The sequence below is a fragment of the Phoca vitulina genome, unplaced genomic scaffold (assembly GCF_004348235.1).
Source record: "Phoca vitulina isolate PV1807 unplaced genomic scaffold, GSC_HSeal_1.0 scaffold118, whole genome shotgun sequence".
NCBI lineage: Eukaryota > Metazoa > Chordata > Mammalia > Carnivora > Phocidae > Phoca > Phoca vitulina.
Genome location: NW_022589821.1, coordinates 267,778 through 407,464, shown reverse-complemented (window position 1 = coordinate 407,464; position 139,687 = coordinate 267,778). Strand labels below are relative to the sequence as shown.

The 139,687-nt window shown below is 52.9% G+C and overlaps 5 protein-coding genes and 1 non-coding gene across 11 annotated transcripts in view; 2 read left to right on the top strand and 4 right to left on the bottom strand.

Annotated features, from left to right (window-relative positions):
- The window catches only part of SHE (Src homology 2 domain containing E), a 14,930-nt gene extending 11,049 nt beyond the window's left edge, over window positions 1-3,881 (bottom strand). Inside the window, exons 1-2 of the mRNA XM_032398716.1 lie at window positions 3,396-3,881; window positions 650-776 (exon numbers count right to left, since the gene is read on the bottom strand). Of these exons, the coding sequence (XP_032254607.1) occupies window positions 650-776; window positions 3,396-3,881 (613 nt within the window). The remainder of the gene's footprint in view (window positions 1-649; window positions 777-3,395) is intronic.
- Window positions 3,882-41,607: 37,726 nt separating this feature from the next.
- Window positions 41,608-50,489, bottom strand: UBE2Q1 (ubiquitin conjugating enzyme E2 Q1). Its single transcript, XM_032398703.1, is given in 14 exon segments — window positions 41,608-43,230; window positions 43,629-43,695; window positions 43,921-44,016; window positions 44,266-44,314; window positions 44,401-44,459; window positions 44,559-44,649; window positions 44,758-44,818; window positions 45,051-45,135; window positions 45,333-45,473; window positions 46,759-46,809; window positions 47,375-47,479; window positions 47,800-47,904; window positions 50,147-50,380; window positions 50,382-50,489. Coding segments are annotated over 14 exon segments (1,269 nt in total). The 5' UTR covers window positions 50,475-50,489; the 3' UTR covers window positions 41,608-43,198.
- A 6,032-nt stretch (window positions 50,490-56,521) lies between these two features.
- Window positions 56,522-56,627, top strand: LOC116628401. Its single transcript, XR_004298619.1, has one exon. It is a non-coding gene; the product is annotated as a U6 spliceosomal RNA (small nuclear RNA).
- Window positions 56,628-59,703: 3,076 nt separating this feature from the next.
- CHRNB2 (cholinergic receptor nicotinic beta 2 subunit) lies at window positions 59,704-70,302 on the top strand. The gene is made up of 6 exons (XM_032398701.1): window positions 59,704-59,833; window positions 60,965-61,110; window positions 61,274-61,318; window positions 61,788-61,897; window positions 62,688-63,588; window positions 67,191-70,302. Exons 1-6 carry the CDS (start codon window positions 59,770-59,772, stop codon window positions 67,359-67,361), a joined length of 1,437 nt encoding a protein of 478 aa, XP_032254592.1. The 5' UTR covers window positions 59,704-59,769; the 3' UTR covers window positions 67,362-70,302.
- Window positions 70,303-71,464: 1,162 nt separating this feature from the next.
- ADAR (adenosine deaminase RNA specific) lies at window positions 71,465-109,889 on the bottom strand. 5 transcript variants are annotated; one of them, XM_032398617.1, is made up of 16 exons: window positions 95,303-95,350; window positions 88,971-90,127; window positions 88,704-88,853; window positions 87,008-87,188; window positions 86,437-86,585; window positions 85,748-85,892; window positions 85,455-85,645; window positions 78,340-78,565; window positions 77,953-78,124; window positions 77,440-77,533; window positions 76,897-77,019; window positions 76,534-76,667; window positions 74,874-75,056; window positions 74,444-74,556; window positions 74,025-74,152; window positions 71,465-73,842 (listed from the first exon to the last, which is right to left on the bottom strand). In XM_032398617.1, the coding sequence occupies exons 1-16, from the start codon at window positions 95,333-95,335 to the stop codon at window positions 73,605-73,607; spliced, it is 3,417 nt and encodes a 1,138-aa protein (XP_032254508.1). In that variant the 5' UTR covers window positions 95,336-95,350; the 3' UTR covers window positions 71,465-73,604. The 5 variants fall into 5 exon arrangements, with proteins under 5 accessions (XP_032254508.1, XP_032254511.1, XP_032254510.1 ...); XM_032398620.1 differs by lacking the exon at window positions 95,303-95,350 and adding an exon at window positions 109,824-109,889 and having other exon boundaries at window positions 88,704-90,127; XM_032398619.1 differs by lacking the exon at window positions 95,303-95,350 and adding an exon at window positions 109,302-109,469 and having other exon boundaries at window positions 88,704-90,127.
- A 29,241-nt stretch (window positions 109,890-139,130) lies between these two features.
- KCNN3 (potassium calcium-activated channel subfamily N member 3) overlaps window positions 139,131-139,687 on the bottom strand; it is a 143,055-nt gene continuing 142,498 nt past the window's right edge. For both annotated transcript variants that reach the window (XM_032398687.1, XM_032398688.1), the window contains one exon: window positions 139,131-139,687. This exon is cut by the window's right edge and continues 7,437 nt beyond it. The gene's annotated coding sequence lies outside the window, so the exon portion shown is untranslated.

Here is a 139,687-nt window from a genome sequence, read left to right as displayed (position 1 = left end):
TGAAGTATCATTTACACGAACTTAAGAGAATTATGGATAAAAGGGAAAAGTTTGATACTAACAATGAGAGGGTGATTGCTTTGCTGAAGCTAGAACTGTTCCAACTTGAAAGGTCACAAGATCAGTTGACTTTGGTTTTAGGAGGTCTGCGTGGCGTGGCTTGGCTCACACCAGGGATTAGTCACTAATTCTCTCGCTCCAGTACCGTAGGGCTAGCTCGTCGAGAAGTCAGTTTTCCACCGTAACACAGAGCATCATGTCACGTGCGCATCTTCTAACAACATGAAATCCCTTGGCAGAGATTCACAACCCCTATTACGGACGTAAGAGATTTCAAAGCAGCCAAGAAATGCATATAAACAATCTCCACCCTGAAGGTCACATTCTAAAGCAGGTCTGCAAACTCGCAAGTGTCGTTTTGCACAGAATTAGGAAAACTTTAAAGACCGTGCAAATTCTAACACCGAAGGATACAAAACCAGAAAGGAAGGTCACTAGAGATTTTGACCTTACTCTTGGGCCTGATTTCTGTTTCTTCCAGTCAGCAACGTCTGATTAGGCCGCGTCATTGCTCTTCCCCACTTACACGGGTCAGTACCTGTCCCCACCAGTGCGTGAGACTCCGCCCCCGGGCGTCCCAGTCACACACCTGTTATCATTTGCTGCGCGTCGTAGGGCTCCATGTAGCCATCATTCTCTCCTGCTCTCTCTGCGTCCCTTTGACCTTTCGTCCTTTTGGCATCATAAGGGTCAGCATAGTCTTCTAAAATGATGACCTTAAAAGAACCAGAGAGGAGACCTGCCAGGGTTATCACACACCCGATGGCCATGGTATCAAAATGGCTACTAACGATCTGCAGACTCAAAAGAAGTCAAGATCTCCAGCCACCTTTGCATGGTGTTCGCACTGGATCATGTCGTTATCCATTGTTAATCTGGTGGACAAACATCTGATTTATCTTGGTGGTCTAACTGACTGGCAACGATTCACCCAGAGTGCTGTTCACCCCCCAGCATCTCTCCATGCCTGCTCTCTCCCCAAGCAGTAATGCATTTGCGGGGGGCAGTGTGGCAGGGGTGGGTGGTGGGGAGTGGAGGATGGCGGTCACTGTAGAGCAAATGAAATGAACAGGTCTAGCACCTTCCCTGGAATGTTGGTCTTTTTAATGCCAACCTGGTGGGCAATATAGACCCAAGTCAGCTGGTCCCCCAGTGCCTACTGAGCGCCCACCAGCACTGGGGAGACACCGTGAGGGAATCAACCTAAGACCAAAGCTGCTCTGGTCCTCAAGGGATCTGCAACCCCTCCAAAGGGAACTTCATAAGAAGTCTAAGAAACAGCACTAAACAGCACTGAGGGAGTTCTAGGTCCCATAATTCACAGGCAGACAGATCCTCCCAGGCTACAGTCAGAGTTTTGGTTGGTATTTGCGGCAGAAAGCATCGAATCTTCCAAGAATAGAAAGGTGCCCGGAAAGGTGGTGTGTGTGATCGGTTCTACTCTGCAGCTGCTGGTGACAATGCTGGTTCGGGAGCTGAGCTTGACAGGCTCTTCTCAGCGGGGAACAGTTTTGTGGGAACTGTATGGGGACAAAAAAGCACATACTTGCCCAAGAGCAGTGTGACACGACAATAAACAGCGGGGATAGTATAAACTCAGTACTCCAGCTGAAGAGGAAGACAGGAGTAAGAACCAAAGGGCAGAGAATGTTAATCAGAATTACGGGAGGAAGCCCCAGGTCCTGCTACGGTCTGACTACGCTCTCCAAAGGGTTCCCGGAGAAGCAGAGAAGCATCAGCCAAGCCGGCAGGGAAAATTCAGATGAACAGGGAGACATGGGCGGGGGGGGAGCCTGCCTGGGAGGAGACGGCCTAAGAAATGGCGGACATCCAGAAGAGAGGCCACTGCAGAGCACCCCCAGCTCCATTCTTCTCACTGCCCCCGACGTGTGCCCCCCCAGGGGCTACCAATGAGTGCCCCCCACGTGTGCCGGGACAGAGAGGAACGAGGGGCGCAGCACTCAGCCCTTGGCTGCGAGGTGCTTAGATCTGCTTAGATGGAGTCAGTCAGGGAGACTACGGGCTAATTCTGGGCGAGCTGGGTCCTTGCTCATCTCTCCACCTCCCCCCACCCCGGGGCCGGCACAGCACAGGCCCCCTGTCAGTATTTGTGGGAAGAACGAATGGAGGATGAACAGAAGGGCCCAGTGCAGACACATAGGGTAGGTGCTGCGGGCTCCTGACTACACGCAGGGAGGCAGTGTGTTTGGAGTCTGAGCAAGAGAAAGCTGAAGTTCCCACAACAGGAGGTGACAGCCTGGGCTGGGGTCTGGAAGCTCCGTCTGAGCTCTTCTCTCCCTTTTTTCACCCAGAAGAGCGAGTTTAAAAAACAAGCTATCAGGGGCGCCTGGTTGGCTCAGTGGTTAAGCGTCTGCCTTCGGCTCAGGTCATGGTCCCAGGGTCCTGGGATCGAGCCCCGCATCGGGTTCCCTGCTCCGCGGGAGGCCTGCTTCTCCCTCTCCCACTCCCCCTGCTTGTGTTCCCTCTCTCGCTGTGTCTCTCTCTGTCAAATAAATAAAATCTTTAAAAAACAAAATAAAATAAAATAAACCAAGCGAACAAAACCCAGCTTATCTCTGTAAGGATGGAGTGGGTCTCCTCACAGGTCACACTCCTTTTCTTAACTGCCTCGCACTGGACGGCACCCAGAAAACCTCTGGGGTGTAAGAGGCAGGAAACACCTTCTCTCCTGATCTGTGATTTCCTCAAGGGCACTTCCTTGTCCCATTCCGTACCCTCTGCAGCCCTTGGAGCCCTGCACGGCTTCTCCTTGGGCTACTGCTCAACAGACGTTCACGGATTGGAGGGGCTGGGACAGCCGTGAGGGGGCACCTGCCCGGGCAGTGGTGCTTGAACTCCCACCCTAGCAGAGGAGGGGCTGGGTCCCGGGCTGGGTCCCACCCGGTCCCTGAGGCTCTGAAATCCATACTTTTCCTTCTGCTCAAGAAGCGTAAATGTATACACAGATCTGGCTTGGCAATCCCCCTGGATTTCAAAATTAAAATAAACCGCATTTATAAGGAGGTCAAATTTAACAAAGCAGGAATGACTCATTCAATTACTCTTCTAAACGGCTAACAAAATTAAATGCATAGTACCTTTCCAAAAAGTTCCCCATCCTTAGAATGAGGATTTTTCAAGATGAAAAAAACAAAAACAAAAACAAAAAACAAATGTAACGACGTGAAATGGTCCCTTAATTGTCACCAGACGTTGGAGGGACGCACACCCTCACCTTCCCTGACGCATAAAGCAGCCCAGGGCTGAGCAGGTGCACTATGCTCCCCTCTCCGTCCCGCTGGGGACAGGCGGCCCCGGGGAGGCTGCATTCTTACCGTGTCTGGCTGCTTCACCGTCTTGCCCTTGTCCGGTTCGGGGCCCAGCGAGGCAGGGGAGGAGGACGCGGAGGACGACGACGAGGAGCTGCTCGTGCTGCTGGTGCTGGAGCTGGTCTTGCCGTTCTTCTCCTGAGTGTCCACCTTGATGAGCCTGCTGATGTAGGTGCGGCAGCCCGCGCTCCTGGCCACGCCCCGGTGCGGCTCGTCCTCGGCGGCCCGCGAGTTCTTGCGGCCCTTGCCCGCGGCGGCCTGGATCAGGCCCTGCAGGCTGTCCCGGGGCGGCCGGCTGTCCCTGGGGGCGCCGACGCCGGCCCTGCCGCTCCCCAGCTCGGCCGCCGAGTTCTTGCGGCCCTTGCCCGGGGCCGGCCCGGCGCCGCCCGCCTCCGAGTTCTTGCGCAGTCGGCCGCCGCCGCCACCGGGCCGGGCGCGCTCGGACGCCGTCTTCAGGTTCAGCGGGAACTCCTTGAACCACCGGGCCGCCATGGGGGGGGGCCGCGGGGCAGGCGGGCGAGGGGCGCGGCGCACACGCGGAGGGGCGCCAGGGGCCGCGGCCGCCTCATTCCCCGGGGCTGCTTCGCGTCCCCGGCCGGCCGGCGCGCAGCCCGGCGGGGTGGGGCCCGGGGCGGGCTCTGCGGGGCGGCGGGCGCGGGGCGTCCCTGCTCTTCCCCCCGAAGCCGGACAGCCCTGCCCACCCTCGCCGGGGAGACACGGGACGGCGCCGCGACGGACCGGGGACCGACGGCGGGCCGCCCACCCTGGGCGCGCCCCTCCCTCGCGGCTGGCGCCTCCCGCCCAGATCCGCCGGGGTCGGCGCCTCCGCCCGGGGCGCGGGGGTGGGGGTGGGGGGCGGAGACGAGCCGCCGCTGCACGTGCCGACCCGGGGTCCCCGCGGTCGCGCAGACTCCCGCAGCGTCGCCGAGCGCCCCTGTGCTTCGCCACGAGCCTGGCGCGCCGCGTCCGCGCACTGCGCTCGCCGCGGACAGGCGGACCGCGGGTGGGGGCTCCGGAGAGGGGGCGCTCCCGGCGCCCGTGCCGCCCCCCTCCCTTCCGGCCCCGCCCGCCCGCCCGCAGGCCTCGAGGAGGCGGAGCGCACAGCCCGGGCGCGGGGGCTCGGCGTGCGGGCGGCTGGTGGCCTCGCCTGGCCCGGGGCAGGTACGGCGCGGCGGTTCCGGTCCCCAGGCTGCGGGGCGCGGGGTGGCGAGACCGGGGCGCTGGGAGGCCGCTGGGGAGCCGCACCCCCATTTCCACTCCGGGGTGGCAGGGCGCGCGGTTATCCCCGGGGCAGTCGCTTGCTCGCGTCGGTGCGTCTGCAAAAGTTTTGGTGGGGATGGTGGGTGGGAGTGGACAGCAGAGACTTAACCTCTGCAGAACTGGGGGCACTTTACCTTGAAAGAGGCCGCTGCAACGCCCCTCCCGTTGCGAAGCCATTACAGATTTTTTTAGCTTAAAAAATCTAAACGCGCTGCGGAGGCTCACGTACTAAGTCCTAAATCCTCACACATGAGCCTTGGGGACGGGTCGAGCCTGGCCACCCGTCAGCTTCATCTGTGTGAGCTGTGCTCTGTGAGATGGGGTGGCAAAAGAAAGCTTGCTCACAGCCGTTCTTGGAAATGTATCTTGACTTTTTCTTAGAAGAGCTTTGAGATATAATTTACGCACCATAAAATTCACCTTTTTTAAGTGTACAGTTCAAAGGTATTTAGTATACTTACGATTCAGCCATTACAATCTAATTCTGGAACATTTCCACCACCCCAAAAGGAAACCTTGTGCTCATTAACAATTACCCCGTCACGTGCAGCCTAATCTACTTTCTGTCTCTACAACTTTGTCTGTTCTAGACTTTTCATATAAGTGAACCATTGGGTCTGTGGCCTTTTGTGTCTGGCTTCTTTTCCTTAGCATCATGTTTGTTTGTTTGTTTTTAAGATTTTGTTCATTTGAGAGAGAGAGAAAATGACAGCACAGAGCAGAGGGGAGAGGCAGACTCCCCTTGGAGCAGGGAGCCCCACCCAGGGCTGGATCCCAGGACCCCGGGATCATGACCTGAGCTGAAGTCAGATGCTTAACTGACTGAGCCACCCAGGCGCCCCAGCATCATGTTTTTGACATTCATCCACGTTGTAGCATTTATCAGTTCTATGTTACCAGATGATGCTGCCTTGTGTGTATATACAATATCTGATTTATCCATTCATCCATCAGCTGATGAACATTGGGGTTGTTTCCACTTTTGGCTCTTATGAGCAGTGTTGTTGTGAACATTTGTGAACAAGTCTTTGTGTGGACATAGGTTTTAATTTATCTTGAGTAGACAACTAGGAGTGGAATTGCTGGGTCATATGGAATTCTTTGTTTAACTTTTTGAGAAACTCCCAAACTGTTAAAGGGGCTGCAACATTTACATTCCTACCAGCAATGTGAAGGTTTCCATTTCTCTGTATTCTGGACACTTACTATTGCCTGTTTCTTTAGTTACAGCCCTCTGAGCGGTTTGACTGGTATCCTTATGGCCTTGACTTGCATTTCCTGATGGCTGAAGAGGTTGAGGGTCTTCATGTGTTTTTTTGGCTATTTGTGTATCTTTGGAGAAATGTCTATCAGATTGCCCACTTTTTAAAAATTTTTTTAATTAATTAATTTTTTTAAGGATTTATTTGAGAGTGTGCACGTGCGCAGGAGGGGGGAGGGGCACAGGGAGAGGGAGACAGTCTTTTTTTTTAAATTTAATTTAATTTTTTAAGATTTCATTTATTTATTTGAGAGACAGCACCAATGGGGGGGAGGGGTAGAGGGAGAGGGAGAAGCAGACTCTCCGCTGAGGAGGGAGCCCGACTCGATCCCAGGACCCTGGGATCATGACTTGAGCCCAAGGCAGACGCTTAACGGCCTGAGCCACCTGGGTGCCCCAGAGGGAGACAGTCTTAAGCGGACCGGACAATGAACTGAGGTCCCCACCTGGGGCTCCCACGACCCTGAGATCACGACCTGAGCCAAAACCAACCAAGAGTTGGGCGCTTAACTTACTGCACCACCCAGGCGCCCCATTTGCCCACTTTTTAAATGCTTTATTGTCTTCTTGTTGTTGAGTTACATGAGTTCTTTGTATAGTATAGGATACTACTCCAGAATGGAAGCTCATGACTTTGAGGTTCTATGGTCTAGATTCAAACACAGGCTTGTCCGTGACTGAGCAGAGATGGCATGACCTTGGACACAGTGCCAGGTCTTCATCTCTGAGCTCCAAGGCTTCACCTGCACTGTGAGTAGCATTGCCTGGCTCTTAGGGTTTCCATGAGGATTAAATGAGACTGTGAGTATTCACAGCTTAGTGAAGCCCCAGCAGACCCTTAAAGGCATCTTTGAAAGACTTAGGGTGGGCCTTTGCTTGGGAATGTGGGTGCCAGCCCTGTTCCAGCCCACAGATTTTCCAGGGGTTACTAGGAAATTGGTCCTCATGCTGCAGCCCCGATTCTGCCCGTGAACCTCTCTATTCATCCATACCCGCGTCTTCCGATCACCTTAATGACTTGTAGCTCTGTTTCCGTGTGGTTGCCGCTAAGCACTCACTTCCTCCCACAGCTGGGAACGATTTAGAGGAATTACCACTTTCTTTCAAAATTTAATGTTTTAATTTATGTTTCTCCTAAAATAAAAAAAAAAATCCCTTTAAAATGACTTTGACAGCCTTCTTCTCTGTAGGAAAAGAACCAAGTATTTAGAGTCACAGACCTGTTACCTCAGTCTCTTTTATTTTTTATTATTTTTTTTTTAAAAGATTTTATTTATTTGACATAGAGCTACACAGCGAGAGAGGGAACACAAGCAGGGGGGAGTGGGAGAGGGAGAAGCAGACTTCCCGTGGAGCAGGGAGCCCGATGCGGGGCTCGATCCCAGGACCCTGGGATCATGACCTGAGCTGAAGGCAGACGCTTAATGACTGAGCCACCCAGGTGCCCCCTCAGTGTCTTATAATCAGAAGCAAGTCATGTGATGTCCTTGAGGTTTGCCTTTTCCATCTGTCAAATGGGGAAATAATCCTCCACAAGGTCATAGGAACGCACCCATGAACTCCACACAGAGAAACACAGCTGCTCTCTAAAATGTGGCAGGTGCTTTGAGTGCCGTATGTCACACCCTTGGGACCTCTGGCCTGGGTGTTTGGATTCCCGCGACCCAGGTCTCCGGGCTGCGCTCAGAGCTGCAGTAACATATTTCCTCTTTTTAGTGTTTCAACAACACAAGCAGCACGTCTGTCGTTCTGAAGTCTGACACGGGTCTCGCTGGGCGAAAATCGAGGTGTCGGGAGGTTCCAGGGGAGACCCGAGTCCTTGCCTTTCCAGCTTCCGGAAGGGCCGGCACCGCACTTCTCAGCCACACCTTTCCCACTCTCCAGGGCCCCTGCGACTACGCTAGGCCCCCCCATCGTCTGTTTTATCAGCTGATAAGCAACTCGATTTCCGCTTGTCATGTGACCAAACATATCCATGGTGTGATATTGTGGTTTATAATAAGAAATATATACTTGGTCTTCGTCCTCTTTCTGGCACAGAGCTCCTAAAACCCATGGAATTGGGGCGCCTGGGTGGCTCAGTTGTTAAGCCTTTGGCTCAGGTCATGATCCCAGGGTCCTGGGATCGAGCCCCACTTTGGGCTCCCTGCTCAGCGGGAAGCCTGCTTCTCCCTCTCCCGCTCCCCCTGCTTGTGTTCCCTCTCTCGCTGTCTCTCTCTCTGTCAAATAAATCAATAAAATCTTTAAAAAATAAAAAATAAAAAAATAAAACCCATGGAATTTCCTGTGATAAGAGCCCTAAAGGTGTCTTTGGTTATGCTAATGAGGTGGCCAGGAAGGCTGCCAGGTAACCTAAGGATGGAGGCTGGTTGCCAGGGCCCCAACCCTGTGTTTGGAGGCCCCCCCACACCCCAGGGAGGGGAGAGGGCCTGGAGGTCGAATCCATCACCAGGGCCAATGACTTAATCAGTCATGCCTGGGTAATGAACCCTCCATAAAAACCCCAAAAGACAGGGTTCTGAGAGCTTCCTGCTGGTGAGCGCATGGGGGTTTGGGGAGAGTGGTGCGCCTGGAGGGCACGGAAGCTCTGTGCTCCTTCCCATGCGGATTTACCCTCTGCATCTCTTCCACCTGACTATTCCTGAGTTCTAGCCTTTCATAATAAACCGGCATTCTAGTAAGGAAAATGCTTCTCTGTGATCCGAGAGCCGCTGTAGAAAATTAACTGAACCCAAGGAAGGGGTGGTGGGACCCTCCAATCTATACCTGGTCAGCCAGAAGCACAGGGGACAAGCTGGGCTTGCAACTGGTGTCTGAAGGGTGGGGGTTGGCCATCATGCACTTAACCTGTGGGGTCTGATGCTACCTCTGGGGAGACCTTGCCAGAATGGAGTTGAATGGTAGGACACCAAGCTGGGTGTCTGGAGAACTGCGTGGTGGTGTGAACACCATTCTCCCCATATTGGACTGTTGACTGGAAACCTTAATATGTCCCGAGGATTAGGACATTGGCCACTTTGGGGGGTTGTTGCTCTGCCTGCCACAGGACCCCTTCAGGAGTTATGTGATGGCGAATCGTCCTGTCATCCTGTCACCAGCTTGGCAGGAGAGCCTGCTGGAAGGGACTGCAGCATGTGAGTTGCTTCCTTTTGTTGATAAGCAATCCTCTTCCACCCCACAGCCTTGCCTTTCCCCTGTGCCTGCCTCACTGTGCTGGAGCTCAGGAGTCACCCCCGGCTTTGCCCTAAATGTGCTGTAACTGTTAGCGACTGAGAACGCGCACTCGGGGGCTTCCTGGCTCGGACCCCGGTCTGGCGGGAGGAGGGGCGCAGAGGCTCATGCAGGGTTCTGGGCTCGGGGCCCGGGATGCCGAGACCTGTGTGCGGCGGGTGCTGGAGCCCCAGGACTTCGCACCCTCTGCTGAAGCACTCGGGAAGAATGCGGTGTTGGAGGGGCCGGGGTCTCTGGTGGGTCAGCCTGGGGCTCGGTGGGTGCCGGACCCTCAGTCTGTATCACCTGGATCCCCGTGCTCCGTGTCTGTTCGGGCCTGAAACGTGGGGCCCGTCCAGCTTCTGCCCGGGCCCCCGTCAGCGGTGTGCTGGTTTCCCGTGGCGTTGCTCCCGCGCCCCTGCCACGGCGCAGACCCCTGCCACTGGGCACCTGCTCCTGGCTCCATGCTTCTCCTGTATTCCTCCCTCCTTCCTCCCCTGTCACCCTCCGCCGTGCCGGAGCCGTCTTCCTCAAGCCCCGAGGGGCTGATGTCACCTCCCTGGTGGAAACCCCTGAGCGCCCGCAGAACACACGGTGAGCTCGACGGGGCGCTCCCCCGACTTCCTGCCTCCTCGCTCACCGCTGCCCACACGGAACACGCAGCTCCCCGAACCAGCCTTTGCAGGTGCCGTCCCTCTGCCTGGGTCATCTTCGGCCTCCCTCGTGCGCCGCACCCTTCCTTCTCTCCTCAGCTTCACATTAGCTCCCAAACACCCTATGGCCCTGAAACCCTTCCTTACGATGTAGGAAGGATGTGAGGGTTTGAAGCCGACGGCCAAGGAATAATTCTTGAGATGTCTTTTGTGCAAAAAGGTGGTTTATTAAAGCACAGGGACAGGACCCGTGGGCAGAAAGAGCTGCACCGGGGTCATGTGGAGTGGCTGATTATATACTTTCACATTGGGAGGGGGTTAGGGATAGCATCAGTCTCTAAGGAATTTCGGAAAAAAGGTTTCCAGGGCCTTGAGGGGGGCTAGCTGTTTTGGGAGAAGGTCATTTATTACTGTTTAGTAAAACCTGAGTCATGAGACCCTCCAGATGTGTATCGGTGGGTCATATGCTTGGGGATGATTGTCAACATGTTATCTTGGGGGTTTAGAGATAAAGGAAGTTTCCAAAGGAATTTTTTTTATTTTTAAAGATTTTATTTATTTATTTGAGATAGAGAGCATGAGAGGGGGGAGGGTCAGAGGGAGAAGCAGACTCCCCACTGTGCAGGGAGCCCGATGTGGGGGGACTTGATCCTGGGACCCCAGGATCATGACCTGAGCTGAACACAGTCGCTTAACTACTGAGCCCCCCAGGAGCCCTCCAAAGGAATTTTTAGATCTTGAAGTAGACTTAAAGGATCCTGAGGGGGTGGGCAGTTCAGGCTAAGGTTGCCTTTTGCTCTCAGCAAAGTATTAACATCGAGGCAGCTGAGTCCCCGGAGGAAGGTCCCTCTGCCTGCTCCAGGGACTCGTCAGTGGGCTGCAGGGCGTAAGGAAATCTAATCATTTTTCTTCTGCCTTTGTTGCCCACATCACTAAGGCGTCCCTGAGGGCACTGGATTGCTGGTGTGCTCTGACCCCAGCCCCAGCCCTTCCACCTGGAAGGCAGTGGTGTTCGCCCCAACGCTTAGCACTGGGTTGCTCCCAGGACACGGCCAGGTGTTTGCCAAATGGTTGAGCACGGCATAAGCATTTACTGTTCACAAGGGGAGGAATGTTTGGGGGGTGTTCCCACTGAAGAAAATGTGTCCCTTACCACATGCTCTGACCTCTCTAAAGCCCCTAAACTTACGCCTCTGTACGCTGTTTCTCGTCTTAGGATCCAGGAAAAGAGAGAAGTGTATGTTGGCGATCTTCCGCTGGATAGCTCTGAGGTTCTTCAATCTGTGAACAGCGCTTATCTTTGCTTGTCCCCCATATGACTTATTATTAACTTGCCAGTAACTTAATTTTACCAGTTTTAAAAGGTATTTTAGAATGATGACTCTGCACACTGTTGCTGGTTGGGGGCGAGGCTGACGAACCCTTCGAGGTCTTCCGTGGGCTTGGCCGGTTTGGGTGCAGAAGGTCCTGTGTCCTGCGAGCTTTGTCCCTCCTCCCCGTCCCATGTAAACCTGGGGGGAGGGGCCTTGTCGGGGTGCAACCGCCAGGCCTCGGGTCATAGGGAGGGGTGCGTTTCAGCCAAAACACCACACTGTCTCATTTTGAAACGAATCAGTTCAATCAGTTGGCTGTGTGCTTAGAAAGTAGAGCATAAGCAGTGGTGTTTGACCCCCAGAATCTTCTTGTCTGTGTGGGGAGGCCAGGCTATCGAACCTGAAATAATTACAGAGCAACTTGAGAACTTGAAATTTGTAATAAGCGCATCTGAAATACAGAAGAATGGAAAATGGAAGTGTCATCTACTGAGTTAATCTGCCCCTAGCTTTTTTTTCTTTTTTTTGAACATTTTTATTTTGTACATTATGCAAAATATTGTGCTTGGGGCTCAGTATGCTTAAGACAAATAACCTAGTTTTTGCCCCCAGCTCAGAGTGGGATGTAGGGTGAGAGGAACTAACCTTTGTGGGGCCCTGGCTGCAGGCCAAACATTTGTCAAGAGTTTGCTGGTCTTGGTGCCCCGTTACCAAGCGGTCAAACTCAACCTTCTCTGCCCAGTTGTACCTTATTCCTTCTGTGCCACGTACTGTATTTTCATTATTTCATTTCATTTCCAGCAGGCTCTCCTGCAGGAAATAGGCCAAATGCTGCGGTGGTGTGGTGTTGTTAAATTCCTATAACAGCTCTGGGGGTGGCCGGTGTCTCCGTCTTGGGGGTGAGGCGCTGGAGGTTGAATCCTCAGCCAAGAGCTGAATGCATGTCCTGTTGCCCCCAGATACCAAACCACATAACCAATAAGATGTGTAAATAACTTGCCATAATAAAAGATGGACTTATCATGTTTTTATCTGACAAAGAGAGAAGAAAATGGCATTGGGGCACAGAGCATGAAGTAATTCATTTTGACCCGATCAGTGAACTCATAGTCAATCAAAGGGGTGGGTTGGGGGGGACACCTGGCACCTGATCGGGCGCTGGGGCTGACTCCCCTCCCTTCTTGGTGGGTTGGTCCCACCTGTCACTTGACAGTAAGATGGGACAGGAGCCCCTGTGGCATCTGCAGTGTCTGGGTGGGGGCCTCTCCAGGGGTCGAGTTGCCAGACCTGGTTCCTGGGGCTTGCTTGGCCTTGCCGTCCTCCATCGTGGCCTAGTTTGTCCCCTTACGGGAGCCTTCCCCACAGTGCTTGCTGTCGACTTACAAACACAGAGCAGCCACATTATTTTATTTTATTTATTTATTTTAATAATCTCTACACCCAACATGGGGCTCAGACTCACAACCCTGAGATCAAGAGTCCTACGCTCCACCGACTGAGCCGGCCAGGCGCCCCAGAGAAGTAGGATGTTAAGAGAAGTTTCTGATTATAACATTACTGCCCTGTCAAGGGCTGTGAGTGGGTGAGACGTCACCGATTTGCGGAGGACGATTAGCGGTGACAGTTCACGGCTGCTGGTAGAAGACGACCTCTGTGATCAGAGCGAGGGGCGATGCGTGGCTCACAGCAGCGGGACTTTTTTCATTGTTTTAGCATTTCTTTTTTAAAATTGAGGTCACTTCACAGACCATAAGAGTCACTGTCTTAAAATGTAAAGTTCCGCGGTTTTAAGTGTATTCTGAGGGCGTGCAGCCAGGACCGCGAAGTCCAGAGCACGCTCATCACCCCCAAAATCAGCCCTGTGCGCCTCCGCCCGTCCCCCCCGCCCCCGCCTCTGGCAACTGCTCACCCCCTTCCCGTCTCTGCGCTCGCCTGCTCCAGAGCTTCCTAGACGTGAGATCAGCTTGTGGCATTTCCTGCCCTTCCCTCGCGAGTGTTCTCGGGGCTCATCCATGTCATGGCCTGTCCCCGCACCCCGGGCCTTTTCACGGTGGAACCCACGGGGTGGGTACGCCACAGTGCGCTTATCCGTTCGTCACTTCATGGGCATTTGTGTCGTTCCCGTTCCCTGGCTCTCATGCCCGGTGTTGCCCTGACCAGGGTGTGCGAGCGTGGGCGCGAGGGTGCCCCGAGACGTGGCCTCGCGGTCCTATGATAACTCTCCTCCGCCCGTTTCCCTCGGCAGCCGCGCTGTTTGGCGTTTCCGCGGCCTGCAGGGTTCGGTTTCTCCACTTCTCACCAGAACCTGTGTTGTCTGTCTTCTCATTATAGCCATCTACTGAGTACGAAGTGGGATCCCATGGCTGATTTGCATCTTCTTTTTTTTTTTTTTTAATTTTTAAAGGTTTTATTTATTTATTTATTTATTTGACAGACAGAGACAGAGAGAGAGAGCATGAGCAGGGGGAGCGGCAGGCAGAGGGAGAGGGAGAAGCAGGCCTCCCGCTGAGCAGGGAGCCCGATGTGGGGCTCGATCCCAGGACCCTGGGATCATGACCTGAGCCGAAGGCAGACGCTTAACCAACTGAGCCACCCAGGCGCCCCCGATTTGCATTTTCTTAATAACTAAGCATCTCTTCCTGTGCTTGTTGACCATTTGTATGTCTTCTTCGGAGAAATGTCTCTTCAATCCTTTGTCCGTGTTTAACCTGGTTTATTTGTCTTTTCATCACTGACTTGTGAGAGTGCTTTGTACATTTTGGATGCAAGTTTCTTTTTTTTTTTTTAAAGATTTTATTTATTTATTTGACAGAGAGAGACACAGCGAGAGAGGGAACACCAGCAGGGGGAGTGAGAGAGGGAGAAGCAGGCTTCCCGCGGAGCAGGGAGCCCGATGCGGGGCTCAATCCCAGGACCCTGGGATCATGACCTGAGCCGAAGGCAGACGCTTAACGACTGAGCCACCCAGGCGCCCCTGGATGCAAGTTTCTAATCAGACACGTGATTGCAGATGTTCTTCCTGTCAGTTGTATGTTACGATCTATATAGTGCTCTTTGATACACGAGAATGTTTAATTTTGATTAATCCCAATGTTTCTATTTCTTCCTCAGTTGCTTATGCTTTAGGTGTCCTATCTAAGAATCTATTGCTTAACCCAAGATCACCAAGATTTATACTTATTATTATTATTTTTAAAGATTTTATTTATTTATTTGACAGGGAGAGAGACACAGCGAGAGAGGGAACACAAGCAGGGGGAGCGGGAGAGGGAGAAGCAGGCTTCCCACTGAGCAGGGAGCCCGATGCGGGGCTCGATCCCAGGACCCTGGGACCATGACCTGAGCCGAAGGCAGACGCTTAACGACTGAGCCACCCAGGCGCCCCTATACTTATTTTTCTTCTAAGAGTTTTATAGTTGTTTTTTTTTTAAAAGATTTTATTTATTTATTTGAGAGAGAGAGAGCACACAAGCAGGGGGAGGGGAGAGGGAGAGAGAGAATCTCAAGCAGACTCCCCGATGAGCATGGAGCCCACGCAGAGCTTGATCTCACAACTCTGAGATCACGACCTGAGATGAAACCAAGAGTCAGATGCTCAACTGACTGAGCCCCCCCCAGGTGCCCCAAGAGTTTTTATAGATTTAGCCCTTATATTTAGGCCTATGATTCTTTCTGAATTTGTTCTTGTGTGTGGTGTGAGGTAGGAGCCAACCTCTTTCTTTTGCATGTGGACATCCAGCTGTCCCCATCTTCCTCATGGAATTATCTTGGCACCCTTGTCAAAAATGACCATCATTGTAGCAGTTTATTTCTGGGCTGTCGTTCTGTCCCATTGATCTAGACGTCTGTCCTTGTGCCACCTTCTGCTCACTGTAGCTTCATAGTGAGCTTTGCAATTGATCACCCACTTGCTCTAGTAACCACGAGAGTGCTTTCTACCCTCAGTAGTTTTCTGAGTCTCTCCTTGCTGAGAATACAGGTAACCTACATGATGCCAAATGGATCAAAAACCTTCGAATGTCTCTGTTTCCCAGCTAGTGCCCCCTGAAATACCCTTTCCCCACTGAGAAGAGCCAGGCCTTCTCAGAGAAATGGCTGATTCGGGGCCTGGAGCTGTTATGACGACTAGAAAGCTTTGGCGTCATTGGAAGGACAGGAGGCTGTATGAGTGGTAGGATGCCTGTTCCCTGGAGCTATGTACCAAAATGTTCGCACATGAAGTGATGTGGAGCTTGGAGCTTTGTTTCAGGATGGCCTGGCGGTGGGAGGGTAGCCATGAACGTGGGATGTCCGTGAGAATTGCTGACGTTGAGGAGGGGTACGTCGGGTTTGTCTTACTATTTCCTGTATTGTTTGAAAGTTTCCAAGTAAAATAAAGAGACTGAAGAATTAGCATAGAGGAGACCCCACGGGCTAAAGATGCGACACTTGGGCACCAAAATACAGAAGACTGTGTTGGTTAAAACTCACTGATGGTAACAGAGCAATAATTTGTAATGACACCTAAAGAAAGGAGAAGGAAAGAAAGTTCCCTGGACACGATCGAAGGTGGAAAGACAATAGTGCATTGATATTAAACTTGGTAATTAAAGGGAACAAACCAGTATCCTGCTTTTCCAACACAAATGCTGTTTTAAGCCAAACTCTAGCTCACAAATGCAGAAGAAACCATAGGATTAGAAAATCATCATTTTGTAAACCATAATAAGATGCCCATTTCAGACCGTGGTTATCAGAGCACAGTAAGCTCGGGTGAAATATTGGTAGCAGCTTTATAAGGGAGGGGCCAGCCTGTCACCGTCTGAACTTGCTGATTAATTTAGTGTCACTAAAAGTGAGACCAGATGTAAGCCCCCCAAAGTGAGTGCAGGGTTATCGAAGAAGATCACACCATCTATAAAGTATTTTAGCCAAAAAAATTCACCCATGTCTAGAGTTCTGGGGTTAATGTCCCGTCTGAAGGGAAGAGGGGCCCAGGACATCAGGGTGAATGCCACCAGCGGGCCGCGGCGCTCCTCCATACGGGACAGCCGACCTGGCCTCGAAGCAAGGTCACCGTCATGGAGAAATCTGATGTAGATTCAGAGACTAAGAGAAATGACAGCCGAATATAATGAGTAGACATTTGGACAAAACCAGGAAAAGGTATTTTTCTTTTTTTTAGAGAGAGAGAGTACATTCAAGCAGGGAGGGGAGGGGCAGAGGGAGACAGAGAATCTTTTTATTTATTTATTTGACAGAGAGAGAGAGACAGCAAGAGAGGGAACACAAGCAGGGGGAGTGGGAGGGAGAAGCAGGCCTCCCGCGGAGCAGGGAGCCCGATGCGGGGCTCGATCCCAGGACGCTGGGATCATGACCTGAGCCGAAGGCCGACGCTTAACCATCTGAGCCACCCAGGGGCCCTCAACATTTTTTTAAAAAATTTTTATTGTTATGTTAATCACTATACATTACATCATTAGTTTTTGATGTAGTGTTCCACGATTCATTGTTTGTGCATAACACCCAGTGCTCCATGCAGAACGTGCCCTCTTTAATACCCATCACCAGGCTAACCCATTCTCCCACCCCCCCTCCCCTCTAGAACCCTCAGTTTGTTTTTCAGAATCCATCGTCTTTCATGGTTCGTCTCCCCCTCCGATTCCCCCCTTCATTCTTCCCCTCCTGCTATCTTCTTCTTCTTTTTTTTTTCTTAACATATATTGCATTATTTGTTTCAGAGGTACAGATCTGAGATTCAACAGTCTTGCACAATTCACCGCGCTTACTCAATCAACATTTTTTTAAAGATCTTATTTATTTTTATTGGAGAGAGGGAGAGCATGCGCTCATGCATGAGTGGAGAGAGGGACAGAGGGAGAGAATCCCAAGCAGATTCCCCACTGAGCTCGGAGCCTGATACGGTGCTCAATCTCATGAGCCTGAGATCATGACCTGAGCTGAAATCAAGAGGGACGCTTAATTGACTGAGTCACCCAGGTGCCCCTCAATCAAAAATATTTTATTTAAAAAAATTTTTTTAAAGATTTTTAATTTATTTATTTGACAGAGAGAGAGAGAGAGAGCACAAGCAGGGGGAGAGGCAGAGGGAGAATCAGGCTCCCCACGGAGCAGAGAGCCCAATGTGGAACTCGATTCAAGGACCCTGGGATCACGACCTGAGCCAAAGGCAGACATCCAACTGACTGAGTCACCCAGGTGCCCCAAATTTTTTTAAATAAACTGCAGGGTAGAAAAAATGTCACAGTTGGGGCATGCCTTCTGATTTTAGGAGTTCCTAGTGTTCCTGTCAATGTGAACAGCATCTGCTGATAGGCTGACCTCACCGACGACATTGGCTGGAGTCCCACAGATGGAGAGATGTTGGCGGGGTTTCTTTTGGGGGTGTGTGTAGTGCTGATGGTGGTTCTTCTCTCCTCCCTCCCTCAAGCACATTTCCTGGAAACCAGTGTTTCCTGAATCTACATGATACCATGGAACAGTAGCATTTGACCTTGGCTGCATATTAAAATCATCTGGGGAGGGGCACCTGGGTGGCTCAGTCGTTAAGCGTTTGCCTTCGGCTCAGGTCATGATCCCAGGGTCCTGGGATCGAGCCCCGCATCGGGCTCCCTGCTCCGCGGGAGGCCTGCTTCTCCCTCTCCTACTCCCCCTGCTTGTGTTCCCTCTTTCGCTGTGTCTCTCTCTGTCAAATAAATAAAATCTTTAAAAATAAATAAATAAACAAATAAACAAATAAATAAATAAAGTAAAATCATCTGGGGAGCTTTTAAAAAATATTGATCCTTCAAGACCAGCCCCAGAGACTCTGCTTCTGTCCATCTGGGACGGGCCAGCCATTGCACTGGTAGTTTGAAAAGGAAAGAAAAAGTAGCTCTTTAGCTGAATCTCATTTGTAGTCAGAAGTGAAAACTGTGGCTACAGAACAAGGTCTGACAAACTTTTTCCGTGAAGGGTCACATAGTAAATATTTTGTGCTTTGCAGGCCGTAGGTCTCCTGCAAACACTCGCATCTGACACTGTACCACTTACCATAGACAGTAAGTAAGCGAATGCATGTGACTCTGTTTCAATAAAACTTTATTATGAAAAGGTGGTGGGTAGGATTTGGCCCAAGGCTGTGGTTTCCTGACACTTGCTATAGAAGAAATAAAAATATTAGTTTCCTATTTTATTTAATAATGGTAAAACCTGAACAAAAGAAAGCTGTGATTTTGCATGATACAACGAAGAGTGTAGGATTTGAAGTTAGGAGCTCTGCTTTCAAATCCTGCTCTAAATTTGCTATGGAATCTGAGAGAAGTTACTTAACCTCTCTGGTCTTTATGCTTCTGGGAAAGGACAATAATAATGTGCACCACACAGGTGGTTTTAAAGATCAAATGGCATAGGGGATGTGAACATGTTTTATAAATTGTGAACGCTAGGCACATATTGCTTGCTCTCACAAGTTGCTTGTTGCTCGGCATCTTGTAAATTCGTGTGTAATAAACATTAAATATTTAAAAGTAAAGCAAATTACAAAATTTGAATTTAAACTTAATATAAACATGAAGACTGAGAAAAATGAGTTCTACATCATGCATTTCTATTTTCTAAAGCCAGCAAAGTGAGTTTAGATTGGTAAAAGCTGCTTTTAAAAGAAGGTGGTGTAAATATACATTTTTCCAAAATGGAATTTTCTAGGGAAAATTGGTTTTCATCATGGTGGGGAAATCTACAACTGTAATGTGCTGGTCGGAAGCTAAGGGAGGTAGAAGTGGAGGGGCACAGGTAGGAGCTGAGAGGAGGTCCAGGAAAAGCCTCTGACCTTCGACCTTCGGGAAAGACTTTTTGGGAGGGCAGGAACAGAAGCCAGACTCCGGAGGGAGTGGACCGAGAGGAAACGGGCCGCTAGGCGGAGACAGCCCTTTCTACAAGTTTGGCACAAAAGAGGAAAAATAGGGTGTAGCCTCAAAGGGCATCAGGGTGGTGTAGACATTATGTCAAAGCAGGGAGGGCGGTGTGTGCGGAGTGGGAAGCGGGGGGACCGGGTGCCCGGGGACGCAGGCAGCCTGGGGGCAGCCGGGGAGGGTCCAGCGGGCAGGTGGCCAGTGCCCTGGGCAGCGGAGGCTAGGCCCGCTGCGAGCGGCAAGGGGTGAGGGGCGCCGCGGGGACGTGGGGAGGGCAGCCTGGCTGGAGGCAGCGTCCTGCGTCCTTTCCTGCCCTCCCTTCACCTCTTCCCGCCAGAGCACAGGAGACCGCCTGGTGTGTCCCCAGGCCCAGGGGACACTGGGCGGAAGGCCTGTGTGTGTGCAGGGAGGCAGCTGAGGGAAGGCCGCAGTGGACTCAGGTTAGAGCCAGCCTCCCACCCACGGAGAGATGAAAGGGACGCAGCCTGCGTTCCTCCTACATTACAAGCCGCCTCCTCCTGGGAGCCTGTCCTGACCACCTCCTCTCCCTCCAAATCTGGGTCAGCCTGGCGCACTGCCTCCTCCCGGCCCGTCAGCCCTGCGGTGGCCTGCGTGTCCTGTCTGCAGCCCCCCCGGATGCCTGAGCCCCCCAGGGAAGGCCGGGCTCCGTTCTCTCGTGGGTCTGTGTTGCCACACCTTGCACACGTAAATTCTTATTAAGCGCGTGTCCAGTTGATTACAGATTAGCTGGCTGAGGATCTGAAACCCTGGGAACTGGTTGTAAGTTTTGTCTTTTTCTCTTTTAACCCCCTGCCGCGGCAGGAGGCATTTCGGGGCCTTCTGAAGGACTTCAGCCCCCTCCGTGTCCACAAACTCCAGAGCGGCTGCCGACGGCCCTGCCGCTCTTCCCTTCTTTCCCCGGGAAGCACCTCCTGCCCCCTTTGTCCATTTTGCCGATATGCTGGTGCCGCAGGCCAGCTCAGCCCGTCCCACAGCCGCACCCGCTGCACCTTGGCAGGGGGTCCTTGGGAAGCCCCCTTTCCTCGGCAGCTAATGCTCTCTGGTCTGCACAGCCTCGGTTCAGAAGTCCAGAGACCTTTCTGGGTTTATTTTTATTTTTATTTTTTTTTTTTTAAAGATTTTATTTATTTATTTGAGACAGAGAGAATGAGAGAGAGAGAGAGAGAGAGCACATGAGAGGGGGGAGGGTCAGAGGGAGAAGCAGGCTCCCCGCCGAGCAGGGAGCCCGATGCGGGACTCGATCCAGGGACTCCAGGATCATGACCTGAGCCGAAGGCAGTCGCTTAACCAACTGAGCCACCCAGGCGCCCTGGGTTTATTTTTGGGGAAGTCCTTGCTCTGTTTTCTGCCAGACCTCCCTCAGCCTTGGTTGCCCCTGAAAATTGTACCCGTTCACGGTTTCCCTTTCTCGTTTTCAGAGCAGTAAAAGGGCTTTGAACTTTTGGGGAGAGTGGTATGAAAGAAGGCCAGAGCCGTAGCCACATGGGATCCGCGACAGGGTCAGGGCCTGTCTCCTGATCCCCAGTGGCCCAGGGCGGCTGGGATCTGGACGTCACTGCGGCTCGCTCCTGTCCCTGGATGGCCCCCCCTGCGGCTCTGTTCTTCCCAGAGCTCGGAGCTGGCCTCCCCCCTTCCCTCGGAGCTTTGCACTTGTGGATCTGGGCCCCCGCAGAAAGTGGCACTCGCCGTGTAGGAGCTGAACAGGGAACCCTTCCACAGACAGAAGCTGATGTGAATTCGAACCAGAGCTCTCCCAGGAGGACCGCCGACGTGGCCGAGAGGCCCCGGGAGCCGCCGGTAGGTCTTGTGGCCTCTCTGTGCTGTGGGCTTGCTCTTCGGAGCTTGGTGGACTCTGTCTTCTGCTCTTTCATCCCTGTGCAGTCTGGTCCCGCGTGGAGAAGCAGTGGCTCGGGTGGGAATGAGGGAGCTTGGATGATCTTTCGCAGTCAGGAACCAGGTCGGGTACAGAAAACGGGATTTTCCCATAAAGGGAAGCCTGACTTCTGGGCAAGGACAAGAAGTGCCATTGGGCAGTTGGCTGGGGCTTTTTCACCGTGGGCTGTTGAAATCAGGTTTTTACTTGTTTAATGTAGCAAGCACTAATTGAGTGGCCTCACCCTGGCTGCTGGTGTGAGTTAAATCTAGTCTTTCCCAGCAGGAAGACCCATAGTGCCGGAACAGGAGGTGTGGGAAGTGGGGTGTGTGCGGGGTGGGGGGGCTGCCTCTGCGTTCAGAGCCCGGGAGCCCCCCCGACAAGCCCTGGCAGCTCCCCTCAGGTGGGGCGGGCCTGTTCGCAGCAGGTGGAGGTGAGCCGGCAGCGGAGGACCTCGAGAGCAGAGGACCCCGAGAGCGGGGACTGTTGGGGCCCGGCTGGGCTGTGTGCAGGGAAATCGCAGGGTGACCTAAACCCCTTAGCGGTCTGCGGGCTGCGGCGGCGGAGATGAGGAGGTAGGGAGCACAAGGCTGGCGTGGGGCCTCCAGGAGGGTCTCAGGGTCCAGGCAGGAAGAAGGCGGGGCGGAGGCAAGGGCCTGTGTCCTGGCGAGAGATGCTCTCAGAAGTGGGGGCCGCGGCTGTGCGGCTCGGGGAGCTGCGACTCATGGTCTTAAATGCAGGGAGACTGTAGGAAGGAGCTTTACAGATAGGCGCCCGGTTGCCGATCGTGGGGCCTGTTGGCCAGGCCGGGGAGAGTGTGCGGGCTGGTGCCGAGGGGCCGCTGGGGAGCCCCACGGGACGACTGTCAGCCGGGGCCCCCGGCGACTTCCAAACTGTTTTTCTCCCTTTCTCTTTAAATTCTGGTGCCTGGGGACGGTGGCCTCACCGGCCCGTCTGGCCGTAGCTGCTGCCTCTCCGTGTGCTGCCTCTTTCCCTGCCGACCTCCACTTCGGCCTCCCTGTGGCTCTCACCCGTGGCCGCTCACATTCAGTGTTCCTGTGGATGGCCCGCCCTTACCTTGTAGACCACTGTCCCCTTCGCCACCCTGCCTTCCCCGGGGCCAGCCTCCCGTCCCCCTGGCTGTGTCTCAGCCCCCGTCGCTGGCGGGGATGCCCCCCACCCTCACCCCCACCCCGCGCTCGGCAGCCCTCTCCCCCTCAGACTGGAGCAGCGTCAGAAGAGCTGGTCAGGAGCTTGTTAGCTCGGGTGCCGTCGTTGTAACCGCCTTAGTTCAAACACCCTTAACTCCTTTACCTCACTAGGGCCTGTCTTGCAAAACCCAGGCCTCTGCCGGGTCCGAAGCTGCCCTCTGAGCTCCTGAAGACATTCACACGGCCTTGCCACGCGGTCTCGGCCTGTGCCTGGCCATGGCTTGCCCGCTCGTCCACACTGACCTGGCTTGGGCTTCTAGGCTCTCAGGGGAGGATCTCGGGGTGCTTACCAAGGTCTCCGCACTCTGGCTGGGTTGGAACTGCATTGTGTCCCCAGCACGACAGCAGCCCTCCCCTGCAGGACCTCTCAGGACGTGCCCTGGACAGGGACCGTTCGGGGTTCGGCCAAGGACCTGAGGTGAGCCCCTAGACTTCTGGGACTTTCTGTGGCTCCTTCCTGTGTGGTACCGTCCCACAGATTCCTGGCACCCAAGCCCTTATCTCTGTCTCTTCTGCCCAGAGAGACGGCCACTAGCTGCTCACTCTGCTTCCCTTTTCTGTGGTTTGGAAAAGCGCCCCCAGGCAACAGGCCAGCCTGAATGAGGTGCTCCCCTAGCGCATTTCCCTTTCCTCAGACACGTTGCCCTCTCTCTGCGCTGTGGTCAGCCTGTGCGAGAGATGGGTACTTCCTACATCGTGTCCGGGTTTGGAGTGGGAGAGTAGGTTCTAACGTGCTGGAGTCGGGCACCAGGCACCAGGGTCGCGGGGCTGGCCTGGCTCCCGTGGGGGACGGACGTGCTTTCCCAGGACCACTCCAGATGCCTTGACGTGAGAAGTAAGTAATCGCAAGATGAACACAAATCGCCATATGTTTGGAAAAACACATCCCTAAGTCAACAACACATGGGTCAAAGAAGAAATCACGACAGAAATGTAAAACCCCTGAGAACTGAGCAACAAGGAGAATCCTTGCCTTCTGGGGTTGTGGCTCAGGGTCTGAGCAGGACTGCCAGGGACGTGCCCGGCACTGAATGCTTGGGTGCGCAGAGACAGGCTGAAAGTTCAGAAGCTAAGAGTGGACTAAAGAAGTAGTTAAAAAGCAAAAATAAACCCAGGGCGCCTGGGTGGCTCAGTCGTTAAGCGTCTGCCTTCGGCTCAGGTCATGGTCCCGGGGTCCTGGGATCGAGCCCCACATCGGGCTCCCTGCTCGGCGGGGAGCCTGCTTCTCCCTCTCCCGCTCCCCCTGCTTGTGTTCCCTCTCGCTGTTGCTCTCACTGTCAAATAAATACATAAAATCTTAAAAAAAAAAAAGTAAAAATAAACTCAAGTAGAGAACAGGTGCAAATTTTAAAAGCAAAGTTTTTCTAAAATTTAAAAATTTCTACATAGAACTGTAGTCATATGCCAGTTATACCTCCACGAAGTCGGGGGGGGGGGGGGAAGCATGAGAAACAAAGCTACAATAGAAGAGATCAATAAAGCCACAGCTTCATTCTTTCAAGAGATGAATGAAATAGAAAAAACTGTGTGACTAATCAAGAAAAAAAGGACAAAAAAAGAGATCCTAACTGTAGATCCAGCAGGTAAAATGTAATACAACGTAGTAAGTTTGAAAACTCAGAAGAAATATACATATTTCTTACAGTGTCTCATTTTCAAAACCAATATGAGGGGCACCTGGGTGGCTCAGTCAGTTAAGTGTCTGCCTTCTTGGCTCAGGTCATGATCTCAGGGTCCTGGGATCGAACCTGGCATTGGGACTCCCTGCTCAGCGGGGAGCTGCTTCTCCCTCTGCCCCTCACCCTGCTCGTGCTCTCTTGCTCTCTCACTCTCAAATCTTAAAAAAAAAAAAAAAAAAAGGACACTTCTTCCTGAAAAGGAATATGGGAGGCCTTGCCCTACAAGAAGACGTGGTATTAGCCTAGAATAGACAGTTGGACCAATAAAATACAGTAGAGAGCCCAGAAGGGGCTCATACAAATGCAAACTACTTTTTACTCTTGAGGAGTTGTAAGTCTCCGGTGAATGGGGGAACACGTCAGTTATTGAACTGGGACAATTGCATATTCAAGTAGAAAAATAAGAAATTATATCCTACTTTACCTTTGGCGCAAACATAAGCTAGATTGACTAGAGACTTAATATGAAAGACAAACCTCTAAAACTTTTAGAAAATTATGTAGAAGAAATCTGTGGCCTCAGAGTAGGATGAGATTTGTTAAGGCATAAAGAGTTCATTGAAAAAGAAAAGATGCATGAATTAAAATTAAGAGCTTATCATTTGAAAGATAATATGAAGACAGATAAATTCAAGCCCAAAGCTGGGAGCACACATTCACAATGATATAACCAACAGAGGATGGGGAAGGAGGTCTGCGAACGCTGGCTGGTGGTTCAAGTCGAGCCCACTGCCTGTTCTCATATGGCCAGCAAGCTAAGAAGGCTTTTTTTTCTTTTGGGTAAACTTTTTTTTGGGGGGGGGGAGATAATTGTAGATTCACAGACAGTTATAAGAAACAGTACAGAGAGATCCAGTGTACTCTTTCCCAAGAGTTTCTTCCAGTGGTAACATCTTGAGAAACAGTATCACCACCAGATACAGTGAAGATGAAGCCTCCTGCCAAGGTTACTTTCTGTACACACACCCTCTTCCCTCCGGTCCCCTTCCCCACCTTGACCCCTGGCAACAACTAATCCGTTCTCCATTTGTATAATATTGTGATGTCAAGAATGTTATGTCAATGACATAATACGGTAGGTAACCTTTCGGGATTGGCTCTTTTCACTCAGCATCATTTTTTTGGAGAGTCATCCCAGTTGTTGCAAAAGCAACGATTATTCCTATTGAATGCCGAGTCGCAGTCCCCGGTAGGGGCGGACTGCAGTTTGTGGCCATGCCCCCGCCGAGGGATGTCTGGAGGGTTTCCAGTTTTGGGCTATTACAAATACAGTTGCTATGAACGTTCACGGAGCGTCTGTTTCCGTGCTATGAATGCCTGGAACTGTAGTTGCTGAGTGGATGGTCGTTGCAGGTGTACTTTTTAAAGAAACAGCCGACCTGTGTTCAGAGTGGCTGTGGGGTTTTCCATCCCTGCTGGGAACATGTGAGGGCTGCGTCTTCCAGCATTGGTGTGGTCACTGTGTTTTACTGGTGTGTAGTGACCCCGTGTTGTGCTTTCATCCGCATTTCCCTGACGCTAATGCTGTTGCACGTCTTTTCCTGTGCTTATTTGCCATCTGTACTGGCCGTCCTCTTCAACAAAGTAGCTCTTTGTTTCTTTCGCCCACTTTCTAATTGGATTGTTTTCCATTGTTGTTGAGTTTTGAGAGCTCTTTATATATTCTGGATACTAGTTCTTTGTTGGATATGTGGTTTGCAGATACTTTTCTCCCACTCTGTAGCTCGTTTTTCGTCCTCTTAACAGGGTTTGTTTCTTTTACAGACAGAAGTTTTTAATTTTAATAAAGTCCAATTTATCAGTTTTTCCTATTATGAATGGTGCTTTCATTGTCAAGACTAAGATTTTTTTGGCCAGCCCTCGATCCCTAAGATTCTGTTATTTTTTTCTAAAAGCTATATTGTTTTACATTTTTTAAGCCCACAATCCATTTTGAGTTAATTTTTGTATAAGCTGTGAAACCTAGGGTGAGTTCCTTCCTTCCTTCCTTCCTTCCTTCCTTCCTTCCTTCCTTCCTTCCTTCCTTCCTTCCTTCCTTCCTTCCTTCCTTCCTCCCTCCCTCCCTCCCTTCCTTCCTTCCTTCCTTCCCTCCCCTCTTTCTTTCTTTGGCCTATAGATGTCCAATTGCTCTAGCACCATTTGTTGAAAAGATTGTATTTCCTCCATTAAATTGCTTTCACAGCTTTATCAAGAATCCATTGGGCATATTTGTGTAGATTTGTTTCTGGATTCTCAGTTCATTGCACTGGTCTATGGATCTGTACCTTCAGCAAAATCACAGAGTCTTGGTTGCTGTGGTTTGAAAAGTATTGGAATTGGGAAGACTGATTCCTCACACTTTATTTTTCTTTTTCAAAATTGTTTTAGCTGTTCTAGTTCCTTTGCCTATGCTTATAAATTTTTGGAATAACCTGTCCTATGCCTACAAAAATGTGGCTGGGATTTTGAAAGGAATTGTTTTAAACCTGTATGTCAGTTTTTCTTTCCTTTTCTTCTTCTTCTTTTTTTTTTTAAGATTTATTTATTTTGGGTGGGGCATGAGGGGCAGAGGGAGAAGGAGAGAAGCAGACTCCCCGCTGAGCACAGAGCCCAACATGAGGCTTGATCTCATGACCCTGTGATCACGACTTGAGTGGAAATCAAGAGTTGGACGCTCAACCGACCGTGCCACCCAGGCGCCCCGTGTGTCAGTTTTTCTATGTTGACAATCACATCATTTGTAAATAGGGCCAGTTTTATGTTTTCCTTTCTGATCTATCTGCCTTCTCTTATTTTTCTTGCCTTACTCCTGGCTCACACGTGCAGCTCTATGTTGAATTAGAGCAGTGAGCGTGGGCGTTCTTGCTTTATTCTCTCAGGATGGCAGGCACTCTCACAATGAAATATAGCGTCATCCGTAGTTTTTGTTGATGTTCTTTATCAAGTTGCAGAAGTTCTTTTCTGTTCTTGTTTTTCGGAGAGTTTTTTTTTTTTTTTAATCATAAATGGGTGTTTTATTAGTTTCTCAGGACTGCTATTAAGACAAAACAAAATAAAACAAAAAACCACAAGGGGCGCCTGGGTAGCTCAGTCAGTTAAGCGTCTGCCTTCAGCTCAGGTCATGATCCCGGGGTCCTGGGATGGAGCCCCACATTGGGCTCCCTGCTCAGTGCGAAGCCTGCTTCTCCCTCTGCCCCCCCCCACCCCGCTCATGCTCTCTCTTGCGTGCACTTTCTATCTCTCTGTCTCTCACTCAAATAAATAAATATTTTTAAAAAAATACCACAAACTGGATGGCTTAGAACAACAGAAATTTATCTCATGGTTCTGGAGGCTATAAGTCCAAAATCAAGGTGTCAGCAAGTCCAAGTTCCCTCTGAAGCCTGTGGGGGAGTCATTCCTCACCTCTTCTTGGCTCCCGGCCACCTGTTAGCAGCCTCCAATGTTCTTTGCTTATGGGGCATCATTCCAGTCGTGTCTTCACATGGAATCTCTTTGTCTTCAGGTCATCTTCCCTCTGTCTCTCCGTCCAAATTTCCTTTTTTCATAAGGACATAGTTATATTGGATTAGGACCCACCCTAGTGGCTTCATTTTAACTTGATCACCTCTGTCAAGACCCTGTTTCCAAGTAAGGTCACATTTTGATGTGCCTGGGGGTTAAGACTGCAACATATGCTTTTGGGGGGACATAATTCAACCTATAACACATGTTGAATTTTGTCAAATGCTTTTTCTGTATTGGGTGATATGATCATGTGGTTTTTCTTCTTTAGCTGGTTAATATGGTGGATTATAGTGATTGCTTTTTCAAATATTGAACCTGCTTTGTATTCCTGAAATAAACCTCACTTGGTCATGGTGTATAATTATTTTTATATATTGCTAAATTCTATTGGTTAAGGATTTCTAATTTCTAAGACTTTGTTAAGGATTTCTGCATTTTTTTCATGAAGGATATTGGTCTGTAGTTTTTTTGTTCTGTACTGTCTTTGGTTTTAGTATTAACGGTGGTAACTACTTACCTAAAATGAATTGGGAAATGTTTCCTCCACTGAGAAGAGACTGTGTAGAACTGGTGTTAATTTTTCTTTGATTGTTCAGTAGAATTCTCTAGTAAAATTATCTGGGCTTGGGTATTTCTTTTTTGGAAGGCTTTTAATTATAAGTTCTATTTCTTTAATAGTTAAGGGGCTGTTCTAATGATCGATTTCAGACTGGGTGAGCTGTGGCCGTTGTGAGTCCTTGAGGAGGGGGTACATCTTGCTGAATTGTCTAACTTCACGTCTAACATTGGTGCTTGTAGCTGTGTGTAGAGTTGTTCTTAGTAGCCCCTCATTATTCTGCGGGCATCTGCAGTGTCTGCGGTGACATCATCCTGTGTTGTTCCTGATATTGATAATTTGTGTCCTCTCTTTTTCTTTTCATCCAGTCTTGCTGGATGTTTATTAATTTTGTTTATCCTTACAAAGAGCCATTTCTTTGTTACATTGATTTTTCTCTATTGTTTTTCTGTTTTAAATTTCATTGATCTCTGCTTTTCTTAATTACTTACTTTGTTCTGTTTTCTTTGGGTTTCATTTGCTTTTTTCTTTTGTTTCTCCTTTAGGGTCAAAGCTGAGGTCATTAATTTCTAAGCTTCCTTATTTCCTAATATAGGCTTTTAATGCTATAAATTTCTCTTTAGGTGATGCTTTACCTGTAACCCATACATGTTGATATTGTTTTTCATTTTGTGTTGTGTTTTCATTTTCATTCGGTTCAAAATATTTTCTAGTTTTCCTTATGACTTCTTCATTCTGTGGGTTATTTTGAAGTGTGTTACTTAGTTTCCAAATATTTGGAGATTTCCATATAGTTTCTGCTATTGATTTCTGATTTAATTCTATTGTGGCAGACAGCATACTGTATGTGACTGAAATACTTTTACATTTATTGAGACTTATTTCATGGCCCAGGGTTTAGCCTTCTTGGTTTATGTTCTGTGGGCACTTGAAAAGATATGTATCGGGGCGCCTGGGTGGCTCAGTCGTTAAGCGTCTGTCTTCGGCTCAGGTCATGATCCCAGGGTTCTGGGATCGGGCCCCACATCGGGCTCCCTGCTCCTCGGGAAGCCTGCTTCTCCCTCTCCCACTCCCCCTGCTTGTGTTCCCTCTCTCACTGTGTCTCTGTCAAATAAATAAATAAAATCTTTAAAAATAAATAAATAAGAAAGAAAAGATATGTATTCTGCTGTTGGTCAGTGTCCTATACATGTTGATCGGATCATGTTGGTTAATAGTATTGTTGAGTTCTGTATCCTTACTGATTTTTTGTCTAGTTGTTCTGTCGGTTGTTGAGAGAGGGGTGTTGAAATCTGCAGTTATAAATCTGGATTTGTGTATTTCTCCTTTCAATTCGATTAGTTTTTGCATCATATATTTTGAAGCTCTCTTGTTTGGTGTGTACACATTTAGGATTGCTGTGTGTTCTTGGTGGAGTGATCTTTTATAATTATATAGTATCCCTCTCTGATTTTTTTAGTGATTTTACTTTGATGTCTGTTTTATCTGATATTAATATAGCTATGTTTTCTTTCCTTTGTTTAATGTTTGCATGACATATCTTTTCCTATCATTTTATTTTCCTATCTTTTTACTTTTTACTTTAAAATATATCATATTTGAAGTGAGCTTTTTGTAGACATCATATAGTTGGGTCATTTTTTTTTTTTTTTTTTCCTAGGCAAAGAACTTTATTAACCTTGTTTCAAACTTTATTCCCAGGCTTCTTCAGCTTAATTAGCTGCAAAGAATGAATTGTGTATAAGCAAAAACTGAAGAGAGCTGCAGTGTCCAAGGGGTTTGGGCTTAAAAATATTAGAGATCTAGATTTTATCAGATCCATGAACAAAATTTTAAAAAGCAGTCATAATATAAAATAGCAGCTCCCAGTAACTTCTTCAAGTTTTATCTTCTTCAGAAGTTGACTCAATTCAGTTTGCTTCATTCTTGGAAGCTTCATCAAAATTCTCCACAAGATCTGGAACTTCATCATCATCATCCTCTCCGGTAGCAAGTGGTGCTTTTCCATCCACAGATTGTTTGGGCAGAGCTTCAGCCACTCTTCTTAAACTAGTCTGGGTCATGTTTTTTATTTTTTATTTTTTAATTTTTTAAAAAAATTTTATTTATTTGAGAGAGAGAGAATGAGAGACAGAGAGCATGAGAGGGAGGAGGGTCAGAGGGAGAAGCAGACTCCCCACTGAGCAGGGAGCCCGATGTGGGACTCGATCCCGGGACTCCAGGATCATGACCTGAGCCGAAGGCAGTCGCTTAACCAACTGAGCCACCTAGGCGCCCTGGGTCATGTTTTTTAATCCACACGGACAGTGTGTGTCTTTGAATTGGTATTTTTTTTTAGACCATTTACATTTAACGTAATTATTGATATGTTAGAGTTCAAGTCCGCATTTTATTTTCTGTTTCCTGTTTTTTTATTTCTCTATTTTCCTATAGATCATGTGGACATTTTTTTTATAATTCAATTTTGATTTATCTGTAGTGTTTTTAAATCTTAAAACTGAAAATGTTACATTATTTATACTTAACTTATCATAGTCTATGTCTGTTGACTTTATTCATTTGAGTGAAGTATAGAAACCATACTTCCCTTTACTCTCCCTGCTTATAATGTAATTGTCTTAAAAATCTCCTCTGTCTTCATTTCGAACCATAACAGAAAGTGTTATAGTTTTTGTTTCAACTGTCAAATATAATTCAGAAAACTCAAGGGAAGGAAAGCTTATTGTATTTACCCATATTTTTTCTTACCATGTTCTTTCTTATTTCCTGATGTTTTAAGGTTCCTTCTTTTATCATTTCCTCTTTGTTTAGAGAACTTCCTTTGGCCTTTTTTTTTAGGGTAGGTCTGCTGGTGACAAATTCTTATTTTTCCTTCATTTGGGAATGTCTTAATTTCCCCTTCATTCCTGAAGGATATTTTTACTAGGTATACAGATCTTTTCTTTTAGCACTTGAGAAATAGTATGTCACTTTCTTCTGGCCTCCATGGTTTCTGATGAGAAATCCACTGTCATTCAAATCGTTTTTCTTATATATGGTGTCATTTCACTTTCAAGACTTTTTCTTGGTCCTTGGTTTTCAGAAGTTTAATGATGATGTGTTTTGGCATGGATTTCTTTGAATTTATGCCGCTCTGGGTTCACACAGTTTTCTGAAGGTGTAGGTTTTAGAAATCTTTTGGCTCTTCAGATTATATAATTTCAGTGTTCTCTCTTCTAGTCACTGGTTATTTCCTGTCCCCTCAATTCTGTTGTTGAGTTTATCTATTTTTAAAAAATTTCAGTTATTGTATTTTTCAATTCCAATTTTCCCATTTTTTATACCTTTTTTCCCCTGAGACTTTGTTTCTTTCCTGAGGGTTTTTATATTTTCATTTGTTTTAAGAGTATTTGTAATTGTTTGTTGAAGTATTTTATCATGCCTGCTTTAAAATGTTTGTCAGGGGGCACCTGGTTGGCTCAAGTCGGTAAAGCATCGACTCTTGATTTCAGCTCAGGTCATGATCTCAGGGTCGTGGGATCGAGCCCCACATTGGGCTCCATCCTCAGTGCAGAGTCTGCTTAGATTCTCTCCTTCTCCCTCTGGCCCTTCCCCCTCTAATAAATAAATAAATCTTTTTAAAAAAAAGTTTTCTGCCATGTGAGGCTGCCCCTATTTCCAGTCCTTTGGCTGGAGAGAGCAGGCTTTTGTTGGGGCTTTTTTTTTTTTTTTTTTGTCTGTGCCTGTTGGTGCTTGTGGGTTCTTCAATTCTAAGTCTGCGATATAGGAGGCGAGAAGAAAACCCAGGGAATTCATCACCATGGTGTCTCTTGGTCCACCCCAAGGTCATAGTTGTTTTATGTTTGGTTTATATTTAATATCCAGGTTTTTAGCAGAAGGAATAGGAAAAGGTCCATTTACACCATGTGCCCAGAGTAGAAAGTTCTAAGAATGGTTTTTACATTTTTTAATGGTTAGGGGGTAATTTTTCAAAAGAATATTATTTTATGACACATGAAAATTATATGAAATTCAAATTTCAATGTCTACAAATAAAGTTTTATTGGAAAACAGTCTCACCCATTCACACACTGTCTCCACTGCTGAGCAGTAGAAGCGCAGAGACTGTAAGCTTGCAAAGCCTCAAGCATTTATTCTCGCCCTTTACCAAAATGTTCTTCAGCTGCTGGATTGAGATCTAGAATGATTTTTATTTATTTATTTATTTATTTATTTATTTATTTATTAAAGATTTTATTTATTTATTTGAGAGAGAGAGAGAGCACATGAGAGGGGGGAGGGTCAGAGGGAGAAGCAGACTCCCCGCTGAGCAGGGAGCCCGATGCGGGACTCGATCCCGGGACTCCAGGATCATGACCTGAGCCGAAGGCAATCGCCCAACCAACTGAGCCACCCAGGCGCCCTAGAATGATTTTTAAAAACAAGCAAAAAGAAAAGCAAAATAAAAACTGAAAATCAACGAGAAAAGGAAACAACCTGCCAGAAGGTTGGGTAGGAGCTGGGAATAGGCATTTCCCCGTAGAGCAGGAGGTGTGAGAGCCGCATCGCGTCCTCAGGTGGCTGAGCCCCCCTCCCCTCCGCTGGTCTCCGAGGCACAGGCTGGTTCTGACCACATGGGCTCGTGAGGCTTCTCCACCGTCTGCCCCAAAGCTGCTGGTTTTCAGGGCTTTGCCCACCTGCTGCGGCTGTCATCCAAAGGGGCCGGGCGTCGTGCTGTATGCTTCTGGTCAACCTCCAGAATCCTAAGATGGTGGTTTTTGACAATTTTGTCAAGTTTTATTATTGCTTTTTGGGGAGAGGATGTATCAGTCGAAATATTTTGTAGTAGAATTATTGTAGAGGAGAGAAAAAGTAAAATGAAAGGATCAGCTTCCGTGGGCAGCGTGCGTGTTCAGGAAGAGTGCAGGTTAGCACAGGGGAGGAAATACCGAGCGAGGACACAAGTCTCCTAGAAGGGGAGGATACGAGTTTTCAGATTGAAAGCAGTCGACAAGTACCTAAGTTAATAAATGGGAAATGAAAACCTATGCCAAGACATAGTATGGAAATATTTTAGAATATTTGCTACAGCCTCAGAGAGAGAATCCACATTAATGGGTATGGGACTGGGGAGTATCATTGAATTTTGCATAACATCATGTCCAAACCCAAATCTATTCTTAAATTACTCTAGAATAAAGGTAAAATTAGGACTTGTTCAGAAAGGTAGGGTCTCAAAGAATGTGTGACCCACATACTTGTTCTCAAAAAGCGATGGAGGGATGTGCTCCATAACATGAACCAGTAAGCCCCAAAGTGAGGGCTCGGGCAGCCTCAGTCCTGGACGGAGCAGGACGGGCGAGATGCCAGAGTGACGTCTGCATGGAGAAAAGTGAGGGATCAGGGAGGTGTTGCCGGAGACTGCGGGAAACCCAAGTGGGTGGAGGAAGAAAAAAGCAGTCAGTTCCTGGAGAAGGTCACATAAGAATAAAAATAATCATAAGCACAACTTCATAAATATTAAAACTTTTTTATTCTCACGACATACAGTGACTCGGCGGCAGTTGGCGTTTCCATAGTCACGTCGAAATGGGAGCACTGGAAGGTTTGGCAGGGGCACACGGCCAGGTCTAACCAATTTGCATAAAAATCAACCCTACCGAAGCACTAAATACATGAGGTACATCAGTACATTAATTGAAGTATTCTTTACGTGGCGTAAACTGAACCCGTCGTGACAGGTGGACGCGTGGTCGCCAGCCGCACATGGAGCGTTTCAGCCGTGCAGAGGCTGTGTTCGCGGCTGTCAGGCGGTCCCCCTCCGTGGCCCCGGGCGGATTCTGGTTGCCTTCTGCCCTGTGGATGGGCCACTGTGTACTCAGCACCCATCCACCCGGATGCAAAGCCGCCCTGAAGCACGGAGTCGGGGCCACGCAGAAGCAGGAAGACCGGAGGCCTCTGCACCTGTTGTGTCAGCCCGGAGGCTCTTCCCCCACGTGTGTGGGGTTTGCCTCCTCCCTTCACTCAGGTATGTTTTCTGCTGTCGCCCTGCGCCCCGGGGCACCCTGGCCCCCTCTCCTTGCCTTGTGTTTCTCCATCGTCCTGTGGCCCCCCGACATCATAGCTCTTTGTGCTGCGGCGTCTGGGACACACACGTCTGTGGAGCGACTCAGTGTGGGCCCCCTGAGGACAAGCGAGGCCCGTGTCTGTCATCTCGGTCATGCGTGTGCCTTACCTGGCCGACAGGGAGGGGTTGAGGGTCACTGCTGTAAATATGAAATTTCCACCAGGACGTGCCCTTCGGGCGGCCTCACGTGCAGTCCCCGAGTGCACACGGGCCTCAAGGGTGACCTGCGCCAGGCCTGTGCCCGGCAGTTGGGGGACTCGGGGGCTGCGGGGTGGCCGCCGCCGTGCTCGGTGTTGCGTGAGGCTGCACCGCTGCCCAGGCCGGCGGGAGGGTGTCTCCCTGGGCTGTGTCGGGACGGGATGGACACCCCTCCGTCCCAGAGCTTTCTGGCCGCTGGCCTCTGTGTCCCGTGTCTTCTCGCGCCCGGCTCAGCCTCAGCGGCGTCTCCGGAGCGGGCGCCTCTCCGCACACCTGACCGGCTGGAAATGCCCCGGACGCAGTGAGGAGCCCGCCGGCGGCCGTCGAGGCCCGGGCGTCAGCAGCCGTGGAGCGGAATCGAAACGGGCCGGGCTGGAGCCGGCGAGGGGGCGTCCGGTCTCGGCCGCCTGGGGTCAGGAGCACAGCCCGAGCCCCGGGTCTTGTCCGGGCCGATGCGCCTGCGATGCTGCTTGGGTGATGATCGTGCCGAGTTTCTTCTAAACTTAATTTCACCAACTGTCAAAATGGGATTGTTATATTTATCCCTTAAGTCATTAGGGAATAATAATTAGGCCAAAAATGTTTTAAGTGTTTCTGTATTGATAATTTTTAGCTAGAAGTCACGGCTGCCTGTTGGCTCCTGGGCCGGTGCTTGGAACGGTCTCGGGACGCTTCCGCGCGGGGCTGGAGGTGGCGGCCTGGGGCAGGGCGGCGGGCACCGAGGCTGCATCTGGGGCTCGCCGGTGTGCGCGGGGCCTCCCTCTGCGAGCCCTGCTCCGCCTGCCCTGCCGTGTGAATGGGTCTGGTGACCACAGCGGGTGTACTTGGGCGAGTCCCCCGTCCCGCCCGGGTGACGGGCTCAGCCCGAAGGAGCCTGGCAGCTCTGGGCCAGGACTGACTCCAGAACCCGCTGCCACGTGCTAAGCGCCGACAGCATGTCCTGTCCCCAACAGAAGCTAGCGCGCTAAACCCGCACATCAACTCAGTGGGACGCGCGCTATAGGAGAGGAAACCCGGCTCGGAGGCTGGAGAACTGGCCCCAGGTCACTTCTCATCCCTCCCTGCTCTCTGTGTCCGAGAGCCCAGCACACATGACCGTGTTCAGGGCCGTGGGGCTCCCTCCCTCAGCGATCAAGGTAATTGTCAGAAGACAGACATGACGCGTATTCTCGAGGCGCTTGTGTTCCCGTGGGAAGAGACACACAGTAAACCAGTAAATAAGTAAGAAGACGCCAGACAGCAAGTACCAGACGGAATTAAGATACGGTGATGTGATGGGGGGGGTTGTCACTTCTCCAGACGACTCTTAGGGCAGCGTCTTTGTGGGAAGAGGTTATCTCTGCTGAGGTCTGGATGATAGGTCAGAGTCAACCCTGTGAAGAGCAGGGGAAGAACATTCCAGAACATTCTGACGGGGAGCACCTACATTTGCCCCTGAGTGGCACAGCGGGGGCAGGGCAGGCACAGGGGACGGCTGTGGAGGGAGGGTCAGACCACGGTGGCCTTGGGGAGTCCAAGTGGCGACTTTGGGTTTTATGCGTAAGCACAGTGGGAAGTTGTCGGAAGGTGTTAATCTGGGGAATAACTGGGATCTGAGTTTGGTTTGTAAGAGACCGTGTTGTCTGTGGGGTGGCTCTGTGGGGCCCGTGGACGTTCTGTGGCAGCAGGGAAGTCTCCAGATGCTGTTGCCGTGGCCCCGGTTGGGGAGGGCGCTGTGGGCAGAGAGAAGTACGGGAGCGCCTGGTTTGCAAGGCATTTCTGGCTTGGCTTGCTGGTGGCCTTGCTGGAGGTAGCCGGGTGGGGGGCAGTGTGGCCTGAGCCAGTGGGTAGGTCGTGACGCCGTCTGCTCAGCTGGAGAAAGCTGCTCTGTGGCGGTCATGCTGCGTGTGCGCATCTTAGTGTCCTGGTGCGGTCCCACAGACGGACGAGGGCTGGACACCTGCGGGCGGGGTCTGAGGGTATTGACTGGGTTCGAGGAGAGAGCAGTGGGTGTGGACTGTCCATCTGGACAGAAGGAAGGCGTCTATGGGTTTAGGGTGGGATTGCTGTGTCGGCAGCATCGGTGGGCAGATACGTGGGGGTTCTCTGCCCAGGGCAGTGGGGAAGCTGGCAGGGCACCAGGCCTCTCTCTCCACCAGCCTGGCCCCCAGCATAACCGTTGTCCCTCTTCCTCCCTGTGAGAGGGGCCTGCGCACCTGTCGGGCAAGCAGTCCTGGGCTGATGTGACTGTCAGTCCTGGGGGAGCCCCCCGGCGGCGGCTGCCCTCCCCACCTCCCTGTTTCTGGATGTGCTTTCTTGGGTTGGCTCAGGGTCCTGACAAGAAAGGGGCAAGTGGGTGGGAGCCCCGGAGTCTGCTCAGCCCTGGCTCAGCGCAGGTGCTGTCTCCAAACCCACTTGGAGGGACCCCACGGATGAATCAGTGGATACTTGCCACCATTCCCGAGCGAGGCCTTTTCTTGTTCTAGGTGTTGGAGGAAGCTTCTGGTCAAGGACTTGCCAAAGCACCAGTGAGATCCCGAGCTGCCGTGTTCCTGGGACGCGTCTTTGCAGCTGCTGCTCTCCCTGCCCCAGCACCCACGGTGTTGGCCCCACCGTGTAGGGGGGCTCGGTTCCGCTGGGGTGCCTTCTGCATTACAGAGCACCCGCCCGGCAAACCCTCTGCACCAGCCGAGGGTGGGCAGGCTGCGACATGGAAGGGACCGTCCCACCACCCATGTTCTCCTACCTCTGAGGGCAGGGCCGCGACCCGTGGGGGGCAGGGGTGCGGTGGTCCGGCGATGGCCCAGGCACCTCCAGGACTCCGGCACCTGCTTTCCAGCTCGTGCACAGCTCGCTCCTGAAGCTCCCGGCGATCCCGTGAGACCCAGGCGTGGAGGGCAGCCTTCTGCGTGGTTCCCGTGGAAATGAGGCACGCAGAGCTGTGGTGAGGCCACCGAAGGCCACTGTGGACGTGGCTCGGTCCCTGGCAAGCGGGGCACGGATGGTACCGGGGAGGGGGGGACAAAGTGTTCAGGAAGTCCTCCATCAGACCCGGGCTGTGAGGCCAATCTGTCCCCCTTTCTGCCCAGTGCCGGCCCGTGACACCCCCACCCGCCAGCGGAGCGCCAGGGGAGGTCTGGCTGGTGCTTAAACCCAGGGGGCGGTGACTGGGGCCGAGAGGTGTCCTGGGTCACAGAGAGTGCACATCTGCATCGTTTAGAGGCCCACAAGTCACGGCGGCCGGCTCAGAGCCCCCCAGTAAGGGCTCTGTCCATGCCTCTCCCCCAGGCCCCGCGTGTCTCGTTTCCGCCCACTGAGCCTGAGCCTCCCCCGGCCCTGTGCCCCCAGCACCCTGCTTTCTTGCTCCGTGTGGCGATCACCAAGGCACTTGTCGCCGTCTCTGCCAGGGCTGGGCCCTGGCCCTCCTGCCCAGGGTGACTCTCCTGCCACATTCGATCCCTGCTCTTCCCTGCTCTTCCCCAGAGGCTCCTACCTCGTGTTGCACCTGAGGGAGTGCTTCCGAGACCTGAGCTGGCCACCATCCTCAACGTCGGTGGGGAGGCGGGGCTGCTGGTGACCAGCGTCGTCCCTCGGACCCCCTGCTTCTGGGCCACACATGCCACCAAGGCACGGGCCTCGGGGCCTTCTCACGGGGCCTTCCTGGGGTGAGCCTGGTGACGGGGGCTGGTCGCGGTTGTGGTCTCATCCTCCTGCATCGGCTGGGTCCGTGGGGCAGATCCACAGCGCTCACTCACAGGCCGCATCTTCGGAGACAGACAGACGTGGGATGTGGCGCAAACGGTGAGGCCTGTGGCCTGCAGACTCTGCACCGGGCGGGACACGCGGGCGCTGCTCGGCCCTCCGCACCGGATTCCGCCACAGCGTGCCACCTGGGGGACTCCGGGCTGGCCTGGGACGGTTGCACGCCCGGCCGTAGACAGAGCCGCTCCTTTCTTCTCCCGCCTTCCGACTTTGGATTCTCTGCTGCGTCCGCTCCCAAGATCCCGCTGCTGACATCGCTTCACGCCCTGGAAGGGACAAGCTGCTGCTCCCAGCCCTGCCCTCCGGCCCTCTTGCTGGGGGCTGCTGTGACCGCCCCGGGGGAACACCGTCCTCTCCTTCCTCCCCCGCTTGGCCAGGTGCTGGGTGCTGGACAGGATGGATGCCTGTGGTCCTGCTCGTCGACTCTGGCCGGTGGGCTACCCTCCCAGTGCAGTCCCCGTGCAGCCTGGAGTGACCACTTCTGAGCCATCCCCCTCTGACTCAGCCTATCATGCTAGAGAAAGGTGACCGTCCTCCACCCTTCTGAGACTTGATGGACTTCAGTAGGACAGTCGGGGGACGGCGGAGGGGCAGCCTGGGGACAGCAGGGGGCAGCAGAGGGGACAGCAGAGAGGCAGCTGAAGGGCAGCAGGGGGACGGCGGAGGGGACAGAAGAGGGCAGCAGGGGGACAGTGGAGGGGACACTGAGGGCAGCAGGGGGATGGCGAAGGGACACTGAGGGGCAGCGGGGGGACGGCGGAGGGGACACTGAGGGCAGCGGGGGGACGGCGGAGGGGACACTGAGGGCATCAGGGGGACGGCAGAGGGACACTGGGGCATCGGGACGGCAGAGGGACACTGAGGAGCATCAGGGGGACAGCGGAGGGGACAGCTGAGGGCATCAGGGGGACGGCAGAGGGGACACTGAGGGGCATCAGGGGACGGCGGAGGGGACAGCTGAGGGCATCAGGGGGACGGCGGAGGGGACAGCTGAGGGCATCAGGGGGACGACGGAGGGACACTGGGGCATCGGGACGGCAGAGGGACACTGAGCATCAGGGGGACAGCGGAGGGGACACAAGGGCAGCGGGGGGACGGCGGAGGGGACACTGAGGGGCATCGGGACGGCAGAGGGACACTGAGGGGCATCAGGGGGACGGCGGAGGGGACACTGAAGGGCAGCAGGGGGACAGCGGAGGGGACACTGAGGGGCAGCGGGGCGACGGCGGAGGGGACACTGAGGGGCAGCGGTGGGACGGCGGCGGGGACACTGAGGGCAGCAGAGGCCTCGGGGTACCTCTCGGTGTCTCTTCTTTGCTCTCCCCAGTGCTTGGAGCTGCCTCTTGCGTATTGGTTTCATGCCCGAGAGGGGCCCCCGGTGCTGCCCGAAGGCTGAGTTCTGTGGTACCGGGGGGAGGGCAGGCATGTCCCACTTCCGCCAGAGCTGCTCGGCTTTCGTCTGTGTTCTGCACATTGAATTTTGCTTGATTTCCCCGGGAAAGAGTTCCATTATAGAAGAAAACTAGGATTTGAAAACCCCCGGTGGGGGTTAGCACTGGACGCGGGGCCTTCTGACGGGCTGTTTCTTTAGATCTGGACACCTGTCGGGGCCTGTTTTCACATCGTTGAGAGGGAGAGGCCAAGGTTGGGGTTGGGTGAGATGTGAGTGGGTGAGAGAATGCTCTGTCACCCAAGTGCAGAGGCTAGGGGCATGGGACCCGCGGGCAGGGGCACCCCCAGAGGTCATCTTGGGTCACTGCATGCAGAGGGTCCCTGCTGCCCAGCGTGGGGAGTGACCAGCTCCCGGCCAGGGCCCTGGAGCTCCAGGCGGGTGTTGGGGGGGTGAGCATAGAGGAGCCCCGTGCCCCAAACAGCAGCTCTCAGACAGGCAGAAGGGCCAGAGTGCCCACCCCAGGTCGGGGGGTGCTCAGCGCTTGTGTGGACATTGAGGTGGCCCTGAGAGATCAGGTGGGCTGACATTTTCCCCCTTTATGGAGGGGGACAAGTCTCAGAAAGGTGACAGGAACTTCTTCCCATTTCATAAAAACAAAATGGCACAGCTGGGGACGGACCTGAGGTCCGACTCTGTGTGGCCAGTTTCATGCATTCAGGTGGCCCCGGGGTTGGGGAGCGGACGGTGGGACCCGAGTGAGGGAAGGCCTCGGAGAAGGGCGCCGGCCCCCCTCCCAGCATGGAGGAACAGCTTGCTCAGCGGGCAAAGGCCTCTGCTTTTCAGCCGCCAGCCCTCCAGCTAATGTGCTCACTGCAGAGTCGAATGAGCAGTTCCGTGTGCCCGGAATTTCCCACTGGACAATGTGCAGTCCCAGATCCCTGCCATAACTTGAGCCACAGGAGTAAGGCCTCCTCTGATCTGCTCTTCCTCTGCCCTCCCACGTCCACAGCACTTCCATCTGGGGTCAGCCTGCCCGGGGAGCCCACCCCGACCGGCAGAGACTTGTCCGCCCACCGCTGCCCCCCTCTCCTCCTCGGCCTGACCGCGGGCCACCCAGCTTTCCTTGTGCTGTGCTGTGCAGACACTTGGAGTTCATACTGGGTTATCCATCGCATCCTCAAAGGGAAAATCACTGGTGCTTAGACCTTGGCGGTAACTGCCCTGTATCTGTCCTCCCTCCCTCCCGCCCTGGGGCTCCCGGCAGGCCGCCTGGGCCCGGATGCTGCACCTTGACCTGGCATTCTGCTAAAGAAACAAGCTGAGGTTATGGGGGGGGGCCTCCTTCCCACTGAGACTAATTCTCGCTCTTCCAGTCACACATCCTGATGTTTGACGAGTTTAAATAACGCGGCGACTGTCAGCATGCCCCTTCTCTGTCCCGTTCTGTCTCCCTTGTCCTCAAGCACGGTGCACTCTTGAGGCCTTGGGGGTGAAGAGGCCACTGGTGCCCACGATTGCTTTGACCATTTGGCCTTGCCCCCAGCTCACCTCTCAGAAGAGAGAGGTCTCCACGTGTCATGGGCCCCCCAACTCTGCCTGAGTGCTGTACCACACCCAGGAAGCTTCCACGAGGTCGAAGCCGGAGGCCACCAGTGGGTCCTCCCCGCGTCTCTTCTGCGTACCCCCCGAGTGTGACAGAAGTTGCCCTAAGAGATTCCAGAGAACGGAGGGGCCCACGCTTGGTTTTCCTGGCCTTCCAGAGAAGAATCAGGGAGCACTTAAAAGAGGCATCACCCTGGTGAATAAATAATGGCATGCTTCAGGAGTTGGGGTGTCGGTCCTTCTCTGTAGCCCCCCTCCCCAGCCCTGCCTCGTCAGACCTGCTGCAGTGGGGTTAGAAGCTGCTGCCCCCCGCGAGCCCCACGTCGAGGTGTAGGGCAGCGACCTGAGGAGCTTTTCGTCTCTCCTTGTCTTCCTAGTGGAGAGAAGAGCATCGATTCAGGATGTTAGGGCCTTGAATCTTTTTTTGTGCTTTGTAACGTCCTTTACAACTCTTCATGAAGGTCATTAAGGGGAGTGTTGAGTTGGATGGAAAAGGTGGAGGGTTCTCTTCCACTCGGTACTCCCAACTCCCAGGAGCTGCGCCTCTCTTCGTGCCGGTGGACACGGACCCCACCGTTCCTTTAGTTGTATTGGGGGGGCGCCCGGCTGACTCCGTCAGTAGAGGGTGTGACTCTGGATCTCGGGGTCGTGAGTTTGAGCCCCACGTTGGGTGTGGAGATTAGCTAAATATAAATCTTAAAAAAAATTAATTTTATTAGAGCCAAACTATTTAAATAATTTTATTTGTTTCATCCTTTGGTAGATGAGAAAAATACATTACAAAATACATTGTACAGAGGACAGCTCACAGTACACATTACTAAAAACACAATCTACATTCCAGCCAGGGCTGGTGGTAAGTTCAGAAGAAAGCCACAGAGGCCTCGAGACCCAGATTCCAGCTCTGTGGCGTGCTCCCCCGGGGCCCCTTTATCTCAGCCTCCGTGCGTACCAGCACCCGTGTCAGGTGGGTGTGCGCAGAGTCCGAGCCGGCTACCTCTCCCGCGCCGAAGCGACTTAGGATCCCCCAGGGAAGGGGGGGTAGTGTGAACGGCCAGGGTCTCTGACAAAGCGTGACAGAGGGCTGGCGTGCGGCAGGTGCGCAGCCCAGGGCCCCGAGTCTGGGCTCCCCCACACCAGCCTTGGCCAGCCTCGCCGGGCCCACCAGCCAGGCTGCAGGCAGGTGGGGCCCCAGAGCAGGCTCACTGGCCAGGAGGCGGGCAGCACCTGGACCCTGTGGGTCCGCACAGCACCGCACGGCCTCCCCACCCGTCCCCGCTGACCAGCAGTTCCCAGAGCCGGGGTGAGGCCCTGGGTGCCCCGAACAAGCCCCAGGAAGCTAACCTTTCCAGCAGGACCCACCTCAGGCGAGCGGCTTCAAAGAACCCATGATTCTCCGAGCCAGACAACTTGCTTCAGGGCTCTGCCCATCTTCCTGCACAAGCCTGACGAAGCGAGAGGTCCAAGAGGTCACTCGGGGCCAGCAGAGGCCTTTCTGAGGGAGGGGAGCCAGGGAGCACCACATCCCCCACCCCTCCATTCATTTGGAAGCAATTCTCTGAAGCGGCCTCTCCAGCCTCCGTCCTCACTTTCTTTTTCTCAGAAATTTGGAAACATCTGTGACTAGGTAAGAAAAGTCGTCCTAAGCATCAAGGGCATCATTCCAGCCTGCTCCGTTGTGGTTTAGTGGGCCAGGCTCTGCATTCCGAGGGGACAAGTGCCGGTCGCTCCGGGGGGCCTCCGGGAGAAACCTGGGGGGCGAGCCAGGCGAGCTTCAGCAGCAAAGTGCAGCCCCTCCTCTGAGCTGCCGGGCCCTGCCCCTCCCCCACCGCCCAGGCAGCGAGGGGGGGACGAGGGTGGGGCGGGAGGTGGGAAGAAAAAGAAAGATGAGTCAAGACCAGCATCTTCAAATTAACAAACTGTAATTGTTTTCCCAAAGATACATTTTTTTTCATACACATCCATCATACACTGTAACCAAAAAAAGCAGTGTACATGAAATAAGAGAAAATAAATTAAAAATCCATAGCATAGGTAAGGAGGTTCTAGTCTGGAGCACAGCTGAGTTTCCAGCAATATAAGGAGGCTCGAAAGTTCCTTTTGTAAGAATGCCTGCTAGCAGGGGTTCCAGCCAGGTGGTTGGTTGGTCTGTGAGTCAGTCTTGAGTACTTGGAACTGTGTTTTTTCCTTAGCGTTTAGAATAGCCATCATTGTCCTGCAATAGGCAGAGCTATCACGTCCAGGAAAAACGAGGGAGGGAACCACAGAGGCAGCGTGAGATCCGAATACAGCATTCAAAGGTAATTGGTCCAGTGGCGCCGGGGGAGGGGGGGTGGAGGCACGGCTCTCCAGGGTTAGCCATCTTCCTTGGGGGGTGTGTACCAGCCTGCAGAGAAGCCAGGAGACAGTCGCGGGGCGCAGGCCCGAGCCCACCCTCCCAGCCCGGTCCCCGAGGGCACCTCCAGGGTCATGGGTGGGAAGATCCTAGCAAGGGCTTCCCAGTGCGGGGGCTGGGGAACTGTCTGCCGTGACAGGACACGGTGACATGAGCTTTCTGGAAGGGCGTTTGGGCAGAGGGCAGCCACCGAGCTCCCCCACCCCCCAAGTATTACGGGCTGGCGGTGCTTTTCTGGGGAGGGAGGGAGTGGACGTCACCACCTCCAGCCCTTCTCTGGAGAACAGGGGCAGGCATGGTGGTAACGGGTAGTAAAGGCTCAGGAACCGAAAGGGGGGCTCTTGCTCTCTGGCAGGAAGTGACGTTCTCGGGCCCTGGCCATGGCTCACCGTTCTTCTCGTGGATCTGCACCAGGGACTTGTAGGACTGCTGTGCTCTCGTCAGGCTGTACTGGGACTGGGACAGGACGCCACCATCAACACGGCCGGCCGTGCCCCCCCACTCCCCCACCACTGCCGGCTAGAGACCCCGGCGCCCCGGCGCCCCGGCGCGGTGCTCTGCCGACCCGCAGGACCCTGTGCCCACAACCCCCCCGCTCTCAGGCCCGCTCGGCCAGGCACCAGCCAGAGGCCTCATCCCGGCGGTCCTGAGCGCAAGCAGCCCCGGGACCTGGCTCCTCACTTTGTTGGCTCCAAACTGCACTCGGGCTTTTCCCTTCACCAGCGTGGCGCTGATCTGCATGATCACAGACTCTATGGAGTAGGCGCTGCTCCAGCCCTGGGAACGGGGAGCGACGGGGCACACAGGTCAGGAGACTTCCCAGAGGCACCTTGCGCCTGGCCCCAGGGCAGCTGCGTGGGGAGGGGGCCTTGCCCTGCGCTCCTGGAGGACCAGCAGCTGTCGGCGGGGGGCAGTGGGTGCAGGCCGTGCCCCGCAGAACGAGAGGGCCACGTGACGCCCCGCCCCCGGCATCAACGCTGACGTCAGTCCCCCGCCCAGGCCGCCCGGAGGGAGCAGCGGGCTCACCTGCTTGGTGAGCAGTTCCATGCAGATGGCACCTCCACCCAGAACGTACCTGCAGAAGGAAGGTCAGGGAGGCGGCTGTGCCGGACGGAAGCTGCACGCCCCTTCCCCACCCTCCGCCCTCGCTCAGCCACTCACCCTCCGGAGAGGACTGGAGACACGACCCTGACGAACGGCGGGTCAAAGGGGAAGTTATCCTGCGAGGGAGACAGAGACGACATCAGAGGGGGCCCGCGCCCCCCAGGACTGCCCTCCACAAGGCAAGGAAGGCGCCTGGCTGCAGAGGGAGGTCTTACTTTGAAGGAAAAGTTAAGTAGGATGAAGTCAGCTCCTTCTTTCTCTTTGAGGATCTGGAGATCGTTGTGCAAAGCGCTGTCCTGGTCGACTCTTTGAAGTAAGAAGCGTGGGCTCAGAGCCCTGGTCCCAGCCCAGGGGCCCCGAGACCGCGCCAGCTCCCCCGGGCCGCTCCCCGCCCGCTGCCCCGTGTGCACTCACTTGAGGAGTTTGACGTTCCAATCATACAGACTGTCATTCACGAGTTCGACTGCATAGTTTCCTGGGAAGAGGGAAGAAAACACGTGTCGTCAGGAAAGTCCGAGGGGCGAGGAGCCCGATGCACCCCCTCTCCCAGGCTGACAGAACAGAGGTCAAAGGCTCCAGGTCCACCCCACACGGACACGCGCCCAGTCTAAGCCACTGGCTCGAGGCGCCGGATCCGTGGCCTGAAAGGTTCACGAACTCTCACATACCCCAGAACTTCTCGAGGGCCCTCCGTGACACGCACTCACCGCCTTTGAAACTCTGTGACCGGTATATATCCCTGAGCTCCTTCATCAGCCGGTCAGTGGCCTGCACCGAGCCAGACACCGCGCCCTGCACGGGAGAGGACACACGCGCTCTGGAGACACGCCGGGCAGCCTGGCAGGTGCGCTGGACCAGGCCGGGCTCAGACACACCACAGCCCACCCGGAGGAAGCGTCTGGCCCCCAGACAGACGTGCCAGGGCCTACCCCCACCTCCCAGCCAGCACCCACCAGCCCCCGCCCACTTCTCCCGGAGAAAGCACGTACGTTTAAGTAATCTTGCCTCTGGTTCTTCTTAATCTTCTCTAGTATGGCCAAGTTTTCCTTTCCGATGCCGTCATCTTCAGATTTCTTGCCCTCAGCTGGCTCCTCCTCTTTCATTTCATAGTGATCTAGGTCTTCCGTGTCCTGGGTGAGGCGCGAGGCAGGGTGGGAGAGAGGAAAGAACCGGCACGGGTTGTGCAGACGGCCCGCCGCTCTCCCCGTCCCGAGCCGCAGGCGAGGGAACAGCCGTGTGAAGGGCAGGCTGGTGAACACAGTGCCTCTCCGTTTCTGGAGCAAGTCCCAGCCCCGCTCCCTCCACGATCTGAAGGTCTCAGGCAGCAGAACCACACAAGGACCCGGGGAAGGCAAGCAGGGACTCAGCCGTCTTGTTCCCTAGAATGACCCTGCTCCAGCCATCCCTAAAACTCCCCCTGGGCAGCGAGAGTTCCTCAGTAATTCCTAGAAGGACTCTGGCCTGACGCTGTGAGTCAAAACTCACGTCTCACCGGGTCACTAGGGTTCCCGGGAGTTCTGAGGACTCCGGGTCTAGCGGGTACCCGGGTCAGAAGAAGTCTCCCGCCTGCCCCGTCGGTGCGGGGCCTGGATCAGGCACGCGGAGGCACCTGCTCCCGACATGGGGACGAGGGAGGTGGGAGAGTCAAGAACAGAACGGGCCCCTCACTCCCCCCGCTCCAGGTGGGCAGTTAGCTCACTGTGCGTGGGGCGGCGCGCCGGCTGCCCACCTCCCACAGAAGCAGCGACCCCAAGGCCATGGAGCGGGCTGCTCACTCTGGCAGAACGTGGTGGCTACCAGCCCCCGCAGTCACCCTGGCTGCCGACACCCCCGGAATGCCCGTCACGTGCTAGGTGCTGTCCCAGGCCCTGCACGCTGCCCTTCTGTCGTCAGGCCCGCTCCCCAGACGGGAAGGCGGAGGTCGGCCAGGTTTACCATCACGCCCACCACCTCGGCGCAGCACGACCTCACTCCCGTTCCAGTGGCCCTGAAGCTCAAGTTCTTGACCGCTGCGTGACATTCCGCGAGCGCGTCTACGTTTTCAGAGACCAGATCTAGAGGATTTCGCGCTTATCACCCGCCGCGGGGCGCAGTCCACGCACAGCACCTGGCTGCCCGTTCACAGCAACCCCGCGTAGTCGTTACGATCCCGTCTTACGAGTGCGAAAACTGCAGCTTCGGGAGATCAGCTCAAGTGCCCCAGTGAGACACCGGACGCGCACGTGGGTCCGACCGCAAGGCCCCTGATGCTACCCGTGACCGTGTGGCCTAAAGACACAGGTGTGTGGGGGGGGGCGCCCCGTCTCCTACGACTCTGGCTGCTCCCCAGTCTAGGCCGCAGCGCCGTAAACAGCAGGTGCTCAATGCTGCTGACTGCAAGACCTGCCCGCAGTGCCGCCCCGGGGGCAGCCCTACCTCAGGCATCTCCTCGTCTTCGTCTTCGGAAGACACGTCCTCCTGCGTGCACTGCGGCGGGAGGGGAAGGCAGAGATCAGAGCCCCAGTGGCCTCCCAGCACGTGGCCTCCAACCTCTGCCCGAGCCCCGGGTCTGGGGACGGGGCGCCTGCCCTCACGCCCCAGCCTCTCCGCCAGCCAGGTCTGAATGGAAGCCACAGCTCAGGGAGCAACTTCACTGGCAGCCTGTCCTCCTCCCGCCACGAGCTAAAGATCAGGAGATGCCCAGTGGCTGTGTGTGTGGCCCGGTGCGATTCTCCCAAGAACCCCTCCCTATCGCCTCTAGACTGACGCCACGCTGGCGGGTCTCAGCGAGGAGCCCGGGCCCCCGATGGCCGCCCACTGCTACCGCTAACAGTAAAAAGGCCCCTACCCCTCAACCCGGGAGACACGCCCGTGGGTGAATGTGATAGGAGGTGAGACCACTAGCGCCCCGTCTGGAGACGGAAAGCCGAGAGCCACGGCATGCGTACGTGTCTGGAGTGGCCGGAAGGGGAGAGACACTCCTGTGGGTGTGTCTCAATGGACAGGGGTTCACTGAGTGCCACAGGGCCCCCGGAGCCCCTCCGCCGCTCACCTGCTCTGCTGGCAGGGGCTGGTCCAACATCTCCACGTCTGGGTGCTGAGGGAGGTTGTAGAGTTTACACAGGTCGGAGATGATCCTCTTCAGATGCTGCAACAGCTAGGGTAGGGGACACGGTGCTGGAGTCAAATGCTCCGGCCCCATTCACTCCGGACAGGCGTGTGTGGATGAGCTCCTAAAACCCCATGTGGTACCTAGTTCTCTAAATCTTGGGGACCGTGTGGCTATGGGGGGAGTTTATTGGACCAACGCTGGGTTTGGCTCAAGGCTCTCCCTCCGGCTTCAGAAAACACCTCTTCTGAGGAGTCTGCCCCCAGATGTGCCCTTTCCAGGTATGTCTCCCTTTCACAGGGTGTCTCCATGACATGGGCCTCACAGCAAGAAAGGGTGCCCCCCACCCCAGCACCCTGGCCCCTCACCAGAGTATTCCCTTTCTTTATGTCCACCAGCCTCTCCAAGACAGCAGCCAAGTTCGGGTCATCGGACTCCACTGACCAGATGGGGGGCACAGCAGGGTAGGACTCCTGAGGGGAAAGAGCAGGAACAGTGGTCAAGACGGGAGACCCTGGGAAGGGCTACATTTTGCCTACCTCCTCTCCCCCCAACATTTCTAGTCCCTTTGCCCCCTCTACCCCCAACAAAAGCCCAGCTCAGCAGGTTATCTAACCGAACAGCCTCCCAATGAACCCCAGGCCAGGAGAAGTCCCCGAGAGGGCCCTTTCCAAAAAGCCTGAAGGCTTTTCTCTTCTCAAGAGCAAGCATCAGACAAAGTGCAGCCACATTGTGCACGGGGAGGGGGGTGGGGGTGGGGGGGGTGGGGGGTGGGGGGGTGTCTCCTCTCCACCACGCTGCCGGTACGGGTTCTCCCACTCCCAGCACAGAGCCCGCCAGCCCTGCTGCTCCTCCAATCCCACGGTCCGTTCAGGAAGGGGTCCCCTCATCACAATCACACTGATGTGAAAAAAAGCAAAGGTTGCAGATCACTTTCACTTTAGCTAGGGAAGGAGAGGCAAAAAGTAGATTCTGTCTCCAGAACCTAAAAGAAGGGAGCAGGAAGACTCTCCCCACCAGGTCACTCCCAGCAGACGCCCTGGAAGGCCAGTTCTCCCCATCGCTCCCTTGGGAGCCTGCCACCCTCTCTGCCCAGCGTAGGCTGCAGGGCTCCACATGGCAGGCTGGGAGGAAGAAGCCTACGCTGCTAGCATTCCCAGCATTCCTGAGCCACGGTGCCAAATGCAGCCTGACCAGACTCCCCCTTTGCCCAAACCGAGGGGCCCAGTTCAGGCCAAGTCTCCTTTGCAGGGGCCACAGGGACTGTGACTGAGAACCTCCTAAACTAACTTCCTTCCGGGCACAAAGACAGTGGATGGACTCTGGCCACTAGAAGGGCAGCTAGAAGGGGGCAAACCTACCCTCCAGGAGCTGGAAGTTCAATACAGGAACAGAATCAGCTCCTGGGGTTTCCACCCACATCAGGGAAACCTACCCACTTCTACTGGGGGGTCTTAGCTCTGTCACAGTGCTAGCCCCTCAGTGCTGGAAAAAACGATCGCAAAAAAGATGCTCAAGTCTTCACCTCACTAAACCACACCCAGTCCTTCAATCTCAACTTTTTAGTGCAAAAAAAGTGGAGGAAGGAGGAAATGGGACATGCGTTTTGGTGGGGCACCATCCAACCCAGGCTGAGGCTTGCCGTACGCCTTGACCTGGTTTGATGGAGGAAAAGGGATAGAAAACAAGGACCACGTAAACTGCAATCAGGCCCCCAAGTACCACACAACTGGCAAGTCAGTCTCTCCCCAGACTACTGGCGTTTGCAGTCAGCCTGCCTGTCCCCTGGCTCCCTAACGCCCCTGGCAGGGAGAACGCTATCACAGCAGGTAGGATCAGCCAGAATCAGTGCTCTGCCGCACAGTATTAAGCCTCCTCAGGTTATACGACGCTGAGCCTCTTGCAAAGGTGTCTGAAGATGCACAGACAGGGAACATGTAGGGTGTCTCCTAGTTCAGCATGCCTAGCATGGGATGATGTTCACTGGGGAGAAAGGGGCCGTTACTGCTCAGAACCAAGGGGATGGCCCTCCCACATCACCAGGAAAGGCAACCACCCAGGGCAACTGGAGATACCCCAGGGCACAGGAGGGGAGTGGCAGATCTGCTACCAGCTGGGGCAAAAAGAGGAGAATTAGAGGTTACACCGGAATGCAAGGGGAACCAAAGGAGGAGAACAAAAAGAAGAGTCCACAACCTGCGAACCCCCACTTGGTAATATTCAGGGAGCAAAGGGGGGCTTCGGGAGAGGTGCCAGCGCAGAGATCCCACAGGTGGCACCGTCCTAAGTCAAAGGTAGGAGCGACCAGGGGGCATCACTGAATGGTGCAGGGCTCCAGGCCAGGGAGGTCCTTGCTGCTGTGCTCAGGGCAGAGGCCCGGAGCCCTGCGATGACAGCAGGGGAAGAAAGGGGCCTTCGCAGGCGGGAAGGCAAAGTCGCGGGGGGCCAGATCACGACCCTCGGGATGCGGGTTAGCGGCAGGAGCCGGTCGAGGCGCCATATGTCGGGGCGCCCCTTGCCACCAAGGGTCCGTGGCACACTCCGGGCGCACGGCACAAGCTCCAGCGGCAGAAGCAAGTGGAACCCGCCGGGAAGGAGCCGAGCCCCGAGCCGGGGGGACTGGGCCTCCCAGGTCCTCGGAGAGCAAGCAGCCGTGCGGGGTGGCCCCGAGTCCCTGACAAGGGGCCCCGGAGGGGCGCACCGAGGGGTCCTCACCGTGATGTTGCAGTGGATGCGGACGGGGTCCCCGGGCAGCGGCCCCCGCGGGGGCAGATGCGGTCCGGGCGCGGCCCCCGCCCCGGCCCCTCCAGCCCCGGCCAGCAGGAACTCGCAGCTCAGCTCGTCCAGACAGGCGCTGGCAATGCGGAAGCGCTCGTGGCCGCGGTGGAAGATGGACTCGAGCAGCTTCAGCTCCCGCCTCAGGCAGGGCCCCGGCCCCGGGCCCCCCCCCCGGGCCGCCCCCGGCCCCCGGCGCCGCCCCCTGGCCCCCCAGCTGCTGCCCCGGCCCCGGCTGCTGCTGCCCCTGCGGCTGCGGCTGCTGCATCCTCCGCTCCGCTCCGCTCCGGGGCCGGCGGGCCGGGAGCCTCCGGCCTCCGCTCGGGCTCCGCCGCCGCCGCCGCCGCCGCCGCCGCCGCCGCGGTCCGCACTTCCTGATCCCCCCTTCGCCAAGATGGCGCCGCCGCCGCCTCCGGGACGGGGCCCCCCCGCTCGCCGGCCCCCAGCCGCCGGAAGCCGCGCGCCCCTCCCCCTCCGCTTCGGCGGCCCGCCCCGCCCCTCACGTGACCGCGCGGCGCCGGCCTTCCTCACGTGACCTCTCCCTCTCGCCCGCCCCCTGGTGCTCGCCTGCCGCCCTCCACACGTGACCCAGGGGCTTTGGGCCCGGCGCTCTCGGCGCCTCCGCGCGTGCTTACGCACGTCGTGCGCGCGCGCGCGTCAGCCCTGCCGGCGCTCCCCTGTCACGTGTCCGGGCGCCGCGTGCTCCCAGGGGCCCCCCGCGCGGGACCCGCTTCCTCGCCGCGGCGGGCGTGCGGCGTGCGGCGAGGGGGCTTCACGGCTACTGGCCGGGCGAGAGCCCGCGGGCGGCGACTGGGGCTCGCAGGCTTGTCCCCGCCCCGCCGCCCGCCGGGCGCGCGATCTTGGGTGATCGCCGCCCCTCTGAGCCTCAGTGTCTCCGTCTGTGCGGCGGCTCTGGGCCGGGCAGCGCGCACGGTGCCTGCTCCACACGGCTGCCGGGCGCCGAAGGGAGACAGCGGCGCGGTGTCCGGTCCCTGCCGTCCGGGGCGTGGTCGGCCGCTGACCCTCGCCTCGTCAGCCCCCGCGGGCGGGACGAGGCTGGGGGCTGCGTGGGCTTCCGCCGTGGGCGCGGGCGCGGGCCAGCCCCGGTGTGACCCGCCAGCCTGGGCGAGCACGGCCCGACCTGGGCGGCGGCTGCTGCCTGTTGCGGTGGCCCCGGCCCTCGCTAGGTGGCACTGCCGGCGGGGACCGAGCGGCGGACAGTCCGGAGGCTTGGGGCCCGCAGCCGGCCTCCTCCTGCCCGGGGCCCCGGCGTAGCCTGCGGCGGGGCCCGGAGACTTCCGCTGGCCGGGTTGCCGGTTCCTCCCACCTGCGCTGACATGAGGGGGCTTTTGGGGAGCGGGCTGCAGACCCTGGTGCGCGGGGCTGGGCCGCTCGTTCATCTGGTCGGCGGCGGCCCATAAAGGCCTTCTGTGGCCGAGCTGGGCTCGGGTATTTGGAGCCGGCTGAGACGTGCCCGCTCTTCCTGGGGCCGTTTATCTCCTTGCGGGAGCCCGAAGGCTGGCTCCGTGTCCCCTTCGTGTCCGTGGGTGAAGACGGGAGCGTAGAAGGCTGTGGTAGCAGTTCCCACCTACTGAGCACTTCCTGAGTCAGGGCGTCTTGCGAGTATTTCTAGTCCCCCCAACAACTTTGCAAGGTAGGCATTTTTTATCCCTGTTTTGCGAGTGGGGGGTAAGCGGTGGCCACGCAAGGACACAGCTGGGAAGCAGCGTGCTGGGCTTCTCTCCAGTCCCTGCCGTGCTGCCCCGCTCCGCCTCCCTCGCAGGCTTTCTCAGGAGGTTTTCACATAGCTTGACTCCAGTCAAAAAAACCCCCACAGATGCAGCCATTTGGAAAATCCTGAATTCCATATTTTAATTAATTAATTAACTTTTTTATTTATGGTTTTTTAAAAATTTTACTTTTTTTTTAGAGTGAGCAAGGGGAGAGGGGCAGAGGGAGAGGAGAGAAAATGCTAATAAGCAAGCTCTATGCTCAGCTCGGTGCAGAGCTGGACGCGGGGCTCGATCGCACGACTGAGATCATGACCTGACCCAAAACCAAGAGTCAGATGCTTAACCGACTGGGGGACCCAGGCGCCCCTGAATTCCATATTTTGTAAAGGGTTTTAATAGAAGAAAACAAACTGACGAGACACTCCCACGGTGTTCCACGGACTCCAGAAAGTCAAAAGTCGTGGTCACTGAGGGGAGAGGGGTGTCTTCCTCTCTGCTGATCTGTTTGGTGCCTCAGCTCTCGGGCTGGGAGAGCCCTCTGGTAGGAGCCTAGTGTGGAGTCCTATCTGCTGAAATGTGGAGGGCAGGGGCATTAGACATGAAGGGACGTGATGGTTGCAGTCACTGAACGAATCCTCGGGTGCTGGGGACGCAGGAGTGAGTAAAACAAAACTCCCCACTCTTGAGCAGCCTGCGTTCCATTGGGGGAAGCTGATACGGCAAAGCCAGCTGACTCACGAGACACAGGATGCCACCTGCCACACGTGAGGTAGCGCTGAGCGCGTCCGACCCTGTCCTCACCTTTCCCTGCGTTCAGCCCGGCGGGAGGTCAGACATACGCAGGCCCTTCACTGCAGCTATGGGACGCGCCTCAAGGACAAGACGAGCTCTGTGAAGGCATCCCGCAAGAGGCGGCACGCTGAATCCTGAGGGATAAGTAGCATTCCTCGGGGGGAAAGGGCTGGGCGCTGTCCCTGGCGGAAAGGATGGCATGTAGGAAGGTTCTGAGGTAGGACCAGAGCAAGCCGGAGGAAGGGCCGGAAGGCTGTGTCTGGAGAGGGACACAGGTGAGGCAGGCAGAGGTCAAGTCTTGGTAGATATTCAAAACCATGTTTAGGAACTTGGGCTTGACTTTAAGATCAAGGAGGACCTTACCCAGGCAAGTTACTCAGCCTTTCTGTGCTTTGGGTTCTGTTCCTGTAACAGGGAGATTGTCCTCGCACCTACCTCATACGGTTGTTGGGAGATTGGGCAACATAACATGAGGAGAGTGCTTAGAGTGGCGCACCTGGTAAGGAACTTTCAAGGTTTTTGGAAAGTGGAGGATCAGCATACCTTGAGTCTCAGGAGAGGAGAGAGGGTAGGAAATGAGGCCAGTGGCGAAAGCGGGGGTTGAGTTGCGGAGACCACGGTAGGTTGTGCGGGTTTTATTCAGACTGCAGAGGGAAACCAAGGCAGATTTTAAGCTAGGAGTGGCATGATCTGATTTAAAATGTTAAAAGGTCATTCTGGCTGCTCTATTAAAAATGAACTGTAGAGATTTTTTTTTCCTCCGAAAGGGCATGTGTTATCAGAGTGAGCAGATGCACCTGTTTGGGACACAGTGAGCGGCTTTCTCCTTTGACTTGCTCCCAGAAGCACAGCATTCTGTCACAGACTCAACACATATGTGCCTGTGGGGAACCGCAGGGGCACTGGGGAGGCAGCGACTCCTGGCACAGAGGGGAGGCTCCTTCCACGACAGCTGCTACTCACTTGATCCTGCCCTCAGGAGCACACAGTAGTGGATAAACTGGAGGCGGATGTAATCACCTGTAATACAGAGTGATGAACACAGAGGGATCGAGAGTGATAAGGGCCTTGAAGGGTGATATTAGTCAGGAATAACTCCCAAGAAGGAATGTAAAGAAGTTACTTAGATGGAAATAGGGGGACATTCTGAAAGAACTGGGCCTCAAAGTAGAAGGAGATCGGGAAGAAAGGTAAGGGAGAAGAGGGGACAAGGAGAGGGCTCAGCATAGGCAAGAGGGTAGAGGTGTTCACCTTTGGAGCTTTAGCCTGAGGCCCCAGGGCAACCCCGATAGAATCAAGCCAAAGGAGGTCAATTTACCAATACGTCAGGAATTTAAAAACTTAAAAATCTTTGATCCATCAATGTCACTTGGAAATTATTAAAGAAATGTGCAGAAATTTTCCTGCAGTGGAATACACTGCAGCTATTAAAAATAGTTACCAAAGAACACTCACTGACAGAAGTATTTGAGAAACAGTAAGTGGAAGTTACAAGTCTAGATTTACAGAGTGCTCCTTTATTTTTTAATTTTTGAAAAATTTTTTAAATTTTAATTTTTAAAAATTAGAGCAGGTGAGAGAGCACAAGCAGGGGGAGCTGCAGAGGGAGAGGGAGAAGCAGACTCCCTGCTGAGCAGGGAGCCCGACGTGGGGCTCGATCCCAGGACCCTGGGACCATGACCTGAGCCCAAGGCAGACGCTTAACCGACTGAGCCACCCAGGCGCCCCAGGGTGCTCCTTTAAACAAAATAAGTAAAAATGTATGTGATTTAGTTATGAACCCAACAAATGCATATTTTTGTACACTAAAAACATGAGGGGCGCCTGGGTGACTCAGTTGGTTAAGCGACTACCTTCAGCTTGGGTCATGATCCTGGAGTCCCGGGATCAAGTCCCGCATCGGGCTCCCTGCTCGGTGGGGAGTTTGCTTCTCCCTCTGCCCCTCCCCTCTCTCATGCTCTCTTTCATTCTCTCTCTAAAATAAATAAATAAAATCTTTAAGATTATTTATTTATTTATTTATTTGACAGAGAGAGACAGAGAGAAAGGGAACACAAGCAGGGGGAGTGGGAGAGGGAGAAGCAGGCTTCCCGTTGAGCAAAGAGCCTGATGCAGGGCTCTATCCCAGGACCCTGGGATCATGACCTGAGCCAAAGGCAGACGCTTAACGACTGAGCCACCCAGGCGCCCCAATAAATAAAATCTTTAAAAAAAATGAACAAGTACATTCATGGCAGTATATTATTTTTAATAATTCAAAACAGGAAACACCACAAATCCCACAGTGGTGGCGTGGATGAACGAGGGCGTGTCCGAACAGGGAGTGTGTTCAGCAGTGCCCATGAATCTCACAAACATAATGTCTAAAAAACCACACAAAGATTATGATTCCCTTTATATAAATTAAGCAAGCAAAGTCAATGTGTGCTGTTAGAAGTCAGAATAGTGGTTACTTTTTTCAGTCATTTTTTTTAAGTTGTGGGAAAATACATGTAACGTAGGATTTACTGTTGTAAGCATTTTAAAGTGTCCGATCCAGTGGCATTCAGTACATTCAATGTTGTGTATCCATGACTTCTGTCGAGTGCTTGAACTTTAAGCAGCACACCCCCTCCGCCCTCCATGATGTTCCTTTTGAAGAGGAGGGAATGATGACTGGGAGGGAACATAATGGGGGCTTCTGGGTGGTGGTAATGTTCTATTTTTTTATCGGGGTGGGACTATATGGATGTGTTCATGTTGTCAAAATTTAGCTGTACACTTGTAATTTATATATGTTTTGTATGTGTGTCCTATCTAAGTACACATTAATTTGGAGATATGTAATATCTACCTATTTGTATAGCTATTATATAGATTTTTTTGTTTAAGAAATAAAATTATTTAATTTAATAAAATATTTTTATTACTGTATAAATATATTAGATATTTATATGTAAAGTGTTAACAGTCTTTTTTTCTAGGAGGTAGGATCATGAATCTTTTCTACTTTGTTTTGCTAATTTGGGTTTTCCAATTGGTTTTCATGAATATGTATTACTCTGGTAATAGTTTTTAACAGTGAAATAGTTTTAAATTTAAAATAACTTGGGAAGCGCCTGGGTGGCTCAGTCATTAAGCGTCTGCCTTCGGCTCTGGTCGTGATCTCAGGGTCCTGGGATCAAGACCCGCGTCAGGCTCCTTGCTCAACGGGGAGCCTGCTTCTCCCTCTCCCACTCCCCCTGCTTGTGTTCCCTTTCTCTCTGTCTCTCTGTCAAATAAATAAATAAAATCTTAAAAATAAATAAATAAAATAAAATAACTTGGGATGCCTGGGTGGCTCAGTCAGTTAGTCGTCTGCCTTCGGCTCAGGTCGTGATCTCAGGGTCCTGGGATCGAGCCCCGCATTGGGCTCCCTGCTCAGCATGGAGCCTGCTTCTCCCTCTGCCTGCTCCCCCTGCTTGTGCTCTCTCTCTGTCTGTCAAATAAATAAATTAAAATCTTGAAAAAAATAAATAAAAATAGCATTAATTGCGGTGCCTCACAAGAGAAAATGTTCCTTACCATCAGAGTCAATGGGAGTGTCCCCGCAGAACTTTGCCTGGTTACCATTTTGCCCCAAGGCTGACCCTTCTAGATGTGTCCATCACCCTGCATGGTTCTGGCTGGGACAGACATTCTCCCTGACCGCCTTCTGGTGGGTGTGGGAGGAGGGTGTGAGGGAGACATGTGGGAGGGAGGTCCAGCTCTCCTTGGCCACCGGGTGGTTGTACTCAGAGGACTCTGTCGAGCTGGAATTAAACTTGAAGTAGAGCTCACTTCTCAGCACATAGGCTGAAATTGGAATGATACACAGAAGATTAGCATGGCCCCTGTGCAAGGCTGACATGCAAATTCATGAAGCATTTCATATTTTATTTAAAAAAAAATAATAGGGGCGACTGGGTGGCTCAGTTGGTTAAGCATCTGCCTTTGGCTCAGGTCATGACCCTAGGGTCCTGGGATCGAGTCCCACGTTGGGCTCCCTGCTCAGCAGAGAGTCTGCTTCCCCCTCTGCTCATGCTCATTCTCTCTTCTCTCTCTCAAATAAATAAGATATTTTAAAAAATTAAAAATAAAAATAAAAAATAATAAACTTGAAGCAAAAGCTGGGGAATCTGAGAAGACAGAGGCCAAGGTGAGCAGGCTACATGGACTGGCCCGAAAGGAGCGTCAGGAGCAGCCAAGGGCTTCAAGCAAGCCCATGACCCTCCAGTCCATCATTCCAGAAACAAGCAACCACTCCAGAGAACACTCAGCCTTCCTCAGTCACCCTGCATCCACCAAAAGAGAAAAATCCTAAGTACTAAGTACATCTGCATGTACAGCTCCCTGACATTCTTGTTCAGGACTTTTTTTTTTTTTTTAAGATTTTATTTATTTATTTGACAGAGAGACACAGCGAGAGAGGGAACACAAGCAGGGGGAGTGGGAGAGGGAGAAGCAGGCTTCCCGCTGGGCAGGGAGCCCAATGTGGGGCTCGATCCCAGGACCCTGGGATCATGACCTGAGCTGAAGGCAGACGCTTAACAACTGAGCCACCCAGGCACCCCTCTTGTTCAGGACTTTGAAATGCCTTTAAGTCACCCTGTTTTGCTGGCTTCCTCCTCTTTGAAATCTCAGTTTCATGTCCATTTCCTGCAAATGCTCAGGAACTATTACCTTCCCCTCCTCGTAGCACCTTGTTCATATCTCTACCCGAGCGGTCACCACACTGTGTAGTAAGTCTTTGCCGCCAAACTGTGACCTCCTTAATAGCTGGGTGCTTTGATCACTGTATCCTCAACACCTATACAATCATTGAAAACAGTAGATCCCCAACAAATGTTGATCTGAAATGTTGAAGGTGGGTCTTTTTCCCACCTCGGACCCTCTCACCAAATGGAGTGATCGCACACTTTTCTTCTCTTTTCCTTAAGGCTTTTAGTCTCCACTCCTTTCCTCGCTTCCAAGATTTCTTTCGTTCTTAGGAGATCGTTACCTGTATGCGTCTGTCCTGCAGCTTGTGCGGGTCTGTGCCCACCGCCACGCATCACAGGGCCTGTGGCCACTCACTGCTCCTTTTCTGGTACTTGTCTTGTTTTTGCCCTTCAATTTCAGGAACTGAGGACATGTTAAATAGGTTGCTTTTAGCTGAGCTTTTATTTATTTTTTTAAATATTAGTTTCTTGGATTTATTTATTTTTGATTATGTATTTAATTTTTTTACAATAAACATACAGCATATTTGTAATGAAAAGAAATAAACACATAATCAAAAATTTATAAAAGACACCCACTATAAAGCCAATGTGTAAGCCATCACTGAGAGTAACAGGCAATAACTGATTAAAGCATGAAGTATTCACTGATAAGAGAAAACTTTAGAAAGGACATAGGGCCATTATGGACAAAACAGCTAATATCTGGTACAGAGAAAGTAGTCATTGATTGTCTCAAGGCACTGGGCTGGTGGAGGGAGCTTTTTCATGGAAACCATGCCCTCAGTATCATTTTACTTTAAAGTAAAATAAATATCCTGATTTTCTTAAATCCAGCTTTGACCACAGTATAATTCATGTCCAAATGAGTGTGATGATACTGGGTATAGAGGAAGGTTTAGCTGAGCTTTTAAGAAGGAATTTTCCCCTACAGACTAGAAAATGTCTGTCCTATACTAGCCTCTTTTCTTATTTGTTGAGTCCTCATGACAAGCCTGGCACTGTGCAGGTTCATGGTCTGTCGGCAGAGGCAACCACTGCCTTAGGGTGGTTTTCATCGACTGGACATCCTTTGCGAACATATAGCAGGGCATTTGTCTTAGTCCTTGGTCAGATAGAGCTTCCTTGAGGAAGTGACATTTCTGTCAAACGTTCAAAGTTGACTAGAAGGTGGTTGAGGGGAAACAGGTGATAAAAGAGCCAAGGGAACAATGACAGGTTAAAAGGCCCTGGAGTGTGGAGGATGGGGCAGGGGCCGGGGTGGATAATGTCCATGATTTGAAGACCTCACCAGTAGCTGGAGTGTGGAGCTGGGTGGAGTGGTCCAGATGAGGCTGAAGAAGTAGGCAGAGAGGGACTCAGACAGAGCCTGGATGTATGATAAGGCTGCTTTAGTCAATAATCTTAGTTGTAAGTGACAAAAATCCACCTAAGAGAAAAGGGAAGACTTAATTGGCTTTCATGGTCAAAGATGTCATTGAGTTGTGAATCCTCTGGCTCTGTTTGCTCTCCTTTGCATTAGCTTCATTCTTGGCCTGGCCTCTGAGAAATGGTCCTCTGATCCCCTTTGTTACACAGAAGCCAAAGACTGGGGTGGAAGGGAATGGGAGTGAGAAAGCCTCTTTTCAGGCCCCCTGGGGGAGGGCAGGAAGGTTGGCCTTTGAGGGAGTTGATGGGGGTAGAGAAGGGGACGGTTGAAGGATGCTGTTTCCAGACTCCAAAGCTGTTTGCTTTTGAAAAATAGCAAACCCACAGCCCCCTATCTCTGGAAAGGCCTAAAATGCATTCTCTCAGCTGCATCCTGAGCCTTCCAAGGAAACAGGATCATTTGGATTGGTAAGAGCAAACAAGGAGGGCGGGAACCCCAGAAACTCCTCCCGACTCCCGCCCCTCATTCTGGCCCCTGTGCTAAGCGGGTCCTGACCTTTTGGTCTTGCTCGCGCTCCTTCTTCCCGCCCTTCTCAGAGTCCTTCAGGTCCCGCCCCAACTTCGGGGCTCCAGAACTCCCCGGTCCGGCGAGCTAGCTGAGCCGCAGAACGTCCCACCCTGGGACCCCCTTTTTTTCTGGGCTCCGGCGCTTCCGCCTCCGGGGCGGAGACTCCTCCCCCTCACTGTCCCAGTTGTGTTCCCTGGAAGAGCAGCCGGGAAAGCGTCCGCCTGCTCCGGCCGGGGCGAGCGAGAAGCCGGCTCCCTCCCGCAGCCCCGCCGCCCCGCCGCCCCGCCGCCCCGCCGCCCCGCCGCCCCTCGGCCGCCCGCGCGCAGGGCCCCTCCGGCGGCGCGGGCGCTCCTTCAGCACCGCGGACAGCGCCCCGCCCGCGGCATGGCCCTGCGCTCCAGCCCCGCGGCGCTGCTGCTGGGCTTCGGCCTCCTCGGGCTGCGCGCCGGTAAGGACCGGGCTCCAAGCTGCAAGGGGGACCCCCAGAGATGGAGGAGCCTGCGGGGGGACGCCTGGGCGGCCGAGCTGGGAGGAGGACATCCCCGAAGGAGTAGGCGATGCAAGGAAGCGAGGGAGATCCGGGCAATGGTGGTGGGGAGAGCGTGGGCACGGGGAGGGAGTCTCCCCAGGCCTTCTGGGGTGGCAGGAGGGCACACTCTGCGGCTGAGATGCCATTTGACTTCCCGTGAAACATTATCTCCAGAACTCTACCTGAAAGGGCACCCTCCCTTAGCTCTCCATCATTTTCTGTGCCCCACATTGGGCTCCTGATTCCGGCCACTCCACAGGGACAAGACAGGAAGGGGAGAGAAGTGACTTCTCAACTCTCTTGTATGGTGGGACGGAAGACTTGGAAGGGAAGGCGCTCCGCCAGGCTGAGGGGTGGGGGTACATTGTGCAGGGCTGCAGGAGAGAGAGTCTGTGGAGGGGCGGGTACAAAGGGATTGTGCAGCTAAACGAGCTTCCCACACCTGCATGCCATCTCATGGGAGGCGGGCTCCCGTATGTGTGGAACTGGGGACTGAATACACGTCTGACACACAGCCCAGGCAGCCCAGCTATCCTCACCAACCCAGTGCCTTTGAAGGTGGGGGTGGGGTGGGGTCACAGCCCAAGTCACGTGTGAAAGCGCATAATGTTACTTGCATACACGGATGGTCCCTGACTGAGGAGAAAGGTGGTGTGGTGGGAAATAAAGAGCTGTTCCCTTTCACCACCATCCAAAACCCTCCTGAACTGCAGGGACCTTTTAGGAGAAGCTGTGAAAACAAGAAATCTCAAGTCTTTTGAAACCATAGTCTGAGACCTTGCAGGAAGAGCGGGTCTCCACTAATCCTTGCAGAGTGGGTTTTTAGTCTGGAGACGTCTGTGTGAGGCTGTCTGGTTTCCCTGGTCGGTGATCTCAGAGAAGGGTTTCTCTATGAGGGGCCCCCGTGGGATAACCGAAGCATTTTGCTGCATCCTTAGGGATGGAGAGGTGGGAGCTCCTGCTCTGGCCTGGTTGCCCCACTGCCTAGGGAGAGTGGGATGCTAGGTGGGCCCTCCTTGCCTACTTCCTTCCTTCCTGCCCCCGGCCCAGGAGTCTCAGGTACTGACACAGAGGAGCGGCTGGTAGAGCATCTCCTGGATCCTTCCCGGTACAACAAGCTCATTCGTCCAGCCACCAATGGCTCAGAGCTGGTGACAGTACAGCTCATGGTGTCCCTGGCCCAGCTCATTAGTGTGGTGAGTGGGGGCCCAAACTCTCTGCCCAGCTACTCAAGTCAAACAGCCAGAATTACTCCCCTGGATCTCCCCAGGCTTGGGGAGGTATGGGAAGGACCCTGGGTGGTTGTAGCGAGCCTGCAGGCTGAGGGGCCTTCTCAGCAGCTTCTCTTCTTCCCTGCAGCACGAGCGGGAGCAGATCATGACCACCAATGTCTGGCTGACCCAGGTTAGTGCTCTTCCTGCCCAGTGCACATCCCTGGTCTGCTTTTCCCTCCTTGTTTTTTGTTTTGTTTTGTTTTGTTTTGTTTTTTTGCATGTGCTTTCCCCCTCTTTTAATCTCCTCAAAAAAGGCAGAAAGGTATAGACTTTGGAGTGCTAAATAACTGGATCTGAAACTTGGTGCTTCCACTCACCAGCTCTGTGACTTTGAACATGTTAAACTCTACAAGATTCATTTTCTTATTTGTAAAATGTAGATTCTAATAGCTTAGATGTGCAAATTAAATGAGAAACTATCTTATGAGCCACATTTGCTGGGCAGGGAAGTCACTGTGGGGAGGGGATGCCTTTTCAAAGCCTCCTCAAGCCAGATTGCCTCCCCCCTCCTCCCCCACCTCCCATCCTGTCCTTGACCTTGAGCCTCAGCAAGGGCATGGGCTGGTAAGGTTCCCTCTCTCCCTCTCTCCCTTTCCCAGGAATGGGAGGACTATCGGCTCACCTGGAAGCCTGAGGAGTTTGACAACATGAAGAAAGTTCGGCTCCCTTCCAAACACATCTGGCTCCCAGATGTGGTTCTGTACAACAAGTAGGTGGCCTTGGAGCAACGGGAAGGTTGGAGGAGACCACAGGAGTGCTCTGAGAGGGAAGGGCTCTTAGGGAAAGTAAATTAGCTTGCACAGCGGGACAGAAGGGACTTCTTGTGGGCACAGACACCATCACTATGCAGCAGACAGACCCAGACTAGTGAGGTGGAATGTGGAAAACCCAGACGACTCCAAGGTGATTTGGGCCATGGCCAGTCCCCTCTCCGCCAAATCTGAGTCCCATTGTTGGGAGCCTCAGTGGGATAGAGACAAGGATTGACAGCCCCAGCGCCTATATGGATTCAAGAATAGCCTTTCCTGGAGGATTGTTCAGGATCAAAGAACCTGGAGGCCCCAGTGTCTCCTCTGGGTTCCGTCCCCTTTCCTGCAATAATCCCACTTACCTCCAAGATCCTAAATCACTAGTGGGTGCATCTCCTGCTCCCACCTGCCCCTGTCCCCCTCATTGCTTGGGGCTCCTTATTCTGGCCTCCCTGGCTCCCCCAACCTCTCCAGCCTCTCCTCTGCATGGGGAGCAACCAGCTTGCACAATGCACAACAAGTAGCAGACAGCCCCCGTCATCCACCCTCTTCTGCCTCCAAAAGGCCTCACAGGCCTCCTGACCACCAACTCACCCAGGTCCCCTTCTTGCTCAATTCCTGCCCCACCTCTGCTGACTCCTGGGTGGTTACCCTCAGACCTGGCTCTCCCCTCCTCCCGCTCAGGGCCGGGTTGATGGGTGGGGTGCAGGAACGCGTGAGCCGGGGCTGACCGCGCTCCTCCCTCGGCAGTGCTGACGGCATGTACGAGGTGTCCTTCTATTCCAACGCCGTGGTCTCCTACGACGGCAGCATCTTCTGGCTGCCGCCCGCCATCTACAAGAGCGCGTGCAAGATCGAAGTGAAGCACTTCCCGTTCGACCAGCAGAACTGCACCATGAAGTTCCGCTCGTGGACCTACGACCGCACGGAGATCGACCTGGTGCTCAAGAGTGACGTGGCCAGCCTGGACGACTTCACCCCCAGCGGCGAGTGGGATATCGTGGCGCTGCCCGGCCGGCGCAACGAGAACCCGGACGACTCCACGTACGTGGACATCACGTACGACTTCATCATCCGCCGCAAGCCGCTCTTCTACACCATCAACCTCATCATCCCCTGCGTGCTCATCACCTCGCTGGCCATCCTCGTCTTCTACCTGCCGTCCGACTGCGGCGAGAAGATGACTCTGTGCATCTCCGTGCTGCTGGCGCTCACCGTCTTCCTGCTGCTCATCTCCAAGATCGTGCCGCCCACCTCCCTGGACGTGCCGCTCGTCGGCAAGTACCTCATGTTCACCATGGTGCTCGTCACCTTCTCCATCGTCACCAGCGTGTGCGTGCTCAACGTGCACCACCGCTCGCCCAGCACGCACACCATGGCGCCCTGGGTCAAGGTCGTCTTCCTGGAGTGGCTGCCCGCGCTGCTCTTCATGCAGCAGCCGCGGCCCCGCTGCGCTCGCCAGGGCCTGCGCCTGCGGCGGCGGCAGCACGAGCGCGAGGCGGGCGCCCTCCTCTTCCGGGAAGCCCGCGGGGAGTCGCGCTCGGGGCCGGCGCGCGGCGGGGCGGGGGCGGGCGGCTGCGGCCTCCGCGCGGCGGTGGACGGCGTGCGCTTCATCGCGGACCACGTGCGCAGCGAGGACGACGACCAGAGCGTGAGTGGCGCGGCCACGCGAGGCTAACGCGAGTGCGGGGCGCGGCCGCTGTGGCCTCCTCGGGTCTCCTCGGTGGGCTTCCGGGAGGCGGCGCCGCGGAGGCTGGAGTCGGTACGGGCGGCGGGGACGCGGGGGGAGGCCTTGGTGGCTTTGCGGCCGGCCGGTGGCCGCGACCCCGAGGCCCAACCCCCGCTGGCCCCCCGAGTCCGAGCTGGTGACTGGTGATCGCAGCTCTCGGCACGAAGGGCTCCGGGTCCCTCGTCCGTCCCGCGGGGGGCGGAATTGGGGGCGGTCGAAGATGGGTGGGGGCAGAGGCCCAAGTCACACCCCTTTTCTGCGCCTTTGGGACCGCCTGGTGAAATCGTTTTGGAGGAGGGGCAGGTGGAGGCGGGGGCTTCCCAGAGCAGCGCCCCCGCTGTGCGCACACCCGGCTCTTTCCACCGCGGCCCCCGCCGCGGAGGGGGACCCCGGGAGCCCCGAGCCCGCGCAGGGGCAGAGTGCTACGGGCCGGCGGCGGCCAGCGGTCAGCCTTCGGGTACCGGCAGTGGTTGCCATGGTGACCGGCCAGGTTTCCGCTAGGATGCAGCCGTTCCGGTTTGGGGGTGAGGAAGGGCGGCTCCAGCGCTACCGCTCGGGGGTGGGGGTGGGGGCTTGAGAGCCTGGCGTTTCCATTCCCCAGGAGGGCAGGACCGCGGGCTGGAGCCGGGGCTTGGCGGGAGCAGGGTACGTGCCTGATGGGCGGAGGCGGGAGCAGGCCCGGGGAGACGCGGCCCCGCAGCGCTGGGGCTCAGCCGCGCGTCCCGCCCGCGCCGCCCCTGCCGCAGTCCGCTCGGAGCTCGGTGCAGTGGCCTACTTGGACGCCGCACTGGCATCTCAGACTTCACACGTCCAAGCCCCAGGGCTCCATCTAAAGCCCACCACCGGCTTGCTTCTCCTGCAGTCTCCCCATCTTACAGTAAATGGCATCACCGTGCACCCAGAGGTTCAGACCAAAAACCTGGAGTGATTCTTGACTCTTCTCTCTCTCACCTCCCCCACCATCCAAGTCAGCGGAAGTCCTGCCCTGTGAGCACAATCTCCAAAGTCCTCTCAGCTGTCTCTTTCCTCCTCACCTCTCCAGGGTCCTCCCGGGACGGTAGGCCTCCCCCAGCTCTTCCCGGACCGGGGCAGGGTCTCCTGGTAGTCTCCCCGAGTCAGCTCTGTTCTCCTTCCTCCAAATATGCGATGTCTCCTTCTCACCTTGTGCCTTCTCCTCCCTGGCTTAGGTCACTGGCCCACTAGTCTAAGCAAGCAAAGTTCTGTCTTACCTCAGGATGTTTGCACCCATTGGTCTCTCTGCCTGGAATGCCCTTCTTTTTTTTTCTTTAAAAAAGTATTACTGGGGCTCCTGGGTGGCTCAGTCCATTAAGCATCCGACTCTTGATTTCGGCTCAGGTCATGATCTCAGGGTTGTGGGATTGAGCCCCACACCCGGCTCTGCCCTCAGTGGGGAGTCTGCTTGGGATTCTTTCCCGACTTCCCCCCACCCCTCCCCCACCCTCTCTCTCTCTCAAATAAATTTTTTTAAAAAAGTATTATTATTACTATTAATGTTTGCTCTCCTGTTTGAGAGTAGGTTGCAGACATTGTGACCCTTTATCACGAATACTTCAGTGTGTCTTGTCCTGAGAATAGAGATGTTGTCTTGCATAACCAGGATCAGTGATCAAATTCAGGAAATTCAACATCCATATAATATCTTTAACTGATATAAAATCCATATTAAAAGTTTTCCGGGGGTGCCTGTGTAGCTCAGATGGTTAAGCTTCTCCTGGTCCTGGGATTGAGCCCCATGTTGGTCTCCCGCCTCGGTGGGGAGCCTGCTTCTCCCTCTCCCTCTGCCTCTCCCCCCCGCTCATGCTCTCTCTTTCTCTCTCAAATGAGTAAATAAAACCTTAAAAGAAAAGTTTTCCGACTTTTGGGGCACCTGGGTGGTGCAGTCAGTTAAGCATTCGACTCCTGGTTTTGGCTCAGGTCATGATCTCAAGGTCATGAGATGGAGCCCTGCATCTGGCTCTGCATCAGCTTGGAGTCGAATTGAGATTCCCTCTCTCCCTCTGCCCCCCACCGCTGCCACGTGCACCTGCTTGCTCTCTCTCAAACAAATAAATAAATCTTTAAAAAAAAAAAAAAGTTTTCCAGCTTTCTCAGTAATGCCCTTTGCAGCGCTCCCCACCCTGATCCAGGATCTCAGATTGCACTCAGTTGTCCTACCTTTTTCTTTTTCTTTGATCTGGAACAGTTTCTCAGCTCTGTTTTTCATAGCGTCAACATTTTGACGGGTGTGGGCTGGCCCTCGGTTTGGGTTTGTCTGATTGTTTCTTCGCGTTGTTCCGGCCACAGCTGGCTCCTTCTTACGTTCCAACGTGACCTTCAGTGTCCCTTCCTCGCAGAGGCCATCCCAGACCACACCCTCCAGTGTGTCTTCCCCTCCATAGCTCTCTCTCAGTTCTTTGTTTCCTTATCAGACCCACCAGCGTGTAATTACTTTAGTCTTGCTTATTTGTGCCCCTTTCCCTCCGTGGACAGTGAGCCACAGCCAGCATTTGTCTGGCTCTTGGCCACACCCCCGTGCCTGGCACGGAGCCAGGCCCACGGCCGGCCCGAGCAAGCTGTTGCTCAGCAGCCGACCAAATGAAGGCACACAGCGGTCTCCTTCCTGGGCCCCCAGATGAATGTGTGCAAAGGCCCTGACTCAGGCTCGAGGGGGGCCGGCCCCGTGACAGCTGTCAGACCCAGACGGTATCCTCTTTCCGATGGATTGGTCGCGTCTGGGACCAGTGCTCACCCTCTGGGGCCTGCGTGCTGGAGCTGCTGCTGTTGGATGGGGTGCCCCAGGCAGTCACGGCTGGACGGGGGCCTGTGCAGCCAGCCATTCACTCAATAACCGGCACTCTTTTGCACAGGCTGGGACTGCAAAGCGAATCAGCCAGGGTCCCTGTCATTTAGGAACTCGTAGCTGGCCGGGGGCGGGGTAGGATGGCAGACACGCAAATTGAAATGGCAATACAGTGCAGTAAAAACACTGTGATCGAGATGTGTCCACCTGCTGAGGGAGTCCGGAGAGGACAGTGGTTCATTTTGATCAGGAGTATCAGAAAAGATCACTTCAGAGAAGAGGTAACATTTGATTTGGGCTTTAGAGGATGTGTAGGAGTTCACCAGGCAGAGAAAGGGAAGACCAGAATTCTAGACAGAAAGGAAACTCAAAGGCACAGAGACTTGAGAGCGCGCATGGGGCTTTGGTAAGTCTGGGTCAGCAGGTGGAAGAGGATGGTAAGTAGGTAGGTGCGTATTTGTCACGGGTGGGTCTTCAATCCAAACTTGGGAGTTTGGATGGGCCCTGAAGGCGGTGGGGCCGCTGGAGGCTTTTAAGCAGGCAAGTTGGGAGCCACACTTTAGAAAAGTCGCTGTGGGGTCGTGGAGGGAGAGGAGCGGGGTGCTTGTGTACACGCGCGCGCGCGTGTGTGTGTGTGTGTGTGGTGAGACCGGCCTATTCCCATTTCACTCCTGTCCTGCATCATGTGACTGATACCCCGGCCTCCTTTGTCTCCTCTGTCCAGGTGAGTGAGGACTGGAAGTACGTTGCCATGGTGATCGACCGCCTGTTCCTTTGGATCTTTGTCTTCGTTTGTGTTTTTGGCACCATTGGCATGTTCCTGCAGCCTCTCTTCCAGAACTACTCCACTGCTCCCTTCCTGCACGCAGACCACTCAGCACCCAGCTCCAAGTGAGGCCCTCCCGGCTCCGCGCCGCTGCACCCCTTGCCCTCTGCACACAGTCATTTTGGGGGGAGGAGGGACAAGTGAGCTACGGGGGGGGGGCGCTGCCACAGACCCAGCCTCTCCGCCCCCCCAGCCCCTCCCAGCCCCGCTGGTGGCAGACAGACAGCGCGCCCTGGAGGCTGGAGGCTGCACCCGCTGCCGTCCTGTCTTCTCACCGCCGCCGGGCGGGAGTGCTGCTGGTCGGGCATGAAGGCTGAGAGGTGGGGCATGGAGATTGGGCCTTCCGCTCTGAGGGAAGTGTGATGGGGAAGGGGCCAGGTCGGGGCAGAGTCCCAGGGCCCCTGCCTCGGTACACGGCTTCTGGGCTGGCAGGTCTGCCCAGGGGCTTACCTGGCGCTGTGGTCAGACCCCTGGGGGCCCTCCAGCCCAGCCCCGCAGCCCCTTGCTTCTAGGGGCTCCAGGGCCCAGCCCCAGGTCCCTGCACCCCTGGACTTCCCCCCACTTTCCTTCTTGCTTGGGCCGGGTGGGGCGGGCCAGGCTGGGCATCAAACCCCTGCGTTGGGTGACCTGCTTGGCTGCTTGGAACCACGTCCTCCAACTGTGCACAAAATGCAAGCTCTTCGGCGGTCTCCCCACTTGAACTGACCGGTGTTTGGAGTCAGGAAAGTGAAGCTGTTAGCTCTGAGCAGACCCAGCCTTTCTGCCCGCAGCAGAGGGGGCCGGGCAGGAGAGAGTCAGCACTGGCCCGGCCGCACCCCACAAGCAGACCTGAGCGGGGCGGAGGCAGAACCTCGTGGCCGTCATCAGCTCCTCAGAAAGCACAGCCTTTGCCTCTGTCCTGTGGGCCTTGTGGGGGCTGCGTCCTGACCCTGCTCCCAGGGGCCAGCTGGGGCCACCTGGCCTCTTAGCCTAGGAAACAGACCTCTGATGGACCTCCTGCCCCCACCCCTGCCATGTGACTGGCCCTGATTTGTGGTCCTGGCCTGTCCTCAGTGCCAATGGGGGCCGGTCACAGACCGGTCAGGCTGCCCAGCGCGGCCGAAGGGCCGGCCGACACAGACCACGCCGTCCTCGGGGGCCCAGCTGGACCCCTGCTTCTGCAGTGCTCACGGGTTGGGGGAGACGCACCGCGTCGGCCACGGGACCAGACGGTCTCAGTCTGGATTCCGGTCCTGGCTCACACCTGCTCGCTCAGCCACAGGGAGCAAGTCCCTTTGCCTTTCTGGGCCTCAGTGACCTCATCTCTCGAATGGGGACGGTAGCGAGGAGGAAGCAGCCCAGTCTGTACTTGGTGAAGACTTGGTGTGTGTGCAGACCAGGAGCTGGGCAGAGCTGGGGGCGGTGGGCTCACCTGACTGTCCTGACAGCCTTCCTCGAACACCCCTCCTCTCCCTCTCTCTTCCTTGAGCAAACAGAGTCCCCTGAAGCAGGGTGGGAGTCTGGGGAGCTGGGGACTGGAGGAGTGCAGTCGAGGGGAACTTTCCAGGGGCCGCTCAGTGGGGCTGATGGCTGTTGCTCTCTGGAGTGCCCTCAGTAAAGCATCGTTCCGTTCCTGGGCTGAGCTCCTCCTGACGCAGGTGTGTGCTCAGGGCCTCTGGGTGGACCTCGTCCTGTCCTGGCTGTGGACACCCAGGTGGCCACTGGGCAAGATGTGCCTCGGTGTGTTTCCCGGCCTGCCGGAGCAGGCTCGTGACCTCCCTTCCGAGTGGGTGTCTTGGCCCTGCGGAGACGCCCTCTCCTAGAGCAGCAAATTAAGAGTTGCCTGTATCATGCCTGGACCTGCTGCGGATCCCTAGCCCTGGGAGAGCCTCCAGGAGCCCGAAGAGCAACTGGAAAGGAGCCCTCCCTCTGCAGGGTGGGGCGCCGGCCCGAGGCCCTCGCTTCTGGCTCTCCCGGGCTCCTCACTGGCCTGGGCCATGTGGCTGGGCCTGCCCTTGCTTGGAGTACTCCTTCCAAGGGGCTGTTGTCCAAGTAAGTCACCAAAAATGCTAGAGGGCCTTTAGGCCTGGAGATTGCTGCCTGAATGGGGACAAGCATCGTCCCTTCTCTTACCTTGGTGTTGTCAGGGGAGCTCCCTGCCCCTTCCATGGGGGGCCGTCTCTGGAGAGCGTCAGGTGCCCCGTTCAGTGCCCCCAGTCTAGAGAGGGCGGTGCAGACACGACCGAAGCCTGAGCAAGGTGGCCTGGGAGGGGCTGCTGAGGAAGCAGGCGGGATTGTCCCCATCTGCAGGGCACCCTGCCCGACGAGCGGGCCTGCCCACTCTGCTTTTGACGGTTGGTGCTGCTGCGGGAGGAAAGCACTCTCTTGGTGGCGAGGCGTCTGATACTGCAACAGCTGGCCTGAGTCACCGAAAACTTGAAAGCAAACAAGACAAGGCAGCCTCCCAGCTGGCCTTCCCTGCAGAGGAAGGCTGTGCGTGCAGGAAGGGCGAGAGGCGGGGAGTGCTCTGGGCAGGATCTGGGGGCACGACTCCTACTCCTCCCAGCCCCAGGCCTTTGTTCTGCAGGGAAGGGGCCGGTCCACTCGCTTGACTCAGCTGAGCCGTCCGCACGGCTGGGCCTCGAGGCGGGCTCGGGGAAAGCAAGGGGCATCTCTGATTCGCTCCCTGGCCAGAGTGCACTCGGCGCCAGCTCTCAGCCTCCTCTTCCGGTCCCTCAGCCCAGCAGGTGCGGGCTGTCAGCCATCCAGGCCGGGTGAGAATTGGCAGCGTGTTTCCATGTTTGTCCCAACAGGCCCGAGGGCCCAGCCTGAGTGTCACATGGCTCCTGAGGGACTGTAGGTCTAGGAGTTGTAGCTGAGACGCCTCACCCACCCACCCTCAGAGCACCGCCCCCCCCTCGGCCTTGGCCTCCCTTGTCTGTGCTTCTGGAATATTTGCACTGGTCTAGCCCGCTCCAGGCCAGACTCCTTAGGAACTCAAGATTCTTGTAAAGAAAGTTGTTTCCAAACATGTCTTGTCTCTGTGCTCTATTTGGGGGCCAGGGTCGGCAAATTTGGGAAACTGGGGGTGATGCTGGAGAAATTGGACCCATGAGCCATGAAAGACAGTACAAGACTGAAGGTGAGCGGTAACTTTAATTTCTGTAATCGATGCCTGACAAGGGCACTCGTCAGGTGGAAAAGAAATGGATAGCTCCTGGGGGGCGCTCGTAGAGCAGGGCCCTGGAGGCAGGGCCGGCGGGAGTCTCCGCACAGCTGGCGTGCGCGGGGAGGTCAAGCTGTGGTCTGTGTGAAGGTCACACCTGTCCCCAGAACCCTGGTTTGCTTTGGGCCCAGACCTGGCAGGTGCTCAGTTGTGGCCCCCGAACGGGACCAGACATAAGGAGCTGACGAACACTCCGTGCTCCCAAGGGCAGCCCTGCGTCCCAGCCCCTCGGAGTGGGCGGTGCGGACGGGCTCGTTCCCTCCGCGCGTGGGTCTGGCGCTCATTCGGTGTGAAGGAAGGAAACCGCGTCCTTAAGACTTGGATACGTTTCTCTCCAGCGGCGGAGGCGTGGGGGAGGGATCTGTGCCCCCCCCGTCCGCCACCCCCCCCCACCCCATCCGTCCCCGCAGGGGCGACATCTCCTTCCCCATCTTCAGAAGCCCTGGATCTCGGCGGACCACGAATGACACCCACACTCGGCTGTGGTCCTTAATGTGCCCCAAACTCATCACTGGCCCTCCTGGCCTCAGCTGTCCATCGGTCGCGGACGGGGAAGGAGGCTTCGCGGTGACTCTGTGTCCTTAAGCCGGGGACGGATGTGGTAGAGACTCTGGCCTGAATCGCAAGGTGGGAAGGGGCGCATTCTGTGTGAGTCACGCGGAGAAACACCGCAGTGCCCCCCGAGACCGCAGCCCAGCCAGGCCCGCCGGGAGCCGGGAGCCGGGAGCCGGGAGCACCTCCCAGCAGGCGGAGCACCTGCGGCCGCGGGGGCGGGGCTGCGCGAGGGGCGCCTGCGCGTTGGGCCGTGGTCTCCGAGGACAAGGTGGACGAGGTGCGAGGACAAGGTGCGGAGCCCTGGGCTCTGCTGGGGCGTCGGGGTGCGCAGCCCGCGGCGGGTGGGAAACCGCAGGGCCGGCCCCCTCCGCGCCCACGCTCCCTCCCCCGGAAGCCAAGACTGGAGACTCTCTAACAATTCAGATTCTCTTTATTTATGAGGAATGTATATTGTTAGTCACGGTTATCGAGGGACACATCAAAGCGGAATCGCAGGCTGGAGTGCAGCCGCGGTGGCGCCAAGGCTGTTTGGGTTCTTCCCATCCGCTCTTGGGGTCGCACCAGGACCCAAACCAACAGTCGCTCAACGTGAGTAAAGGAAATAGCTTCGAGCAGCGACAATTTTCACAAGTGATTATTCAGAGGATGCACAATAGCCACAGTTCAGACAAATCAACTACAAAGATCATTTAAAAAAAAAGGAAGAAGGGCGTCCTGGTTACTAAAAACAAAGATTGGACAAGAAAGTAGAGCACTGTGGGAGGGAGCTCTGACCCTCCATTCCTGCGGGGCGCAGCCGGGCCCCCTTCCTACCGCGGGAGCCGGTGCGTCTCGTCTGCCCTTGGGGCGAGCAGGGATCTGCTGTTTTGAGGGCCCCTGGGCTCCCGGTCGCGGCTCTGCTGGAGATTCTAACGCCCAAGATGGAACAGAGGGTCTGAACGCTCCGTCGGGTCAGCAGGCGAGACCCTCTGGCTGCCTCCCGGGAGGCCAGCCCCACAGGCCTCTGGCAGGTGCGCTCGATGGGGCCGGGCCCCTTCACCCCAGAAGACAGGCACTGTGTCCCGACCGGCTCCGTGGGACAACCGGCTATTCCACAAAGACGTCTTGAGTATACTTAAAAAAACTTGGGTGGTTTTTTTTTTTTAATTTTGGTCAATTTTTGGTCAAAAGCACAGAGGAACAGTAGCCACCAGAACCAAAGTGTGAGTGTGAGTGTATCTACCGCAGAAGAGGGGTCCAGACAGGGCTGCCTCGGCAGGAGGGAGGGGGGCACGAGGGAAGGGGGACAAGCATCCGAGGGCCTGGCCTGGAGCGCCGGCGGGCAGAGACAGGCGTCACCTGGGGGCGGGCTCAGGTCTGGCTGGTGCAGGTGCAGAGCCGGGCTCCAGAGAGGCCAGCCTGAGGTGTAGACCGGGGACCCACCTCACTCGGTTCCAACTGCTGTCGGGGATCCAGCCTGCCGAGACTCCGACAGGCCTGAGCCTGAGGCCCGCCCTTCTGAAACTCCCCGGCAGACAAAAGCACTTGGATAAATGAAAAATTAGGTCTGATTTTAAAATCTGTGCAAGTATAGGTGCTCCGTAGCAGTTAAGAATCAACATTATGACATTTTTAAAAACTCCTAAGGTACCCATGACTTGGTCAGCTTTCCCTGGTGTCACGGTCATGAGAAAGATAGCGCGCGGTGCCGTGATCTGACCCAACATGATTGTTCTGCCCTTCCTCTCAGTCCTGATTATCGGAACAGAGAGGACTTGTGGTGCAGGACCTCTCCCACCCGGGCCTTGGGGTCTGTGGCCCCTCTGCGCCCCGCCGGCAGGACAAATCCCCAGGAATGCTTCCAGAGGACAGCGGGTGTGCGGTACTGCGAGGCTGGTCTGCATGTGGGGGCGGTCGGTGTCACCCCCCCGGGATTTTGCTCCTGTGGGCGCGAGCCCTAGGCCAGCCCTCTCTGCCGCCCAGCTGCCCCCCCCCCCCCCCCTTGCTGGCTAAAGTGCAAGACCCGAAGGTCACCGAGCACCACCTGTGGATGCCAACGGTTCAGTGATGAACTGACCGCACTTGTAAACTCCTGTCTTCATACCTGTTTCACCGAATTCTTGAAGTTCACCTCTTACCCTCTTGGAGGAAAAGGAGAAACTTAACGATCATAAGGAGGGAATCGCAAAAGGGCCGAGGGAGACAGAGGGGCCTGCAGAGTCTGCCAACGAAACCTCCAGCCCTGACAGGACTCAGCGCGGATCGGCCCGACCCAGACGGCGAGAGGCTGGTGTGGCAAACACGAGGAGAGGACGTGGAAACCAAAGTGGGGCTGAGTGGGAGGGGCTTGCATGGTGGGCAGGAGGGGCCGACGTGGCTCCCTCCCGGTGGAGAGGGCAGGGGCGGGCGGGCGGGCCTGGCCCCTGGCAGAAGCAGGGCACACAGGAACCCACCGTTCCCAGTGTCACCAACGCGCTTCCACCAAATAAAGAAAAAGGAAAGGAAAGGAACACCCGCAGACTGACGTGACGAGGAAAGCCGCGGCCCCGTGTCGCCCCCCAGTCCCTGGCCCCTCACACGGGGCAGAGGTAGAAGTTCTTCTCCTCCTGAGGCTTGCTGATCCAGTTCCCATAACCCATGTCCCTCAGGCTTTTCTTGAAGTAGTTCTTGGCTATCTCGTACTCTCGGGCAGCTTTCTTGGCCTCACCGTACGAGAGTCGAAGCAGATCCCTGCGGTACCGGAAGGAGCAGAGCTTCTTAAACAGGAGAAAAATGTTCTTTTTGGAGACCCGGGACAATTCGTTCCGCGGCCTGGAGGAACAAAGGCGCTTGTCACTCCCCAGGAACAGAGGAGGAGGGGAGCCCAGGCGGGGGTGCGCGGGGCGGGGTGGGGTCGCCGGGGAGCCTGAGCGGGGGGCATGCGGGGTGAGGTGGGGGTCGCCGGGGAGCCTGGGCGGGGTGCGTGGGGGGTCGCAGGCGGGCCGGCGCCTCACCCATCCACAGCGCCCCTGGTCCCGTCCAAGATCTCCAGGTCATAGCCGTCCGCCAGGCACCAGTTGACGCTCGTCTCCTTCGTCTTCCCCGACTGCCTCTTGGAGTCGTACACGCTGACTCGGCCCACCTAGGGGTCCCGGGAGTGACAGGGGAAAGATGGAGACCTTCCGGAAGGCCCTGGGACCCCCGGGGGAGAGGGGGTAGCTCACGATCTTTGCCCGCAGCTAGAATTCTGTGGGGCGAGGACTCTGGTCATACTAACCCCAGCTCGATTCAAATGGGGCCCAGACTAAGAAGAAAGCCCTTGGCGTCCGCAAGGACAAAAGGACCAGCTCCCGGGACACTTGCAGAGGCCCCTCCCCTGCCCACAGCCAGCGACGGAACGACCGTCAAGGGAAAGTGGAGGGGGCCACAGCACCTTGGGGTGGTTGACGATGAAGGGGGGCCGCAGTCCATCCTCGAAGGCACTCCCATCTCTTGTCACACGGCAGCAGATGGCACGAGTCAGATGCCCTTGGCTGAAAAGGTAACCTGTGCAGGAAACGGAGGTGTGCACCCGTGTTTGTCCTCGGTGCTGCCGCGAGGTGGAGGCGTCTGGGGGGGACGCGGAGGTGCGGGGGGGGTGGGACAGAGGCAGCAGGCCCCGCGGACGGTGGGTGTGCAGGGCACACGGCCCCAGAGCCACAGCACAACGCTTCGGGCCGGGGGTGGGGGCGGGGTGCTGTCGGACCAGGAAGCCCAGACCCCACCGCTGGAAGCCACGGTCTTCCTGGGACCCGTGCTGAGAAGACCTGCCTCTCACCCCAGCAGGGTGGGCAGTGAGGCGTGTGGGGCTGGGGGGCCCTTACCCAGCGTCACAGACTTGAGGTACACAGGCTGCAGGAAGTGTGTCAACAGCGCGCCCTGCAAGCCGAGCACGTTCCAGCGCAGGATCTTGTCGCTGCAGGACATGGTGCGGAGTCTCTCCCCGAGCCGAATGCCGTCCCACGTGGGCACAATGTCACTGGACTCCACTGGGATTGTGCCTTCCCCTGCGGAGGGACTTGGGTCAGAGCCACGGGGGCCCCCGGACCAGGCCACTCCCTGGCGTGGCCTTTGCACTCCTCACATTGGGCCAAGGCTGCGCACAGTTCTTCTTCACAGATCGCACAGCACCTACTATGTGTGGGCACTCTACTTGGTGCTGGAACGACGGCAAGCAAACCGGAAGATCCCTGTGCTCCTGGAACGTTCGTGGGCGTGAGGGGGCAGCAAGGGACAGACCGCCAGTAAGCAAGCAAAGCCATACGGACACAAGAACTCCGAATGGCAGCAGGGCTCGAAGCCGGGGGGGACTGATGGCGGCAGATGGCGGGGGGGCCTCCAGGGACGGAACTGCCAGGGTAGCAAAGACACCAAGGAGAAGCAACAGCTGAGTAAGAGAGTTTCAGGCACGGAGAACAGCACGAACGAGGGCCCTGAGGCAGCGAGAGGTTGGGTTGTCCAGGTTGCGGACAAAGAGCCAGAGGGCCTGAGCCACGTGCGCGTGTGAAGTGCGGTGGGAAACCGCTACAGGGCCCTGTGTCGTTGTTTTCAGTAACAGCTTTAGTGAGATACAATTCACCCATTTAAAGCACACAGTTCAGTGGTTTTTAGTATATTCACAGGATGAGCAACCCTCCCCACAGTCAAGTTTAGAACCTTTCATCGCCCTCAAAAGAAGCGTCCCTGCGTCTGCCAACCCTCCCAGCCTAGGCCCCAGGCGACCACGAATCCACTTTCTGTCTCTACGGGGCTGCCCGCTCTACATTCCCGACGTTTCGTATAAACGGAGCCACGGAACGCAGGACGTTTAGCGACTGGCTGCTTTCTCGGGGCTCATCTACACCCCTTTATGGCTGAGTCCGACTGCACCATGTGGACAGACCCCGTTTGGTTCACTCGCCAGTGGGCACACCCTGGGGTGGTCCCCACTTCTCCGCTGTTACGAACAAGCGTGAGCTAGTCTCTGTTCTCTTGGGGACGCGCCCCGGAGCGAGCTGCTGGGTCCTGGGCAGCTCTGTGGGTTTCAAGCAGGGAGGTGATTTGGCCTGAGGGCAGGGGGGTGGGTGTGAGGAGACCCCCCCCCAAAAGGGCCCTGGACGAGGAGGAGCCAGCAGATGGGAGGGAGCTGTGCACTTGGCGCCCACCTCTGTCACTCCTTGCGACTTGGTCCCACATCCCTTCTGCTCCCCCCAACCCCAAGTGGTCCCACCCGCCCCCTGGCCGCAAAGATCAATGATGGGAAACTGACTCCCACACTTCTGTTTCTAGCCAGGCTCTCTGCCCTGAGCTCTGGGCAGGTTCCTCTGCCTCCCAGCTGACTTGCAGATCTCCCCGACTACCAGGTGCCAAGTGGAATCTTGGTCTTCCTACACCCCATCCCTGTCCCCGGGTCACCCCCTCCCAGCAGCGAACAGCAGAAACCTGATGGGCCCGGGGCTCTGCAGAGCCTTCCCATGGGCAAGACGGACGGCGCGTGTCACTCACCATTCTCCACCTTGGTGCGCAGCTTGCCTTGTTTGGGGTTCTCGAAGACGGGGTAGTGGCGGGAATCTGAGCTCTCCACGGCACGGTCACTGCAGGACTTGTCAAAGAGGGCGCCATCCCCACACGGGGCCGTGCTGCAGAACAGGGCGGCCGTGAAAGCTCACCTTGCAGGGGGCCCCCCGTTCCCTGGGCTCGAGGACAGCCAGATGTGCTGGAGGCAAGGGGCTCTCCCACAGCCTCCCGCGGGCTGCGAGCCGGGTGTGGCCCACGGAACGGCTCTGACCGCTGGGCCCGGACCGCCCTCGGATACCCAACCCTGGAGCCTGGCGGGGCCGCTCGTGTGGCAGCAGAGACCAGACGCACCTGATGTATAGATGGAACGACACCGTCTTTTTGATTTGGAGCTTCTCTCCTCCCTTCGCAGGCTCAAATATGCTCTCCTTCGCGGTCTGGGGGTTGTATTTCATGAGCTCGCTGTAGAGGAACCTACAAGGGGAACTCTGGCTAGTGCCACAGCGGCTTCTGTGACCCGGCCCCAAGGAGGGAAAAGCCCTAGACATGCAGGCTTCCGCGGTTTCTTATGCGGAAGAGGTGGGGGACCCTCCACCGGAGGCCTCGACACCTCGGGAAGCCAGCCAGCCTCTCAGGTCAGTTTCGTTTCTACCCCCCGACCTGATGAAGACCAGTGAGCTGGAGGGCAGAGCGGGGGCCAGCAGGGGGCTTCCTCAGTCCTCAGATGCACATGGAAGGGTTCTGCGCCCCTACAACCCTGAGGACCGAGAGGTCCTGGCGCGTTTTTGAGAAAGTTGGAGGGAAGAGGGCCGGCTGCGGACAGCAGGCTCTGAGGCCTGAGTCCCGGAGGGGTCAGGCATGTGACAGGCTCACGGGGCCCCCACGCTCCCCCACCTGATGAAGCCTCTCCGTGAGATGATCTCTGCGTGGCAGTCGTTGACCGTCTCCCCCTTCAGGCTGAGGGAGTCCCCCTTCACACAGCGGTTCCCTGGAAGGTGTTGAAAACAAACGTGATCTTTCCCAGGGAAGTGATGACGAACAGGATAGAGGCTGTTTGGCTTTTTCTTTTTTGTTTTTGAGAGAGAAAGGGAGTGTGAGTAGGGGAGGGGCAGGGGGAGGGACCAGCAGACTCCCCGCTGAGCGCGGAGCCCGATCCCGGGATCCCAGATCTCAGGGGCTGGATCCCACCACCCAGAGATCGGGACCCTGAGATCACGACCGGAGCCCAGGCGCCCCCACAGAGGTGGGTCGTGAGGGGCCAAGGACGGGGCCAGCCTCAAGTACCGCCCCTGCGTCCCGCGCCCCTTCCCCGTCCACGCACGCGGCTGGTGGCCACGCGAGCCACAGCAGAGCCTGGGCTCCGGCCTCAGACGCGCCCATGCAGCCCCGGAGGAGGGCCCCACTGACCTGTCCCCAGGCTGACCACCACCCCCAGGTCGTCGGAGGCCTTCTTCATGATGACGGCGGCCAGGATCTTGCGGCCGAGCAGGGAGGGCTGGAAGCTGTTGGTGAGCGCGTTGAAGCAGCGATGGCTCAGCATGGCGATCTGGTCGTGGAAGGTGCTGCCGGTGAGGGGGAGCTGTGGGCACAAGGCTGCGTCAGGGCCGCCGCGCGGGGCCCGCCGGGCCGAGCGCCCTCTCCCTCTCGCACGCGCTGGCCCGGCTCTGCGCGTCACTGAGGCACCAGCGAAAGCCCAGGACTACGTCACAGGACAGCAAGTTAAGAGCCAGCTCCACCCAAGGAGGAGTCAGCAGGACCCCACAAAGAGAGAGCACCAAAAGTAGACGTCTTAACTGTCTTTGGCTGTGCTTCTGGGGACCTTGAGAGGAGGAGCATAGTTCTTCTGAGACCGGCCCCTGTCACTGGGGTTACCTCTGTGAAACCCATGCGCTCTGCCTTCTCGTTCTCCCCAATCAAGACGCGGAGGGCCGCATCTGCCGCTTCCTGCTTGCCTTGCTTCTTGCTGTGTGCGCAGACGGCTGGGAACCAGCGACCCCCGACTTTTGCCTGGTAAACGAACCTTTGGGATGAGAAGCAGGGGATAAAGACAAGCGCCCGACTGGACACAGCTGTTTCTCAGGCAGCATTTCCCAGACTCAGGCACCAGGGACTCGCTCCGACTTCCGCTAGAGACAGATACCCCTGGTCTGCTGCCTGCTGCACACTCTTCTCTAAGCTGACTCTGCTCAAATGTAAACACACTTAGAGGGGACACCTCGTGTGAACACCGGGAGTCCCTTGCCATAAATCGAAGGGGGCCCCAGAACCGAGTGACACCACAGTGTCATTAAACGCCGCCGAGGCGCCCCGGTCTGCAGAGGCTCCAGGCCTACCTCGTGAAGGAAGCTCAGCAAGGACTGGACGGGGTTAGAGAAATAGCCAAATGCGGACTTTTCTTCATAACTCAAGCAGGACTGAGAGGGACACGCTCTCCCAACTCGAAGCGCTACCGTTTAACGCTCTAAGGCTCAAGTGCTGGATTCTGTTTGCTCATTCACTTCCCGACTGGCCCAGACGCACCCTGGAGTGGTCGGAACGTCACGGTCTGCTGTAGACAAGGGACCTAAGCTTTCATGAGCAGTTATTTTTGATTCCTGGAAGCCTTGGGATGGCCATGGTGGGGGGAGGGGAGTGCATCTTGGGCACGTGAGCTGGGCAGGGAGTGGGAGGGAGGGCAGCCCAGGACGCAGAGGGGAGAACGTGATGGGGCATCCACCAGCCAAGGTTTCAAGAATCCTAGCTTCCAATCACATCCTAAACTGCTGGTGGGGGGAGCCAGCTCTGGATAATCCACCTGCAGATACGGCTTCGTTACCGAGGTTCATCGGCTCAGGCAGTAAAAGGAATCAATCTGTATGTTCAACCACACTGGGCTTCCCACGACTCCTTGCTCATCCTCGGCAGTGGCATGCCCACGTGCCTCCCTGTGCCAGCAGGTGTGTACGGGCCGTGGGGCTGACGGAAGGTCCGTGAAGGAGCGGGACGTGGCCTGAAAGATGCTGGAAAGCAGCGGGGGCCAAACTGGGCAGGACCTTTGCCTGAGACTCAGGAGAATCTCATGCCTGTTCCATGTGCTTGAAAAGAATATGAATTCTATACAAAGATACACACACACAAATACATACGCAGGCTCACCTCAGAGACGTGGTGGGCTCAGTCCCAGACCCCCGCAATAAAGCCAATATTGCAATAAAGCGAGATAAAATAAATTTTCTGGCTTTCCAGTGCACACGAAAGTTATATTTACACTGTACTGAGTCTCTCAGGTGTACAACAGCATTAGGGCTAAAAACAACATACACACCTTAATTAAAAAGTACTTTATTGCTAAAAAAAATGCTAACCATCATTTGAGCTTTCAGCGAGTTGTAATCACCGATCACAGATCACTAAATGTAGTAACGGAAAATTTCAGATATTGTGAGAATCACTGAAATGAGACCCAGAGACACAGAGTGAGCAAATGCTGTCGGGGAAGTGGCCTGACGCAGTTGGCCGGTAAAAAGCCGGTGCCGGCAAAGCCGCAACAAGCAAAGCGCCGTGGAAGGAGGCGTGCCCGCGAGCGTGGCGCTCCGTATCTGGTGCGGGCTGTGGGTCGTGCGCTGGGACCCCCCGAGGCTGCACTGGGCCCTAGGGTACCCGCCAGCCGCGCTCCCTTGCTCAGTAACCGTAGGAGGCCCGCGGTTCGCCTTTCCCTGGACTGCTGGGGACAGTGAGTTAGGGAAGCAAAGACACTGAACACGAGGAGGAGGTGAGGTGGCGAGGGGCGCAGGGCGGTGAGGGGGCGCCTGCCGGGTGCTTCACACCGCTGTGGAGCCTGCTGCCTGGCTGCCGCCGGCAGGGGTGAGGGAGGGAGGTGGTGCGTGGAAGGGGGTCCAGGGCACGGGGCAGGGGGGCACAGCAAAGCAGATGCAGACCCGCGGGTTTGGCAATCGAACGATAAGGCATCTGTCATATCGTTGTTGCTTTTCTCAATTAAGCGCGACGGAAGATCATCGGCTTCGAGTAAGGAAGGGGGGTTTTGGTGGGAGTCTTCATAAAGAGGGCAGGGTCCAAACGGCTTAGATTGGGAAAGAGAATTTAGTACAAAAACAGAGTAGTGAACATGCTGGGGAGGAGGGCCACGGGCGGCGGGAGCAACAGAGGCCCTGGCAGGGCTTTCACCGGCTCTGCTCCCTCCCACCGCAGGCCTTCCCGGAACCGCCGGCTTTCTCTTGACCGTCCCCAGGCCGCGGCGCCTTACAAAGTCTTACGAAGTCAGGCCACGCCAAGCAGATTCTCAACCCACCATGCACCTCGAGCTCTTTGTACCATGCACGAGATAGGAGACCTTACGTCTCCCCATGTGATTAGTGGTTCAAATCTGGCTCCTGTCCAAACAAACGGAATGGAGTCCAGAAACAGTCTCTCAATGAATCAACAAAGGAGGGAGAGCGGTTTAGAGGAGAGAAGAGGCTCGGCTGCCAGAGGCAGGAGGGGAGGGGCTGGAGAGCTGGACGTCTAAGACACAGAGCCCGAGGCCGGTCTACCTGAAGGAGGTGAAGGGGGTGGACAGTGAGGTCACCTACGGACATGGGAAGGACCGGGGGAAAAGAGCGTAAGGGGTGAAACCCAAGAGTTCGCCTTGGGGCAGGTCAGACTCGACAGGCCCAGTCGAAGCGACAGCAGCTGTGTCCCCCCCCCCCCGCCCCCCGCTGGTGCCTTCCAGCCACGAGACAGTGACCGTGGTGCCATCAGGTAAGGTTGCCCAGAAGGGCCGAGAGAAGGGCCGGCAGAGGGGAGCCGTGTTCTCCTGCCTGCACCCCTGGGGCCCCCTCCCTGAGGTGCACAGGAGTCTTCACGCCCTCCCCCCGGATCACGGTAAGTTCTTAAATTCTGCACGAGTCACGGGAAGTCCAAGGGAGGGTTTCATGCAAGCAAAAGAGGAGGATGGACAAAAGGCAGGTGTGAAGAGCAAGGGTGACGACACGGGGAGGGCCGCTGGGTGCAAAAGGCAGACCCCGCAGGGGCGGGAGGGCCTTTCCCGGCGCCCTGGGCTGGGGTTCTCGATTCCCTCCTCATCGTGGTCATGCTCTCCCGTGAGTTAAGTCAAAGCCAAAGGAAGGACGGACAAGGACACGGATGGGTAGTTCACATACACGGAAACACAGATAACAGACGAATGTGAAGACATGAGTAACATCACTTACTATGGAGACAAGTTTAAAATAAGACACTATTTTGTGAGCTCTTCTCCTTTAACCACCTTTTAAAATTGAGCAATCGGATACGACACAAGTAAACGTTCAAATCGTTAAGTATACGAGGGGAGTAAGTGTCCCTCATTCCCAGAAGCAAACACCGGGACCAGACTTCCGTCCCCGCAGAGCCGCCCCTGCCCGGGCCCCGCACTGTGGGTCAGCCCTGCTGGCGCGGGCTCTGTGCCACTCCGCGCTGGGCGGGCACCGCGAGTCAGCAGTCTGTAGGCGGCAGGGATGCCGAGCACCTCAGGCTGTCCGTGACAAACAGCACGGGGGCGTCCCCCGCGGCGAGGGTGCCGCTCCCCACCCGGGGCCTAAGGCTCGGGATGAGACGTCACGGATGCTGGGAGCACACTGACGACACGTTCATTTAACTCACACACCTCTCACTGGAAAAGAACCCCTTACTTTTAAGGAAATTGGCCCTCAGTGTTTTAGCCTCAGGTGGTTCTTCTAAGACACACCGATTCTCCTGACCGCCACACCTCCATCTTTTTCCTTTATGATCTTACGTCTTGATTGGAAAGGCTTTGCCCCTCCAAAATTCTCAAGCAAAAATCCCTGCTTTTATCTAGAGATTTTATGATTTTACGTATATATTTTTAAGATTTTATTTTTAAGCAATCTCTACACCCAACACGGGGCTTGAACCCACAACACCGAGATCGAGTCGCACGCTCCTCTGACTGAGCCAGCCGGGCACCCCTAGTTTATATTTAAGTCCCTGACAATGAGATCAGACGGGAGCAAGGAGACAGACACCCAGCGGTGTCTTACTGAGATGCAGGGGGCCAGCCTCCCCCGACCTGAAGCCTTGTCTGCCTCTGCGTCTGCTGTGAGGGGCTCTGGGGGCCGCACCCTCTGCCGTCCCGCCCCCTGGCCAACACGCCACGGCCATGCAGCTCATCCCTCTTTCAGAACTTTCTGGCTGTTCTCCCACATGGATTTTTCTTTTTTTTCCCTTTGCAAAGATTTTATTTGTCCGAGAGAGCGCACAAGCAGGGGGAGTGGGAGAGGGAGAAGCAGGCTTCCCACCGAGCAGGGAGCCCGATGTGGGGCTCGATCCCAGGACCCTGGGATTATGACCTGAGCTGAAGGCAGACGCTTAACGACTGAGCCACCTAGGCATCCCCCACATGGAATTTTTCATATGAACCTGGGTCTCAGGTCTTCCAGGTCTAAAATAAAGAAGTCAACTCTACCAGTGTCTTTAGTAGAATCGTGTGAAACGTAAACACTAATCTGGGGACAGCTGCAGTCATTAAATGGGGTTTTCTATCTGATCACAGAGTTATCAGAGTCTGCATGTCTTCTGCTCAGAATGTGTGCAAGTCTTTTATCTGTTTAGCTGCTGCTGCAAACAGGCTACTTTCTCCTACTACATCTTCGAATTGCTTACTGCCGCACACGGAAAAGTTCCCGGCGCTTGCAGGTTAGTTCACAATTCCCTGCTCTCCTGACTTCCCCTGTCTCTGGTATTTCTTCCCACCTCTTATGCATTCCTCAGGTACACAATCACATCATCCATCTGTATGTAACAGAAGCTTCCTCTCCCCGCCTTCCCTGTCTTAACAGATGGCCTGAGCTAGTGGTGCCTCGAAATAACGAGGACCTGGGCATCCATGTGTCCCCACCTTGCTGTGAACAGCTCCCAGTTCAACATGGAATAAGCGCCTGGCTTTTGGCTTCAGACATACGTTTTTATCATGCCATTAAGGAGGTATTCAATAATTTCTACTTTATTAACAGGTTGGTTTTTAAATCTGAATGGATGTTAAATTTTACGAAAAGCCTTTTTGGAATCTCTGGAGAGGATTCTGAGTTTTGTCCTTATTATTATTTGGTAAATAATAATAACAAACATCTTAACACAGACTAATCTTTGCACAGCACGAAGACATCATTTCTCACATTTTAGAATGGCAAAGATAAAAATTTTGATTCAGATATCCCCCGTTTCCAAAGTTCATGTTACGCCACTCCCCCTTTACTAAAGACCTATGTAAGTACCTGTTTCCACCAATCAAAAGAAATCTGAAGAGGCTTTTTGCTTTTATGAAAAAAGCAAGAAGTGAAAACAGCGTTCAGTGCTGGTTGGGCAGAAAATTTAAAAGGAACTCTGTCCTTGTGGATCGTGGGGGAAGCCTGTGATTCCGTACTGGTTACGGTAAAGGGGGAGAGCCGTTCTTTACTGCTGAAGGACACATCAAGTGCTGTAATCTCCCTGCAGGAAGATTCAGCAACGTTTACCAAAATTTTAGACGCACAGAAAGAGCTCATTCACAGCAGCACTGTAATAGCAGAGTGTGGAAATGACCCACGTATTGGTCACTAGGGGCTGGGGGGAGCCCAAGTCAGTGCCCTGGGGAACTACGGAGCACCTTACAACAAAGAGCAGGACCGGATATGGAAGACTTGCCAAGATGCTCCCGTTACGTATGAACGGCAAGCCAGGTGTCAGTGCACACGTCCACGTCCACGTAACAAATGGAGAAACACACCAGCTCGGCCCATGTTTATATGAAGATGCTCCGGAAGGAGGCATGGGGCTGTGAAGTTACCACGTGTTGGCGTGTCGGGGCGTGAGGAAGGGCGAGCTGGGCCACGGGGGAGGGAGGAGTGAGGACAAGATTCTTGTGTTTCATTTTAAGGAATTATATCATCTATACAAAAAACAAAACCCTTAAAAACTGTACGTAACCTATCGCCCAGAAATCCCCCTCCTGAAAATGTCTGCCCTGGACACTCCTGCCCCTGAGAGCAGACACAGCACGAGGACCGCTTCTGGGAGCACAACCGCATCCGACCCAGACGTCGCGGCAAATTGATTAGATCAGTAACGCAAAGTGGGGGCTACAACCTCAAGAGCAACGTTGTCTTTCCCAAACTAGGTGGTGGGTACAGGGGTCGTCTGTTTTAGGAAAGACCTTTGTATCTCTTGCTCGATAAAACTCTAAGATTGTGAGCATCTATTCAATGGAACATGCAGCTGTGGGGGGCGCCCGGCCGGCTCAGTCCATGGAGCGTGGGACTCTTGGTCTCGGGCTCATGACAAGTCCCACCCTGGGTGCAGAGCTTATGTTAAAAAAGAAAAAAAAAAAGATTCAGACAACGTATAGAAATACGTAGCTACAGAATGGAGTGTGACCGGTGCGTGCATCTGAGACGTGTGACGACCTCTAAGACTACTGGTAAGGAGACAGGTGGAGGACAGAAGACAGGATTTATACTTATTTTTGTTTAAAAAGCAAAACAGAAAGAAAATGTACTAATATATGCATGGAAATTTCTAGAAGTACTCAAGAAGCTAGTAATAGTGTATAAGTCTGGGGAAGGAAACTATCAGCCTGAGGTAGAAAGGAGACTTTTCCCTGCATACTTTTTAAACTGGCCTGAATGATTTTCTATGCACATACGTATTCCTTTAAAAATTAAGTTAATCAAAAACAATTAAAAAGGAGCATACTTGCTGTAGGAGTGACTGTACTCTCTAGACGGCCACTGTGGGTCTTCCAGGGTTGGATCTGTTTCTGCGGGGCCACTCCTCCCGTCCCCGTGGCCCCGCGGCCCGGTCACCGTCCCCGCGGCCCTGTCACCGTCCCCGCGGCCCGGCAGCCCTTCCTCTCCCCGCCCCGGGGCGTGTGGCCGTGGCGGGGCTGGGACACTCACTTGGGCTCGTGCGGAGGGCCGGACTGGTCGACCAACTTGAACTCGGCCGCGAAGCCATGGGAGCGGGCATACTCCAGCAGGCCGCCCACAGGGTTGGTGTTCAGGTATCTGACGAGCTCGCCAATCCTCCTGACCTTGTTGGGCATCCCAGACTCCAGGTTATCGAAGGATTCTGTGTTCATGCCCCCAGGCTGAAGGAGAATTGGCCACACAAAGAGGAACCATAAGCACCTACGGAAACTCTGAGGGACGCAGGGGCAATGCTGAGCTGCGCGGTCGCTAAGACGGCCCACCTGGGTATCAGAAGGCGCCGAGCTGGTGGCCTCTCCGTGCAGAGCCTTCATGGCCTCCTCTGCAGCCATCTGCTTTGCCACCTTCTTGCTGGGGGCGCTTGCAGTGGGGAAAGTGTGGGCTCCCATGGCGACACAGTACTGGAACCTGGCAGGAGAGGGGAGGAGCCGGGTTAAAGCAGCACCGACGGCAGAGACCCCCTCCGCCGGGCTGTCCCCTATGAGCTGGCGGGTCCTCGCACACATCGCCTCCGGGCCTTGGCCACGCAGCCCCTCGGCCTCGACGAGTCGGTGCCCTGGGCCCACCTCCTGCCTCCGGCCTCTCTCAGCCTGGCTGACCCTAAGCGGCATGTGAGCACCGAGCTGGCCGTGCCTCCTCCGGGAGCCCCCCTCCGGAACGTGTAGGGGTGCGGAGCCTCGGGTACGCCCAGATCCACACCTTTCAGACCCACCACCGGCAACCGCCAGGCCGAGCGTCTCCCTAGCGCTCGGTCCCCACTTCGCGCTTGGAATCCCCAATCCCAGACTGTCTGCCGCACGGCAGTGAGCACGCCTCGCGGCTCCCCACTTTCCGTACTGAAAACAGGCGGACTGCTCAGTGGGGTAATGGGCCGCCTCTCGGGAGGCAAGCAGGAGAATGTCTCTCTCTCCGGGGAAAACCTCAGCAGAGATACATGACACAAGAGATGTACTTGGGGTCATGGGCAGGGCCTTCTCTGGACAGGAGGCGGAATTCACAGGAGCTCCCCAGCTTGTGCACACACTCAAGCAAGGTCGTGACGGGGTTCTTCCCAGAAAACAAGGATGCTGCGGAAGGGGTGCTGGGCTGGGACTCTGCCATCTGGAGAAAACGAGAGACAAGAGAAATGGCTGAGCAACCACGGGCTGGCGCGTCCCGGCGGAGCGGCGACGGCTCAGCCACACGTGAGGGGCTGACGTTCCAAAGGGAGAGGGTTGAGGGAGTTTCTGGGCATGTTACTGAGACGGTTTGGGTCTCGTTTCTCATCTGCCAACAACGGCGCTTGGACTCGACCAGCTTTCCGGCCTGGAGGTCTGTGACTCCAGCTGGGCTGGGAGGCGGGCAAGCAGGGGTGCTGGGTGTGAGGGGAGGGGAGCGTGGCCAAGGGGGGCAGTGGCGGGAGGGGGGCGCGGCCTCTGAGCCACGGACTTGGCCGTTGGCGCTCAGACCGCCTGCAGGGGTCGGTTAGATGCTGTTACAGCGACCTGAGCAGAGCACGGGGCCCCCAGGGGCAGGACGCCTACCTTCTCCGACCCCTTCTCTGTGGGATCGTACGGTTCTTCCGGTCTCCCGCTGTCCTTGGCTTTCGCTTCCTCCAGCAGGATGGTCATGGCTTTGAGGGCCGCGTCCTGCTTGGCCACCTTCTTGCTGCCGGCTTCAGCCGGGGGGAACTCTCGGCCACCAATGACGACTTGGAATTTGAATCTTGACGGAGAGTGAGTAGATGTGTGAGCGCGGGCCGGCCGTCCCTGCCCCCCCCACAGGGCCCTGCCCCCGGGAGCCTCCTGCCACACAGAGGGGCTCTTGTCCCTTTGGAGCCTCAGTCCCTACCTTCCGGAAACAAAGCAGCCAGCGACTCTCCCCAGAGCTCACGAGAGCAAACACCGCTCAGGGGAGACCCGCTCTCTCTTCACAATGAGTTAAGAGAGGGCCTGTACAAAACACGAGGAGCTAAAACCACCACTGCGGCCACCAAGGGCCTTCATTCTAAAGCAGCTGCGGCCGACCGGCCACCTCTAGGGCGGGTCCTCAAGGCGGCGAAGGCTCCTTCCCGCACAGCCTCACACTCCCACCGGCCTACAGGGATCGGGGACCTGCCGCTTCCTGGGGCCTGCTCCTGTCCCCAGCCTCCCTCAGAGATCCAGCGCGCTACGGCTGGGTCTGGGTCACTCTACAGCTCCACGTGTCCGGAGCCCGAGATGAAAGGCGTCTCCCTGGCGATGCAGAAAACCAAAAAGCCTTTGTTCCAGGCCTCCGGACTTAGCTTGGACCTCCTGCGCTCAAGTTTTCAAATCTGTTCGGCTCTTTGCTCAATCTGGGATTTCAATTTAGAAAGGTAGGTCAAATTTCTTATTTCCTGGGTCTTCGTTTTTTAAAGCTGGAGTCCAAAGAAAGGTTAACTGCAAAACCCACTGCTCTCCCCCAGTTCGGGGGGCGGGGAGGGAAAAGAGGGCACGACGGCCACCCAGCCTCCGTCCCAGACACGGACCAGTCCCGGCCCTGCCGGCTTTGGGACACACACACCCTCTCAACAGCTCTCTGGGAACGCCCTCCCTGTCACGAAGACAGTCGACATGAGGAGTGAGGGTCACAGCGGGGACCATGGCCTTGGGGACCGAGGAGTGAGGGTCACAGCGGGGACCATGGCCTTGGGGACCAGTCGGCGGGGCTAAGGTAAAGGGCAGTGGAGCTCGCCCCGCCCCCACCCCGCCTGCTCTGGGGGCGCTGCGCAGTCCCTGCCCCGGCAGCAGCCCCACCTGGGCCCACCCGTCTGGAACTTTCTGATTCACAGCTCCGGAACCACAGCAAGAACATAGGAGGTGTGCGACCCCAGAAGCGGGCCACCGACCCCGACACTACCCTGTCCCGGCGGGACCTGAGCAGGAGGCTGGGGCCTGCTCCTGCTCCTGCGCCTCCCTGGGGAGCTCGCCCACGGGAGGGGGGAGGGGAGTCCAGGCTTCAGGACCTCCGGCCTTCGGAGGCAGGCATGACACTGCGGCACGGAGGCCAGTCCAAAGGAGCTGCCTTCCAGCCAGAGCGTCAGGCTCCCCCTTGCTCAGGGGACTCCGGCTGCTGCGGGCCTGCATTTCCTGCTCCGGCCTGGGAGGGAGGGCCCACAGGGGCGATGCAGCCAGGAGCCGAGAGGCAAAGGGCAGAGGCGGGGCCGCCACGAGGGCGGGGCTGCTCTGGAGGGGGCGGTCCGGCCGGGCGGTCTCTTACCGGGGCTCGTGGGGCGGCCCGCTCTGCTCCAGCAGGTTGAACTCACAGGTCTGACTGGCGAACTGGGCGTACTCGAGCAGCCCGCTGATGGGGTTCTTGAGCTGACACTCGGTCAGTTTCTTGTAGGGCGAGCACCGCGGCCAGCCATGGCTGTAGAAGGAGGGCATCTCCATGATGGCGCGAAACTCACCTGGTGCCGCGTGGATGCTATTCAAGTCGTCCGGGATGTCGTCGGTGGCCCACTGGCCATTTTCAAAGTCAACATACCCTGTTCTCGAGGGGCCGTTGTCGTGGGCAGGTGGCTTCAGTTTTACCGGCTCTGGCGCGGCCCCCTGCTGGGTTTCCAGCTTTAGGACTGGTTCCTGCCCGTTCCGCACTTCTGCAGCCCCCACGCTGTCCGAGGCGTGCGGCATGGCCGGGTGACGGGAGGGGAGCACCGCGTCTCCTCCGGCCTCAGGGACGGCAGCTGGGACGGCCTCGGGGCCCAGGTCTGCGTTCCTCTTCATTCGGACCCGCTCCCGCTTCTTGTCGGTCAGATACCACACGGGGGGAGTGGTGCCCTGCCGGTACACGTCCCCCTGCCTTTCCAGCTCCATCAGCACGGCGTTCACGTCGCGGGCCCTGGTGAGGCCGATATTCTTAGCCACATTCAGGGCAGAGGCGCCGCACACGCTGAACAGGTAGTCGCAGACTTTCTCCTTGATCTCAGCCATGTCAAAAGGCTCGGTGGGAGCTTCCAAGCCAGACTCGGAGCGTCCGTCTTCAATTTCCGAAGTGGGCTGTGAGGCAGGCGCTTCCTGGCCGCGGCTGGGGGCGCTGGCTACTCGGCTGGGCAGGTTCCCAGCCTGCGCGGCGACCCTCCACAGAGGGGGCGTTCCTGCCTCCCGATGCAGCTGGCCCTTCTTCTCCAGAGAATACAAAACTCGATTGACTTCCTTCTTCGGGACTCTGAGCCTCCCGGCCAGATCATGTGCCGTGGCAGCCTTCCCTTCCCCGAGCTCCTGCAGGAAGAGCTCTAAGACCCTCTCTTCCTGGCCCTGGCTGATACCTAGTTCCTGGAAATGGGAGGACAGCCTGTCGACCCCTCTCCACGGCAGAGTCCTGCCGCGTGGGGCAGGACGTGGGGACCCTCTCTGGAGCACCTGACTTCTGGGAGGCACGCCCCTGGGGCCACCCCAAGTCCCCAGTTCCCTGCTCCTGGCAGGTGGTCCTGGAAACCTCGGCCCAAGTCCAGAGACGAATGGTGGCAGTGATGGCGTCTGCTTCCCAGTTAGGGGTGCTTCAGGGAGCAGCCCCTTGAGAAACTCTATCTGCTGGAGCTGGAAACGATTCGGATAAGATCCTGGCCCTGGCTGTTGGTGTCTGAGCTTGCTGTGCTCATAGCCTTGAAATGGATGGGGGTGGTATCTGCTGAGCGAACACCCCTGCAGAAGAAGACGGAAAAGAAAGTGAATGAGGACCTCGGCGGCGAGCCTGGGGGGGGGGGGGCCGCACCTGCCTCCCGATGGGTGGAGAGGCGAGCGAGAGATGGGCATGTGACCCAGCAAGGCCTGCCCCCCACCCAGTACGGCCCGGGGGCTGCCACAGGGAAGAGTGAGGGAGCGGAAGACTGCACGCGGAGCCGCCAGGAGCACACGGGGCGCTGATGCCCCAGCAGGGCCTCTCCCACCACCCTAGCGCATTCTCTCCCCTTTGTCAGGACTTTAGGGGGTTGAGAATGAGTCCTCCCACTTTCTAAAGTAAGTACCCTTTCAAGATAAAGACAAAGAAATAATTGTTATTTTGTTTTTAAAACAAAAACAGAATAACCTCAAAATGCCAGTGGAGTCCAGGGATCAAGAAGTGGCCTGTGCAGGTTCCCTGCTCCGCGGGAAGCCTGCTTCTCCCTCTCCCACTCCCCCTGCTTGTGTTCCCTCTCTCGCTGTGTCTCTCTGTCAAATAAATGAAAAATCTTAAAAAAAAAAAAAAAGAAGTGGCCAGTCTCTCAGATCTACCGTTTGGATGGCAAGAACAAAACGCACGTGGGCTGGATGACCTGGAGGCCCAGCCCTCCAAGGCGGCAACGGGGGCACCTTCCCACCTGGGGACCTCACAGCTTCATCTGCTCGCCGCTGCCACCCCGGGAGGCCCAGAATTTGGTTTTGGGGGGGCCGGATGGTTTCCTTAGGAAAGGAAGGACACACTGTCCTCACACTTCAGTGTGGTGCTCAGGTTTGGAAGAGACACTGGGCACTTCTGCCCGCACCACCCAGGCTCCCCCGGACGTGTGGCGCCAGCGGGGCCCATTCCTGGACACCTCAGTCCCACCCCCCCAAGTCCCTGCGCTGCCTCCCCACAGCTGCTTCTGCCTCCTGTCCTTCAGAATCCTGTCCCCCAGGACACAGGCTGCCCCGAATTGTCACACCTCCCAGAACACTGCACACCTGTGTCCCCTACCCACACGGGCCAGCTCATCCTCTGTCCCAGGTGCTGTCCACCGGATGGGAGAGGGGACAGGAGGTATTTAAGGGACCTGGGGGGCAACATCTAGCAACGATGTTTCCTCCCGCCCGTCCCTCCCCTGCCTGAGCGCCCTGAGAGCCCCAGTGACCTGTGGGCAGCTATGCCCTGCCTTCAATAACTAGCCTTCTCTCCCCCATAGCCCATCAGCACCAGGGGATTTTCAGCACGTGGCTCGTCATGCTCACGGCACCCTTGCTCTGGGGTGCCTTAATGGCCGTCACCTGAGTGGCCTGTCCACTCCTCACTCAATCTCCCTGTCACTCTAGCTGGGGCCACCCCCGCTCCTCAAACCCGCAAACGCTCTCCCAGGAAAGGACCAGCTGGGCCTCTAAGGCAGCTGCAGACGACATGGCAACCCTGGGTCTGGGGGCTGAGTTTGCCGAGTCCTGCTCTTTTCCGGTGGCGACTTCCCTGTGTGTCTACAGCTTCTGCCCCGGGCTCCCGTGGGGCCGGTGCACAAGTGGCCGCCGTGGCTGTGGGTCGGCGGCTCCCAAGGCTTCCTCATTCTGGCCCCACACACGTCCTCAATCAGCCTGGGGCTCACGGCCAGTTCCCTTCTCTCCCCAAGGGCCCTGCCTCTCTTCCCACACCGAGGCTTCCACGGGTGCGGGAGGAGGGCACGGGCAGTGTAACCTCCTCCTCCTGAATGTGGATTCCGTGTCCCGTTTCACAAACACGCACTGGCTCCCTGTGGATGGAGACTCTTCTTTACCAACGCCCCTCCCACGGTCTCCTGCCCCTTCTCTTCCTCTGTCTCTCCGTGTCCCTTTCTTCTACCCTTAGGTATAATCAGTCCCCAAGATTTTGTCTAAGGGCCTCTTCTTCCTCCCCCAGGTTGATTTCACCCCCCCCAACCTAAATTAGCCCTCTTAAGAAACAGTGTTCCAATCTATTACCCACAGCCACCACCTTGTAAAGCTAAGATTTGAATTTCCAAATGCCTAGACAGTCTGTCCACCCTGCCCTACCTCAAACACCACATATTCTGAACCAGATTAACCTTTTTCCTCAACCCAGCCCCTTCTGCTATTCCTACGACTGTTGACAGCATTGTTCTCCTCGCGGTTATTAGGGGTAGAAACCTGAGCCAGCTTTGCTGCCTGCCTTCCTCGCCTCCCACATCTACTAGGGTAGTTGCTAAGCGCTATCTTGTCTACCCCCACCCCATAGTTTCTCATAAATGTGTCTTTTTCCAGCTCCAGCCCCTAATTACTTCTCATGAGGCTGCCACAAAGCCTTGATCTTTGTACCCCTACATTCCAATCCAGTGGGCCTGATGGTCTCTCTACTGGCCCCATTACAACTGTAACCCTTTCCTTCGAGTTCTCCTTAAATGCCACCTTCTTCTGGAGACTTCTGACTCACAGTCCATGGAAGTTTCCTCTCCTTGAGCCCCTCCCTCTCGACTGCTATTATACCACTTACTTTACCTTTGGTCATACTACTGCTTTTTTTTTTTACTGGCGCATACAAATTGTGGTGTATCTGCAAAGTGATTACCAATACTAAGTGCTCCAGAAATGATACTCAAGGCTCCACTCCCGACATTCTCCATCAAGTATTGATGGGGTGGGGGCACAGTCTACTTCACAGTGAGCTCCCAGGGGGGCGAGGACCAGGTCTCAGTTATCTCTGCACTCCTAGCACTGAAGATAGCACCTGGCATCAAGCTGATCCCGAACCAACATTTGTTGAATTAGTGATTGCAGCAACAAGCCGTCCCTAGAGGGTCAATCCCATCTCTTTGTTGTTCCTCCTGCTGCACACTGCCCTGCCCCCCACCATACTGCTAGGGACCAAAGTGTTATGTGGGCACGGAGAGTGAGTGCCCAGCTCACAGCTGAATTATGGGGACTTCAGGGATCTTCCCATTAGCTGTTGGAGTGACCTTGGTAAAACAATTATTTTGCAAAGCGGTTAAAGTCAATCTAGCTAAATGCTAAATTTAAACTGCTGCTCCTTGGCTAAAATCTGCAAAATATTTGAATGTCTGTCTATAGAAAAGGCGCCCGTAAATTATGACACGTTCATGCTATGGAACAGTACTTTTTTGTTTTTTTAAACAATGTGTTACGATCTATTCATATCCACCTGGAGAAAATCTAGGAATGATACAATGTTGAATTAAATAACAACAAAAAAGCAAGTTGAAGTACAGGTAGGCTCTCTGCCCATTTTGGAAACAGAAGGCAAAGTCTCACCATAATGCGCGTGTGTGTACACACCAGAGTGAACACAGACAAGAAGGAAGGAAAATATACATGTATTTGTTCACAATAGTTATTTTAAGGAAATTTACAGGGGGATTATTAATTTTGTCTTTATGCCCCCTTAAGCCTTCTAAAAGCTAAGCCAAAGCATGGCTTGAGAACAGCCACGTGGAGAGCCACTGAATGGTGAGAGCGAGCTTGTGGCAACCAGCCCGTGGGGATCCTTCCTAAGTCCCTCAACATCCCCAAGCCCCTTCACAGCCATACCCCATCCAGTTCACTTTCATCTAATCTTCTGCGTTTAGGATCCAGAGCTGAGCCCCCACCTGAACCACATGGGCTCCAGAGGGTCATATATTGGTATGTGTGAAGAAATGCTTTTCCTTCAGGTCAGGTGTCCCTAATCCTTTGAAAGAGGGGAATGAAAAAAATATACATAACTTTTAAAAATGGAAGTATAATTTACATACATAAAATTTATCCTTTTCAGTGTGTTATTCTATGAGTTTTGACTGTATGGAGTCCAAGCACACACAGCCCTCTAACTACTAGCGCGGTCAGGACACAGAACACTGCCATCTCCCCAGGAAGTTCTCATGCACTCTGCGATCAGCTCCTTCCCCCACACCCAGGCCCGGGCCACCACCAGGCAGCCACCATCTGCTTCCTGCCCCCCAGCTTTGTTCTTCCCACAATGTCAAGTAAAGGGACCCAGAAGCGCGGAGTCTTCTGGGCCCAGCCTCCTGTGTGCAGGGCAGTGAACGCGAGGTTCCACTTGTGGGATCAGGAGCTCCTCGGCGTTTTCGGCCTGGCCACGTACACTGTACGGAGCCATCCCGGTTTGCTGATCCGATCATCTGCTGAGGGGCATTTGGGCTTTGCGAGTTTTTAGCAATAATGAATACAGCTGCGATGGATATAAATTTTCTCCTACAGGTAAGAAGGGCTATTCTTCCTTTCCCAAAAGCCTTAAGAAAGTGGAAAGGGTGCAGAGAGGGGACGGGTAAAACTGAAGCCTGTTTCCCAGGAGGCGCTAACGCCGGGCCCTGGCCGAGAGGGAGGGGGCCGCTTGGCCCCGGGCGCGCTCCCCAGACCCGGCGCATCCTCCCCTTAAGCCCCCCCCCCCCCCCCCCTCTGCACAATTCACAGGCAGCCCGCAAACTCCCCGAACACGGCGCGCGCACACGCCACGCACCCTGTCACCGACCCAAGCGCGGGCCCAGCAGGGTGACAGGAGCGCGGGCCCCGCGGGGTCTGGCCTGCCGAGGCCGGCCGCCTTACCTGCCTGGGGTCCATGGCGCCCCCGACGCATGTCCCGGGCGGGGCTGGAGAACCCCCCCTCCCGCACCCAGGCGCGACCCTCCCCAGGCGGCCCGCCCCCCGACGCGCGGACGCCAGGTGCCCCCGGGCCAGCCGCGCCGTAAACAGCTCGGGCGCGCGCCGGCCGGTGGGGAAACGGCCCCGGCTCGATTTCACTTTCGTTTCTGCGGAAGGACTTCCCCTCCGGGAGTCGGGGGAGGGGTTTGCGCCCAGCCGGCCGACTCCAACCGCCTCTGCCCTCGCGGGACTGCGGGACTGCGGCACGGGAGCCCTCGCGAGGGAGGCAGCCGCAAACGCCCGCATCGCCGTGCCCGGGAGCGCAAGGCGCGGAGCAGGACACAAGCCCCGCTGCGCCCCAGCTCTGCCCACACAGCCGGAGGCCTGGCCTCTGCCGCGGGGTCCAGCGCTCGCGGGCGGCAGGTCTCCGCAAATGGCTAGTCCCCGCCGGGGACCATTTATTCACGTTCCCGGCATGTCACAAGCGAACTTAGACCGACAACAGCACGGGCACTCAGGGTCCCCACCGCTCCTCCTCCAGGCAAGGGTGAAGTCCCTCCCAGGCATTACCTCCTTCGTGGGACTACTCTGCAAGGCAGGCATGATTCTCACACGACGGATGCGGAAACTGAGGCTCAAAGGGCTGATAAATCCACGCCTCACTCTGCACCCCCCCGGGCTCCCTCGAGTTACAGCTTGACTTCCCAGGAGAGCACTTATCTGGGGGAAGGCAGCTGCTTTCATGACAGGCTTACACAGTTGCTCTGTTTTGTCCAAGAGATCAATCCTAGTGATAGGCAGTCCCCATCCCTGCCCAAAGAGAACTTTATCTTGTGTTTCATCTGCACTTCATCCCCATTGCCTGTGAGATTCACAAGGCGGCCCCTCCCAGCATGAGGTCCAGCTGGTGTCCTTTCTCTACCATCCCCTCCGAGCATCCACCTTCCAAGGGTGCATCATCCCAATTTCACATTTCCAGTGCCGTGAGCTCTTTCTCCGTTCTGTGCCTTTGCACATTTATTCCTTGGCCTAGAATGTACTTCTTCCTGATGAAACACTCTTGATCAAGATATTACCTCCCACGGAAGCCTCACCCCACTCTGGGCTGGGGAGTGGATGCAGTTTGTAATTCCTTATTTTGTGCTTCTCCATGACTCAGCACGTACACTACTAGAGCACTTTCACCACCCTCCGAAAACGCCTCAGTCATTGAACAGAACTTCCCTAAGTGGGTGCCACGTAAGGTGTTAATAAGCACTGAGGATATGCATCCTCCGCTAACAGCCTGGTAGGGAAGAACGGCCCTCAACAAAGATCACAATGCTGTGAATTACTTGGTTATGTATCTGCCTTGAGAGTCTTCTCCTCCAGGCAGGAAACAGGTGTTATACATCCTCACATCCTCCACATAGTGACCTTCAGAGGGTTGGTTAGCTAACAGACCACTGGATAGAAAGACCAGGAACGTCCAAAGAAGAAATGGAAAAGATGGACAAACCTACAAAACAGTACTCAATACTTAATTTCACCGCATGGGGGAAATGCTCAGGAAGGCCACAGAGACTTACAGCCCTTCCCCCAGACAGGCACCTTAACCGTCGGATCAGAGCAGGTGGGAGCAGCTCCTGATCTCTACAGGAAACAAGTTTCCCATTACATAGGAAGGTGTGAATATACACACCCTACAATTCAGCAATTCCACTTCCAGACCTGGATACATGTACACGGAGTTCACAGTTACCTTATTCACAACAGCTCCCAGCCTGGAAGCATCCCAAATGTCCATGAAAAGTAAAATGGGTGAAGGGTGGCATATGCCAATGATGGAATATTCTATAGCAGCAGACGTGAAAGAACTGTAACCACATGCAATAAAGTGGGTAATTATCGAAACACGGTAGCGAGTGAAAGAAGTCATATATGTCCTATCTGGTTCCACATACATGAGGTCCCAAACCAGGCAAAACTGTAGTAGGCCCTGCATAAAAGCCAGGAGGGGATTACCTCTAGGGAGGAAGGAGGTGGCTACGGATATTGGCTGCTTCCCCACGGTTCATTTAAGTCACACACTTGCACTTTATGCACATTTCTGCACGGACGTGCTATACTTCACAATTTGAAAAGGTTAAAAACAACCACAAACTCTCCCTATTGTCCTTCCAGCCTGCCTCACTATGTTCTATTTTCCATGTAAGTAAGATGTGTTAGGTCTTACCGCTGTTTTCCTACCTTCCGGCTAAACAATCCCACAGCCTTCGACCCTATAGGAATTGTCTAGAAAAGCCTCAATCACAGCTACTGCACGCAGGGGAAGCTCCCTCTTAACCTGACCCAGGACGCGGTGCTGACGCAGAGGGGGACACGCGCTCCTGAGCGGGTCGGCGCGAGCCGTGTAACCGTCCTCCGCCCCCGCAGCTCCAGCACCCGAAGACAGTCTCAACTTCAGAAAATGCAACCAAACTGACCCCAGTCCTCTGCTGTTAATTCACCGGTGCCTGCCCTTCCCGTGCTTCCTCTGTACGTAAAGCACTCTGAACACACAGGTGCTCCCCTCCGGGGCCCGCGAGTGTCTGCTTGTGAAGTAACCCCAATGCCAAATTCAAGTCCTCCTGTGTCCGTGCACCTAGGGCTCCTTGCTAGCAGGTGCCTACAGGAGAGTCACCATCTAAAATAAGGTACGTGTCCAACAGCCCCTGGCTCAGTGCTCTCAGTGCTGCCAAGATCCGGCTCCCGGTGCGCCGCTGGGAACCTGTGCTCCCCCCGATGATGGGGAAGGTTGCGTTATCATCCGGGCTTCCCAGGGTGGTTTTAGTCTCCAATCTCGGTTATCTTTGCTTTTTAACTATAAATGTTAGTCTGGCTTTGAAATGATTAATTTGAGTTGTTATGTATAACCTGACTGTGAGCAGGGATGCCTATTTACAACAGTCCTTTTACTCCGTCATTTCCTATAGCCAGACCTTATGCACATATGGGCTACATCCAACTGAATCATCTATGTCCCTTCTGGAAAGCAGACGTCTGCAAGCTCCTTCAATACTTGCTCAGAGAGCCATGCTGCAACAGAAACGTCCTGCCTGTGAGTGTTTGCTACTTAACTTGCAATATGTTATATAAAAAAAGTAATAAATTACTAAGTTACTTTTAACTACTAGGGCATCATTTCAGAACAGGATATGCACGTAAATAAACTGTTCTTTTTTTTTTTTTTTTAAGGTTTTATTTACTTCTTTGACAGAGACAGAGCACAAGCAGGGGAAGGGCAGAGGCAGAGGGAGAAGCCGACTCCACACTGAGCAGGGAGCCCGATGCGGGGCTCGATCCCAGGACCCTGGGATCATGACCTGAGCCGAAGGCAGACGCTTAACCGCCTGAGCCACCCAGGCGCCCCAATAAACTCCTTTCTTATCTTAACTCCTAGGAAATCCATAATAAGCAATTCATAGAGCTGCTAGGCACGCATGTATTGCCTGCCTTTTTGGTTGTCGTTTCTCTTCGATTCTTTATCGCTGGGTTTTTGACTTCACTGAAACAGCTACAGCCACATCAACATCATCTCAACATTCTCAGGGTCTTCCCACAATAACGCCACTTGCTTTGATAACCTGTATGGCTTTGTGCACACAGACCAGTGACTGCCCAGCGGCTGTATTTATGCTGATGTCTGGTGTTAATGACCAGACTGGCTTTTGAAGTTACAATAAGGTAAGAGATGCTGCAAGTACTCCAGAGACAGAGGTCTCTAACCGCGCCCCTCCTAGCAGAAACTGCCGTACCCAATCAAAATTACCCAGTAAATGCACGAAAAGTGGATTTACCAACTACCTACAGGCCCCAGGTACTGTGATAGCAAGTGTCATCATACGTGGAAGATACAGTATTGGTAACAATGTCAAAACCGTACGAGAATAATGGCTAACAGGCCTGTGCTAAATATTTCACATGGAAGTTTAAACCATCAACACATATTTAGTCTGCTAAAACCCCACAAGATGACCTTCTTGTGACTTTATGCATCAAGCCCTGACTCTCTTAATCTGCCTCTCCTGTGCCAGACTGGCCTGGCACATGGCATATGACTGACTTCTCATCTGGCTGCTGGCCCGCATTTGGGCTCCTCTGAGTCAGGGTCCAAGGGGGGGACCTCCCATTCACTCTTGCCTTCTCTTCATCCCTAGGGCCCAGCCTGCAAGTGGATGGGCTCAGTCCCAGCTCCCTCCAAGGTCATGTCCCCATCTCCACGGTCTGCAGGAGGCAGAGGGACAGGTGCAGCTCTGCACTAGGCAGGCTTAGCCTCTGACCCTCAGCTCCGCATTGTCTCCTGGGTAAGCAGCCTGATGTCACCAACAGCCAACTGCTGAACAGCCGTTTGCCAAACGGCCAATTCCTTGAATGACCAATTTACAAAATAAACGATATGCTGACTTCACTTTTTTAAGCTCTCTAGTCTTAACTGAGCAGTTTTTAATTCTGTCTTCATAATCGTCTTAGAAGAAATGTAGCCTGCCTGTCTCCCCGTTGCTGTAGAGCTGAGCCCGAGGAGGAGACTGGGGACGGCAGAGGGGCTGAGGTTGAGGGGTTCCTGTAGAACTCTCAGTGGACTGACTTTGTGGACACTGAACTAGAGCCATTTAGAGACGTCCACAGTGCTATTCCCAAAGGGAATGAAAAAGGCTTTGCTATTCCTAACACATGTCTTTAAAAGCCTTTCCTTCAGCACTGACAAGTTCACAAACATTCCCAACTACACACGCTGAGGAGAAGGCAAGCGGAGAGAGACTTGAAGAGGCTGACCCTGAAGACAGGAGATGTAGCCACAAGGTAAGCAGTGCTGGCAGCCCCCAGAAACTGCAAGGGGTTCTCACTGAGAGCCCCTGGTGGGAGCCCAGCCCAACGATACGGATTTCAGATCTCCGGCCTCCAGAACTCTGTTGTTTGGAGCCACCAAATTTGCAGTAATTTGTACTGCAGTTCTGGGAAACAAATACTCCATCCTTGATGGTCAGGGCAAACCAGGGAGCTCTGAGTGCAAAAGGGGCAGAGACCTTGCTCTGTAGCCAGGGATCTGTGCATCAGAGAGGACATGTGCACAGCCCCATCTCCACTTGTTAGTTAAACCAAACAGTACACCTTTCTCATTACTGTCCGGCAGAATTAGTCTTTTGTTTTCATTTGAAAAAATATAACAATAAACCAACAGCCAATATCATATTTAAAATGGGTTAGGCATTCCCACTAAATGAGAAAATAAGGAGGGGCACCATTACTACTATGATCTTATTTCTTCAATTCTGAGACGCACCCCTAACATTTCTGATACTGTAATGTGAATTACAATGTGTGGTACATTAATACGGTAGCCCCCAAAAGCTATTTTTGAATCAGTAGCATGTTCTATGCTCAACAGTCTTAGAATGAAAGAAATATGGTATTAAAATTGTTTTGGAAATTCTAGCACATAATGGAAAACAGAAATACTAGATAAACTTAGAAGTAAAGAGACAACAGATACGTGCAGATAATACCAAAACTCTTAATTGATTGCAGAATGAAGAACTCTTAGAAACCAATGGCAGTCAAGGAATATGGCTGGATGTAAGAAAAATACACAAAACACAACTTCTTCCTTATATGTAGGATAAAAATACTACATTCTTAATAGCAAATAAAACATTTAAAAAAAAGGAGAGAGAGACATCTAGGAATAATCTCAAGGAATGTGCCCAGCCTACATGTGGAAAAGTATAAAACTCTGCTGAAGAACATATGTCTTAAATAGAAGGATCACCAACCCCAAATGTGACGGCGGAACAGTTTACGAATGCCAACAAGAGCCAAATTCAGTAACGGTTTACTGCAAATTCTAATGAGGTGAGAGCAGTAAGGAGTGGATATCTGACAAAATGATTAGAAAGAAGACAGTTATGCTAATTAATTCAGGGCTGAGGTGGTATCCTGCAAGAACGGAGTACAGACTGGCAGAGCAGAACCACATTCCCTAAATAGACCTTAGTGTGTGTACGGGTCCGGTGCACGATGGGAAGCCGAGAGCAGCAGTGAGGGGAAGAAGGGTATGTCAAAACATGGAGCTCAGCCAATTCGTTGGCTTTTTTGAAAAAGTCTATTTAGAGCCTTGCCTTATATTAATAAGCTGGAATAAATTACAAATGGATTAAAGGATTATCTGTATTTTAAATAAAAACACTAAAAAACAAAGTCAGTATGTATGACTTATTTCACAGCAATGGAAGATATCAGAAAGGAGAAGGACATCTGTTCACTGCAGATAAGTTTTGTACTTCAAAAAATATGACATTGTTTGAAAACAAGTTTAAAAATGTATTGTAACACCACGCAAACAGAGAGGGAGCACTTACCACACATGCCGACCAGAGCTCCCGGGCATCTGCGTATGCCAGGTATTCAGACAAGACAGCAACACAGTGCTCAGCGGGCCAGCCCTGCGCTTTACCCCATAACCCCACAATCACCTAGGAGACGGGGGCACTACTGCTGTCCCCAGGCTGCAGAGGAGGAAACTGAGGCTGACCACAGCTATTCAGGTTGTTCAACGTAACACAACCAGCAGGATCCAGACACAGGCATTCCGCTCCAAAGCCGGTGCTCCTGGCCGCTACACTAAGCTGCCCCCACTAAAACTACAGTCAATAAAAAGGCAATCACACACAGACACACACAGGTACAAACGCCTGTCAGACACTTGGGAAAATAATCATACTAATAACAAACGACATGAAAATGTAGTATGATCTACGTCTTCATTCATAAAACTGGTAATAAAAAATGAGATTACTCAGTGCTAGCTGGGGACTCCATGCTTACCTTCACAATCTAATCTTGGACTCTAGGAATCCACTCTGGCCCTATCCAAAATGTTCTCAAATATGATTAGGTCACTGCCATCTCCCTTCTTTAAACCCTTTATGGCTACCCACTGGTTTTTGGATAAAGGCCCAATGTCCTAACAAGGTCTGCAGTATGCCCCCACTTCCTGGCCAAACCTCCCCTAATCAGACTTCACAAAAGTCACCTTCCATTCTGTTTGTCCAACAGTCACAGAGCACTCCTGCAGCCTTGAAAAAGCCAAGTCACGCACTGTTTTCTCCCTCAGTCCTGTCCCTACACCAGAGGGCAGAAGGCACATAGAATTTATAGTACCCATAACTGTAGGAAAGCTTTCTTCATGGTCTTCATCACCAGTTGGAGCTACATATTTGCAAGATCATTTGATTACTCATAATATCTGTCTGTCCTGAGCAGTGCGAGTCTTAGGCCCCCGTGACCCAGCCTAGTGCTTTGGCAATAGAAGGTGCTCAACAGATATCTGTGGAGTAAGTATATATCAATGACTGGATCAAAGAAAGGGGCGGGGGAGAGGAAACCAGGAGAGGAGGAGAAATAGGCACTTTATATACTGGCAGTTAAGACCAATGATGGCTTCCACTGTTTTATAAGGTAACTGGATGTTGTGTGTCAAATGTCTTGAATGTCTGTAACCTCAGTTAATAGTCAATAACCATTATTATTAATAATGTAGTCCTGGGGGCATCTGGGTGGCTCAGTCATTTGCGGGTCTGAGTCTTGTTCTCAGCTCAGGTTCTGATCTCAGGGTCATGAGTTTAAGCCCTGTGTTGGGCTCCCCACTGGGCATGGAGCCTACTTAAAAAAAATGTAATCCTATTACTAGTTATTAATAAACATAATAATAAAATCATAAAAATCTACGTTGGGAAAGAGAATTGGAAATCTAGTATAAAAAGTTACATTTGCTACAGCATGGTTTACAACAGGAAAAAACCTGAAAAGAGCTTTAATGTCTCCAGCTGGAGATATGGTCATGTAGATTCTGGAATGACCATGAATTATACAACACGTTAACAGTGGTATTTACAGAGTTAATGCCATGGAACATGTTTAAATCATAATAAGCGAACAGAGAACAGAACATGAAATTGAAAATAGAGAATGATTTTAGCTTTGGGAAACAATATGCCTAAGTGCCGGGTACTGCTGACCTGCTGCCCTACAACTAAGCCTTTCTTTTCTTTTTTTTAAGATTTTATTTATTTATTGAGAGAGAGAGAGAGAGAATGAGAGGGGGAGGGTCAGAGGGAGAGGCAGACTCCCCGCTGAGCAGGGAGCCCGATGTGGGACTCGATCCCAGGACCCTGAGATCATGACCTGAGCCGAAGGCAGTCGCTTAACCGACTGAGCCACCCAGGCGCCCACTAAGCTTTTCTTTCTGAGACAGCCCTGATTCTGTCCACTTTCCTGAGGCCAGGCTCCCTCCCCAGACCCAGGGGGAGGACTGTCATTAGTCTAATAACCTCCTCTTGGCGATCCATTTTTCTTGCCAGTGAGACATGTGACGGCTCTGACCAAGAACACACAGCAAGCTGTCCAGGTTTCCCGTGATGAAGGTCCCTGCCGCGGACAGGTGATGCCCTAAGACGGCGGAGTGGAGGGCTGGCTGAATCAACCAAGGCCAGAGCCAGCAAGTCTGTGGTGTAAGCAACACAGCACTGCGTGAAAGACACCAACGTGTGCGGATGCATAGGATTACCAGTGATTTTACTCATTTCAGAGTTTCCTACAATTGTCAAGTTTTCTATGAGAAAGCATCTATCACCCAAAAATGGGGGGGGGGTAAGTAAGAATAAAAAGATAAGTACAGATGGCATGAAACTTGCCCTCAGGAAGCTCCGAGTCTAGTCATGGAAGCAGCCATGTAAGTAAATGATTAAAATACCATGTGGTAACGCTGTGAGACACCACACCGCTCCCCAGCTATCGTACGGCTAAAATAAAACCTCACAGCATCCGAACTGGGTGAGGGTCTGGAGCAAGCGGAACGCTCGGACACCGCTGGCGGCGTGAAATGGAGCCGCCGTTCTGGACGCTGTTCGCAGTTCCTTCCAAGGCCAAGCATACGACTGCCCTCATCCCAGCAACTACAGCCCCGGGTACTTACCAAGGAGAATACAAAGAAATGGCCACAAAGAGACTTACGTAAGAACTTCAGAGCCGGGAGTAAGAAGCGGAAAGGGGGAGCTGTTGCCTAATGGGTAGAGTCTCAGGTTTACAAGAGAAAAAGTTCCAGATGTTTCACAATGCGAATGTAGGTAACACTACTGCACTGTACTCCTGGAAACGGTAAGACAGTAAATCTCAGGTTATGTGCTTTGTACCTCAATAAAAAAGAAGGAAAAAAACATTCATAGATTTATTCTTAAAAGCCCTAAACTGGAAACAAACCAAATGTCCGTCACGAGGTGAGTGCATAAACTGACGTATATTCACACAGCGGGCAACGTTTGAGCCCAAATGAAAGAAGCCACACACAGAAGGTGTTGTAGAATCCCATTTATGTGAGATTTTAGAGCAGCAGAACTAGTCTATGGGGATGACAGACCTTAGAGCAGTGGTGGCCTCTGGGGACAGGGATGACTAGGAAGGGGAGTGAGGGAACTTTCTGGGGTGATGGAAATGTTTTATTTTCCTGATTTGGATGGTGACTGAATGGGTATATATTTGTCGTATTTGTCCATATTCGTTGAAATATTTGCTGTCTATTGTATATAATTGTATTGTAATAAAAAAGAGTCTCAGGGAAACACTGGGCTGAGGGAGCTGGAAGGGGCTAAACTCATCCTCTTGGCTACACACCGAAGAGCCGCCAGTGGGACGAGACAGATCAGCAGCCACAGATAAACACTGCCCCTGGGGCGGTTCATGGATACGCCAAGAACATAACATTGTGAGAACTTTACATATATTTCAACCTCAGTTTCATAGCACAGGCTTTGATATTCTAATAAATTACTTTAAAAAGGAAAAATATATGATATATACGCTAATGTAATGTAAAATAAAACATAGGCCTTCATCTAATTCAAACTGATTTTATTTAAAACATTACACAATATTTTCATCAAATATTTTGTTAAAATTGGAAATAAAACGGATTATTAGCTTTATAAGGTAATAAAAAAGCAAAACATAAAATACTATAATACAGAATGAAGAAAAAACATTTTAAAGCTTACAAGCAATGGAAGAAATCAGAAAGTACAAAATCTGTCTACAGAATAATGAAAAATAGGTTTTGTACGTTTAATGAAAAAGCCAAAAGTAGATGGCAAACAACAAATTAGAAAAATATTCACAGCAAATAAAGTTTTTTGTTTGTTTTTATCATGAGCACATACTCAGGTTTTTTTAGGGAATTTGTATAATTTATAAAAAAAATAAATGCAATTAAGTGACTAGACAAATATTGAGAATTTAAAAAATAGAAATAAAAATGATAAGCATATGCAAAAAGAATTCAAACTTAATCATAACAAAAGATGCAAATTAAAGCCAGACAATGTAGTGAAGCTTTTCCTTTTTTAGTTAAAATACCCAGTCTGGGGCAGGCAGGCTGGGGCAGGCACAGGGAGCGCTGGGTGTGGACACGGGGACTCACTTTTCTGGAAGCGTGTCAGGACTACGCCTGCTCCGTGCACCGCAGCAGGTGGAGGTAAGTGTGGGCTGAAACACTAGCCCCCGCCTCCCCAAGTCTCCAATGCTACCAGAACTTGTTAAAAGAAGAAACAAAAGGGAGTGGGCACAGGTCGGGTTCCTGGAAGGGAAGGCACAGTAACCTGGGAAGATGGACGTGCTCTGCGGGGTGCTGGGCACAGATGTGGGCCTTCCCTGGGAGAGGCCGGAAGACTAACACCTGAGCAACCCTGTCCTGCCAGCAGCCCCCCAACACCCCCCCCCCCCTCCCGGCAGGGCAGCTCTGTGTCCCTGGGAGCGGTGGTGGGTGCAGCAGAAGCACCCTGGCCACAGGAGGGGAAAGGAGGAGTGGACAGGCATGCAGAGCATGGCTGCATCTGGGTGACAACCAAACGACCACACACACAGGGAGGTCTATATATCCACACTGTGTACACACACATGGGTACGTAGATGTAATTTCATTTCTTTAATGGCCACAACTAAAATCCTCCTCAGGAAGGAGGTGTGTAACACAGGCAGTAGGTCCACCTCTGGAGGGTGAGATGAGCTGCATGGAGGGGTCTCATTCCTTGCAGAATTTTCTAATTGGGATTTTTCCCCCAAAGATTTTAAGTAATCTCCACACCCAACGTGGGGCTAGAACTCTGCTCTCCCCCAAGAGTTGACCGCTCCTCTGAGCCAGCCAGGCGTCCCTCTAATTGGGATTTTTTAGTGTTTCTTGAGTGTTTTGGTATTTAAAAAGAAAAAAAAGTTTTAAAGTTCACAACCCTTGTTCCCAAAACTCCAGTCAAAGAATGAGTTATTTATAAAAGGCTTAGGACAGTGCCTGGCACCTTGTAAGTGCTCAAATAAATGTTTTAAAAATAAATACCCTAAGGAAAAGGACTCAAACTATGGAAAAAGCCTCCCTATACAACCTATCACAGTTCAGAAAGGGTTGAGTATGGAGGGAAACATTTCACAGGGTGGAATTCCATGTGGCTTCTCCTTGGGGCCTGACCCTTGGCCTCTGCAGGGACCTGGGGAGAGGTTCTGCCTTTCCAGGGTGGGCTCGCAGTACTGGAGTTTACAGAATTTACAGTGAGAACTGTATCTATCGTGCAGACTGGAATCCTCATCAACACGATGTCACCGTTTTCTCCCTGTGGGCAGATTTTCATTCATTCATTTAATGAACATTTATTAAGCACAAAGCACGTGCAGGCACTGTCCTAGGTCCTAGAGATACAGCAGTAAATGAAACAAAACCTCTTTTCCTCGTTATTTTCATGAAGTTGATGTTCTAACAAGGAGAGATAGGCAATAAACAAATCAATATACATCAACTGGTTATAAGGGCTAAGAAGAGAAATAATGCCAACTAAGGATGGGAGTGATCAAATCAGGTGTTTACCCATGAACAGGAGAGAAGGGGGCCTAACTCACTGATGGAGGTCCAGGACGGCTTCTGGGAGGAGAAGCATGACCTGAGTCCAGAAGGCAGTCAGTGGGATGAAGCTGCGGGGAAGGGTCAGGAGGCCCAGGGTCAGTGCCACCACACAGCAACAACTCGACGGACACAGGACACCAGGGGGATTCGTTCCAGCCGGAAGGCTGTGGAAGGGCCTCAAAGAGGTGGGATATGAGCATGTGCACACACGCATACAGCGGTCATCCCACGTGGTCATGGAGCAGTTTACTCCTTCATCCCAGGAGTGGGCCTGTGACAGACCTGACCAACCATGGCATCCCTGTCTCCTTGGCCACTGAGATTAGTTAACAATGCAGAAGAGAACTGTAAAGTCACCAGCTTGGGGCTGCCAGTGCTCAGCTTTTTCAGCATGTCTAGAGAAGGCAGCAGGAGAAAATGAGGCCAATACACAAAAAGGAGCAGAGAAAGGCAGGGCCAAGAGAGTCTTCATGACATTCTTTGAGCCTTATGATCCAGCCATACCTAAAGCTCATCTTTGGACTTCCTAGTTAAATGATCACAAGGGGTTGGGGGGACTCTTTTTTGCTTAAGTTAGTTTACACTGGGTTTCTGCCATTCGCAACTGGATTAATATACCCTTTTTTGGGGGAAAGAGCTTCACTGTGTATGTGGTGGTGATGGGGTACAAGGGTAATGGAGAATAGATTATGTGAGAGTTTCTCCCATTAAGTTTGATAAAGACAGTGAAAGAGGTGGCTTTGAGGCATCTGGGATTTAGAAGCAGCAACGACAGGTCCTTGGGTGTGTGTGTAAGTTACAGTCTATATGGATGAGTAATATAAACCTGTGAGTTTATATAATCCACTGTATGGCCCTAAGTCATCTTCAGAGAACTAACACGGAACAGCTGATCAAAGACACCAAGAATTATCTATTTAAAACCAGTTTACTATTCCCACATTAATGCACATCAGTCACAGGTCTTTCCCAAATATTTAATGTTGCCACAAACTTAATACTTTGAACTCTTTACCCTATACCAAACAATCATCCAGTGTTCTCCAGAAAACTTAATTCAGGCAGCTAGACCCATTACAGTCCAATTCTAACAGATGTTAAAGCAAAATAAACTGCTGTATCTCAAGAGATCACTACAGATGCCCAAAGCTCAGATCCTCTTGTTCACATATTTGAAAACTCTAATGAGTTGGTCACAGATAATAATACCAATCTCAGACTAAAATACAGCTTCAAATCTTTAAATCCATGAACAAGAAAGATGCTCCTATTACACCATTACCATATTAAGAACAGCTAGCTAAGGAAGCCTTTGTGTATTAAGCAATGGGTCTCATTCCGGCAGAAATAACAATACCTCAAGATTTTTTCTTCTTTCCACAGGTATTTACCAAATACCTACTGTGTGCCCACGATCCCAGCACTGTGTGCCCATGAGCCTTTCCTTTTTCTCTGGGTGAAAAGGCCAAATCTCGGTTCACATCTGGACAATGCTGGGTAAAATGTAAAATAAAAGATAATTTATCACTGAACAATTTGAAATATTATTCTTTCAGCAAATCCTGGCCCTCTGAACTCTGCTTATGCTTCCCTTGCCCCATTACCCCAGGTTCACGATGTTAGGACTGCAGTCACTGACAAATAACAAGCCCGAGAAGCCTGGGTTCCAGTTCCAGTTCTGCCATTAATTAGTGTCGGGATTTTGGCCGAGACTAATGTGGATCTGAGCAACGGGGATATGCTTCCTTACTGCACTGGGCTGCAGGAGGGACTAAATCAGCGGGTGTGAAGTGTTCTCTTCAGTGTGAGGCACACAGCAAGGGCTCAATAAAGAGAAGCTGTAACTAAATGAGGCCTTAACCTCTTCCCAGTTCTAAAATTTTATGAGGTCTTTAGTAGAGAGATGATGGATTTTGAGATTCCTCCTTCTACCCCCGCCCCCCAGTCCGCTTCATCACATCTGGCAGAACAGCAAACACCCAGAATAGCAAAAAGTTCCCCCCTTCTCAATCAGCTGCACCCATGGGAAGCCTTCAGCAAGGGAGCAAGTTCAAGTGCCTGGGTGCTGTTCCCTTACTAATAATAGCTGGACACTTCAAAGTCTGACAATAGCCCTGCGAGGTGGAGTAATTACCCTCATTTGGTCGGTAAGCGCAAGCAGGAGAAGTTAAATAACTCACTGAGTGTTACACAGACGGCAAACGGCAGACCTGACTCCAAAGTTCATGCCCATTTCCACTCTCATTCCTCTGCTTCCCAAACAGCAAGCACGCAACTGTTTGTTTAAATAACGAAAAAGATATTTCGGGAGCTCTGAAACGATGGGAACGAGCCTTCTTTGGTAAAGAAAGAAGTTGGCACATCACTCCCGTTTGCTCGACAATCTGATGCTCCCGCGTCCTGCGCTCCCCGTGACCTACCGCCTCCCTCCCCGGCGGCAGCACAGGCCTCCGGGTGCGAGCGTGCTGCCCGAGCGGCTCGGCCTCCGCCGGCTCCGCCGAGCGCCCGCCGGGGCCCCCCCGCACCGCACTGGAGACCCAGTGACAGGCATCCCTTTCGGAAAGGCAAGTCTCCCCAAGTCTGACATCACCGGAACACCTGCGGCAGGCTTACCCTCTGGCGGGGCCCGAGAACCACGCCGAGCGACGGAGGGCGGAGGACAGGCGCTGACGCAACTAGGCCTCCTGCAGCAGGGCCAGGCCGAGGCACCGCGCGGTGGCCGCGACCCGCAGCGGGCTGTCCGCGGCGGACGCCCACGCCTTCCCCACGGGAGGCACGCAGGGGCCGCGCGGGCTGCCCCGGGGCTGCGGTGCGGGCGCAGGCGGCCCCGGCGGGGAGGCGCAGGGCGGCGCGGCCCTGGACGAGCCCCAGGAGCCCCGCGCCCAGCCGCTGTCCGCGCCGAGGGCAGCAGCGCCGCTGGTACCCAGCTGCTGGGCTCCGATGGCACGCGCGCCACAGCATCCGCGCGCGCACCGGACGCGCCCGGGCACACACACGCACGCGCGCGCGCACACACGCGGGAGCACGCGCCTGGGCGCACGCGCACGCACACCCCCGGGCCCCCTCCCCCCGGCGGCCCCTCTCTCAGCGGCTCGGGTCGGGAAGGGGGTGCGGAGAAGGAAACAGCCTCCTTACCGGGTGCGGTGAACCTCCGGGCCACGGCCCGACCCCAGAGGCTGCCACGGCCGCGGACCCTCCCCGCCCGCCCCCACCACGTAGCCGCGCCGCCGCCGCCGGGAATCAATGGCCCGGTCGCCGAGTGGTGACGTCACGGCGCGCCGGGCGTGGGCGGCCGCGCCACGTGACCGCCGCCTCTTTTGTCTGCGTCGTGGCGGACGGGGTTTTGCCGCCGGGCGGTGTGGGGGGCTTGGGGGCCAGCGGCGGGGTTGGGGAGGCCGCAGGTGGGCTCCCGGCCGCTCCCGACGTGCTGGGGCGAGGCCTGCGCGGTGTGAGGGGACCGTGGGTCTTTCCGAGAGCCTCGAGGGCACGGGATTAGTTAACTAAGACGGGGTCCTTGGATGGCGGTTAATCGAAGACTCACACAGTGAGGGGCGCCTGGGGGCTCAGGAGGTTAAGCCTCTGACTCGAGCGCGGCTCGGGTCTCGAGCTCTGGCTCCGCCCTGGGCTCCGGCCGAAGTCACAGGGTGAACATCCCCTTTAAGCGGCCCCCTCACCGTCAGACCCAGGAACTGAGATACTGCAACTTCCGTGAAGGATGCGGGGTCCTCGTTCCCTGCTGCTGCCGCCCCGAAGTTGTTTCCATCCTGATTTGTGTTTGCACCACGCTTACGCTGCTTTAACTTTTCACACTTACATTATTAAGTAATATAGTAGTTGCCGTTTTTTTAACTTCTGTCTAGCATTCTGGACTGACTTTCACAAACATGTCACTGTCTTAGTTCATTCAGGCTGCTTTGACAAACCACAGACTTAGAAAGGACAGAAATTTATTTCTCACAGTTTTTTTTTTTAAAGATTTATTTATTTCAGGGCACGAGTAGGGGGAGGGGCAGAGGGAGCGAATCTTCAAGCCAACTCCTCCCTGAGCTCAGAGTCCCTGGTGGGGCTCATCCCAAGACCCTGAGATCAGGACCCGAGCTGAAGCCAAGAGTCTGGTGCTCAACTGACTGAGCCACCTGGGCGCCCCTATTTCTCACAGTTCTGAAGGCTGGAGGCAGGGAGCCGGCATGCTCCTCTTCCCGGTAGTAGACTTCTGGTGTGGCAGAGGCCTAGGGATGTCCGTGGGGGCTCCTTCTTGGGCACCCAGTCCCACTCACAATGCTAGCGCTTCCTAATACTATCACTGGGCACTAGGGTTTCAACATACGGATCCTGGGGGGACATACACATTCAGACCTAAGATTCATCCTTGCATTTCTTTCATTGTCGTTGCTACGTGATAGCCCGTTATGTGAGTGTATTATTGTTTATCCACGCTCCAGCTGCTGAACATCTATGCAATTTCCAGTTTTTTGCTGTTTCCAACAGTGCTGTTAGGAGCATTGCCTTTTGGTGCTTCTGTACAAACATTTCTCTTGGGTACGTTTACCTTGGAGTAGAATTGATGGGTCTTGGGTGCGTCAGTGTTTAACTTTTTGTGATAGTATCATATCTTTATTCAAAGTGGTTATGCCAGTTTACACTTCTACCAGCATCCATATCTTCCCTAATGCTTCAGACTTCTTGATTTGGGGCAATGAAATGGGAGCTAAATGGTGTCTCATCCCACCTTACTGGCCTATCCCTGAGGTTAAGCGTCTCGTATACTTATTGGCCACCTGTATAGTTCCTTTACTGTGAAATGTCAGTGTCGGGCTGGAGGGATTTCAGGGCAGATGAAGGAAAAAGATATGACCACGAGGGGCAGTAACACACACACAGGTTTTCTCCGGGCTGGCTTTGACAGGTTTGTATGTGGGAAGCCCCTCACAGAAGTAGACAATCCAGAGACTCTGGGGCATCGAGAAGGAGAGGAGGGCAAGGAAATTCCCAGATGGTTAAGTGACCTTGCTCTGCAGCCCAGCAGGAAGTCTCTGGGTCAGAAAGCTCCAAAGGGCAGCAGCAGTTTGGGGTCTTTATAACCACGTGGTTTATCTTATCTATGACTAGCAGGTGTTGGACACAGTTTCATGAAGTATGCAAAACAGGCAGGCCGCTCTTAAATGGCTAAAAGTCTGCTTATTGGGGCTGTGTTTAAAACAACTGGATGTGTAAAAATTTGAGTTTGGTACTTACTGGCAGGTGTTGAGCTTATATAGGTCCCAATCTGCTGCATAGAAATAAACAACCTAGGGGCCAATATACAGAGGCCATCCTTGGCTCACCTTTATAATAGCCAGTTCAGGTCTTTTGCTCATTTTTTTTTTTTTTTAGAGGATTGTACTGAACACTACTTTGTTAGTTATGTGTTGCAAGTTTCTTCTCTCATATGTGGCTTGTCTTTTCACTTCCTATTTTAATAAGTACATGTTTTTAACTTCAAATTTATAAATATTTATTCTGTTTTTCCCCCATCCTAATATATATTAACTTACTCTTCTAAAAAATTTAGTTTTGCTTTTGACATTTGAATTCTTATGCTCTCTGGAATTTAGTTTATGGTTTTACTTTTTACATACAAATGACTCCCCCTCACCCAGGTTTGTTTTTTTGACTAGCCCCACTTTTCCCAACTGATTGTCCTGCCAACTTGGTCATATATTAACATTCCATTTATGTATGGCTGTATTTCTAAACTGCCTATTCTGTTCTACTGGACAATTTGTGTATCTTAGTGTCCACACCACACTGTTTAATTACCATAGTTATATAAAAAGTCTTGATTATTTAGTAGAGGAAAATCTTCCTTATTTTTCTTCTTCATCTTCTATCTGGGCTATTCTTGGTCCTTTGTTTTTCCATACATATTTTAGAACAAGCTTCTCAAGTTGCACAGACACACGGCACTAAACCTGTTGGGATTTTAATTGGCATTGCATTGCATATACAGATCAGTTTGGATAGAATTCACATCTTTCTGGTTCTGAGTCTTCCAGTTTATAAACAAGGGATAGCTATCTGCTTATTAGGTCTTCACTAGTGTCTTTCCAGTAAAGGTTTACTGTTTTCTGTATCCAGATCTTGCACATTTTGTGTTGGGTTTATTCCTAGACACTTTGTAGTTTTTGTTGCTATTGTGATATCCTTTAAATTTACACTTTGTAATAGTTTGTTGCTAGAGTAGAAAATAGTTTTGTAAGTTGATATTTTATCCAGCCGCCTTACTGGATACAATTTGTCATTGATTTTAATAATTTTTCCATTCCTTCTAATCATTTGTTTATTGATTCTTTTGGGTTTTCTATATAAACAATCATTGTATGAAAATAATGTCAGTTCCAGTCATTTTGCTTTTTATTTTCCTTAAAGTATAATACTGGTTTGGACCTCTAGTATAATGTCAATAGAAATGGTGATATCTTCTTGACATTCTTGACTTGGGCACTTTACTTGATCCTGATTTTTGAAAAGGAAATTTAGAATTATTTTGCAGGTTTTTTGGTAAATAAATTTAGAATGGTATTTTTTTTAAAGATTTTATTTATTTATTTGACAGAGAGAGACACAGCGAGAGAGGGAACACAAGCAGGGGGAGTGGGAGAGGGAGAAGCAGGCTTCCCGCTGAGCAGGGAGCCCGACTCGGGGCTTGATCTCAGGACCCTGGGATCATGACCAGAGCTGAAGGCAGACACTTAACAACTGAGCCACCCAGGTGCCCCTATTTATTGTAATTCTTGATAAATTTAGTCTTTGATTCTATTTTACTTTTTGATTTCTATTTGTTCCATGTATTTTGTTTCTTACTTTTTTTTCTTTCTTGCATTCTTATTTTTGGATTAACTCAATTCTTCTTCTTCTTCTTCTTCTTCTTCTTCTTCTTCTTCTTCTTCTTCTTCTTCTTCTTTTAAGATTTACTTATTTATTTTAGAGAGAGAGAGAGCATGGGGGTGAGCAGAGGGAGAGAGAGACTCTCAAGCAGGTTCCACGTTGAGCAGGGAGCCTGATGTGGGACTCGATCTCATGACCCTGAGATCATGACCTGAGCTGAATCAAGAGTCTGATGCTTAACTGACTGAGCCATCCAGACACACTTAACTGAGTTCTTTGGGAACCTTTTTTCCTACTCCATGTTTTTCTTTCTTAAGATTTGGAATTATGCTTCCTCTTTTCTTAGTGGTTATTCTTGAAAGTTATCATGTATTTTAATTTAACAAGGTCTAAAGTTTAAACACAAAGTTGACACTTTCTTCTGGATGATACAAGAGCTCTAGAATACTTAGCTCTTTGCTTACCCCTTTTGACTAATACAAAACTGTTGTCTAATTTTTTGTTTCTGTCTTTTCTTTTTAACTGCATGAATCAGTCATTATCATATGTTTGTTTGGTTTCATATACAGAGAAAGAAGTAGAGCCAATATGAGGATGCGTTTGCAAACTGCCACTTGGAGCAACTGGGATAGCTCAGTCTAACGGGACCAGCCTCCAAGAAGCCATGTGAAGTGTGTCTCAGGAAAGTCCGCCTGGGGGAATATTTTATTTTTATTTTTATTTTTATTTTTTTTAAAGATTTTTTATTTATTTATCTGAGAGAGAGAATGGGAGACAGAGAGCATGAGAGGGGGAGGATCAGAGGGAGGAGCAGACTCCCCGCTGAGCAGGGAGTCCGATGCGGGACTCGATCCCGGGACTCCAGGATCATGACCTGAGCCGAAGGCAGTTGCTTAACCAACTGAGCCACCCAGGCGCCCCTGGGGGAATATTTTAAAGATATCTTCAATCACTCAATAAACTCTTGGGTAAGGAAGAGAGGAACTTTCCTACAGACTCCTGTTTTCCTTCTGTCATGAGGGTTCACTCCCCCACCCTTCTGTGTTGTGCATGTGTGTCCTTTGGCATCTGACAATTCAGCATCATTGGGGTGGCCCCAGGACAGAAGGACAGGGGTATCGTAGTGTTGGCAGGGAGGAGGAGGTCAGTGTGTGCCTGCATGAACGTGGTTGGAGTTATGCAGGTGGTCCCAGCAGGTGGCTGGAGCTGAGATTAAGGGTTCTGGAGAAAGGTGAGGCCAAGAGACTGAAGTAGAGCACATGATGAAAACTAAAGAGAGAGAATGTTCTCAAAAGGAGGAACCGCATTTCAGAGGCACAGTTATGGGGGAAAGCACTAATCATTTAAGAGATGCAGAAATAACAATTTCTCTCCAAATGAGGATTCCCTTTATGTGAACTCTTGTAAATGTGTTTTTACTTTTGTGAGCCTTTTCTGTCATCTGAGGTTGGATATACATGAGTTTGAACCCCTAGCGTTGGGAGTAAGTAGAAGTGTAGGAAGCAGGCTGCTGGGTGTGTGTGTGTGGGCACAGACGGTCTTGCTGTGGTAGTTTGGGAGAGACAAAACAAAGGCAAAGAAAAGCCTTTGAAATGGCCTGTCTCAGCAGCCCTCCAGGAATGTTACTAAATATGTTAGGACATCTAAGAGAGCTGGATCAGAGCGTTCCCCTATTTTCTGATGGGTTCTCAAAGTTATTATTGGCAGAATTTTTCATTTGAGAGAAAGTTTGAGAAATAGCTCTGGGTACTCTTAAGGGCTTCCTTTTTCAGACTCACTGAAGTAGGTAAGAGTAAATAAAAATCATGCAAACATTTTCCAAACCAGATTGTATCGGGTCAAGCAGAATTAGAAAGGCTGGGTAAAGTATTTCTAGAACGTCTGTCTGAAAGCATGGAAAACTACCAAGACAGCAAAGCACGTGTGGGCCAAGACACTGCAGGACAGGGAGTCCCATGGAGGGAGACCAACACTTGGCCCCACTTGAGCTCTCTCCCAATTCTAGAGTTGAAGCTAAAAGGATGAGAAGAGCTTCTGGAAGTTTCTCAGGGGAGATGATACCCGGAGTTCAGGGCTCATCAGTGAGAAGGGGTCCTGGTAAACATCCCAGGCTTCCCGTTGGACCCCAGGAGTAACAATGAACCAAAATAGCCTCTTCTCACAAAGATTGAAATCCAGCTTAAGTCAACTCAATCAGGTCTTTTGCCCCTGCCCTAATTCCTCCTATAAACAAGAATAAATCCTCTCTGGGTGAACAGAGTCCAGTACTTCAAATGATCTCTATCCTTTTTGTCCATTAGGTCTAGCACTTAATGAAAAATAGACATATAAAACAGGTGAGACTTTACCAAAACCTTGGAGACAAGTTGGATAAAGAAAGAGCCCTCCGGGGGATGTAGATACTAGAGTTATCACACCCAGACTTTAAGATAACTGTAATTCGTGTGTTCCGGAAATTAAATTATAAGATGGACAATTTCAGGAGAGAACTGGAGACTATAAAAAAAAGAACCAAATGGAAACTCTAGAACTGAACAATGTCATGACAGACACTAATAATAGATGGGTTTAACTGTTGATTAGCATGTACAAAATAAAAGAAAGCAAATATAGTAACACTAATATTACATAAAGGAGATTTTAGTGTCAAGAGCAAGATAGAAGGAAATGAAGAGGAATGTTTCTTTTTTTTTTTTTTTAAAGATTTTATTTATTTATTTGACAGAGAGAGACACAGCGAGAGGAGGAACAGAAGCGGGGGAGTGGGAGAGGGAGAAGCAGGCTTCCCGCCGAACAGGGAGCCCGATGCGGGACTCGATCCCAGGACCCTGGGATCATGACCTGAGCCGAAGGCAGACGCTTAACGACTGAGCCACCCAGACGCCCTGTTTCTTTTTTTTTTAAAGATTTTATTTATTTACTTGAGAGAGAGCACAAGCAGGGGGAGCTGCAGAGGCAGAGGGAGAAGCCGACTCCCAGCTGAGCAGGGAGCCCGATGCGGGGCTCAATCCTGGGACCCCAAGATCATGACCTGAGCTGAAGGCAGACGCTTAATGACTGAGCCCTCCAGGAGCCCCTGAAGAGGAATATTTCATAATGATAATGAGGTCAGTTCACTAAGAAGATATAACAGTATAAAATTAGTAAATACCTAAGAAGAAAACATCAGAATATAGACAATAGGAACAGTGGGATAGCTAAAGTGAGAAAGAGAGAAGTTATCCGTTGTATTGGGAGACTCCAGGACACCTCTCTCATTCGCCGGAAGGCTGAAGACAAGACACAGCAGGTAAGTGTTGTTCTGCAACAATTGCAGGACGCACATGCTTTTCCAGTGCTAGAACATTCTAGAACATTCGCCAAAGTTAGCTACATGTTAGACCATAAAGCAACTCAACAATTGTTGAATGACTGAGATCAAACCAAGAATATCCTCTGGCCACAGAAGAATTAGTTTAGAAATCAGTAACAAACAAGAGAACTAAAATACCCCAAATGTTTAGCAATCAGGTGACACATTTCTGAATACCTGATGGGGTGATCCAGTCACAATGGAGATGAACACATATTTTGAAAGAAATTGAAATATATTGAAAATATCTAAGCTTATAGGATGCAGACAAAGCTGTGCTTGCTTAGAGGGAAAATTTATAGCCTTAAAATTGATCATTTATTGATGAAAATATAGAATATATACCATGTATTGTATATACATCACAATATAAAAAGCACAAAAAAAGAAAGGCTGAAAACTAGTGATGTCAGTATCCATCTTAGGAAGTTAGAAACGGAGCACCAAGCTAAACACAGAGAAAGTAGAAGGAAGGAGATGATACAGAGTACAATGAAATAGAACACAAGTTCACAACTCAGTAAAGGTACAAGTTGGTTCTTTGAAATAACTGATAAAATAGAAAAAAGCCTTTGTCAGATGTCAAGCCCGGAGGAGCAGCGGCATAAATAGCCAGAGAAGGGGACAAAGCTGTGAATTTTCAAAAGGTCCCTAGAGATCTAACATGCATCTGAGGCTGAGAACCTCAGTTAGGGGTGATCTGGAGGACCCCCAGTGTTGGTATCTTTGGATTTTTTTTCTTCTCTTAAGCCTCTTCAGATTCCCCCAGTGAAGAATCTTCCAGTTTCTTGCCTGGAGGCATAAACCTGGTTGATAGCTTTCTGGGAATTGAGCAGGGGGAGAGGGCTGAGGGCTGAGGCGTCTTACTATTCAAAAAATAAGCTCTCCCTTTATCCTTCTGTTCTCCTAACAGAAGCTCTCAGCCTCTGCTGGATCTGGTGACCCCAAACCAGATGCCGAAGCCCAAGTCCCCCGCTGGGGAGCGAGAGAGGCAGCCCATGAGGAAGGGGGGCACTGACGGTCTCACTGTTTCTTTCTTTTTTTTTTTTTTAAAGATTTTATTTATTTATTTGACAGAGAGAGAAACACAGCGAGAGAGGGAACACAAGCAGGGGGAGTGGGAGAGGGAGAAGCAGGCTTCCTGCAGAGCAGGGAGCCCGATGCGGGGCTCGATGCGGGGCTCGATGCGGGGCTCGATGCGGGGCTCGATGCGGGGCTCGATCCCAGGACCCTGGGATCATGACCTGAGCCGAAGGCAGATGCTTAATGACTGAGCCACCCAGGCACCCCGGTCTCGCTGTTTCTTAAACAGACTTTCCATCAGGGTTTTATCTTAGCCCCACTCTTACCCTCTCCGCCAGTGGTCCCTGGTGCCGGGAGCTGCCGAGGTGGGGGGTTCATGCAGCGCATATCTGCCTCCTCACATGTAAATGTTTCTCCAAGTCTGTCTCTTACCTTTCAACTTTGCCTGTGGTGTCATTCATTGTTATAGAAGTTTTTAATTATAATGAGGTCAAATCTGTCCAAATCTGCCCCTTTCCCTTTGGCTGTGTTCCATCCCAGTTCGCTGGGGGAGTGCTCTGTCCTCCCTTTCCCCGCTGATTGGAACTGTCACACTCACATGTCGTTAACAACCGCAGACTAAGTATCGCGGATACAGAGTTCTCTTTTCGGACTCCGTGAAGTCCCGCTGACCAGAAGATTCCTGTCCCAATTCCACCTCTTTCATCACTGTCCCTTCAGTCTGCTCCTGCCTGCCCTCCAGGCTGGACGGTACCAACCGTTTCTCCCTGCATCCTTCCGAAGTGCTGGGATCATGCTCTAGGTATCGTGTAGCACTCACCTTTTTCTCACTTAACAGTCCATGTTTCCATGTAGCTCTGTAGCTCTTTATTTTTTTTTAAGATTTTATTTATTCATTTGAGAGAGAGAGAGGGAGAACACAAGCAGGGTGAGCGGCAGGGAGAGGGAGAAGCAGGCTCCCCGCAGAGCAGGGAGCTCAGGACCCCAGGATGATGACCTGAGCTGAAGGCAGATGCCCAACCATCTGAGCCACCCAGGCATCCCTCTATACCACTTTAGAAGTAGAAATTATATTCATTGCTTTTTGTTGTTTGTGAAAATAACACATGGTCTTACCTGAAAATTTGACATGTATAGAAAAACAAAAACTTAATTTACTTCTACTCCTATCACCCAGAGAGAGGCTTTGGAAGCAGGGAGTCTTCATGTCTGCTGTGGGGTGTCCCGTGTGCCTTGGGGCCTCTTCTTGCGGCAGACCCCCCTTTCTGGGAGGCATCCATCTGAGGTCAGCCTGGGCCGCCGCCCTCTCCAGGGTGGGCCTGGCTCCCCCAGCAGCCCCTGGAGTCTTCCCCACCTTGTGAGGGGCTCGGGGAGAGGCCTTCCAGAGGCCGGCTAGTTGCCGGGGGAGTGAGCCAAGAAGGGAGAGATGAGGATGAACCCTGACCCATTGAGGCCCTTGGGCCTTCTCCCAGCGGGGGTGGGGGAGAAGCGGCCTGGAACCAGCTGCCTTGGGACCCGCATTCTGACCTTGAGATAAAGCTTTCTTTGAAACAGTTTCTGAAAGGTCCTTTAAAGTTAAACAAAACGCATAGTGAAAACATTTCGAGGTTGAGATAAGTGTGCTCTGTAGTTCAACGTGAGGCGTCTCAATGAACAGAAGGTTATGGTTCCAGAACAATTTAGTCAATTATCTCAAAAGCTGAAAGCCATCTCTGATGTCTAAGCAGTCAACCAACCAAACATAGCCCCTCACGTTTTTTTAAAAGCAGAACAAATGTCTTTTAAAACGTAAGCCCTAGGCCTGCATTTAGGGTCACTCTGAGTTACTAGGGGAGAAATTCATAAGGAGGAGACTGATCTATAAGTAGAATATTCTTTTATGTAAAAAAAAATCCACTTTCAGAAAAAATAAAAATGTGAAACAGGAGAAGTAACGCTAGCTATCGGCTGTGAGAGTCGAAGTGAGCTCACTCAATCCGAATGGTCCCTATCTGTCATTCGGAGGGTTCCCTCCCACTCTCCTGTCTTCAGCCAGTGGAGATTAAAGCCAGTTCTTACTGTATTCTTTGTATCCAATTTCTTTTAATGTCCCAATGGTTAAAAAACACAATTCTTCTTAGAGAGTCTTTAGAATTTTTGGATGAAGATTTAGGCTAATTCAGCTGCTGGCTCCAAACATTCTGCAGTGCACTTTGTTCCAGGAAGAACCATTTCGTCTGTATTCTGTTGGAAGCGATGTAGTTATCATGGGCAAGAGCCCATCTTATGTCTAACGGCATATTTGATGACAGTAAAACATACTTTATATAACTGTCTCCTCAGCCCAAGAATGTAGGATGCTACCCAGCGGAAGTGTGACCTGTTTACGGTTCCATCCGCTTAGAAAGGATCACCCCCAAACTCGGCAGTTGTATGTGGCTTTGGGGGGGCAGCTGGAGGTCCCTGCTCAGGGAATGCTATCAATCAACGGTGCGAGGTGAGGAAACACTCACTCATGCTCATGTCTCTTGGGCCAGGTTAGCGATCCTGAGTACCCCTTTTATCATAAGCTTGCCTATGACTCTATAATGAATGGGGGTAAAACACTTCATTGGGTTAGCATAAATTGTAGTTATATCTGTCTTTGGTTTATTTCATGTTTTCCACCCCAGCAAATTTTCATGTTCACTTTTCAAGCTGTCAAGTCACCTTGGTTAGCTGGGAAGAGATTTCTGTATGACCGGCAAAGGTAAAGGGCACTGTGTCCAGGGTCTGGTGGCCTCCAATCAGGTTCTCCTGGGTGCCACTCTGGGGCCTGCCCTGGCCACGTCCTGAAATCACCAGGGTCTCAGTGTCCACACCTCTATAACTAGGATAATATTATCCTTTTTGCTCACTTCATAGGGTTGTCAGGAGGATCACATGAAATAACAGATAGGAAAGGATGTTGGGAGTGAAAAAGGGCTAGATAAAATGTCGCTCGTTACCCACATAGCATCTGAGCTGTTTCTGAAATAGTCCTTCATTCATTATAACTTGTGCACCTAATTACCAAAATTCCGCTTGTCTAAGACTTAACCACTTCCTGCAAATTCAGTAGTGACCTCCTTACTTGGTTCCTGGGTAAACCCCCCCCCAACAACAACAACAAAACCCAAAATCCAGTTAGTGGGATGTGAAAACGTGCAGTCTCAGGCATCCAAGGGTATGGGTTTCCTGTACGGATCTGGACCTCGGGGTGCCGAAGCCTCCCTCCTTGCCCACTGCTACTGGTAAGGGGCATTTCGACAAGCAGCACTGCTTCCTGGAGAGAAATCTTCCAGGGGCCAGCTCCTTCCGGGGCGCTGCAGTCGTCCTCACCCACCTTGCAGGTCTGATCAGGCTCCCCTGCAGCTGAGGACGCTCTGGCATCGGTGGGGGGTGGTGTGGTCCTGCTGTCTCCAAGGAGAGAAGCCAGGTGAACCACTCTGTTTCCTATTTGGCCACTTGGCTGGCACCTGGATAGCGTGGTTCTCTCTTTAAACGCTGGCGTCCCAAAGTGCTGGGTGTTTGGCCCAGTGATAAAACAGCCCATTGCGTTAGTAGCCACCTTCAGCCCATCAGCTTGGGAAAGGGAGCTGAGGCTTTAAGATACCATGTATAAGAGCAAAGCAATATGTTACATGTAGGAATAGACAAAAGAAATGTAAGCTCTCTATGAAGAAAACTGTATAATGTTATCGAATGATAATTCTTGAAAAAAGGATGAACCATGTTCTTGGATAGGGCAACCCTATCACGTCAGGTGCAATTCCAACAAGATCCCCTTCTTCCTCTCCGTGGCCCCCCCCGCAACTCCACAGGGGGAGTCCCCTCGCTCTGCCAACTTCTCTTCCATCCACCACTCTCACTGATTTGGACTTATTTCAGGCTCCCATTTCCCTCCCGAATGACTGAAACACCTCTTCACTGTTGCTTCTTGGCAATCCGTCTTCCCACAGTACAGCTGTTTGACTTCCCAAGTCCTTGTGTAGACACGCACCCACTTACTACTCTCCAGGGGTTCGCATCATCCTTGGCATAGAGCCCAGACTGCAGAGTGAGGCACCCAGGCGCCTCCCCCTCCTGCTCCACTCACCCCTGCAGAGGTAGCTCCCCAGGAGGCCCTGGCTCCTTATGCTGGGTTCACTTCTTCCCGTCCCCCCCACCCCATCTCTTCCTCCTTCCCTCTGTCACCTGATGAGCTCCTGCTGACTATCTGACTGACCTTGACTCTGATCCCCTCTGGGAAGCTTTCCTCCATCTGCCAGGTGGGGATAATGACCCCTTTACCATACGGCTTTGGTACCTGTCTGCTGGTGGTTAGGGTTACCACATATCCTGGTTTACACCTGTTGTCCCTAGGTCTGGTTGGTGGCCAAGAAAAATGGAGACCAGCTACGGCCCCACATAGTTTAATAGGATTGAGAACCAAGACTGCATTAACGTGACTTGAACTCCAAGAAAGTCATGCCCAGGAAGATGAAGTGGCAAATAGCTTTGTTGTTTCAGGAACTTCTAGAGAATCCATTTATCTGAATCTGGACTACTCAGCGGGTCCTCATCAGGGTCAGAGCCCCTTCTGACAGGAGCTGATTACTCATCTGGCTTATCAGACGCCTGTTTACTTCTTGAGGCCCCCTTCAAAACCCTAACCTCCCTCTGTTCACCACCTCTGAAATGTTACATCACAGTTTTGGTCAATCCCAATCATTTTCCTGGAAACCAGTCCTGCAAACCTTCTGAATAGGCATCCGCGACCGCCTTCCTCCGAGACGCCCCTAAGGAAGTGGTTTGTCGACACAGTGGTCCCCCTTCCCACATTAATCAACAAACTGAACTTTGCTCAAAACAGGTCATTCTGATGATCTCTTTGGGGAGTCAGCAGTCAACACCCCTTTTACTCTGAAAGGAATCCCAGTTTGGGTGATAAATTAAATGATTCCTATCATAAATTTTGTTACCCTGTTATATATAACATTTATTGTTCTCATGTAATCCTTATAATAACCTCACAACGTGGGTATTACTGTTCTACTCTTGGACAGATACAGAAATGAAGACCAGAGTTTTGTCAGCGATCCGAGATCCCATAACTACTGTAAGAGACTAAGCTGCAACCCCAGGAATCGACTCCAGAACTGGTATTCTTTTTTTTAAAAAGTAGTTTTCCTTTTAATTTTAAAATCATAAACTTACAGAAATGTTACTAGTACAGCCTCCCCCCTTCCCAAACCACCGGGGAGTCGGGACGTCGATGCCGACACAGACGCCCGTTCACTGTCAGATCTCGCTCTGCTGGAGCCGGTCACGCCCATCGTGATGTGCAGAGCAGAAGAGTCAGAGCGACATCTTGCCTTCAGGTCTCCTGTCTCTTGACTTCCCTTCGGGCTCCCCTTGCCCGCAGCGACCTTGCCATGTGTGCCTGTGAGTTCGCTGCCGCCCCCTCCTGCTTAGGTTCGGGTTAGGCTCGGCAGAAGCGGGGTCACACGGGACAAGGCTCTGATTCACCCCGTTATGACGACGTATGCTCCCCTCACTTGATTCGGGTGCTGTCTGCCAGGCTCTTTCACTCTAGAGTCATTCTTTTCCACTTTGTAATATTTTGTGGGGGGCGGCATTTCATTTTATTTTGGATTATTGTTGTTGTTCTAACTTTCCTCCTACCCCACCCCCAGCTTTATTGAGGTATAATTGACAAATAAAAACTGTATATTTCAGCTGCACGATGTGATACAATTTGATAGAGGAATACGGTGTGAAATGCTTGCCACACTCCATCCTCTTCCGTGGTGACCATTCTCTTCACCTACGGAACGGTCGAATCGCTGTATTGTGCACCTGAAACTAATATAACACTGTGTTACCTATACTGGAATTAAAAAAAATAAAAGAAAAAAACCAGAGCTACTCTCAGATTTCGAGTATATAATACAGTATTATTAACTATGGTCACTGAGCTTTACTTTCTCTCTCCAGAAGTTACTCATCCTGCAGAACGGAGACTTCGTGGCCTCTGACCAGCATCTCACCTCCCCACGCCCGTCCCTGGCGACCACCTGTCTACTCTCTGCTTCCGCGAGTTCTGTTTTAGGTCCCGCAGACAGGGAGAGCTCATAGCAGGTGGCCCTTCTCTGTCTGGCTTCCTGCGCTTAGCATCATGTCCTCCAGGAGTCCCAAGGCGTCTCCAATGATTAAGGCTGAATGGTATGTCCACACCACATTCTCTTTACCTGTTCATCCATCCTTAGGTCGTTCGCGTGTCTTGGCTGTTCTAAATAATGCTGCAGTGGCCACGGGAGTGCACACATCTCTTCGGGATCCTGATGTTTCCTTTGAACATATACTCAGGAGTGGGATCGCTGGGTCATAGGGTAGGTCTATGTTTCATTGTCTGAGGAACCTCCATTCTGTTAACGGTACCAATTTGCATTCAAAAAAAATTATTTGTTTGTTTGTTTATTTATTTACATCAGTTTAGATTCATGTTTCCTATTTTATTTAGTGGGTTGTAACTTGCTACTTCATTATTTATTTTGATGCGCTGATTTTTCTAGATTTGGCCTCAGGGGTGTTCAAGATGCCTCCAAATACTCTTGACACTCCATCATTCTTTCAAGCAATTTGTTGTTTTGGTGGGTAGATAAGTATCTTTTACTTCTCTGAAGGACTGAATTAGGGATGTATGGAATTTAAGTTAATTACATTTGCTCAGAGGATGGTGTTTCGTGTTATAATGAAATACCCCTACAGAATTTGAGCAAATACCAGCGAGAGTACCAGCTTATCAGCGGGAGCGCTCACAGAGCGTCTGCTACATTGGTTCTGTGTTTTTCTCCATTGAGAGACTGTAATTAGAAACTGAAGTTTTGAATAACGTTTTTTTGTCACTCTTATTTTTTAGTTTATTTTTTAAAATCTGTATATTTGTTGTTCTGTGAAACTTTATTAGTAGTTCTGCAAATTCTCTGCCGCCCTCAGGGAACAGATCGTGTATGTAAGTTGTTTCTTCAGGTGCTCGGCGGTGAGCACCTGCCCCTTCTGGGCTCCCGCGCGGGGCCCGTACGCGATTGGCTGGCAGGCTCATCTCACCCACCGGCCTTTTGCAGGCTCCTCAGGGCAGAGGCTTCCACATCTGTTCCCCGTCTGGGGCCTGGCGTGTCCAGAGGCCCAGCAGCACCGGTTGGATGGCCAGGTGGTCGTGGCTCTGTCTCTCTTCTGCCCACAGGATGGCAGCATCTACTCTAGGCTTCAGCCCCACCAGGGGCCTGGCTGTCTGGGAATCTGAAAATACCTGGTTTCTCCCTGAAATGAAGAGAGTACTGGAGTACTCCTCCATGAAATAACACGTTGTCATCTGTCCACACTCTCTTCCAGGTGCTCCCGGGAAGATGACCTCTGTCGGGTGAACTACGTGCTGGTTTTGGGCTGTAGCACCCACTCCGGAGTGACTAGCTGGGGCTGGAGTTTGTAGGAGCTAAAACTGAGCAAGCAGGCTGGAATCACTCGCTCATTTCGTGCCCAAGTCATTAGGTGCAAAGAATTGCTATTTAAAGAGAAAGGGGGAAACCAACTATTTGAGCACTTGCTGTATGCTGTGTGCTTTAAACCAGGGGCTGTCGCATGTGAGTAGGCATCCCGGGCAGGACTGGTTCAAGCTCACGCTGCTGGCCCATCCCCAGGGCTTCTGACTCAGTAGGTCTGGGATGGGGCCTGAGAATTTGCGTTTCGATGAGTTCCCAGGTGCCCCTGACGCTGCTTTCAGCAGTCACATTTAGTTACTGTCTGTTTTGCAGACGAGCAAACTGAGGCACAGAGGCTTAACTACTCACCTAACGACACACCCAGTAGGAGGGGGCTGGCATGCACACCCTGCTCAGCCCGACTCCAAGCCCCCACTCTGTCCACCGCACCGTTCTCTAGGAGAAAGGGAATGAATCTGTACTTGGGGGGTTTTCTGAATCATACGGCTCCAAAAATATGACACAATGCCCAACTCCAGTGTGATGCTTTTAATTTGCAAGAGTTTAGCCATCACAGTCAATCTTTGCCATTCTTCTGGTGCTCGAGCAAGGAAGGAGGCTGCCGAGGCCGACAGGCCGGTGCGCTAGTGCATGAAGAGACATGATGCACTACTCAGTTCAAATTAAAATGTCTTTGGAAACAAAATATCGATGTTGTAAGTATTTTAATCACCAAACTCCAACTTTGAAACTAGAATAGGACATGAAAATAAGGCACAAGTAAGTAATTATAAAACCCATTAGCTTGCCGTAGAGAGAGAAGACACAGTCTATCCATGGAAATAAATGAGGAAATAAAAGCTGGTAGGCTTTCTCTAGGAGTGAATCAGCAAATTAAGGACTCGGCTCCAGGCCGCAGACGTTGAGTCCCTGGTGTGTCAGCCCCTGGTGTACGGGAACCTGTTCTAGATTTATTACTCAGGCACAACTTGACTCCACACCCCCACCCCCCGATTTTATACAAAAAATCAAACCTTATCTCTCAGAGGCAGGGATGGATTTTATTCTGAATATTTATGGGAAGGGCTGGGACATGGAGGAAGAGGATGGAGAGAGGCAACCTTGGCTGAGGTGGTCCGTCTGGCTGGAGAAACTGGCCTCCTCCCTTTGGCCAGGCTCCTGCTTGGCTCCTGTCTCTCCTCGGCAGTCAGGTCTCACCTGTCTGGTCCAAATCCAACAGGCTCACCTGGGCTTTCAGATGCAGCCTTATTAATAGTTCATGGAGGGCAGAGGTGGGCCAACTGGGGACTTCTACATTTAGAGAGGATGCTGCCATGCTGCCCCGCCCCAGGTGAGTCTCACCTGCTACCTGGGATAGCTGTCTCTAAAGAGAAACTCGGTTATTAGCACCTGTTTGTTCTGAACTTCCAGAGCCTGCCCCAGATCTGAGGGTTTCTGAATGTTTCCTCCTACCCCCTTCCTTGAAAAGAGTTACAACTAAGCACTTGGAAATGAGTGCCTCTGTCTAGGCCCAGCGTGGTCCCCTGAGCAGAAGGGTCCCCTGGCAGAGCACTGGGAATAGGGCGTGTGGGGGAGCATCACCTATCCCCCCAGCCTGCCCTGGTGCCCCAGCTCACCAGGAGGGCCGCAGGCCAAGCGCTGGGCTTCCCAGGGACCGTGAGCTCACAGGGAAACATGGAGGCTTTGGAGGAAGAGAATGCCATAAAGGAAGACCGTAAACTGAGAAGCTTTACTAGACAAAGCAAAAATAACACGTGAAAATGTTCCTTGGTCTGGAGGTTGGGAGCCCTAGCTTTCATCGGCTGCGTCAGCCGGGGGTGGTCTTGACTCTTGGTTTTCATTTCCTATCAACTGAGCCCTCCCCTGGTCTGCCAGTCGGCCACAGTCCGAGCTCTGCAGCTCTGCTGGGGGAGGCCAGGGCTCCCGGGTGGTTTCCAGGTCCAGGTGGAGGCAATAAATCCATGAGCTGTGGGATCGAGCCCCGCATTGGACTCTGCACTCAGCAAGGAGTTTGCTTGAGATTCCCTCTCTCTGCCCCTCCCCCTCTCTAAAATAAATAAATAAACCTTAAAAAACAAAACAAAACAGGGCCGCCTGGGTGGCTCAGTGGGTGAAGCGTCTGCCTTTGGCTCGGGTCATGATCCCGGTCCTGGGACCCAGCCCTGGGTGGGGCTCCCTGCTCAGCGGGGAGTCTGCTTCTCCCTCTGCCTCTGTCCTACTCGTGCTCTCTCTCAAACAAATAAACAAAACCTTTAAAAATAACAACAACGGGGCACCTGGGTGGCTCAGTTGGTTAAGCGACTGCCTTCGGCTCAGGTCATGATCCTGGAGTCCCTGGATCGAGTCCCGCATCAGGCTCCCTGCTCGGCAGGGAGTCTGCTTCTCCCTCTGACCCTCTCCCCTCTCATGTGCTGTCTCTCTCTCATTCTCTCTGTCTCAAATAAATAAATAAAATCTTAAAAAAAATAATAATAAAAATAAAAATAACAACAACAACCCGAACAACCATATCCTCCAAGCCTTTCCAGAGAAACACCCCGTGGTGGATCCATCACAAACATCTGCATTTCTATTAATTAGAAAATTTCAGCAAATAACAATTTCAGATTTCTACCCCTTTTCTCAAGGAAGTCAATTTGTGTAAAAACTAGTAGCAAAACCTTGTTAGTTGATTTATATGGTGTCTTCATAGATGATCTGGGAGGCTTACCACATTAAAGTGCACACAGAAAAAACCACCAGGAGCTATCACCTCACACCTGTCTGAAGGGCTGTTACCAAAAAGATAATAGCGAGTGTTGGTGGGAATGTGGAGAAAAGGGAGCCCGTGTGCCCTGTTGGTGGGAATGCAAACTGGTGCGGCCACTGTGGAGAAGAGCGTGGAGGTTCCTCACAACGCCAAACACGGAATTACCATATGATCCAGGGGCGCTGGGCTGGCTCAGTTGGTTGAGTGTCTGACTCTTGATTTTGGCTCAGGTCATAATCTCGGGGTCGTGAGATCGAGCCCCAAGTCGGGCTCCGCACTGGGTGTGGAGCCTGCTGGAGATTTTCTCGCTCTCCCTCTGCCCCTCCCCCTGAGCTCTCTCTCTCTTTCTCTCTCTCTAAAATAAATAAGCAAATCTTTAGGGAAAAAAAAAAAGAATTACCATATGATCCAGTAATTCCACTTCTGGGTATTTACCCAAAGGAAACGAAAATATTACCTGGAAAAGATATCTGCCCCCCAGAGCTCACTGCAGCACTATTTATGACAGCCAAGACACAGAAACAACCTAAGTGTCCACTGACGGACGACTGGATAAAGACAATCCTAGGGACACAATGGAATCTTGTTCAGACATAAAAAAGAAGCAAGTCGTGCCATTTGTGACCACATGGACAGATCCTGAGGGCACCATGCGAAGTGAAGCAAGTCAGAGAAAGACAAATACCATATGATCTCACTTACCCATGGAATTGAATCAAAACCAAACCCCAAACTCACAAGCTCAGAGATATGGAGGACAGATTGGTGATGCCAGAGGTGGGGCTTGGGGGTGGGCAAGATGGGTAAAGAGAGTCAAAGGAAACAAACTCTCAGTTAGAAAATAAAGCAGCCCTGGGGACGGACGTGATGCCCAGCACAGTGGCGGATAGAGCCTTGCATTCGTGGGAGCTGCTCAGAGAGCCCATCTGTTCTCATTTCAAGAAACAAAAGTTCTCATTTCAAGAAACAAAATTGTAACTATGTCTGGTAACAGGTGTTAAGTAGACTTGGGTTTATTTCACATTGTATACAAATATGGAATTGCTATGCTGAACACCTCAAACTAATATGTTGTATGTCAATGATAACTTAACAAAAATTAGTTAAAGGTACACATGGAATATATAAAATGCAGGTAAGAAGTCAGGTGAATCAGGAGCCATATCTATCCTCCGCCTCCATTTTCTTATCTTTAAAATCAGGATCCTACGGCCCTTGTCACAGCAGTCGGGTGGGTGGAGGAGGTCCCACTGTGGTCCTGCTCTCCAGGGGGCGGCTCGAAGCAGGACCCCAGCCTTGGGAGCGGCTCAAGGACTCTGACCACCCCTGCCCGGCGGCCCCCCTCTCACCCTGCTTTCCGCCTTTTCTTGACTAATTCATATTTCAGCCAATATTTGTCCAGGGCCGACCAGATGGCGTTCATTGTGCTAGATGAGGGGGATATAGAGGGGCCCAAAACGTGGACCCTGCTTGCTGACACCTGGCACCCAGAGTCAGGCGGCCCGCCCAGAGGGAAGTCTGCCTCCACGTGACCCGCCCGCCCCAAAAATAGAGCGGGGTGTGGTTTACCAGAGCAGACATGGACTCTGAGGTCGGGCAGACCTGGGCGTGGACCCCAGTTGGCCTTATCTGTTGTGAACTGTGATTAGTAATAACCATCTTTCCGGGTTCTGGTGAAATACTTGAAATGTGTGCCAGACAAACAACAGCTGTTAACACTGAACGCTTACCTCGTGTGCCAGGCGCGCTTCCTGTGCTCACTTCAAACTCAGCCCTACTACCCCCGTCACGCCCGATGCTGGAGGCCCAGAGACGCCGAGCCGACTCCCCGAGGCCAGGCAGCCAGTGTGCCATGCAGCCGGGCTCCGAGTCCCGGGTATTTGGGTCCACGCCCGTGGTCTCCCTCACTGCCCCACGTGGCTTCTCAGCTGCGGCCACACATCAGGATCATCTGCGGGGCTTTGCAAACGATGAGCGCTCTGTGCTCACCCTGGGAGGTTCTGACTCAGGAGGGCTGGGACGAGATCCAGGGATCTGTAGTTTGGGAGAGCTCTCTGGGAAATCCTGACGTTCAGGCCGAGAAGCAGCACGTGTTTAAATCAAATGTAGTCACCATCGTCAGAGTGAGGGACATGGAGACCAAAAGTGGGTCTTGAAGGATATGGCGGGGTTTTCTTGGCAAAAGGTAGGTAAGGACGCTCCAGGTAGAAGGAGCGTGCAAGCCATTGGGAGCTTAGGTCGGCGAAACTTGGGCTAATGGGCCCCAGGTGTGTGTGTGTGTAAGTGTGAGCCAGGGAACTATGTGGGGGCGAGGGGCTGGGGAGAGGGTCCTGGTCCCCCGGTGACAGAATTAGAAATCACGGTGAAGCATGTGGACTTTATCCCCCAGATAGGGACAGCACCTGAGGAACCGTCTTGTGGGAGGTAACGTGATTTGATCTGTGGATGGTCTTTATTTAGAAGCTTGTCTTTTTGATTCCAAGAATTTTGGCAATATTGAAGGAAGTGAGCATAGCAGGAAAAGGAAGATAGCGATTTATAATTAATTTAGCCAGAAGCATCGTAGCGCTTTTGGTGAGAAGAGAGTAGATTGTTGAAAATTGGATGCACTGTGAAGTGTTATTTCGCTGACTTTATTTTGGAAGAGAAAAGAGGAAGAAAGGGTACTTTCACAGCACGGGGAACGGAGGCATGATGGGGCGGGAGGGGGACACCGGTCTCTGTGCCCAGCCGTTACCCCATGGAGGGTGGCAAGGAGGGCCTAAATCACAGGTTGGGGACGAGCCTGGAGCTGCAGGGGGGCTGCTGGCCTGGGGATGAGGGGGACGCATCCCTGGGCATGCTCTTCTGCAGGAACGAGAAAGGCTCCCGCCTGAGAAATGCAGACCTCTGTAAAATTAGATTAGGAGGAGGTATTTGTCAGCTCTCACAATTTCTTGGTGATGGGAGGATTGTCAAGATTGCGCTTTTGAGACAGTAAAGCCTCTTTTTAATCACAGTGCAGGATGTGCTTTATAGACTCCCGGCTATAATGAGAGCTGTGTGAGCCACACTCTTGATTTGGGGCCTCTGGGACACAGTGTTGGGATTCCCAGCTCTCTTTATTTTGTGCTGATCGAGTCAGCTGAGTCGAGGCGCGGCAGAGACTGGAAGGCACCATCATTCAGAAGAAAGGAAGTGATGGTGGAATGAGTCCTCTCCCTCTGGGTGAAGTGGGGAAGCTTGGAGGCCAGAAACTCCACTCCAGCGGGGGAAACACAGCGAGCCCTGTGCCTGGAGCAGGGCGGTGGCCACAGCCATCAGGCACCTGTCTTCACAGCCAGCCTCCCACCACAGCACTCTTGCTGTCCCCATTTTATAGATGGGGACACGGAGGCACAGAGTTCCTGGAGGAGAAGGGGCACCTACCTGTGGCAGCTACACAGAGTGTGTATACGCTCACCTTTGTACGGGTCGAGGAAGAACAAGGAAATGAATGCCTGGGTCTTACCTACCCAGACCGAAATCTAGAAAATGTTCAGGAGCTTAGAATTCCCGGGCATCCCTCCCCAAGTCCATCCTCCTCCGTCCCCACGCCACACCGACGTCAGTTCTGCCCGACTCTGCACATCCTGCCGTGGGGACGCACGGTGTGTGTTCTCCCTGGGCTGGCTTCTGCCCTCCGTGTTCCGGCTGACGTCGTTCTCCCTGCTGGGCGGCACTCCGTCTACTTCTGTTCTCCTTCTGGGTCAGCTCTAGTGCTGTTTTGTGTGTTTCACAAATAATGCTAGGTCGTTGGATATGCACATACTCACCTTTTCTAAATAATGCCCAATTGTTTCCCAAGTAGCTGCACCTGTCCCATGCCCGGGGGCAGTGGGCAAGAGCTCCAGTGACCTCACGTACTCCCAGCACTCGGCATTCCCTGATTTTCAGACTTTTTCTGTCCCTCTATGGGGTGTGAAATAGTAAGCTCTGATTTCCATTTGCGTGTCCTTGATCACTGGTGAAGTGGACCATCTTTTCACATGATTCCTTTTCTGTGAAATTCCTGTTCCTTTCTTGTGCCTGTTTTCCCCCTGGTCGGTGTCCTGGATTTTGTAAGTTAGATGAGTTGTAAACATCTCCCAATTTGTGGCTCATCGTCTCACTTAAAAAAAATATGGAAGAGAAGGTTTTAATCTTCCTACGTTCAAACTTGTCAGTCATCCCCCCAGTGGTCTGGGTTTTGGAGTTTTGTTTAAGAAATGATATCCATTGTCTTCTGAGTGTCACAGTTTTTCTTTACATTTATGTTTTTAACCCAACCAGAATCAACTTTTGTGTATGAATGTAGATAATCATTGTTTCAATGCTGTTGATTGAAAAGTCCATTTTTCCCCAGCTGATTTGCAAAGCCAGCCCTCTAATAAATCAAATTTCATAAATGGTTGAGGCTGTTTGTCAGCTCTGTTGTGTTCCATTGTTCAAAGACCACATCACCTTAATTACTAGAGCTTCGTGACGAGCGGTCTTTTTTTCTTTTTTTTTATGAGTGTTCTTGATACACAGGGAGTCCTCCCACCTTGTTTGCCTCAGGAATGTCAAGGCCCCCCTTTGTTGGTATCAGTTTTATAATCAGCTTGTGGTTCACACACAAAAAAACTTCTATTTGGATTTTGACTGCCATTACATTAAATTTATAGATTAATTTGGGAGAAAATAAGCATATGTAAAAATCTGAACGTGGATATTTTCCTGTTTATTTATGCTTTCTCTATTGTCCTTTAATCGTGTCCTTTAATAATTTTCCCGTAAAACTCCAGTACACGTTTTGTTTATTGCTACATTTTTAATATTTTTGGTTTCTTTTTTAAAATTTCACTTCCCAGTTTCTTATTAACAGGGTATAGAAATGTTAATTAATTTTTTATCTATTGAATTTGTGTCCAGTAACTATGCTAACTCTGTTTACAGAGAGTTATTGTTCTAATAATTTTTCTTTAGATGCTTTTGGGTAGACAAACAGGTGATCATGTCAGCTCTAAATAATGACATTTTCTTCCTTTCTGATCCTTTTTCCTCTTATTTTTCTACCCATATTGCAACGCCAGGACCTCCACTGCAGAGGTGGTAAGAGCCCGTGTCTCGATGTCACATTAAGTATGATGTGTGTTTTAGGAAGACATGCTCTTGTAGATACCCTTCATTGGGTTAAGGAAGCTGTCTTTTGTATTGATTTTCTGTTGCAGCATAACAATACCAGACATGCGGTGGTGCACAGCGATGGCATGCCTCTGGTCCCCCAGTTTCCGTGGGTCAGCTTCGCTGGGCGGTGTGCTCAGAGCCCCACCTGGGCCGGCCAGGCTGCCATCCCATCAGGAGGCTCGAGGAGGGTGGCTCTTTTCTCCAAGCTCATTGAGATTGTTGACAGAATTCACCTCCTTGCCGCAAGACCAAGGGCCCCGGCTTCTTATGGGCTGTTGGCTGCCCCGTGGCTCCCAGCCACAGGCCCCTCTCCGTGGGCAGCTCGCAGCTTGTCTGCTCGCTTCTTCCCAGTCAGCAGGAGATGACGTCTTCTGTAACCAAACCCAATCACAGGAACAACTTCCATCACCTTTGCCACATTCTGTTGGCTAGAAGCAAGTCACAGGTCCTGCCCACACTGAACAGGAGAGGTTATTCACAAGTGTGGGTCACTGGGCGGTTCCACCACACGTTGTGCATCTAGTTTGCTCAGTGTTTTTTAAATTAACCAATATTGAATTTAATTACTCCTTAAAAATCTATTATTATTAAATGATTTTTCTCTTTTGATCTGTCAATATGATAAGCTTTATTATTTTTCTAATATTAATCATATTTTGGGGGATAAGCCTAACTTAATTAGGTTGTATTTTCTCCCCCCTCCATTTCTAGACGTGGTGTGATAATAGTGTGTTTGCACCCACCGTCATAAGTAAAACTGGTCTGTAGTTTTCCTATCTTGTAGTGTCCTTACCAGGTTCTGATAGCAATGTTATACTAGGCTTGTACAATGAGTTGGGGAAAGACCCTTTTTTCTTCTTGGGCTTTGGAAAAAAAAATGTGTAAGATTGGAATTATTTTCTTCCTTGAAAATTTGGTAGAATTTGCTGGTAAAATCATCCAGGCCAGGAGTTCTCTTTGTGGGAAAATGCTGAACCATTAGGTGATTGATTTGATGACTTCCATTTCTCTATTTCCTCTTGAGTCAGTTTTGGTAAGTAATCTTTTCCTAGGAATCTGTCTTTTTCATTTATTTCCAAATGTCCTATTATCTTTATAGCGTTTGTGGTATCATTCCTCATATTATTTTATGTTTTCCCTTTCTCTCCCTCTACCCTCTCCCTTCCTCTGTCTCTTTTTGTTCAGTCTTGCTAGACATTTATCAATTTTATTATAGTGTTTTCAGAGGACCAACATTGGGCTTTTAAAAAAATCTTATCTAGTATATGTTTATTTCCTATTTAATTAATTTCTGCTCTTGTCTCTATTTGTCCATTCTGCTTTTCTTTCTTTCTTTTTTTTTAAGATTTTATTTATTTATTTGACAGAGAGAGAGACACAGTGAGAGGGAACACAAGCAGGGGGAGTGGGAGAGGGAGAAGCAGGCTTCCCGCCGAGCAGGGAGCCCGATGTGGGACTCGATCCCAGGACCCTGGGATCATGACCTGAGCCGAAAGCAGATGCTTAACCAACTGAGCCACCCAGGCGCCCCTGTGAAATGTATTTTCATTAAAGTTCTGTTTTACATGTTTTAAAATTTCCAGTATGATTTATTCTTTGATCTGTGCATTATTTGTGTTTCTTAATTTCCTTAGCTCATCCTCATGCTCCACCCGTGGCTCCCTGTCAGCCCCGCCTCCCCCCTCGTGACACAAATGGTCCAATCAGTTCCTGGGAGCTCCTGCCCAAGCCCTGGCTCTGGGACCCATTTGCCCAGGTTGACTGGTTTTGAGCCACGTGCCCTTCCCTCAGTGAGGGTGATGAGGTACACTAATTGGCTTGAGCCTGGCGAAGCCCACCATGGGTCTGGAAGTAGGATTAATCCCACCCAATGCATAACGGAGGTGGGGACAGGTGAACTCACCAAATTAAAGCCTGCGACTATTGGCTGGAGCCTGGGGGCGTGGGTGCTCGGGAAGCAAGGAATGAATGGCTTCTGTGGTTTTCCTTCCTGGTGTTCCTGATCGAGACCTGAGGGTGTGAACTCCTGCTGATGTTCAGACAAGGCCAGAGCACACTTCCTCATTCAAACCCAAACCAGGCAGGGTCCGTGTTCCCAAACGTGTGAGTCAGGTAACATTGCATTGCGATTCTTAGAAAAGATTCTCTAGGAAATCCCAAGTATAGACACAATAGGATTTCTAAATTCTGAAGTTGAGGCAGAATCATGTATCTACCTCTCCTCCCAAGAGGTAGAAGGCGAGGAGGGTGTTTGAAGAAAGAGCAGTTGAACCGCGGCTTGCGGCGCCAGCAGAAGGCCTGGTAGTTCCCCTGATGAGTGACTGGGTGTGGGTGCCCCCTGCTGTATATATTCTTCCTCAAGAAATACTTTTTTTTTTTAAAGATTTTATTTATTTGACAGAGAGAGACACAGCGAGAGAGGGAACATGAGCAGGGGGGAGCGGGAGAGGGAGAAGCAGGCTTCCCGCGGAGCAGGGAGCCCGATGTGGGGCTCGATCCCAGGACCCTGGGATCATGACCTGAGCTGAAGGCAGACACTTAACGACTGAGCCACCCAGACGCCCCCTCAAGAAATACTTGATTGCTTCTAAGAGATACACCAGGGTTGGGGAGTAGGAGGCCAAACAGGTTTGGAAAGAAGCTTTATCTAAGAGGACATTGGTGGGCAGTGGTAACGTATTACATTCATGTTTCCAACCTTTGGTTTTCCAGGGGACAGGATTGCATGGGGCACCTGGGTGGCTCAGTCAGTTAAGCACTGGACTCTTGATCTCAGCTCAGGTCTTGATCTCAGGGTCGTGAGTTCAAGCCATGCATTGGGCTTCATGCTGGGCGTGGAGCCTACTTAAAAAAGACAGAGAGAGGCTTTAGGTGTGACTTGTCCCTGGAAAAAATAAAGTGTAAATTGCAAATTCACGCTACAGAAAAAAAGAAAAAAGATTAAGCTGAATATGGCTGATCTTCATGTACTATTTGCAGTACTGACTGAAATAAAGATTAATGACCTGGACCACCATCAGCATAATCCACCATAATGCTGGATATAGAATTGCATCCTTTTAATAATCTCGTTTAATGTTTCCTAACCAGTGGGGGTTCTTGTAGATTTGCAAGTATTAGCTCTAAATTCTTTAAACTAAAGGCAGATAAATTTGAAAATGATCAATGCTTCTGGAGTATAAAATACGTGATGAATTAACTTAGCCGGTAGCAATGTGCACATCCTTGTTTTTAGGAGCTGGACGGTGTGGGCGTGTGTCTTCTGTGTGGTGTGAACATGTGCTGGGGGAAGCAGGGGCCTTTTATTTTTATCTGACATTTGCAAAATCAATACCGACTCTGAGGTGAAGCCAAGACGGGCCGTGGGGGGCGCGGCGCAGGCCTCGGCTGGGCAAGCACCCGGGAGCACTCTCGCCGGGGCGTGCCAACGTGCCGGGGCGGGTTCTGCCCTAATTCTCTGATTTTGGCCAAACCACTTCTGTCCACTTCGTCTGTGGAAGGTAAGGGGCTCGACAGGCGGGCAGGAGCCGTTTCCCGGCGGAGCCTGGGGCTGCTGCGGCCCCAGGGCGCTGCGCTGCGGTCCGACCAGCAGGGAGCAGTCTCACTCAGGGGTCCCGGGGTTCACCGCCTCGACCGGCTTGGGGAGCTGGCCCACCTCCGAGTTCCCAGCTTTCGCAGCTCCGCATAATGTAATAACGCGCCAGGTTTTCGCTCAGACGGAAGACAACGTTTTATTTAATGGGTGAGTGTGGTTAGGCAGAGACCGACGAGTGTAACGTGGCGGGTTGCCCTATCTTTGTGTTTGGTCTAGGGAGACGCCAGCTAGCAGGGACGTGTTTCTTTTAATCTTAACCTTTTGCCTAATGAAAATGTCGGGGTGGCCCTGCCCCGATCTTTGCCCAGGGCGGAGGCCCAGGAAAGACACTGTGCTCGGGCAGACTGTGTGCCAGGCGAAGCGGGAGGCCGGGCAGCCTTGGAGAGCCCGGACGCCAAACCAGCGGCAGCTCACGGGCCCAGGACGGAAGAGACGCGCGGGAAGCTGGGAGGGGACAGAGCTGCAGGCAAACCCCAGTCTGTGTGCAAACCTCACCCCAGAGCTCCTGCCACCTCGGGTAGCACCCCAGGGAGCACCGGCCCGGCCGGCTGCTGGGCTCTCTCCTCCGCAGGCCTGGACCAGTGCTCAACTCTGGGTGCCTCTTGGGACTGCCGGGGGGCTCCAAGGCAATGCCCAGCAGCACCCCGACTCTGCCTTCTGAGGCGCCAGGCGTTGGGGGCACCGACCTTGGTGTTTCCAAAAGCTTCTGGGAGGGGGTGGATTCCAGCGTGAAGCAAAGGTTGAGCGCCCCAGCTCACCTCCGTGGAATGAGGGGTGCGTGGACCTGCTGGTCCCCTGTGTGACACAGCTCTGTCCCGCGGGCCGCCCTCCCTCCGCTGGCCGGTGGCGAGCTGGGGCTGTGTGCCCGCCGCTGGGGCGCCGCTCTCCTGAGTCAGACGCTTCCGTCAACACCAGGGCAGTCCCGGCCTTGAAGAAGCAGCCTTTTCCAGGGGGCTCTGTTTCCGATCTAAATTAAGATTTCCTCCTTTAAAAATTCCTGTTTTCACAACTGTAGTCCTGGGGCAGGAAGAAAACACAATCAGAGGAACTTGGCAGCGGCACGTTTGGTGCTGGGTTGAGTCTGCTCCCTTGTGTTTAGTTACTGCCGTCACTCGCGCCAGCCTTCGCCGGGACGTTCCCAGGGCCCCACTCCTTGGCCTCAGCGTGAGGGGAGGTGGCAGGGGCCCCAGACTCAGCCCCGCCCTGATGTGCGCCGCCGCCCGGGCCTCAGCCTGCGAGCCAGCCCGCCACCCCCTCTGGGAACACCGCAGGCCTGCTGTCCCGCTGGGCCCACGGGTGGCTCAGGCTCCCCACGGGGTCCTGGGCGGGATGCTTGTCATCCACTTCCAGGTGGCAACTATTGAGGGGGCATCCGTGGGGTGGGGACAGGTGTGGGGACAGGTGTGGGGACAGCTGCGGGGACAGGTGTGGGGACAGGTGTGGGACAGCTGCGGGGACAGCTGCGGGGACAGGTGTGGGGACAGCTGTGGGGACAGGTGTGGGGACAGGTGTGGGGACAGCTGTGGGCATCTGTGGGGACAGCTGCAGAGACCCTTCGTCTTCCTGGCGCCCTCTGCCTTCGTGATGTCTCTTCTGACTGATACTGTGAGCGGGGCATCCCCTGTCAAGGACAGCCCTGGCTGTCATGAGGCTGTCACCACCTGGGCAGGGAGCTGGACAGGTTTTGTTGGCTTAAAGAAGTGAAATGCCTCCTCGAGCACGTGGCAACCTGGAGACGGTGCCCGGATCCCTGGGGGCTTCTCACCGGGGAGGTCGGTCCCTTACAACTGTCACACGGGGCAGGCGAGACCTTTGGCTAAGGCAGAGAAGCCGACTGGTCCAGATGGTTGGTTTATTGCAGAAAGACAGGAAGCAGGAGCCTAGAACGTCCCCTAGGGCCCCTCTGCCCGCCGCTAGGACAGGTTCCCACCTGACTGAGGACGGAACTTCCCACGTGTCCTCCTGCGCGGGCATCGAAAGCACACATGATTTAGAACTGACCGGAACCCTGCCCCTGCAATTCAGTGGGCCTAACGCCCCCGCTGCGCACAGCGCGTAAAGCCCACGCCCTCCCGACACGGATGCGGGACGAAGAGTGGGCCTGAGCAAGTGTGGCGCTGCTTTATGGAGACCACAAAGAGGATCACAACAAAATTGCCCAATCACTGTAACCGTGGGTATTTATCAACTCCCACCGAGGGAAAACGAAAGTCACTGCAACAGAAAAGTATTTTCCAAAGGAAAGATCAGTTTCCTCTTTGGTGACCTGAGAAAATTTACCACAATTCCATTCAAAACCTTCAGGCACTTGACTTTTTTTTTTTTTAATATCCTTTACCTTTTTAATAAAAAGTAAAAAACAAACAAAAAATACATCAATGTTCTGAATAGAACCTCTCTATGTAAAGGTGTCACTAAACAAATAACATAGGACCAGACAAAATAAATGAACCTGCAAATAGCAACATGACACGTTACGGAGCGTTTGTGTGTGTGCATGTATATTGTATATGAGTGTGTGGGTACGTGTGTGCACCTACATGTACAAATATGTGAATATTTGCCTGCATATGTCACACACACACACACACACACACACACACATTTATACTGACCTCTTTAGATCGAAGTCCAAGGCACTTTTTACAATGAACAGGTTAAAGCCATTGATTTAGAACATAACCGTTTCTGGGTACATATCGATTTGTGGTGCGAATATCACAGTCCACATTTTTCCTTGCTCACCTTGGAGTGTCTCTGGTTGGG

What these genes read in the sequence shown, in the direction of transcription:
- CHRNB2 (XM_032398701.1), top strand. Translation starts at nt 59,770, where the DNA reads ATGGCCCTGCGCTCCAGCCCCGCGGCGCTGCTGCTGGGCTTCGGCCTC. An exon ending in TGGCCCAGCTCATTAGTGTG is followed by an intron (nt 61,111 to 61,273) that starts GTGAGTGGGGGC and finishes TCTTCCCTGCAG; the next exon opens with CACGAGCGGGAGCAGATCAT. An exon ending in CCAATGTCTGGCTGACCCAG is followed by an intron (nt 61,319 to 61,787) that starts GTTAGTGCTCTT and finishes TCCCTTTCCCAG; the next exon opens with GAATGGGAGGACTATCGGCT.
- ADAR (XM_032398618.1), bottom strand. An exon ending in CAGAGAAGGGGTCGGAGAAG is followed by an intron (nt 86,586 to 87,007) that starts GTAGGCGTCCTG and finishes CGTTTTCTCCAG; the next exon opens with ATGGCAGAGTCCCAGCCCAG. An exon ending in CGGCGCCTTCTGATACCCAG is followed by an intron (nt 85,646 to 85,747) that starts GTGGGCCGTCTT and finishes ATTCTCCTTCAG; the next exon opens with CCTGGGGGCATGAACACAGA.